The sequence below is a fragment of the Meles meles genome, chromosome 5 (genome assembly GCF_922984935.1).
Source record: "Meles meles chromosome 5, mMelMel3.1 paternal haplotype, whole genome shotgun sequence".
NCBI classification, from domain to species: Eukaryota; Metazoa; Chordata; class Mammalia; order Carnivora; family Mustelidae; genus Meles; species Meles meles.
Window position 1 is genome coordinate 74,978,626 of NC_060070.1, and position 119,794 is coordinate 75,098,419.

General features: G+C 38.5%; 2 protein-coding genes across 5 annotated transcripts; both read left to right on the forward strand.

Annotated features, from left to right (window-relative positions):
- The first annotated feature begins 15,148 nt into the window (after positions 1-15,148).
- On the forward strand, positions 15,149-59,438 carry SOGA3 (SOGA family member 3). 4 transcript variants are annotated; one of them, XM_046005646.1, is made up of 7 exons: positions 15,151-15,915; positions 17,911-19,019; positions 19,480-19,704; positions 21,479-21,637; positions 50,716-50,787; positions 56,696-57,871; positions 59,277-59,438. In XM_046005646.1, the coding sequence occupies exons 2-7, from the start codon at positions 17,928-17,930 to the stop codon at positions 59,385-59,387; spliced, it is 2,835 nt and encodes a 944-aa protein (XP_045861602.1). In that variant the 5' UTR covers positions 15,151-15,915; positions 17,911-17,927; the 3' UTR covers positions 59,388-59,438. The 4 variants fall into 4 exon arrangements, with proteins under 4 accessions (XP_045861601.1, XP_045861602.1, XP_045861603.1 ...); XM_046005647.1 differs by having other exon boundaries at positions 56,696-57,862; XM_046005645.1 differs by lacking the exon at positions 59,277-59,438 and having other exon boundaries at positions 15,149-15,915; positions 56,699-58,161.
- A 17,161-nt stretch (positions 59,439-76,599) lies between these two features.
- KIAA0408 (KIAA0408 ortholog) lies at positions 76,600-88,028 on the forward strand. The gene is made up of 5 exons (XM_046005648.1): positions 76,600-76,747; positions 80,786-81,145; positions 81,235-81,314; positions 83,120-84,449; positions 86,731-88,028. Exons 1-5 carry the CDS (start codon positions 76,613-76,615, stop codon positions 86,902-86,904), a joined length of 2,079 nt encoding a protein of 692 aa, XP_045861604.1. The 5' UTR covers positions 76,600-76,612; the 3' UTR covers positions 86,905-88,028.
- The last annotated feature ends 31,766 nt before the right edge of the window (positions 88,029-119,794 follow it).

The window sequence follows — 119,794 nt, forward strand, 5'->3', positions numbered from 1 at the left end:
TTGAAAAAGAAAGTAAGATACAAAACATTACAAATATTTTAAATATTTGGAATATTCATTGCATGATGTACTCAGCAGTTGACGAGTAAGGTAAATCCTTACTTACAAGAAAAGACATTTAATTCCTATTGTTAAACTAAAATAAAGAATTTTGCAGGACCATACATACAGTATGATGTATGTAATCTTCTTTTAAAATATTTTATTTATTTATCTGAGGATTGTATGAGCACAAGCAGGAGGGGAGGAACAGAGGGGAGAGGGAGAAGCAGGCTTCCCTCCTGTGGGGCTCCAACCTAGGACCCTGAGATCATGACCTGAAGGCATGAGCTGATGGCAGACACTTAACTGACTGAGCCACACAGGCGCCCCATCACACTTTATTTTTTAATCTATATATTCATAATAAATATTCATGAGAAAGGCCAGTAAGTATACATTCTGTAAATGTCAACAATGATCATCTTTATTTGGAAAATGGCACAAAGGAGAGCAGTGAAGGCAGACCTTCACTTTTTAGTCTATATATTTCTATATTTTTTATTCAAGTATAATTAACATATAGTGTTGTGTTAGTTTCAGGTGTACAACATAGTGATTCAGCAATGTTTCTCAGTGCTCATCACAATAAGTGTATTCTTAATTCCCTTCACCTTTTCACCCATCTGCCCATTCAACTCCCCTCTGGCAACCACCAATTTGTTCTCTATAGTTAAGATTCTGGGGTTTTTTGTTTGTTTTTTTCTCTAGCTCTCTCTCTCTTTTTTTGTTTTGTTCTTAAATTCCACATATGAGTGAAGTCATCTGGTATTTGTCTTTCTCTTACTGATTTATTTTGCTTAGCATTAGATTCTCTAGGACAGATCCATGTTGTTGCAAATGGCAAGATTTGATTCCTTTTCATGGCTGAGTAGCATTGTGTGTGTGTGTGTGTGTGTGTGTGTACATACATATATATACCACATCTTCTTTACCCATTCTTCTATGGATGGACACTTGGGTTGCTTCCATAACTTGGCTATTATAATATAGTTCTATAATTTTAAGCTATTCTATTTAATATACTTAGCACTACTTATGTAAGTAGAATAAATAATCCATAGTAGACTTTCCTATTCTACAAAGCTCTTTCTCTGCCAACTATATAATATTTTTGCTGCCCCACAGAAAGCCCAGTATCACTGATTTCTGTTTCTCCACTTAAGATTTTCTGCCACCCCAGAAACAACAATCTTTTCCCCAGGCACAATGCAGAACAACTCTGTCTCATTTTGTACGTTAAATCCAGTGAATAGAAATATGAACAAAGTTGTCGTCTAATCTGTTTTTAAAAAGCATATCGTTGAGGTGTCTCATAAGTACTCTGAAAGTATTTTGGTACCATTAAATTCATGGCAGGTTTGTAATAGACTAATCCATCTACCCTCTTCAGAACCCTCAAATCACTTTCTTTCCCTTTGGACATTGCACTACAAGGATGTGACGCTTTAAACCAGGACAGCTATCCTGCTATCCCAAGAGGTAAAGCTAAGGGAATGTTATCCCTTAGGAATTGAATCAAACCTTAACGTTGTTGAGCAATGAAATTGGCCATTCCTGGGAATGTCTGCCTCTGAAAATCTGCAGGTGAAATATCCTAACTGGTGTGTCTACATAGGTGTGTGGTATTCCCAGTGATCAAATTCCTGAGCTTTATATTTTAAAGTTCAAATGTTTCAAGTTGGTTTTTTGCTATCGTTGTTCTATTCCTGTCCTATCTGGGTTAGAGAGTGCAAGAGAGCTGGATGTGAGTACTAAGTGGTCTCACCTGCTTTGCATGGTCTCAGGCCCCTCATTCTGAATGTATCCTCTCAGGACCCCTGTGATGAGCAGCATGTTTTACCCACTCCCCAGGCTCATGCTTCTCAGGAATTCAACTTGTAGTGGCTTTATCAATGCCAGGTCTCCCAATCTAAATTGATACTTCAAATCTAACCCTAGCATTCAGTTCTGTTCTCTGAGAGCACCCAATTTTGTCTCTTCTCTTCACTGCTCTCTGCAGTAGAATCTTCACAACTGATGGGAATTCTTGGAGTCCTTTGAATCTTTCATGAAATCTGAGCTTCCACACTGAGGATTTAGTTCCAATTGATTCCATCACCTTCTCCAAGTGAGTCAGCTTTTCTGAAGCCTATTGCATGGAGTTGTGGTATCTTGTCTTGTGTAGATGGTAGTCTTTCCTCCGACCTGCTGATTTCTGGTCAGAATTCAACAAAGTATCTGAGCATCTTAGAAACTTCCCATACTCCCAACCTCCATTTAAGAGTTGTCAAGTACTTGATTCAAAGACAGAGTCAATGTTTGCCTTAACACTGAAGCAAACATCTCTTGTTTTGGCATCTCAGCATTAGTCACAGAGCTTTTGGTACCAGGCCTTAACTTTCCTTGCAAGGCCATTAATCCTCCATCCTGCCCACATAGACTAGAGAGATTGACCCTACCACCTAAGATTGAGCAGTTGACACATGGCCCGGAACTGGCAGGGATAATTGCACATCTCTATGAACACTAGAGGGATGAACTCAAGACCCATTGTGGAAAAATGGGAGTGATACTCATAATTTCACTGGAAGAACTAGAAAACAAATGTCGGGTGGTTGCTAAGCCTGGAGGTGATGGTAGTCCCCTATAAATGGAGATCTTTCCTAAAGTTGAAACTAACAGAGAGGGAAGCAGGGATGGAGGAAGAAAAATACAAATAGGAGATATGCTTCAAACAGTAGAATTTAGATATATCAACTGTTATTGAAACTTATTATAAACTACTTTTTTTCTCACATTCAGGTAACCACTATTCTGAATTTTGTTCTTACTCCCTTGCTTTGCATTCCGGTTTCATTTCTATACATGCATCCCTAAATGATAAATTGTTTAGTTTCACATGTTCTAAACTTACATGTGTAAAATTTGGGGGGCATGTATTTTGTAATTTGCTTCTTTTGTTTATCTTCATATTTTTGAGAATCATTGATGTTGTTTGTAAGTATAGTTCATGAATTTTTACTGCTCTACAGTAACCCACTGAATAAATATATCAACACTTAAGTTGTATAATTTCTAGGTTGTTGAGATTACAAATATCTCTATGAACACATATCCTATTAAACATGCAAGAAATCCTATTATTATGACTGGAGGTACCAGATTATTGAAACTGCATTGTTTCAACATTTCTGCATAAGATTACACTCTTTCTCAAAGGGATTGTACCAATTTATTATTATTTTTTTTTTTTAAGAGAGAGAGAAGAGGAAGGGGCAGAAGGAGACAGAGAATTTTAAGCAGACTCCTTACCTAGTGTAAGCCCAATGTGGGGCTCCATCCCATGAGTGAGATCAGGACCTGAGCTAGTTTCAAGGGTCAGAGGCTTAACTGACTGAGCCACCCAGGCGCCCTGCCTTGTGACAGCACGAGTTTATAATCCTACCAGCCATACATAAAACTTCCTGTTGCTTCACCTACATTTGAATAGTTTCATCAGAATTTTTTCTCAAGATTTTAGTTTTTATTTGAGAAGGGAAGGGGCAGAGGGAGAGAGAATCTCAAGCAGACTCCACGCTGAGCATGGAGCTCAATGTGGAGCTTCACTCATAACACTGACCTCATGACCTGAGCTGAAACCAAGAGTTGGGTGCTTAACCAACTTACCCAGACACCCCAAGGCTTCTTAATATTAAAAAAAAATGGTGGTCACCACTGCTATTCAACATAGTACTAGAAGTCCTAACATCAGCAATCAGACAACAAAAACAAAATAAAGGCATCCAAATCTGCAACGAAGTCAAACTATAGCTCTTTGCAGAAGATATACTTTATGTGGAAAACCCAAAAGACTCCACTCCAAATCTGATAGAACTTGTACAGGAATACAGTAAAGTGTCAGGATATAAAATCAATGCACAGAAATCAGTTGCATTTCTATACACCAACAACAAGACAGAAGAAAGAGAAATTAAGGAGTCAATCCCATTTACAACTGCACCCAAAACCATAAGATACCTAGGAATAAACCTAACCAAAGGGGCAAAGAATCTGTACTCAGAAAACTATAAAGTACTCATGAAAGAAATTGAAGAAGACACAAAGAAATGGAAAAATGTTCCATGCTCATGGATTGGAAGAACAAATATTGTGAAAATGTCTATGCTATCTAAAGCAATCTACACATTTAATGCAATCCCTATCAAAATATCTTCCATTTTTTTCAAAGAAATAAAACAAATAATCCTAAAATTTATATGGAACTAGAAAAGACCTCAAATAGCCAGAGGAATGATGAAAAACAAAGCCGAAGTTGGTGGCATCACAATTCCAGACTTCAAGCTCTATTACAAAGCTGTCATCATCAAGACAGTATGGTACCAGCACAAAAACAGATACATAGATCAGTGGAACAGAATAGAGATCCCAGAAATAGACCCTCAACTCTATATTCAACTAATCTTCAACAAAGCAGGAAAGAATGTCCAATGGCAAAAAGACAGTCTCTTCAACAAATGGTGTTGGGAAAATTGGATGGCCACATGCAGAAAAATGAAACTGGACCATTTCCTTATACCACACATGAAAATAGACTCAAAATGGATGAAAGACCTCAATGTGAGAAAGGAATCCATCAAAATCCTTGAGGAGAACACAGGCAGCAACCTCTTTGACCTCAGCTGCAGCAACTTCTTCCTAGGAACATTGCCAAAGGTCAGGGAAGCAAGGGCAAAAATGAACTATTGGGACTTCATCAAGATCAAATGCCTTTGCATATCAAAGGAAACAGTCAACAAAAGACAACTGACAGAATGGGAGAAGATATCTGCAAATGACATATCAGATAAAGGGCTAGTATCCAAAATCTATAAAAACTTGTCAAACTCAACACCCAAAGAACCAATAATCCAATCAAGAAATGGGCAGAGGACATGAACAGACATTTCTGCAAAGAAGACATCCAGATGGCCAAGAGACACATGAAAAAGTGCTCCACATCACTCGACATCAGGGAATTACAAATCAGAACCACAATGAGATATCATCTCACACCAGTCAGAATGGCTAAAATTAATGTCAGGAAATGACAGATCCTGGCTAGGATGCAGAGAAAGGGGAACCCTCCTACACTGTTGGTGGGAATGCAAGCTGGTGCAGCCACTCTGGAAAACAGCATGGAGGTTCTTCAAAAAGTTGAAAATAGAGCTAACCTATGACCTGGCAATTACACTACTGGGTATTTACCCTAAAGATACAAATGTAGTGATCCAAAGGGGCATGTGCACCCAAATGTTTATAGGAGCAATGTCCACAATAGCCAAACTATGGAAAGAACCTAGGTATCCATTAACAGATGAATGGATAAAGAAGATGTGGTATATATACACAATGGAATACCATGCAGCCATCAAAAGAAATGAAATCTTGCCATTTGTGACAATGTGGACGGAACTAGAGGGTATTAGGCTGAGCGAAATAAGTCAATCAGAGAAAGACAATTATCATATGACCTCCCGGATATGAGGAAGCTGAGAGGCAACATGGGAGGTTTGGGGGATAGGAAAGGAAAAAATGAAACAAGATGGGATCAGGAGGGAGACAAACCATAAGAGACTCTTAAGCTCACAAAACAAACTGAGGGTTGGAGGGGCGGGGAGGGTGGTTGTTAGGGTCATGGGGAAGGTATGTGCTATGGTGAGTGCTATGAAGTGTAAACCTGGCAAATTCACAGATCTGTGCCCCTGGGACTAATAATACAGTATATGTTAATAAAAAATTAAAAATTTGAAAAAAAAAAGAAAAAATGGTGGGTATGATATGGTAGACCAAGTACATTTATTTATATTTCCTTTTTTATTAATAAGGTTGAGTGTATTTTCTATGTTTATGGGTGCTTCACATTGGTCTTCTATAATTGCTTTTTTGTTTCTTTTGACCATTTTTTTCCTATTAAGCTATCAATCTTTTTCTTATTGATTTGGAGGAACACCTTAAGATATTCTGGATGCTAATCTTTTGTTGTCATATATTTGAAACTCTCACGACTTACCTTTTAACTTTTTTCACATTATCGTTTGATGAACAGAAATTCTTATGTTTAATAAAGTCTAATGTACTAATCTTTCTATTTGTGTTATGCACTTTTGAATCTTATTTTTTTTATCCTTCTTTATCCCAGACTGAAAAAATAGTCTCCTAAACTTTCTTTTTACAGTGTAAGATTTTGCCTTTCATATTTAAGTCATAAATTCATTGCCAGGTGGTCTCTCTTTATGAGCCAATACTGTGATCCAATTTATTTTGTTTCCATAGACTTTGTCATTTGTCTTACTATCATTTATTGAATAATCCTTCATCTTTCTGCTGACTTTGCTACCTCTGTTACTTACCAACTCTTTCTCTATCCCTGAGCCAATAATATACTAAGTATTAAGGTTTAAATATCAATATTTCATAGGGAATACTCATTGTATCATGGTTATTCCTAACCCTGACACTTCACATATAAGAATCAAGTTGCTAATTTTCAAAAAATAAATTTTGGGATTTTGATTGGCAATCTCTGAACTATAATAAACTATTAATTCTCTATTAATCCATTATAAAAAATGTTTAGGATACTGAATCCTCCTATAAACATTTATTAATGTCAACCTATTAGCTGACTTAGGACTTATTTAATTTCTCTGAATAAGGGTTTATCATTTTCTTCAAAAAGGTATTCCACATTTCTTATTTGATTTATTAATACACATAATCTATTTTGTAGTTATAATAATACATATACCTTTAAATAATGTTTTCTGTTTGTTATTGGTATAATGACATGGATTATAAATTGATTCTTTTATCACACAACAATCCTTCTTAACTCTAGTATCAATAATTTATCTGCATTCTTTAAGACAGTTTCAGGGTCAATAATAATATCAAAATCATGTCATCTACCATGATTATTATTTTTACTCCTATTGCAATTCCTTTTTTAAGATTTTTTATTTATTTGAGAGAGAGAGAGAATACAGAGGGAGAGTGACAGGGAGAAACTGACCCCTACCCCTGCCCCCAAACATAGAGCCCAATGTGGGCCTCAATCCCAGGATCCTGGGGTTATAACCTGACCTGAAGGCAGATGCTTAACTAACTGAGCCACCCAGGCCCCTGTAATCCTTTTTTTTTTTTTAAGATTTATTGATTTATTTTAGAGAGAGAGAATGTGAGCAGTGAGGGGGGAGAGGGGAAGAGAGAGGATCTCAAGCAGACCTCAGCTGAGTGTGAAGCCAGACATGGGGCTTGGTCTCATCCCCCTGAGATGATGACCTGAGCCAAAATCAGGAGGCAGACACTCAACTGACTGAGCCACTCATGCACCACTCCATTACAATTCTTAAACTAAATTTTTATTTTACTGTTACTGTAGAATCTCTATTAGAATATTGAGTACAAGTAGTAGTCTTTCATGTCTTTGTTCTAATTTCTCAAATGAAGTGTTTTTAATACATCATCAAATATGCTGTTTGCTATGGATAATTTTTGTGGATATACTATATTGAAATGAGAATGTTTTCCTTTATTCTTAATTTAATAATATCCCATTATTACTATTTCTATTCAATATTGTACCAGAAGTCCTAGGCAGTATTATAAGATGAGAAAAATTAATTTAAGGCAAAAGAATTGGAAGGAAAAAAGTTAACATTACTGTTTTTACATAACAATTTTATCTACTTACAAAATGATTCTATAAAAAAATTATATACAAGTCCATTGCCATTCTATACATTAACAACACGCAATTAAAACTTGTGCTTATCAATGGAACTAGAGAGTATTATGCTAAGTTGAGATAATTCAATCAGAGAAAGACAAATACCATGTGATTTCACTCATATGTGGAACTTAAGAAACAAAACAAATGAGCGAAGGTTAAAAAAAAGAGGAAGAGAGATAGCCAAAGCAATAAAGAGACCCTTAGCTATAGAGAATAAACTGATGATTACCAGACTGGAAGAGGGTGGAGGGGCGGGTTACATACGTGATGGGGATTAAGGAGAACTTGTGATGAGCACCTGCGTATGTATGGATGTGTTGAATCACCATATTGTACACATGAAACTAACACTACAATGCATGTTAACTAACTGGAATTTTAACAAAAACGTTTTTAAAATGTGCTTAAAAAGAAGACACTTTTAACAACAACATAAAAATATCAAGTACTTGGAATGAATCTAACAAAGGATGTGAAAGTTCTTTGGGAAAACAAAAAAAAAATTATTCAGGTTCAGAAAGACCATCTAATCGAATAAAAAGATATGCCATGTTAATACAGAGGTAAAATTCACGTCATAAAAATGATAAGCCCTTCAAATTGATTAACATGCAATCCAACGAAATGCCCATAGAGAAAATTCATTACCAGTATTGAAAGAAATATCTCAAAATGTATGCTTTTTCTGAAAATAGAAATTTTAAGATCTCTGTCATACATGAAAAATATGAGTTTGTGAGAAACATTGTAATTTAAAGTCTTTGAGTTACTGATCACATTGTTTTTTGTGAACAATATCTTTATTTTAATTAAGGCATAGCTGACATATAACCTTAGATTCATTTCCTGTGAACAACATATTGATTCAGCAATTACGTGCATGACAGAATGCTCACCATGATAAGTGTAGTTACCATCTGTTACCATACCAAACTATTACAAGATCATTGACTATATTCCCAATGCTGTACTTTTCACTCCTGTGACTTTTTATTTTACAACTAGAAGTGTATATACCTCTTAATCTCCTTCACCTATTTTGCCTATTCTGTCACCTCCTCCCCTCTGGCAAACACCGGTTCCTTCTCTATATTTATGACTCAATTTGTTTTGTTTGTTTGTTTTGTTTTTTAGATTCCATATACAAGTGAAATTATATGGTATGCAACTTTCTCTGCCTTACTTCACTCTGTGCTGAATATCTTATATTTGACTCCTTCAAATTTGTTCTCCAACCAAGAAGTTGGATTGAGTGGATCTCGTCAAATACCTCCTAAGGCCTTTGGATTTAATTGGAAAGGCCTAAGGAGAACCCCAGCAGGAGACCAGAGACAGGCAGGACAGTGAAGTCATCTTGAGCTGATTTTGTCAGCCAATAGAAGAGTGCTGTTCTCAAGTAGCCTGCTCTACACAAATTTATTTTCCTGGGTCCAATGACCACTCTGTCTTTTCATCTTTTTAATACTGTCTCTGTTTTTGTTGTTGTTGTTTTTACAAAGTGTGCTGATAATCTCCTGTCTGGTATTTAACCCCAAGTTATTGAAGTATCCATTGTGGTTTTTCCTATATCCAATCTACACCTCATAAATTGTAAATAAGCCTTCTTCAAATTATCTTAAATTGAGTACGTCTGAGTGAACATTTACATACAATAAATATCACTGAGTGAAAAATAAATCAAGTCAAAGTAACCTAGGATCATCAGATAAGGAGTACCCTGGGGGCACCTAGGGGGCTAGTCGGTTGAGCATGCACCTCTTAGCTTCCATTCAGGTCATGATCTGAAGGTCGAGGATGGAGCCCCATATCCGGCTCTGGGCTCAGTGCAGAGTCTGCTCATATTCTTTCTCTCTGCCCCTTGCTGCTTTCTCTCTAATGAGTAAATAAAATCTTAAAAAAAAAAAAAAGAGGGGCCCTTGTGTGGCTCAGTGGGTTAAGCCTCTGCCTTCGGCTCAGGTCATGATCTCAGGGTCCTGGGATCGAGTTCTGCATTGGGCTCTCTGCTTGGCAGGGAGCCTGCTTCCTCCTCTCTCTGCCTGCCTCTCTGCCTACTTGTGATCTTGCTCTGTCAAATAAATAAATAAAATCTTTAAAAAAAAAAAAAAAGGAGCACCTTGATCTTTACATACTGTATTTTAGTATCCAAAATTTTAGTGACTAGACATGGAACAAAAACCTCACTGAAATTTAAGAATATCAATAAAACAGGATACTAGAATATAAAGTATAGGTAGTATTTTACTTATTTTTCTGTAACTGGATCAACTAAATATTAAATACTACTTTTGCAGCTTATTTAACAAATATTCAGGCATATAATAATATAAAAAATGAACAGATCCATTTACCATTAGTAGAATCTTTGCTTGATTACGTTCCTTTTTAAAAAATTTTTTTATTAACATATAATGTATTATTTGCCCCAGGGGTACAGGTCTGTGAATCGTCAGGTTTACACACTTCACAGCACTCACCATAGCACATACCCTCCCCAATGTCCATAACCCAGACACCCTCTCCTTAGCCCCCTACCCCCAGCAACCCTCAGTTTGTTTGTGACAAGCTTATGGCTTGTCTCCCTCCTGATCATGTTCTATGCAGAGAAGGACCCTTATATAATTTTTTAAGACAGCATGGGGGAAGGTAGGAGTTAGAACTTAAAAACTTGTGCTAAAATTTCCTAGTGAAGTACCTGGTAACTTGGGATGCCATTCTTATTGGTCTGACATAATGAGAATTAGCCTACTATACTTATATTAGGTCAGTTATTTTTTGATGAAGGAGGATTTAGAGGTGAGATAAAGGGTTATTAAAACACTGCTATAAAAATCAACAATTTTTACATTAGAGGAAATTTAATAGTAATCTTAAATATATATAGCATTTATATAATAACTATAGACTTGTTAAAAATTTCCACTAACATTAAGATTGAAATGGGACTAAGTTGAAATCAAATATCTGACAAAATTTTGCTTATGGTGAGTGACTAGACATTGGCTTGAATTACCAAGGGTAATTATTCATGAGCATTTATTTATAGAAGTAGTTCAAGAGAATTTTGACTATGCAATACCTAACTGCAAATGTACACAACAGCAAATGCATGAGTAACTAAAGCCTTCATAGTACACTAGTAATTTCTGCCAATCATAAAGCAGCCAAATCCAACATATGAATTAACAACTAGTTTTTGGTCACAGTGTTAAGTTACAACATACACACATTTACTTTGAGAAATTGTAGCATAAAAATTAGGCAAAAGACAATATATAAAAAAAAAAAAAAAGACAATATATAATATTGTTTGGGTAGTCTGCATAGACATAAAAAGATGAGTAATGATATTTACAACCCAAGGAGTCTATGATTCATAAATCATTATCTAAAATGTAATCCAGAGAACAAATGCGGCTTGTGACTGCATCCATATGTCAGTAAAGGTCAAGACAATGGCACATCTCCAAACTAACTCACTCTCTAAAAACAGGGGATGGATCTGAGAGTATCAGGTTTTCTCTGTCACTTGAAGTCTACCAGTATAATTCCAGCCCCTATGCTTACTAACTACCTGCTAGAGATAATGGAGATACAGAAATGTTATTTGAAAATATCTATCATATTTACAATTAATTTTTAATTTGAAGTAGCACATTAGCTTGGGATAGACAATTATAAAATAATTCAAGACTAACCAAGTATTTCTAACAGTGTGGCATTATTTATTAGTTCTTTGGAAGTGATTCTATAGAAATTTGTTCTAGAGAATTTGGTATAAACTAATATAATGATATTCCTAAAATATGAAAAAATGACAGCAAGAATTAACATTTACTGGTACCTTACAGTGCCAGGCACATAGTAATTATCACTTAAAATTTGTTATGATTAGCACATGTCCCATGCACTGTGATAAGAACTACCTTCACCATTTTATAATAATCATCATCACAAGTTAGGTATATAAACTCAACAATATATGTTAAATATATAGATAAATGAATGAATGACTGAGTGGAAAAATACAGAGGCTCAGAAAGTTTAAATAACCTGCCTAAGTTCACATGACAGAAGAGTTTGAGACTTAAGGTGAGCCTTAAGGGTAGCTTTTTTGTTTTTTATTTATTTGTTTGAGAGAGATGGGAGGGGCATGAGCAGGGAGGGGAGAGAGAAGAAGAGGGGGGAATAAGAGGGAGAGGGAGTAGGGAAGAAGGATAAGCAGACTCCCCACTAAACAAGGAGACTGTTCTTGGTCTCTATCCCAGGACCCTGGGATCATGACCTGAGCTGAAGGCAGACTGTCAAGTAACTGAACCACCCAGGTGCCCCATTAAGGCTAGCTTTTGAATAGGAGAGGAAGACAGACATGCTAAGTACGGAAAACAGCAAGAAAAATAATACACAAACAGAATGAGCCCTAGATGCTTACGGGGTAAAGAGACAATAAGTACAAGTAGGAAGGGAGTACGTGTGGTGAAGCCTTAGAAAGCACATTTTGATATAGGATGGGGACAGTGCAATTCTTTGAAGTCTAGAAGAAATGTTTGAACATGATCCAGTGATTGTAAGCAGAGTGACATGAGGAAATTTTTTGCCTGAAAGAAGTATAAACTGAAAGCATTAGGCAGTATGGGTGTGGCGGAAAGAATGTATTTAATATAGGAGGAATTCACAATGGTCTGGATTTTGGTATTGATTACACAGAAAATAAAAAAGACAAGTCTAAAAAATATTTTGAAAGAAAAAAATGGATATAGAAGGAAAGAGATAAAGCAATAAAGAAACCAATGTTTAGTGAGAAGATGTATCAAATGATGATTTCATTTAAAAATCGATATAGAATATAGTTTTTCATCACGAAAAGGAAAAGAAAATAAACCTCGATACCAGTTGGACAAGAGAGAACATTTTCATATGGAGTTTGAGTTAATAGTGATGCTTCCAAATGTAGACAGTCTGTTCATATGTCAGAAGATCAGCCTAGGTAGGATACAGGTACAAAATCAGCCTTGATTTTTTTTTTTTTAAGTCCTGGTATGAAAAAGAGGTATGTGGGAAGAATATAAAAAGCAGACTGGATATAAGAAAGGACCCAAATTCAAGTTCTGATTGTGAAATTTAACTTAAATAAGTCACTTACCACCTCAAACTGAGTTACTCCATGTTTTAAGTGGGGAAAATAGTATCTACTTCACAGTATTTTAAGCATACAAAGTGAAGGGGTCTTGCAAACTGTAAAGCTATAAAAAGATACCTTTATACAGTTAAAGTCATGAGAACCAAAGGGTAGATATTTTAAGCTATGTATTTAAGGACTTTGGAATTGAGACTTCAGTCTTCTTCCCTTGATTGAAGATGCACACCATACTATGCTACAGAACAAGTAATTCATTATTACAGAATTAAAAGGCCACTTGGTCTGTCCGCTTCTGAAACACAGCAAAAATAATACTGACAAATTCTGACAAAATCTTTGAATAATCATCTTTGGGGTTTGTCTTATTGAGTAAATATAATCTTAATTAGCAAATAAAAGAACAATTTTTGAGTTCAAAAGTTCTCATGGCATATTTACATGAGTAGAGAAGCATCTTAATATTGCTTATTCTTATTCTTTATTAGTCTTCAAACTTGACATTGCATAATACTAAATTATTAAGTGACACATTTAAGCACAGTGACTACTTGACTGAAGCATGCATGATAAAAAATTCTTGGGTTTTTTTTTTTACGATTTTTATTTATTTGACAGACAGAGATCACAAGTAGGCAGAGAGGCAGGCAGAGAGAGAGAGGAAGGGAAGTAGGCTCCCTGCTGAGCAGAGAGCCCGATGCAGGGCTCGATCCCAGGACCCTGGGATCATGACCTGAGCTGAAGGCAGAGGCTTTAACCTACTGAGCCACCCAGGCGGATCATGACCTGAGCTGAAGGCAGAGGCTTTAACCTACTGAGCCACCCAGGCGCCCCAAATTCTTGGGTTTTTATAAGACTTTTAAAGTTACTAATTACACTGAAATAAATAATACTGCCTTAGGAAAAAAAAACCTGAAATATAGATGACTGAACAGAGTACAAGCTCTTAGAGAAGCAGGACGAGGTACATTTTGTGTTCATAGACTATGTTTATAATATCATTATTTTATTTGTAAGGATTAATCTGAAAAAAATTTTTTATCCAATTTATCCACTTTGATTAATGAGACCTATGGATCTTGGTATTTCTTAAGGAAACTACAACTCAAGTTTGAGTACATAATGACAAGTTGTCTAATATAAATTCCAAATAAGTTGTGATTATATTTTACTTTGCTTCCCCCCCTTATTTTTGCAGCTTTGTTGAAGTCTGAGCTATTCATTATAGATGTCACAGATACCACATTTCCACTTTTTAAAAATAGGAAAAGGATTATGTGGAAATTATCCGATTCCCTTCAATATGCCTGAACCTCCCAGACAGGAAGTATTTGCATACTTAGCACCTTGGACAGTGTCGGGCATAAAATAGGCATTTATCTATTCTAGACCAAATGAATACATGAGTGTTTTGTCCTATAGATTGCTGGAGCTACTAATCACCAGGACTTAAATAGCTTTTTATTTTGCTGTAATTATGTTGCTTGTATGCAAACTACTCTTAAATTGTTATTTCATTTTTAATGCAAGATGTTACACTCAGAAAATAAAATCTCTTACACTAAAATTCATGTTAGCATAAAAAATAATATATTGACCTCCTTTGTACCTACAAAACCACGTATTAATGAACAAAGTAGAACAAAATTAGAACAAAAAATGTCTTTTCTAAAGCAGTGTTTACTTTTATTCTCATCTTCAAGTTCACCAAGGAATTCTTTGAGGTGCAAGGGAGACCTCCATACCAACCCACAAATAATTTTCCAGTCGGATTTTAAAAATATTATTGTGGAACAGTATGAATTAGTATACATTGTAAAGACATATATTCTGAATTCCTTCCTTTCCTCCCTGAATTTCCTTTAATCTCCTATTTTATAAATACACTCGATGATTTCTGTTCACCATATGCACTGCTATAAAGATTATGGATTCTAGCAATTGCTTCTTGTAAGCACAGTAGAAACGAGAATTTAATAAAGGAGAGAAGAATGTAAACCAAGGGCAACCCCGCTGTAAACGATCTCTGTAAATCGATATTTATTAGGTTTGCACTAAATTGGTGGTGGCATCTCAAGAGCCCTTTGTCTGTGGGACGGTGGGTCTGGCAACCATTATCTACTCGGGGACGCAACGTCTGTGACTCCGCCCGGGCTGGGGGCGGGGAGGGCGCACCGCGTGGAAGGCTGTACGAGAATTAAAGTGAGCGAACAAAGAGAACTCCCAGCAGCCGCCTGCCAGCTCCTCGCAGCTGCATCAGGAGACGTCAGTCACGCCCGGGAAGGCTGTTCGAATACGCCTCCCAGAGAAAAGGGCTCAAGTGAACAACTGATGGAGATTGATCCGCCCAGGACAAAGCTTTGCAGAAAACCAGCGCATCCGATTTCGAGCGGTTTGAGGATCCTCTGCCAAGTGCAGGATATGGGAGCGAAGCACGCACTTGGAGCGCGGCTACGGATCTTCCATCTCGGGTGTGGCTCCGGCCTTTTTGTCTTCTAGCCATCTCCCCTGTCACCCCCTCCCTCCCCCGACTCCGGCCCGTCCCCGCCTTCTTCTCTTCCCTCAGGAAAGTAGCCTCTCTTTGGTTACTTCTACCCTATCCTCCCTTGCAGTCCCGCCCTCTCTCCTGCCCAGTCCGGTGAGGTCAGCTCATGAATATCAGTGCACTTCCTGAGGAGCGTCTGGCACCGCTTGGTACCTCGCGTGTTCGCCGGCTTGGAGCCGCAGCTCAGCCGAGTCGCGGACCACGGGAAGTAACCGGCTCTGAGGCCGCAGAGCCTGCATGTTAACGCCATTGTCTGGAGAAATCGAGTGGGTGTGGAACTGGGGCGAGAGGGCCCAAAGTCGTGCTCAGCCAAAAAGTCACATATAATACTACGAAGTTAAACTTTCCTTGTCCTTAAAAGACATAAAAATAAACCCTGAGGTCGCCGGAGGATCAGAAGGAAAACGCTGTTGATGCAACTTGAAACATCGCGTCTGCAGAGAAGTGAGCAGTTCTTCTGGATTTCTAAAGGGATGGGGATGAGAGATGGGGTGGGTCAGTGGGCAGATAAAATTTGAGATTAAAATTGTTGGTTTGTGCCCATCCGGGGTCGCTTGGTTGGCGATTTCCACAGGGGAAGCCTTGAAGAGGCACAGCATCTTATCACTTTGTGAGAATCACGTGACAGCATGGTACCTTTGATTGTGTGAGCCGAGTTCCTGAGCTTTCTCCTGGGTTAGAGCTGTCTGGGAGCCGAATTTAAACGTTGTCAGGGGACTCTCAGCTCCTAAGTGATTATGCCTAATTCAAAAACAAAGATAAGGTTACATTGGCAATATAGCTTGGTTAAGTGGTCCACATTAGTATGAACCATGCCGTTGAACTAGGCCAGACATTCTAGGAGGATATGGCTCTGAAGAACGTGTAGAAAATGAGTTGGTGGATAACTTTTTTCCCCTTAGTGATTTCTTTGTTTGCCATTATTTTTTTAAACAGTTGGGGGAGATCCCAAAAGAGAAAGTCAGGGGCAGAAGGAAACTTCCAGTAATATTTCTTCATAAAATGAGGAATTGCTGCATGTTCACCAAGTTATGATACTTAAAATGGGCAATAACAGGAATAATGCTAGTAAAATAACTGGCAAGCATCTCTTCTCCTAATAGGAGGATTTTTTTTTTTTTTAAGCAGAACTTTCTGCCTAGTCATACCCCTTTCGGTGCTTTAGAGAGAGATGGTAGATCTAAGGGAAAAGCACCACACTGACAGCCAACCAGGTAGCTGGATCACTAGGCAGAAGAACCCAGGAGGCAATGGCTTGCTATTTTCCGGATTTTAAAAGTTAGTGACAGATTTATCTTGGAAAAAATACACAATAGAAGTTTATCTTGCCACCATGAGTGAGGATACACACAGGTTTCTTGGCTGGAGGGTCATTCTGTCTCAGAATTTGGCTCCATAGAAGGAATCCGGCACTTTAAAAGTACAACTTTACCTATGATATAAACTTTACCTGTGATATATACCATGTAATAAGATGTTTAAGAATGAAAATATCTTCTATGTGGCAATTACACTTAAAACTAAAATGACTCACAAGAACTATAAAATTCTGATAAATGTAGAAGTCATCACATGTAACTTAAGACATTGTGCGGGGCTGGCAATAAACTTTTCCAAAAGTATTTTAAAAATTGTTTACCAAAGCTTAAAGAAGAATACTTTTAGGGTTACTAATAACTAAACCATCTAGATGATCCTGAATGCCATTACTTTCTTAAAATGAAGTTGATTTAAAAATCACTCATTACTTTTGTCTTAGTTCTAGCCTAAAAGAAAATGGGTAAATTTCTCTAACCAAAAACAACAATAAGAATCAGAGTTGTCTGCGAAATATATCCACAGCAAATTTCCTGTAGGAACCTACAGGAACCTACTTTCATTGAGAATAGTAATTAAATAAAATGTTCTCTACTAAACTAGGTTTTAAAATGTGGATTCAATAAGGAGGAAAACCAAAGTTGAAAAAGCAGGGTATTCAACTCTAGCATGTGGACTTCTTTTCTTTCTGAAGCTTCTCCCTGACTTTATCCCCTCATCTTTTTTTTTTTTTAAATCCTCCCTTCCCATCAATTCCTTTCTGACCCATATCTCACCATTGCCAGAACCTGCTACCTGAGAATTTTAGGTTCAGCTTGCTTTCAGATCATCATCATTTTACTGAGATGGAGTGAGTTGGAGATGGTGACTCCCTCAACAAAATGAAAATAGACTCTTCTGCATCCTCTTCCTAAATTCAAGGCTTCTGTTAAGTGCTTTACAAATTTTATGATTTTCTAGGGCTTCTCTTTTACGGGGAAATCACCCTTTGCTCCTTAACAATGCAGACGTGTTGTGTGCTTCCCTTCTTTTGTTTCTATCTCAGATTAGAAAGGAAGGTTGGCGGATTTGAGAAGGGAAAAGAATGATCTGGTGATGAACCATTCTAATCTCATCTGGTAGATTCTTTCTAGACCGCTATGAGTCAGCCACCGATGGGGGGCGCTGCCCCCGCCACAGCCACAGCTTCTTCAGCCACCTCTGCCACTGAGGCTCGACTGCACCCAGAGGGCAGCAGCAGAAAACAGCAGCGTGCTCAATCACCTGCCAGACTAAGGGACAATTCGGTCCGACAGACAACCGCGACCACCCGGTCCCCCGTGGGGGCCGGCACTAAACTCAATTCTGTTCGACAGCAGCAGCTGCAGCAGCAGCAGGGCAACAAGACCGGGAGCCGCTCAGTGCCTCCGACCAGCGCCCGAGGAGGCGGAGGCGGGGCGGAGAAGGCTGCGCCCCTGGCGCCCAAAGGGGCCGCGCCGGGAGCTGTCCATCTCGCGGCTGGTGCTGAAGCGGCCCCTGCGGCGACCCTGGCCCCCGTGGGCGGCAGGAGGCCTGGCCCGTCGGAGGAGCCATCCCGGGAGCTAGAGCCAGTGTCCGCCAAACTCGGGGAACCCCCTCCGCTCGGGGAAGGAGGAGGAGGGGGTGGGGAAGGAGGAGGAGCCGGCGGCGGCTCCGGGGAAAGGGAGGGGGGCGCTCCGCAGCCGCTGCCGCCGCCCAGGGGCTGGCGAGGGAAAGGCGTACGCGCTCAGCAGAGGGGCAGCAGCGGCGGGGAGGGGGCCACCCCTTCACCATCCTCCTCTGCGGGCAAAACCCCAGGCCCCGGCAGCAGAAACTCCGGAAGCGGTGTTGTGGGGAGCGGGAGCGGTGGCGGAGGGAGCTACTGGAAGGAAGGATGTCTGCAGTCTGAGCTCATCCAGTTCCACCTCAAGAAAGAGCGGGCGGCAGCAGCGGCAGCCGCGGCTCAGATGCACACTAAGAACGGCGGCAGCAGCAGCCGCAGCTCCCCGGTCGCTGGCACCCCTGCCATCTGCGAGCCTCTTGCAATCCCTTCGGTCTCCCCAATGGCGGCAGCAGCGGAGGGCCCCCAGCAGAGCGCCGAGGGCAGCGCGAGTGGAGGGGGCATGCAGGCGGCGGCGCCTCCTTCGTCGCAGCCGCACCCGCAGCAGCTCCAGGAGCAGGAAGAAATGCAGGAGGAGATGGAGAAACTGCGAGAGGAAAACGAGACTCTCAAGGTGAGAAGGGTGGGGGGCAACCCCGTGGGGGAGGGGAGGTGTGGGTCTAGGAGGATTAGGGCGTGTCCCGCGAGGGTGAGAGTCTGTTAACCTGTGAGGGAGCCTTAAAAAGGAAAGGGAAGAGGAAACAAGAGGAGGGGGCTCCTAGGCCTTTTCGAGATTTAAAACGGCCTAGGATTAGTAGCCTCAGGTTTTAATTTAAATCCAAATTTGGGCCTTCGTTCTCTAATTATCATGGTTTGTCCCACTTTTTCATGCAGAGAGGAAGAGTAGGAGAGTGCGAGAAGGCCCAAAGAAGGCCCGTTTTTCTAGTTTCTTCTTCATTCAGCTCTGTCACTCCTGTCTCTTGGAGACGGGGCAATAAAACTGAAAATTTGGAGTTGGCATGGGGTACGTGCGGTGCATGTCCGGGTGGCAGGGGGCGAGATTAATTTTGACCCACGGCCTGTCACCGCCTCAGAACGAGATTGATGAACTGAGGACCGAGATGGACGAGATGAGGGACACTTTCTTCGAGGAGGATGCCTGTCAACTGCAGGAAATGCGCCACGAGTTGGAGAGAGCCAACAAAAACTGCCGGATCCTGCAGTACCGCCTCCGCAAAGCCGAGCGCAAAAGGCTCCGCTACGCACAGACTGGGGAAATCGATGGGGAGCTGTTGCGCAGCCTGGAGCAGGATCTCAAGGTCTGCAGCACCCGGGCTTGGGTTGGAGGGGGCGGGGGCACGGGGCAGGGGCGGCAGGTGGGACCTCTTTGCGAGGAAAGGCCTTTACTGGTCATTAGCAAAGATACAGAGTTTCGCAGCGCTAACCACGAAATACCAGGCTTCCGGCAGGAGAAAGGAAAGAACAGACCAGTGGGTCTGAAGGGTCTAGTGTGCGTGGAAGGCCTTGAGGAAAGCGAGGTCTGTGGGCTTTCATGGGAGTAACGGTGACTCCTCCAGAGATGGTGGGAGGAGGGCGCCTCCCCCAGCAGAAACGCGGGCGTGGCAAAGCGCAGACTGTGGCGTTGGTAGATCTGGCCTCCAGAGGCTGTCTTCCGAGCGGAGGCCAGGTGAAATCAGGCAGTCCAGACCAGCGCGATGAAGACTCCTGAAGGGAGAGGAATTGAAGACCAGAACAGGAACAGCGTTGGAAAGATATTAGAGTTAGGGTTTCTCGCTGCAAGTCCCCCTAACCTCCTTCTTCCAGGACTCCTTCCTTTCTGTACTTTGCTAACTCCCTGAAAGAAAATCTGCCCAAATTGCCGCCCCTTGTGGAGAAGTAAAGAGCGAGTGCAGTAAATGAAGAACCTCATTCTTAATGTGAAGCTGTTCCTTTAAAATTTCCCCCAGTGTGGAAATTTTAACCTTGAAATACGTTTTTTAAGTAGGTGTGGCCTGTTCAGTTCAGTTTGACTGTAGGCAGATTCACTGGCAATGCAAACCAATGTTATCTTCATAACCTTGGACAACCAAACATAATTTTAATTATTTTAACTTCCTCAAGATATGAAAATCAAGTGTCATTATCCTATATTTGTTTTAGAGAAAGCTGTGAGAAAACACTTAATGGAAGTCATTGAATTATTTTTTTTTTCTTTTCCTAACATTTGTTGAGTGCTTACTATGCACCAGGCACTGTAGCAAGCATTCTTATATGTAACAGTGAGTTATCTCTCTAAATGTTAGCAGAAGACAAAAAAAGGAGGGAGGGGACCTATGAGGTTGGAATTATTACTAACATCATCTTGTATGGAAGCTGAACCTTTTCAAAGCTAAAGTGCCCAGCCCCCAGCCCTGGGAATTGGCTAATAGGTGGCCAGGCTCTCTCCCCACCCAGTAGAAAACCACAGTCTATGTCTTGAGCCACTATATCATACCATGTCAAAGCAAAGGCAAAAATGTACACTGTAGTTAAAACAAAACAAAACTTAATCTCAAGGACTGATATATTTCCTAGGATTTCATATTTCATAGGATCAGAATTCAATCCTCCCACTTCACCTGTGAAAAGTTTGTTTTCTAGTCTTGAAAATGAGTAATAACAGAAATATATAATGTTGTAGAATCAGAGGAGGTACGTGACATTTCTTTACACATGATGAATCACAATTGAACATCTATTACGTGGTATAGTGTAGAGGTTTAGAGAACAGAGTGGAGAACCAGACTACCTGACCACTTGTTAGCTGTGTGACCTTGAGCATATTACTTCACATCTCTGAGACTCCATTTCCTCATTTGTAAAGTAGGAATAGTAATAGTCCCTATATCATGGGATTGTTGTGATGATTAAGTAATTTATATACGTGAATGACTTATATATAAAGCATACTGGTGTATGGCAGAAACAATTTACATATCAACTCTTAGTAGTTTTATTTATTTATGCCTCTTAGTAGTTTTAATGTGAATGTAACTTTAGCTCACTATTTTATTGTCTTTAATTATATATTATTGTTAAAACATTTTAACTTAGGTTGCAAAGGATGTATCTGTCAGACTTCACCACGAATTGGAAAATGTGGAAGAAAAGCGAACAACAACAGAAGATGAAAATGAAAAACTGAGGCAACAGCTTATAGAAGTTGAGATCGCAAAGCAAGCTTTACAGAATGAACTGGAAAAAATGAAGGAGGTTAGTATTTGATTATCTCATGTTCTGCTACATATACATTTAGTTCTTTTTTTTTCTTTTTTTTTAAATATTTTTTATTTATTTGACAGAGAGAAATCACAACTAGGCAGAGAGGCAGGCAGAGAGAGAGGAGGAAGCAGGCTCCCTGCAGAGCAGAGAGCCTGATGCGGGGCTCGATCCCAGGACTCTGGGATCATGACCTGAGCCGAAGGCAGAGGCTTTAACCCACTGAGCCACCCAGGCGCCCCTACATTTAGTTCTTTAGAAAAGAATCCCCAGGACAAATATGACTGTTAAAATACTTCCATCTTTTAATGATTATAGATCAGTTTGTTGTTCTCACCCAATATACTAACAGATGCATGACTTCGTATTAAATTAATAAGTAGCAAAGAAAAACTGACCTCAGCCCTACCTCTAACTTGATATATATGAGCTCTGACCGAGGTTCCATTCTGTCTTCTAAGTTCATGTTAAAGAGCGGCATCTGGGTGGCGCAGTTGGTTGAGCTCCTGACTCTTGGTTTAGGCTCTGGTCATGATCTTCGTGTTGTGGGATTGAGCCCTGTATGAGGCTCTGCACTCAGCCTGGACTCTGCCTGGGTTTCTCCCTCCCCCTCTCTCCCTACCCCCTCCAAATAAATAAATAAGTCTTTTTAAAAAATAAATAAATAAATTTATGCTAAAGAAATTACACAACTATACCCAACACAAAGGATGTCCAAGATTACGAAGGACTAAGCCTGTGTTGAGAAGAAGAATTAGTCCTGTGATTACTACTGAGTTCATAGAACTGCAGACTTTTAGGATGAAAATGCTATAAAAATCATTTAATTGAATCAAATTGAATCATTGCTTGAATCCTCCTTATGACAAAACCCCCAAATGATCAGATGCTTAGAACATTACCAGTGATTGATCTTTAAGTTCATTTGCATTAGCCAATTCTGTCACAGCCTAGCTCTGTTTAAAGGTTTTCTTTGTTTTGAGTTGAAATCTGTTTCATTGTAATTGAAATTGACCAATTCATCTTAGTTCTTACCCTTTAGGGTAGAAGGAAGAGTCAAGAGTCCTCTTCCACATCAGGTATTTGAAGTTTCTATTTCCCCTAAATTTTCTCAAAGAAAAAAAATTAATATCAAAGAAAATAACTGGAGGAGAAAAGAAACAGGAAAGATTTATCTAGAAGTAATTAGCTTTGTTATGGAGAGAGTGGTTGGGTTATGAACATCGGGAAGGTATGTGCTATGGTGAGTGCTGTAAACCTAATGATTCACAGACCTGTGTCCCTGGGGCAAGTAATACACTATATGTTAATAAAAATAAAGAAAGAAAGAAGTAATTAGCTTTGTGATAAGTAGCAATTGAATTAAAATAATCATCTTTGAAAACTGCCTGAGAATATATGTGCAACTTATGAAAATTATTATTGAGAATAGCAAATGCACAAATGGTCCTCTGGACATTGTCCTCTGCTTAAATATGCAGAATTTAAATGAAAATCCTAACCTTTCCATGGACTAACTGAATTATTGCAACTTGCATTGCTTTGCTTATCTCAAAATGGTATAAAAATATATTTACCATGTAACAGTGAAAAAAATATCAAGTCTGGTTAGGAATATGTGTCAGGAATTTGAATGTAATAGTTTCAGTGGGGTAAACTATTTTGTGATCTAAGTTTCTATTTATTATTATATTATCCTGATTTTAAACATTTTTTAACATGACAAATTAGGGCAAAACCATTTTCATGATATGTAATTCCTGGCTAATACCTAAGGACAGCTGTGCGCTACAGGAGGAAAACATGGAAACTGGGAGCCATGTGACCATCTTTACCATGTAACTAACTGTGTGACTTAAAAAGCTTCAAATGTGCCTCAGTTTATTCAGTTGTAAAATGTTGTTTTAATGATTCTCAGCATCTCCTGCAGCTATCATGACTTTTATCATGAAGTCCAGGACATTATCTTTAAAGAGTAGCATAGATTTTTTTTTTCCTAAAGTTAAGCGATTAACTATGAAATTATGTGAAGTATGTGCTTCTTAAACAATAATGTACAGTTGAAATTAAAAAATGAAAAAAATTAATTTCCAGGAAAAACAATGAAATAGGCAGCTTTATTAGTTTGCCAGGGCAGCTGTATCGAAGTACTGCCAGCTGGGTAGTGTAAGTAATAGACATTTATTTTCTCACAGTTCTGGAAGCTGGGAGTCCAAAGTCAAGGTGTAGTCAGGATTTACTCTCTAGGAGGGCAGGATCTGTTCCAGGCCTCTCTCCTTGGCTTGTGGACCGTTGTTTTCATGTTTACACCGCATTCTCCCTATAAATGCCTCTGTCCAAATTTCCCCTTTTATAGACATCAGTTGTTGTAGATTAGGACCTACCTAAATGTAGGTTGTACATTGTAGATTGACTGCCTCTGTAAAGACCCTATCTCCAAAAAAGGTCACATTCTGTAGTACTCTGGGTTATGACTTCAGCATGTGAATTGAGAGGATCCAGTTCATTCTATAACCATAGCAATTAAACACCTTCTTATAGGCAAGTAAAGAGAAAGTTCATTTTCAGTTACATTAGGCTCCATTCCATGTTCATACCTCACTTGCCTTCTCCCATATTCCTTGCTTATACAATTAAGAACATTAAAGTCAAAACAAACTTCATTTGATGACCAGGAATGAAAGAGAAATACTTTGTGATTTGGTATCATGTGAATGTTTTTTAAGTAAATATCTGAAAGTTGGATTTAAGAATGGCATAAGAGCTTCCTGCTTTCATTCTGTGTCCAGAAAAGGGAAAAATGCCTGTAGACTGTCCATTAGCCAGATAGATGGGACCTCTGCCATTGTAAAATAAAAGCCAGAATAGTCCGGCTACCAGGAAGAAGGGCTAGAACCTGAGAATGCCCTCAGGAGAATCACTGTAGAGATGTGTTTTGTTGATTCTGTTACCTAAACTCTTCCCTATAACTCTTTCTTCCTTCAGGGCTCTGACTCTGATTTGGAAAAACATTCTTGTAGCATCAAATAATGTGGGTATATGTTCATGCCAAAAAGGAAATTCACATTCTCCTTGGAGTTCTAAAAGCCAAACTCCAGTCCCTGATTAGAGACTACAACAACAATAACAGCAAGTAGAGGGAATTTAGGAGCATGTATTCAGGATATTAGCTTTTAAAGTTACCTTTGATTAAAAAGATGGGCTCTACAATAGCATTCCCATTTTGAGAAGGTGGGTGGCAGTGGAGAAAGGAAATAGAAATAGAGAGGAAGAACAAGAGAGTAGAAGATAAAGATCTGGGGGGTTCTAAATGCAATAAAGGAAAAATGAAAAATATTCTCACAGGAAAGTTCTGAAATCACTCATTTGAGGTTAACCTTCATAGTGCTCAGAGAAGTGTCAGGAATAGAAAAGGTAGTGTAAAAATATATTTGGAAATCAGAAATGTTTCATTAAAATGAGATTCTTGTAATAACCTTGTTATCTTCCAAGAAGATCAGTATTAAAACTGAGTTGCAACGTAAGTGTCTCACTGTGTGGGGTCGGAGCTGTGACACAGTCGTGTGACTGTGACAGTTTCAGATAATCATCTGTTTCCTTGGTTGTAAAATGAAAACCTATTCAAGTCCTTGGTGAGTGCTAATCACACAACTGTCATCCTTTGTGACATTCTAATCAGTGGAGAAAACAGAACGAGGCCAAACTTTCCATTATGAAGAAAAGACACTAGTTACGGAGGAAAATTGTAAAATGTTAAGTAGAATATACTAGAGAGAAGCAATGCTCTAACTCCCAGTTTTTAGTTTCTTATATGGAGTCATATAGATGTTGAACTGCACAACTGGGACCAGTAGGCCATCTGCTGGAGTTTGGAAACCATTTACTAAGAGTTTAATTGGCTTCAAGGGTGTTGACCAATTGCTCTCAAGGCTAGTGGCTACACAAGGTCCTATGCACCTGCTCACATCCATCTGCTTATCTTCTTCCTCTGAGAGTACAGAGTCGGCACTGGGGTAAAAAGAGTTGAGCAGAGGCAGGATAGAGGTAATTAGACAAGTCTACTGCAACTCATTGCTTGTATGGAAACTGTTGGTGTTCTGCCAGCTGCAAACAAGAGGGACCTCTTAGGATGCAGCCTTAGAATCTTAATGGTATTCTCATCCGATTACAAAACATTGGTTGTTACTACTGCAAGAAAGCAGTAGAAAAATGCCTTTACTTTTATGTAACCCAGGGAAAATGATGGTCTTTCAGCATCACAAGCAATCAGAGACAGGTTTTTACAAAAGTTATTTCATGGAAGCTACAACTCATGGTTTGAATGCCAAGACAGGTTAATAGCATAAAGTGAAGATATGGAGGAGGCTCTGTGAGTGCTGAGTGTCTGCTACAGCTAACTGAAGGTCACTGCCTTCATGAAGTCCTTCTTCTGTAGGAAGAAACTTTACTTTGAGAGTTCTGAAACCCTTGTGCTCTTCAGAAGGGAGGGGTCTTCTCATGTCGCCTTTAAGATCTGACACTTGGAGAAGCATTGATAACAGACATTTGAGGAAAGAAATGGACCTTTGAGGTTGGAAGGAAAGAAAGAATAATGATGATGATGATGATAATGAAGATGATAAATGATTATTTGATCCTTTTTATTTCAGAATCTATCTTCTTTGTGTTGTTTCATCCCTTAACCTCATGCAAGACTCTTAAAATAATTTTCTTAACTTTTCCTGGCCTTTGCCCTAGAGGGCCCTTAATTTGCCTACTGCAATAGCACTATCTATCTTGGGACTTTTGTTTTCTGTGCACTTGGTTAATATATCCTATCTATTACAGTGAACTCTCATTCTAGAACACAAAAATAATTAGTACCATAAATTTCAACAGTAGTGTCTTTTTTTTAAGTATATAAAGAATATATCTGTTTACTCAGACTCTCTTTACAGACAGATCGCTAATAAATAAATTCTTGTCCTGCATGTTTAGTATTGCCGATTTATTTTTTGATTTAATATAAGTAAGTGTAACTTTAATTGGTTTTGATATAGGGTATGTTAATCCAAGTTACAAAGTACAAAAATGAAATGATGAGTGATAAATCAGTAAAGAAGCAGTCCAAGAGATGGTTTTAAGGGGGAATTTCTTTGGCATTCAAATATTTTCCTCCTGGTTCTGGTAGTTGTAATTTGAAAAATAGAAGAGCAGATATTGATATTTTTAAATGAAATTTCCATAAATATTTTTAAATGCATCAATTAAACACTATTACTTTAGTCACATCTTCTCAGAAGCAGTGGTTTGTTGAATAACTTAGGCAGGAATAATATGGACTAAATTAGAAACAAAAAACAACGTGCCTGGTAAACGAAGAAACCTTGTTTTCCAGGTTGCTATATATTGTGTATGTGTTTTCAAAGATGTGTTTATTTGGAAATTGTAAACTCCATTGGATTTTTTTTTTTTCATGAAATTACATATGCAGTTGTATGCACTCTGAAGCTATTCCCTAGACTCAGTCCTATATTAGTGGGTCTTTTCTTTTATCCAGATGCCAAGCCCCCAGCAAAAGCAAATCCCTGTTGGTGAGACAATCCCTGTTGGTGGAGCATTTTGTGAAACATATTGAACTTCTATTGTAAACCTCAAGTGTCTGTTTATTTAAATGAAAAGCACAAGGGTTTCAACGCTTTTGAAAGTAAGCATTCTTTGTACAGCCAGTTTGTGTCTTGGCTGGGATTTTGAACTTTATGTTCTTAAAGCAATAAGGCACTGTATAAATATGAATTTTACCCAATTAAGCATCTCCTTTTGATTATATATTCATTCCTATTTCAAATATCTATTAATTACGATGTTTGCAATGGCATGGCTTCATAGATCCTGTTCAGTAAATGTATGTTGAGGGGCGCCTAGGTGGCTCAATTGGTTGAGCATCCGGCTCTTGATCTCTGTTCAGGTCTTGATCTCAGGATCCTGAGTTCAAGCCCTTACTTAAAAAAAAAAAAAATGTATGTTGAAAGGTTTGTTGCATTTGATGGTGAACCATATCGATGGCAGCTAAGTCTCCAACCATGTACTCTACCAGTTTAACGAGGTCCTGGGGCTCTAGGCTGAACTTTGAGTGATCTGTGTATGAGAAGTGAGCAGTTTATATATGTTTAAATATCTCCATGGAAGTTCTTTACCGACACAGGTATTAGAGTTGTTTACTTCTCCAGCTTCTTTCTCTAACCTACCTTAAAAAGGAATTTGAAACAGTTCTCAATAAATCATAACCCTTGAACTAAGTTTAAAATTTTGGTCAAGTAAGAATTCTGGGAAGAGGAAAGAAAACTTAATCCAAGGGATGTGTGTGAAACAGCTCTGAGTTCAGTAGCAATCGAGGCAGGGAGAGAAAAATTCAGAGAAGTTGCTTTCTAACTGTGGCTGGATATGGAGGCAATGTCAAGCTTTATAGGAGGCCTTTGGAGAAACCATGAAGAAAACTAATCCTAGTACAGGAAAATGTTCACAATTATAAACAGACAACCGGTGGGTGGCTGAGCCTTCATAACCACTGTCAGTTCTCATCTATCCTGTCTATAAATTAAGAATTACCCTTTTGCAGAAAAGAACATCTAGACATTTTGTCATTAGCTGTGAATTTGAGTGTGGTTAATTAGAAAGTTCACATGTCATGGCATCTAGAAACTGACTTTGAGCAAATAACTTGAAATGTAGCATCTTTATTCATAAATGTAGAAGTTAAACTAAATACTCTCAGTTTCCATAAAAATGTCATTTTCTACTTTGTTATTCATCTCTATTCTCCCTGAAAGTTTTATTTATAGTCAAGCATGCCAGTTTGTTTCACTACTATTATTTTTATTATTGTAATTATTTTTTCCCTTAATCAATCAACAGATATTTATTGAATACTATTTTTTGCCTACTATAATATGGGCATATAGACACCCCACCCCCAGAGCATACAAAGACAGAGATGTCAGGGTGTTGTGTTAAACTCAGAGTTTGTCCTAAATGAGTGAAGTCATCAGCTAAACATCCAAACATTTTAATTTTACTATTATTGAAATGATATGACTTATGAGATTTTCTGAAGGTTCAAGTCTTTATGTTTCCAAGAATATAATAAAAATCTCTAGGTTTTTGTGTGTATGTGACAGAGAAAAACCTCACGTAGAACTGACCCCCATTAAACAACCTGTCTTTTCCTTAAGGGACTCTGTTGGTCTAACTGTGACCCAGCTAGTCCCTGTGGTGCCTTTAGGTTTTGGGACAATAATTCGTAAAATTATTCTCTCCCACTCCCCTCTACCCTTGACTTCCTGAGAAGGGCCCGCTTTTAGTGGTGCAGAAAATAGCATCTTTCTGCCTCAACATTTTCCTCAGAGCTAAAAACCAAAAAGTTTGATCTGACTTTGATTTAGCAAACATTTTATTGAGTCTATATATATATTTTTATATATAGGATATATAAGAAGATAGCAGTTACTTACTGTAACCATGAGAGTAGTCCCTGACCTCAAGTTAATTACTTTCTGATAGAAAAGACAGCCTTGTGGTGCACCTGGATGGCTCAGTGCGTTAAGCATCTGCCTTCAACTCAGGTCATGATCCCAGGGTCCTGGGATCGAGCCCCGCATCAGACTCTCTGCTCAGTGGGGAGCCTGCTTCCTCCTCTCTCTCTCTCTGCCTGCCTCTCTGCCTACTTGTGATCTCTCTCAAATAAATAAATAAATAAAATCTTAAAAAAAAAAAAAGAAAAAAGAAAAGACAGCCTTGTAGAAGTTGCACTTTGACAATATTTACACATGTGTGTTACTATACTAAATGCTTTGATGTTCATTATCTCAGAATGGAAAATTTACGAGGATGAGGCTGACACCAGCTTTGATCACTGTAGTACCCTTAACATCCAGGTCAGTGCATGGCATTTAATCATTTAGACCATATTCTTCTGTAATATAATAACAACCATTATTCCATACTTAATTTGTATCTATCTTTTCTCCACACTAGACCATAAACTCTCTGGGAGTAAGAACCAAATCGTGTCTTACTCAGCATCATGCCCACAACAATCAGAAATTGTTGACACAAAGGCCACAAAGAATAAATAATTTTGAGTGAGAGATTATGTGGAAAGTAGGAGAGGTATTTCAGGCCCTATTTTGTAGAGAGAACAAGAAATAGGATTCAGAAACAGGACTCTTTCCATGGGGCATAGTACAATACAAACAAGATAGGAGGAAATCTAGGCTCACCTTGCTTCTAGAATTAGAGATCTCTTGAGACTTTGCTATCTCCTAGAAACTTCTAGTCCTCTACCTTGTTTCTTTCAACCCGTTATTCCCCAGAAACAACAAGTCTTTCCTGGAATAAGGTCTCATAGTCTTGGGGTGGGAAATGAGGACAAAAGCTCAAAAACAAGAGGAAAACCCTGACACCCTACACGTCAGTTCCGTGTTTGACTTCTATATCCTTCGGTGAGACAATGCGGAATGCAGGTTTGGAGAACGAGAGAAGACTGCAGACTGCAGATTTTGTCACTCCCAAAGACTATCCAACTATTTGCTTTAAATCTCTGATGTTCGAGAGAGTCAGCTCAGCAGTTAATTTGCCTGGACAGACAAGGGAAATTACCCCAGGGCTGCCGCTGCTCAGTTGCTACAAGGACTGAGTGCTAATTACAAACCAATCTCTGCGCCAGATACTTCATGTATAATGATGTTGTTAATAGTTTCGTTTTAGGGGCACCTGGGTGGCTCAGTCAGTTGAGCATCCAACTCTTGGTTTCAGCTCAGGTCATGATCTCATGGGTCATGGGATCAAGCTCTGCCTCTGGTTCCATGCTCAGTGGAGAGTCCGCTGGAGATTGTCTCCCTCCACCCCTTTCCCCATTCTCTCTCTCACGTAAATAAATCTTTTTAAAAAAAAAATTAAAAAAAAAAAAAAATAAATAAATCTTTTTAAAAAAAAAATCACGTAAAAAAAAATCTTTAAAAAAAATAAATCTTTTTAAAAAAAAAATCTTTTTAAAAAAAATAAATCTTTTAAAAAAAATCTTTTTAAAAAAAAATAATAAATCTTTTAAAAAAAGTAGTTTCATTTTAGAGGTAAACACTCAAGGCTTAGTAAAGTTAATATCACTCGTAAGCTGGCAGGGTCCACACTGGTCTGCCTACCTCTAAGCCCATAGTCTCCAATGGCCAATGCTACCCAGCCACACTGTTGGGATACAGGGTGCCCCTTCCACAAGCACCTCTATCTTCTTCCAGACCCACAAGTGACCTGCCATCTTTTGGGACCTTAATTCTCTTAGAATCTCCTAAGTTTGGCACCTCTAGCACACATTTAGAAAACGCACTAAGAAATATTGAGAGAATACTTCCAAGGTATTTCCAAAGGAAAGTTATGTTTTCTCTCACAGAAGGAAAACCCTTACAGGAAAAAAGAAGAAAAAAAAAAGGCTAGAAAAGAAAGGGGAAGGGAAGGGAGAAGAAAGAAAGAAAGAAAGAGAGGGAGGGAGGGAGGGAAAAGGAAGAAAGAAATTAAAGAAGGAAGGAAAGGAAGAAAGAAACTGGGAACATAGGGCTAAAAACATGTTTTCAAGTCTGTTGATACCATCTCTTCTTTTTACAGATTTTATACCTGTGTTATTTCAGATAAATCACTAATAGATTTAATTGCCTCTTAAAGGAAAATAACTATTTTCCCTCTTCAATCTATTCTCAAGGACAACAGAAGAGAATATATGTGGCATGCCTTATAAACCCTAAGGTGGTGTAGACATCAGATGCTCTTGTCATTATCACATAGTTTTAGATTCGCTGATTAAGACTTAACTCTTAGAAAGAATGTTTGAGTCCATGAGAGTGAAATTTTAGATATAGCCGGGACTCCAACTCTTTTTACACAGGCTTTGAAACACTTCTGCTTTCTCTTTCTCCATGAGTGTCTATGACCCTGAAGTTCTTTATAGGTCCCTTCACTATCAAGCCATTCTAATTTCTTCCACGTGTCCCGTTCCCTCTTCCATGAGGCATGTTCTTAGACCCAACCACTTCACCATCCAGCTCTTCACATCGGCAGAGGTTTGAAGGCACCTGCAGACACTGCAGCTAGACTGTCTGTCCGTGCACTCCCCAACGGGGCTGACCACTGATCTGTCTGGGTAAACGTCTCTCCTACCTCTGCTGCTCTATAAATATTTTTCTCAAAGAGAAATGTCCTAGTAGAGAGAGAAGGGCTATTGTATTCAAGTCCAAGATAGTTTAGATTGTTTTGTGCCTTTTAGTGACTCCAAAGATAAATCTGTGCTCTCTGAATTTAGGAACCATATTTCTATTTAATTCACAGAAAGACTGTTATATATACAAAAACTGTAAATGCTTGGACAAGAGAAGAGGTGTTTAGGAAGATGCAATTGCTATCAGAGGAGCTCAGCTTTAGCTCTTAAATTAGAATTTACTCAATTCCTTTGTTTTCCAATACTTGTGTTACATCTGAGTAAATATAACGAGCAATTTCACTGTATATTAAGAAGTCTTTTCTAAATTGAAAATTCAGTTATATCTTGAAGATTTTAGACTTCATTGCATTTTAATGGAAATACAATCACTTACTTGATGTCTCCATTCTAATTCCATTTTTACATTTCAGGGTCAGTTAAACTGATCTTTATCCAGATGGTAAATGACATTTGAAGATGACATTTAAAGATGTCATTTAGCTTCTCTCCTGACATTTTCCATTTTATACTTGTATATTTCACTTAATGGGGCCATTTATATTCAGTGTGATTCAACTCAGAGGTGCTTAAAATTAAAAATTCAAAGCATTCTATATTCATCTGCTGGCTAGTTCAATTATTTCCATTGTCTAGCCAATTAATCATGGTGGTAAGTGGTTAATAAAATTAACTACATTATTTTTTCTTTCCTTCACAAAATAAGCGTTCTTACCATTATGTTGGCCAGGAACCTTGAATAATAGCAGAAATAATTAGACAGCCCAATTGATTATTGTATTCAAGGGCATAATGAGTGACTTATATGTTGATATGTAATTGTATCTACTGCCTCCTTGCATATGGAAGAAAAGATTTTCATAGAACTTGATCAAATGATAGCCATCTGTCTGTATTTAGGAGGACCTGTTTTATGGAAAGTATTGTTTTTTGAGGATAAAATACAGCTATCAGATTCACTTCTTTTAAAGGTATGGCTACATTTAAAATAGAATAAATATGTTCTGCAATGATTTGGAAGGTAATTACTCTATTTTTAATTCCACTAGTATTGACTTTAAGGGTTTTTTCGGTAATACATTTATGATTATCAATTTTTCTAATCATCAAACTCAAGAATAAAACAAGGAATTAAGAATTCTTTCTTGGATTACTGTTTGGTCTTTGTTAATTTGACATAGGATTATAAACTAAGATTTTTACTATTACTTACTGTTATAGTATATAGTTTCGATTTAAAGAATATCTTTTGCTTCGTATGTAATTCAAACAATATACTTCCAGTTTCAGTACTTAAACTATCAGTGATTTTGAACCACAACTACATTTTTGAAACCTCAGTTTTAAGTAATCTTTAATTTGATTAGATAATGATCTTGACTTTCTTTTTTACAGGAAAAATTTGTAGATGTTGTATTTCTTGACCCTTTGTAATTTTGAAAATAGCATGTGGCTGACTTCACACAGAAATGGCAGAATGGCATTAGCAAGTGAAATTCTTTTCTTTTCACATTATATATTCTGTTCCATTATCTTCTGCCATTTGTTTTTCAGTGGAGAAATATGAGACTGGCCTGATTTTGATTCCTTTGTCGGTCAGATTATATTCTCTCTACATAGTTATGGATATTTTTCTTAACCTTTTATATCGATCATGGTCCTCTGGTAGGAAAGGAAAGTCACCTAGATAGATCATATCATATATTTAAGATTACTTACAGTGGTTGGGCAGGATTCAGAGAACATACTCTTAATTTGGGCTGGTCAGGCATTTGGAGAAGACTAGCAACACTCCCTACCCCTCGATATGAAGACACTGCTGAGGAAATGGTGTTCCTGGGTCTGTGGAGGATGGTCCACCGAGGGGGAACAGTCATCTGGATGTATCTTAGCTACTGCTCAGATACAGTGTTGAAAAAGTGAGGGAGTACTGAGGGTTGCTGGAGGGGAGAGGGGTGGAGGGATGGGGTAACTGGGTGATGGACATTAAGGAGGGCATGTGATATAATGAGAACTGGGTATTGTATAAGACTGGTGAATCACAGACCTGTACCTCTGAAACCAATAATACATTATATGTTAATTTAAAAAAGAAATTAAAAAAATAAAAGAACAGTTAAAAGAAAAGAAAAACAAGAAGTGAGGGAGTGAGGAGAAGTGCCTTAGATCTCCTTCCATTCCTCAGCATTTCTGCCAGTGACTTCAACTGGCCAAACCCAACTAGAAGGCAACTGGCAGGAAAAGTAGCATAGGTAAAAAAGTATGCAGAGGTAAGCCTCCTGAAACACAGAGTAGGACAGAGAAGGGGCAAGAATGAGTCTGCATAACTAAGGAGAATAACCAGTTCAAAGCTATCATCAGGACGTATCTAGGCGGTGGTCTTTGTTTATATGTACAAAAATGTAGATCTGAAAGTGAATACTTATTTATTAATTATCTCAGAGAAGCTTTCTTGAATATGGGCTTGACAACCACACATGCTCTAGCTCTATTTTCTTCACTTCGTACCCTCTACTACTTCTCATCCTTTCACCTTTTTTTTTTTTTTTTTTGGTCCTTTTCACCTGTGTCCTTGGACAAATTCTCAAGTTTGTTCTCAGTATCATTGAGTTAATTTTCTGCTGTGTCAGTCGTGGTCTTTGAAGACTCCAGTGCAAAATTTAATTCTTATATTAAATTCAAGGTTACATGTGCAAATACATACATGAATTCTTTTAAAAAATATTTTCTTTATTTATTTGAGATAGAGCATGGGGGCGGGGTGGTTGTGGAGCAGTGTCAGAGAGAGGGAGAGGGAGAAGCAGGCTTCCCACTGAGCAGGGAGTCAGGGAGCCAGATATGGGACTTGGCCCCAGGATGTTGGGATCATGGCTTAAGACAAAGGCAGATGCTTAACCAACAGAGCTACCCAGGGACTCCCTAATTCTTACACTGAAGTATAGTGTCCTCTGAGTTTTCTTATTCCCAACAGCTTCCTAGTCTTCAGATCTTAATCTCATCTATGAACTTCTATTTTTAGTTCATAGAGGCCATGTTCATTATCTCATTAAGAACACTGTATTTTGGGGCGCCTGGGTGTATTTAAGCTTTTGCCTTCCGCTCAGGTCATGATCCCAGGGTCCTGAGATCAAGTCCTGCATCGAGCCCCACATCAGGCCCCCTGCTCCCTCTCCCACTCCCTCTGCTTGTGTTCCCTCTCTTGCTGTGTCTCTGTCGAATAAATAAGTAAAATCTTAAAAAAAAAAACAAAACATTTTTAAAGCTGCCTTCTGTTTTCCAGAGTAATTTTCAAACATATATTTTTGGTTTTTCCCTTTCTCTTTAGCTGAATACATTTTTTTTAGTTTAACCAATATATTTTATTGTATACAGATTTATTGGGGTATAATTTACATACCATGCATTTGTTTTAAGTATACAGTTTAATGACTTTTAGTAAGTGTACAGAGTTGTGCAACCTTCCCCACAATACAATTTTATAAACTTTATTTATCATGCTCCTTTGCAGTCACCTCCTATTCTCACTCTTAACCCCAGTCAAGCACTAATCTGTTTTCTAAATCTATAACTTCATATTTTCTGACTATGTCATACAATTATAATTGTACAATTTTTGGCCTTTTGCATCTGGCTTCTTTCACTGAGACTAATGTTTTATATCAGTACTTCATTCCTTTTTATTTGCAAATAACATTTGATTATGTGTATATATATGTAAAAATGTATATATATATATACACACACACATATATGTAGCTGTATTTATATATCACATTTTAATTTATCCATTCTTCTGTTGATGGATATTACTTTTTTCCCATTTTTATGAATGATGCCTCTATGAACATTCACATGTTTTTGTGTGGACCTATGTTTTGATTTCTCTTGGGTAGGTATCTAAGAGAAATTTATAGGTATATGATGAATTTATGTTTAACTTTTTTTTTTTTAAAGATTTTATTTATTTATTTGACAGAGAGAGATCACAAGTAGACAGAGAGGCAGGCAGAGAGAGAGAGAGGGAAGCAGGCTCACTGCTGAGCAGAGAGCCCGATGCGGGACTCGATCCCAGGCCCCTGAGATCATGACCTGAGCCGAAGGCAGCAGCTTAACCCACTGAGCCACCCAGGCGCCCCTATGTTTAACTTTTTAAAGAAATTGCCAAAAAAAAAAAAAAAAAAGAAAAGAAAAGAAATTGCCAAATTGTTTTCCAAAGTGGCAGCACCATTTTTTTTAACTGGTAAGGTACCATTTGATTGCCGCCATCATCGTCGTCGTTGTCTTCTTCTTCTTCTTCCTCTTGTTCTTTTCCTCCTCCTTCTCCTCCTCCTCCTCCTCCTCCTCTTCTTCTTCGGTAGGCTCCATCCCCGGTGTGATTCCTAACACTGGGCTTAAAATCACAACCCTGAGATCAAGGACCTGGTCTTAGATCAAGAGTCAGACACTTAACTGACAGAGCGGCCCTGGGAGCCCCTGCTCCATTTTACATTCTACCAGCAAAGGAGGGTTCAATTTATCAACATCCTTGCCAACGCTTATTGCTTATCTTTTTTGGTATAGTTGTCCTATTGAGCATTAAGCAGTATGTCATTGTGGCTTAAATTTGTGTTTCCCTAATAATGTTGAGCATCTTTTCCTGTGCTTTTTTTTCATTCATGTATCTTCTTTTGTGTAATATCTATTCAATTTTGTTTTCACTTAAATTGGATTATTTGTCTACTTATTTCTGGGTTCTAATTTAAACTCTATTTACTCCGGGGGTGCCTGGTGATGCTTAGTCGGTTAAGTGTCCAACTCTTGATCTCAGGGTGGTGAGTTCAAGCCCTACATGGTGCTTAAACTCTTAAAAAAAAAAATCTAAACTATATATATTCTGGATATACTTTTTTATTATTAGATGTATGATTTGTATTGTTTTCTGTGTTGCTTGCCTTTCACTTTCTTTATGATGTCCTCTGTAATACAAAAGTTTTTTTTATTTTGATGAAGTCCAATTTATGAATGTTTTTCTTTTATTACACATGCTTTTGGTGTCACGTCTAAGAAATCTCTGCCTAACCTACAGGAAAATCACTCTACTGTTTTTCTAAGAGTTTTACAAGTTTTAGCGATTACATTCAGGCTTATAATCCATTTTGAGTTAACTTTTGTGTATGTTGTGAGTTAGGCATCTAAATTTATCTTTTTGCATATAGATCTCCAATGGTCCCAGCACCATTTCTTGAAAAGACTATCCTTTCCCCACTGAAATGCCTTTATCCATTGTACTTTTTATTTCTTTTTCTACTTTTTTCTTTAAAAAAAATACCATTGAATGTCAAACTTTCCTTTTAAATTTAGTGTTGTCTCAAGACACACTCACTGTGTAACTAGTTCGTAGTCGCTCTCACTGCTTGCTTTCAGATCCAAAGCTATCTCACAACTTGATACACACAGCTCCAATCCAACGTTTGATGGCCGGTAGACATTTATCTAGTTCTGGCCTATTCGAAAGGAATATGAGAATGTCTACTACTGCAGCACTCAGGCATGCTGACTATGAGGAAAAGTTAAATCTTAGAAAAATATTCTTTTCTTTATCAATAGTGTGTGAAAACCAACAAACCCCAATTTGGGTTTTCCCAAGGCTTTTTTGCCTATGGTTCTACCCATGAAGCCCCGGATTGGAAAAGAACCTATCTCATGATTCATTGCACAATTAATCATCTAGCTCCTTCCCTGCGTGGCTCCTACTTGTATTGGAGAATTGGAGTTCTAATAACCTGAGAGCTGCTGATTGCAAATCAGCCAGGCCCTTTCTCCAGATATATGATAAAACAGTATCTGTGCAATATTTATGCATGTATTAGAGAAAGTAGGGCTGGGATATAGAAGTGTTGGCTGCCCAAGTGGTTTGCTTTTTGATAACTTTATTGAGCCACATTTTGCATGTGATATACTTAACTCTTTCCAGCTATACACTTCAGTGATCTCTGAGTAAATTTTCCATGGCATGCAATTACTATAATAAATTAATTTTAGAACATTTTCATTACCTTATAAGATCCCTCGTGCTTACTTACTGTTAATCCCCATTTCTTCCCTCCTTCTTGCTACTCCAGGCAACCACTAATCTACTTCTTCTACCTATTGATTTGCCTTTTCTGGACATTTCATGCAAGTGGAATCATACAGTATGTGTCTATTACGTCTAGCATCTTTCACCTAACATAGTGGTTTTGAGGCTCATCCATGTCATGTCATATACCAGTAGTTCATGCCTTCTTTTTAAAATCGCTGAATAGTATAGTATTGTATGGATACCATATTTTATTTTCCATATTTACCCATTCACCAGTAGATGCACATTTGGGTTGTTCCCAATTTTGAGCTATTAGGAATAATGCTTCTATTATATTCTTCTATATATATTCTATTATATATCTAATAATGCTTCTAGAATATTCTTGTGTAAATCCTTATGTGAATGTAGGTTTTCATTCCTCTTGGGTATTTACCTAAAAGTGGAATTGCTGAGTCATATGGTAAATTTGTGTTTAACCTTTTAAGAATTAGGGGTGTCTGGTTTTGATTGGTCTGTGTTTCCATTTCTACTGTTTCAGACAGTAAAGGTTATGTATAAGATACATTATGTTTCTTCATTGAATTCCATTGATACTGCTATTAAGGGAAATTTTTCTTGATTCTGGAAAATGCTTGACTGTTAACTTTAGTTTCCAGTGTTACTGCATCTATATTTGTATCTTTGCCTTCAAGCATATTTAAATAGGGAGAAAGTGATAGCTTCATATTTTATTAGCCCCACATTCTTTCTATTTGACTAACAATGTAAATGGCAAATTTTCTTTAAAATATGATACCTTAGGAAATGAACCTGATTCATCTATGATTATTTTCCATAACTTCCTTAATATATGGACTATTTTATTTTTATCCCACTTGTATCTCATGCTCTTATATTCATGCGTGTATTCCCATCAAGTACTTATTTGTTATTTATATAGGCACTACTATATGCATAGCTGTTAAGTTGCTCTCATGTCTAAAAAAGATGCATGTACACATGTGTATGTTCTTTTTTTTTTATTTAAAGATTTTATTTATTTATTTGACAGACAGAGATCACAAGTAGGCAGAGAGGCAGGCAGAGAGAGAGAGAGGAGGAAGCAGGCTCCCTGCAGAGCAGAGAGCCAGATGTGGGGCTCGATGCCAGGACCCTGGGATCATGACCTGAGTCGAAGGCAGATGCTTAATGCACTGAGCCACCCAGGCGCCCCGACTTTCACTATTTTTAAAAACAGAAAAGAGCCAGTTTCTCAGGAATAGTTGATTATTACTGAAATTAACCATGGAAACAGATTTTTTTCCAACCCATTTAAGATTTGCAGAGAAAATAGTCTATAATCATATTTTATTCATGGTTTTTACTGACTTGGTATATGATAGAGACTACAGGATTGTGATTGTCATGGTTTATTCATCAATGTTTTCATAAATTTGTTATAGGAAGTTAACTCAGTCTTCCTTCTTATGTCATTTGTTTTCAAGTAATTTCAATTATGTCTCTAATAAACACCTATTATACACTAAAGAATGTCTAAGCAAAAACAAAACAAAACAAAACAAAAACTGAGCAGAAACCTCCTTAGTAGCAATCAAGAAAGATATAGGCAAAGACAAAACAAAAAATCAAAATGATGTCAACATAAGAGAGTGCTAAAAAACCCACATTAATAAGATGAAATTTAATATGAATAAATGTGATGTCCTATGATGTGATTTTTTAAAATGTACACAAATACATTTTGTGCATATACAGAATATATACATAAATATATTCATAGCTATTTACACAAAAAGAGGCTAAGGGAGTTTAGTTGACCCAAAGCTAGATATGAGATCAAGTCATATAATAAATGCTTATAAAACTGGGGAATGTGGATGTATACATATATCCTGAAGAAGAAGAAATTGCCATATGTGTATATGTATGTATATATATGGGCTGAAGAAGAAAATACTTGACATGTGATTGCTCTCTTCCAATGTTTGGAGGGATTTAATATAGAAAAAAAGATAGACTTTTAAAAAAAATTCTATTTATTTGTTTGACAGAGAGAGAGGGAACATAAGCTGGGGGAGTAGGAGTGGGAAAAGCAGGCTCCCTGCTCAGCGGGGAGCCTGATGTGGGACTAGATCCCAGAATCCTGGGATCATGACCTGAGCTGAAGGCAGAAGCTTAACAACTGAGCCACCCAGGCACCCAGAAGATAAGATAGATTTATTATTTGAATCACTGTAAGTTTTTTTTTTAAGTACTCTCCACGCCCAGTATGGGCCCAACACAGGGCTTGAACTCACTACCCTGAGATCAAGACCCTATCTGAGATCAAGAGTTGGACGCCTAACTGTCTGAGCCACCCAAGTGCCCCACTGTGAGTCATTTTTAACTTTAAGTGGATTTGGAATCAAAATACAGACATTTTATCCATTAGAGCCATGTGTAAAGGGATTGGCTTGCCTGTGTCATGTGGGAACAAGCTTCTGGAAAAGCACCAGCAGAGACTTGGTAGTATACAAAGGATTCCTGTAGGGTGCTGAATGGAAGATTGGTTTTCTTAGCACCTTCCACATACGTGACCTTAGCAGTCCAGGGCAGAGTTTGAACATTTTACTGTCACTAAGGGCCAACCAATTAATAAATGAAGGAACCTCTTTATGTAAGACTGATGGGGCAAACTCAATATTGTATGTCTCAATATTTAGTTCCAACCCAAGGATGGCATGCCATAATCAGGACCTACCAGGTCTTCCCATTTTCCAAGTGAAGCTGGAAATCTTGATTTTTAGAATGTAAATTGTCCCCATTTTAAAAATTGGCAACAATTCCAAAAATGTTAAAGCACAACTATGGGCTATAACTTTTTAACCTAGTCTAGGAATTATTCCAGAAACTAACAACTACTCCTTTTCAGTACATTTCAGAAATGATTGAGTACTCTGACCTTTAAAATTTTATCACAAAATATCTTAAATGTATGTATAATTGTATAAAGAATCATTTTAAAGTACCTAAGTACTCACCCCTCGGCATCCTGGCATGCCAATGGTATTTTAAGCATATTTCTTCCCAGATCCTGAACTTAATACAAAAACTTCTGTATTAATAAGGTAGAAGCTGGTTGAGACACAATATAAAAAAGACTGGACAAATCATCATTTCAGCTTATAAATGCTGGCTGCAGTGTATTTTTTCCTACTTTGGTTCACGGTAGAAAAAGGCCATAAGACACTGCTATCACTGTCCAGCCATAATTTTCTAAGTGCATTTTAGTTGCTAAAAGCAATGGCACTTAGAACTCAGTTCATTAACTAGTGCAAATTAGAAAGGAATAGAAAGCTCTGTATTTGCTCATGACATTCATAGCTTTGTGAGGATATATTTATTGCGGATAAAGGGTCTAAGGCATAAAATAATTTTTTTAAAGATTTTATTTATTTATTTGACAGACAGAGATCTCAAGTAGGCAGAGAGGCAGGCAGAGAGAGAGGACGGAAGCAGGCTCCCCGCTGAGCAGAAAGCTGGATGCTGAGCTAGATCCCAGGACCCTGGGATCATGACCTGAGCCAAAGGCAGAGGCTTCCACTGAGCCACCCAGGTGCACCCATAAAATAATTTTTAACAATTATTTCAAAATTCATTAACCAGGTTTTCAGCCTTAAAGAAGTAAGTCTAACTGAGAGAGCTTCCCGTTGCTTGTGTGAAACTTTCTGAGGCATTTGCATGTTATTTGCATGACACAAATAACAGAGAAGCACTTATTATGTTGTCTTTGCTTTTTTAAAGCAAGATGGTCTTACTTTGGGATCCGTTTATTATCAGTAATTTGGAAAACCCACTAAAAACCTATACACTACTCCAAAAAAGGGTTTCTACAATGACATGAGAATTTCTTGTATTAGAAACTCTCTTGCCAGTAACCTTGAGCCCCTTGAGGGTCCTAGAGTATATGGAGAATACCGAGACTAATTCTCCCTGAAGATCTTGTTTTGAGCATATGGTATGAAGCACACAATAGAAAGCAGGCAGTTATTCGTTCCATGCCCAACTTGGGGCCTGAACTCGACCCTGAGATTAATGGTTGAGTGCTCTCCCAACTAAGCCAGTCAGGTGCTCTTTTTCTGGGTCCTAACTTTTTTTTTTTTAAAGATTTTATTTATTTATTTGACAGATAGAGACCACAAGTAGGCAGAGAGGCAGAGAGAGAGGGGGAAGCAGGCTCCCTGCTGAGCAGATAGCCTGATGCCGGACTTGATCCCATGACCCTGAGACCACGACCTGAGCCGAAGGCAGAGGCTTAACCCACTGAGCCACCCAGGCGCCCCTTTGGGTCCTAACTTTAAAGAGATATTCTTCACAAATAATTTATAAGACCCAACTATTACAACTTCAACTCCAGCTTCCTCACTATGTCACTTCCTCTGGTCCTATAGTATAACAACAACCCATTAATGAAAAGAGCCTCCCTTTTCTTTTTCTCTTTCTTTTTTCTCTCTCTGATATCCCATGGTCTTTAAGATCTCTTAGATTTTCTGGGGTGAAGTTGAATATTTTGCTGTTCAAGTTTTGGCTTACCTGAATTTCACTGTATTAATCATGGAAAGTGAGTTCCAGCATAAAAACACTTATGCGTTATTAGCAAGCTGTTCTCCATTCTGTCCTTTTCTAAAGTTGGATCTTCTTAACTAACAATCAGTAAAAATTTGAAAAATCTAATCCTACATTACAGTTGAGGATTTTCTGGGTACAGCTTCCTTTAAATTCTTTATGTTTCACTTCTGAAACGTAAGTAGAAAGGCTTGTAAAATTAAAGTTATTTTTCTTCCTCTGCCTGGGAAATTCACAGAAACAAAAGGACAATTGAAATTTGATAAAGTAAAGGTAGAACTGACATATAAATAAGAAACCTAGATCTAGGGAAACACTGTAAATGTGTATACATCACTTCTTCTTGAAAAGGAAGAATAAAAGCTAAGTTCAAGTGTGTTAACTTCAAAAATGTGCTGAGCCAGACCCTGTAATAAGCCTGACTGTTAGGATGAACTTTATTAGCTCTTAACTCATATCACACCTTTGGTGCTAACTGAACACCTACTTTTATTAAAAGAAACATCTGCAATCTGGAACTGGAAGGTGAGCCTTTATAATAATTTATTTAAAGCTCAGTTTTATTAAAAATATTTTATGGAATCAAAATATTGACAAAGGCAGGAGAAAAACAGAAAGAAGGAAAATACACTCAACTTTATTTTTTTCTTCTGAGAACCCCCTTCAACTCTTTTTCTTGATCTTTTACATGAGTCTTTTGCTTTTCTGGAATTTTGAATAGGAGATTTTTTTCCCCATAAATATCAACTGGGGCTTTTTCAATTGCAATGATGATAAATATTTGGTAAATGTATCAGCTTTAGCTGTGTAACAAATCATCCCACAATTTAGTGGCTTAAAACAACAATTATCTATTTACTTAATTCTGTGGTCCTCTATATGGATTATTTTTGGTCTTAATTGGGTTCCTGCATTTATTTTTGGTCAGTAACAGCTGACAATCAAGTCTCTGTATTTGGAAGTTTGCTGGCTATTGTCTAGGACAATGGGAGTAACTAGGCCATGTGACTCTTTCTACCTAGCAGGCTATTCTAGACTTGTCATAGGAGGCAGGCTGTGTCCAAGAGAGAGTGAGCACAAGTGTGCCAGATCCTTGTGGGTAGTGTCAGAACTAGCAAGTCACCTCTGCTACCACACTTAACTCCCACATTTTATTGTTGAAAGCAAGTCAAAGGGCCAGCCCTGTTTGAAGAGGCACCGAAATAGACTCTGCCTCTTAATGGGGCATATTGCAAATGGCCTGCCTATTGGGAGGGGGAAAATACAACCAGTTTTTTGAAGAATCTTACTGTGGAAAGCCTTAATCACTAAAAAAAGGTGTGAAGTCTAATGTATAACAGACAGTAGTTGGGGCCAAAAGGTTAGTTGCCTTTATACCCATAATTTCCAGACTATTTTTTTGTAGACCTTTAGCGAGTGAGATGACATGGAAAGCAACTTTGTTCCCATCAGAGTAATCACACTGATGTTTCTCCAAGGCTAGGGAAAGTGAAAGTCACTGACTTGGTGCCTCCGTGACTGAGAGCAGAGAGAGAGCACTTTAGAAAACAAGTTGGAGAAGAGTCCTGGTGACCTGGGCTTGAAGGCAGGAAGAGAAGCCCAGGCTCCAGAGACCTTGATGGCTAGGGACAGAAGAGAAACTGTGGGAGAGGAGCTGATGAGTAGAAGCCACAAAAGCTGACAGCCCATCAGAGTGCTGGTACCAGATATCCTTTCCAAAATGATTTTGAGACCCAGAATCTTAATTTTGACACTGGGGAAAATGGGATTGGTAAAAAATCAAGAAAAGGATTAGAGCACAGTGAAAATATATCATATGTCACACTGTAAACACTTTTCAGCACATTCATTTTTTGCTCTTCAGACCTTTTCTGTAGAAAACAATGAGACATTTTTATTTTTACAAGCTTTAAATGGACTTTTATTTATTTTTTGACCTTCTACCAAGTTCTTGGGTTATAATGCTTCAAAAACCAAATCTATGTAAGAAGTAAGGTCAAAGTGGTCCTTTCTTCATTCAGTTTGATGCTGTCTGTGCAACGACCTTGTACCAGGTGGACTTCTAACAAAGAATACAAAGTTTCTTTGTGGGTAGATCTCATGTTCCAGAATGAGGATTAGACATGAATCAAATACACAAGTCAGAGGCGAAAGGAGCTATGGAGAAAATAAAGCAAGGTTAGAAGATAACCAGTGCATGGGGCAAGAGAGTAGAGGTATTTTATATGGTTATCTGTTATCTTCTATGAAATGGTTGTGAAAGGTCTCTGGTTAGGGACCCTGAAGAATTTTGCAGGGGTGGGTACGGGAGCATAGGAAGGAAGAATGTTGCGGGCAGAGCAAAGGCCCCTATTTGGAGCATGCTTGGCATGTTTGAGGAACCACAAGGATGTCTGTGACACGAGCACAAGGAAAGCGGGGGTGCGTGTGGCGACAGATGAGGCACAGGAGCTTGTTGGAGGTGGGGAGTGGCAGACTAGTCAGGCAGGAGAGCAGTGGTTCTCAGAGTACATTGTGCTCACCCTGCAAATTCTGAAAAAAATGCCTGGGCCTAACCCCAGAATCTGTTTTAATTGGTCTGGGTTGAAGCCTGATCGCAATCTTTAGAAGACATTACCAGGATAAATGCAGTGTGTGATCAAGGTCTCCTAGGCCTTCATAAAGTGTAGCTCTGATTCTGAATGAGACGATCAGCTGCGGGACGATTTTGCACAGAACGGCATGACCTGATTATCCTAGCCTGCCTCCTTCATCCTCATTCCCTTTGGCCCCCCAAGATCATGTCTTTGTATAAAGCTTGGGATCCTGCTTCCCCCTTTTAAGGGAGAGAGTGGAGCATGTGGTCATGAGCAAGCTCTCTGGGTGCTATTGCCGGCCCCTGCTCTGGCACGCTCTCTGGTAGGCGTCAAGGATACAATAGGAGGGAAGGAGGAAGACTTCTAGAGCCTCTCCCATTTCCCTTCAAAATGGGTTGAAGCCTGTCTTAGTCCCTTCGAGCTACTATAAAAAAACACATACTGGGTAGCTTACAAACGACAGAAATTTATTTCTCACAGTTCCTGGAGCCTAGACGTCTGAGATCAGACGTGTGCCCTCGTGGCCAGGTGAGGACCCTCTTCCAGGCTGCAGACTTGTATACTCGCTAGGCAGAAAGGGCTAGGGAGCACTCTAGGTCTCTTTTGGTTAAGGGCACTAATCCCATCCATGAGAGTTCTATGCCTAGAACCTAAGCACCTCCCAAAGGCCCTACCTCCAAATACCATCATCACACGGACCAGGAGGATTTCAACATATGAATACGGAGGGTGGGGTGGGACAGAAACATTCAGACCTCAGCAGAGCCAGAGTTCTTGCCTCTCAGTTTTCCTCCAGTCTTCCACTGGAAATCGCCATGCCTCTTTCCCAACATTGCTGGAAATTTAGAGGATGAGTGTGGGTGTGTATGTCACTGCTGGTGAGCCCTATGTTGAAAACAGAAAAAACATATTGCTTGTGTGTAATGTCTGTAAACTCGGGCCCCAAGCCCAGGCAGCGGTGGTGTAACAGCATAGAGGAGGACATGCTCAGGAATAATCCAGCCCTGTACTTTCCTTCCTTTGGTGTTACACTGTAATGTAATTATTCAGAACAAGAACGCTTAAGCTGGATAAATTACACCCTGATTCTAACCTTATTAGCTGAATGATTTATCCTGTGAGTGCTTCAGATAATTGGTGTCAACCTCCTAAGTCTGTTGTAAGATCAAATGGGTAGTTACATGTTAAAGATTAGAAATGTGCATGACACACAGTGAGTGCTCAGTAAATCCTAGATATTAATACAGCTCTAGGTTCCTTCTTGACTTCATCACTGTACAAATGGGTCTCTTCAATTTTAGCAAAAACGTAGGAGGCTTTTATACATATCATGTCTTTCAGTACCATTTTAGACAGGTTTTTCTCTGTTGTTTAATTGCTGAAAACATAAAGATGCTACATAGTGAGAAGCAGACCAGATTTCAGTTGAGGGGGGAAAAAGGCAGTCTCAAAATATTTTTAGAACATGAACAATCCATTTTCTATCATTGCTGTGCAAGCATGTGTTTTTTCGGAAAAACCTTCTAATTCCCAGCCTTCCTATGGATGAAAAAGATTAGCAGCTTCTTTGGGACTAGTTGAGTCTGGGAAAGAAAAGAATTAAGATGTGGACAAGACAATGCTTCCAACACTCTTATCTAGAGAGCCATCTGAAAAGCCTACTTTGAAAACAAAGATGAAAATGTGAAATTTAGTTCTGGTGTCCCAAACAGCTTCCATGAACTGGTGCCTGAATTCTTCCCTGGATTTCATGCATGCAGGTGGGACAGGATGATGGGGTGGGGAGTTGGTGATAGAAATTTACACTCACAAGAAAGAGACTGGACGTATGGGGCACCTGGGTGGTTCTGTCGTTTAGGTGTCTGCCTTGGCCTCAGGTCATGATCCCGGGATCCCAGGATGGAGCCCCACATTGGGTCCTCCGCTCAGTGGGGAGTCTACTTCTCCCTCTCTCTTTCCTTCTCTCAAATAAATAAAATCTTGAAAAAAAGAGAGAGAGAGAGAGACAGAGAGAAACTGGACTTATATTAGTTCTTCAACTTTCTCTACCCAAATGAGTCCTGTCTTTGTTTTATTGGAGTCAGAAAGTTAATAAAAGCTTATGGGAATATGAAAAGATGATTAAATATTTATTGAACACTTGAATGTGATACTTGAAGGTACTTGAGTTAGAAGCGCCTTACAGGCAGTTTACCTTTCTTCAAGGAGAAATCTTTTTTCAGAGCTTTGGGTTTGACACCTCACTTGAGTGATATTCAAATAAAAGTAAAATAGAAAATGCCTCTTAGGAAAGGATGGCCTGATTTCAGCCTTTCTCCGATATTAATTTAGAGGGCTCATTTTAACATTGCCCACAGGATAAAGTCTAAATTTCTCAGCTCCACAAGCTGACCTCAGTGCTTTAAAAGTGTCTCCTTCTCCCTGAGCTCTGTAGTGTCTCTACCCCCATTACTTCTTGTCTGAAGTCAGTGAGTCTGTAAGGGCACACCTATTTCCCTGAGTCTTTGCTTCTTCTTTTATTTGGTTTTACTTTTGTCGAAATTTTGTACATCCTTCCAAGATCAGCCACCTCCGATGATTTCCTCTCAACTCTCCGGATCTGGAATCGTAGATGCCTCTTTGTCCTCTGAATCTTTTGTTTGTTCTTCACCCACTGCCCTTCATTAATTCTGTCTACAGTTTTCACTAATTATCTACATCCTCTTACCCGCTGCAAACAGTTAGCTCTTTGGTGGGGAGGAGAGTAAGTCACATTTGTATAACCAGATAGTCTAGTATATATGGCAGAACTCAACAAATATTTACAGAATGAATGAAAAATAAAGGCCCACTCAAAAAAGCTCTCAGAATCTTAGAGCCTACTTTCCCTCATTTCCCTTGCATGATGTCCCTTTACCTCGTGGCCATTCGGACTTTTACTTTTGCATCTATGTGTTTCTTCTATGACAATCTGATTATGGATACTTTTTGCTTGCAACAACCTTATTCAGTATCCTTCCAGGTCTGACTCATGCCATCAGCATCATTTGCTCTCCTCAAGTTTTGTTATAGACCTACTGAAATGTGTCCCAGAAACAGTTTTTCTACATAGAATGCTTTGTTTTTCCCTTTCCTCTCTTTCTTCAACTGGCTGACTCTTCATCTACCAGATTCAAGATAAGATGTTACTTCTTTCTGGAAATTTTCCCTAGCTCCCACACCATCTCCAGTCCCAGACTGGTTTAAGCCTTTCTCCTTTATGACCTAGTATATAAAGATAAAAAATACTTGGGTCAAAACCCGATCCTGCTACTTACTGAACTGTAATTTTAGACGAGCCCTTCTCAAACTTTATCATACATCAGAATCACCTGAAGAGCTTGTTAAATCAAAGTGGTGTTTTAAGGGTGCCTGGGTGTGACTCAGATGACTACATGTCTCCCTTTTGGGCTTCCAGCTCAGCAGGGAGTCTGCTTTTCCCTCTCCCTCTGCCTCTCTTCTCTGCTCATGCTCTCTCTCTCTGTCCCTCTCTCTCAAATGAATGAATAAAATACTTTAATAATTAATTAAGATAATATATGTAAAGTGTTAGAGATGAATTAGTGTTCAATCATTGCCAGTTACTATTGTTTTTACATTATCATTGCTTTCATCACACTGTTTTAAATTGCTGACTGAATAGACCCTTTGCCTAGTAAATTAGGAAACTCATAATGAGCAGTGACTGCTAGTTTTATTATTACAGTATCACAGGTGCCATATAAAGTACATTAGTTAGCAGTAAATGAACATATAATAAAATACACTGAAAATAAAAGCATTCAGTAAATATTTAATAAAATGAATTTGGGTGCTTCTTTGTAGACAGCTTCTAAACAGACTGTTCCAGGATTCCCTAGTTCAGCTTGCTATTTTGGGGGGTTTTCTTGGGACTGCTTTTGTTGATTGGTTCCCAAACCACTTTTGGTTATGGCGAAGCAGTCCTCACAGCCTTTGTTTCTAAGATTATACAAGCAACATAGAGAACATCTTTACTTCTGTAAAGAAGTAGAAATAAGCCCACAGGCTATTCATTTGGCTCTAGTCTGAGTCTCATACCGAATGAAAGCAGTTGCAGCAATGTGTTCCCCTGCCTTCTGGACCTGACCATATGCCTGCATTTAACACTGGATATGGGTTAGAAATTAACATGGGGAAAATGCAGCATGGAGTTCTTTGCAGATCCAGGAAGCCTCCTCTGTGGGGAAGACGTTCCTGCTTTTACGAGACCAGTGCTCTAACCCCTGAGCTACGGAGCCGTTCCTGCTTTTACATTCAGTCTATACCCCCATCTTCCTCTTTGACCCCAGAACCTCATATTTTCTGAATATGGTCATCATGAATATGTTTTCGTTAGTTCAGTAAATATTTTTCCCAATAGCTGCCCGTGCCAAGTACTACTCTGATGGTGGTAATACCACAGTAAGACAAAGCACTGCTTCACAGAACCTAAAGCCTGGCATTTCCCAGCTTGTACGATAATTGTTTGCTTCTCTGTCTCCCATGGTATATTGTGAGCTTCCTGATGATGTGTGCACAGTTTAATTGATATTTGGATATTAAGTTCAATATGAGGTATGTGGTAGGTATTTCATACATATGAATTTGTATTCCTACAGAGAGACCCTCTGTATTTTTTTGCTTACAAAGTATTGTTTGTCAGGGCACCTGGGTGGCTCAGTTGGTTAAGCAACCGCCTTCGGCTTAGGTCATAATCCTGGAGTCCTGGGATCAAGTCTCACATCAGGCTCCCTGCTCAGCGGGATGTCTGCTTCTCCCTCTGACTTCTCCCTTCTCATGCTCTCTCTCTTCATTCCCTCTCTCTCAAATAAATAAATAAATAAAATAAAAATAAATCTTTAAAAAAAAAAGTGTTGTTTGTCTGAATTTCAATTAGGGCCAACCAGCACATAACAATCCAGATTTCTAGCTTCTCTAGAAAAAGCCTACATTTCTGTATGACACCAATAAGCTGTAGCTAATTCCCTCTCAGCCCGTTCCTTAGATAGAGCCCGTCCTCTCCAGTTCACTATAACAATTCCCTACTGTATTACATTATATACATGTGTATGGGCATTGTATTTGTCTGCACAGATGTGTGGTGAGGAAAGAGCAAAATTCTTCAAATTCTCCATAAATCCTCTGAAAGTTTGTCTTTACAAGCTTATGAAAACCTGCCTTCAACTGCGAATACCCTATTCCTTTTCATTCTTTGGTGAGAGGAATGCTAACAAGGGTTTGCATTTGTTTGGAATAGGTGGTATATTGGATTATTGGTCTAAATTTTATCCAAGTTGTTTTCTGCAGTTTCACAGTGGGTTTCCTTAAATTATTTAGATGGTTGATGGTTGCCACTTACTCACCTACTGAGAAGTGTATCCCAGTCCTAGGTAAAAATACATGAAATTCTATCTGGTTTGGATTTTTTTTTTCCTTCTGGATGATGATTGAACTAACACAATTTATTTGGTTTGGTTTTGTCATATGACAGTAGATACTTTTGAGACCATAAAACGGAGTTAAAATGATAGTTTACCAAACTAAATATGTTTGTGCTTTGTTTCAGCTATCCTTAAAAAGAAGAGGAAGCAAAGATCTGCCAAAATCTGAAAAAAAGACTCAACAGACTCCCACAGAGGTATGTGGAAATAAAATTTCAACTAGTATATCAAACACTTCTAAATCTATAAGTGGACATAGTAGCCAGATACACTCATGTAAAAAATTTTTTTAAATTATGCATCTCCATTCTGTAGCTGTAGATAGAGTCAGTATAGAGCACTCAGTGTCTTTGCTTATAAAGCTAACATTAACAAACCTATTATTGCTTAAAATGTTATTAGTACCTTATGTGTTGCTGTGTTTGACAACTGTATGCACAGTGCTAATCTTCTTCATTCATACTTAATAAGGTCAAGAGAATGGCTGTTCCTATAGCATGAGGAGTGAGTAGAGAAAGGAACGTTGTAGGAAGGGATGGTGAGGGATGGGAGAGGCTTGTGATGAGGAGGTCCTAGAAGAAGTAATTCTCCATGCCAGTGATTGGGGAAGCAAAAGAAAGGAAATGAATAAAAATAAAACTTAAAGGATGTACTAAGAGATGCCTGGAGGTGCTGATAGATGTAATGGAGGAGATTTTAAAACAGAAGAGGAAATATTTGGGGGCAGAAATGACATCATGGCCCTCCAGAAACACTTGGCTAGTTATTGACTTTTGCATGTGTCAGTTGGAATCTCATACAATAGCATACTTTTTTTTATTCTTACAATGTGTTTTCTCATTAGATAATAATCTTAACTAAAGCGATATTGAAATATCCAAAATTTGGAAAAGCTGGTCTCAATTTTTTTAAAAACACAACTTACCAAATGTTTTTTAAGATTTATTTCTTTATTCATTTTAGAGAGAGAGCATACAAGTGGGGAGAGGGGCAGAGGGAGAGAATCTTAATTAACTAGCCTCCCAGCTGAACACGTTGCTGAGTGCAGGGCTCCATTCCACAACCCAGGAGATCGTGCCCGGAGCTGAAACCCAGAGTCACATGACTCAACCGACTGAGCCACCCAGGCATCTCATAAAACACAACATCTTGAATGTTTATCTCCCCTTTTCCTCTCTCTCTCTCTCTGCTCTGTTCTTGATTAACTTTTTTCCTGGTCCTGGCACAAGGATATCAAGAAGGGTCAGCAGTTCAAAAGTCCCAAAAAGTCTCAGAGGCAGAGCCTTACTCCATTTTGTATCTTTCTCGTTGTTGCGTTACTAAGTTCAAAGATGCTCTGTCACTGTAGCTTTCTCACTCTGCCTTTGCCATGACTGTAGCCACCTTCTATACATATTTTGCTATGGGTCATTCCGCATGTTGCCGTCAATTCTCTTCTCCACCTCATTGACGGAGAAGGGGCTATATTCTCCCTGTTCTAAAATCCTAAGTCAGCTTTAATCAGCAGATTATTTCTTTTAAAACTCACATTTGGCCTATTCTTATACTTCCCATGTTAAAGTTTAGTTATTTCTGCAACAATACTCTCTTATCCAGGAATATCTAAGAGTTTGTTTGTAGCTCTGTGACCCTCCCACTCTATGTGCACGTGGGCACCTTTCTGTAAAAGACATCCACACCTTTCATCGGTTTCCCAGTGGGACCTGGGACCTTACAACAACCAAGAAACATTGCGGTCCACCCGTTTTTATTTCCTGGCCCAGACACCTGGGAAATTTTAAGTGCACTGTTGTGGCCATTAAAGTCCCTGCTAGTGTTTCCAGTTCATTTATTTTCAGAGATTATTACCTGTAGTTTTTCAAAAACCACCCCAGTGGATTGAGCAGGACTGTCTTGGATGGGAGATCTCAATTATAAAGTAGTCCGCAGATGAGTCTATTGCTCAGTCAAGGTCGAGGACCATGGATTGATTCTTAGATTACTGCCAGCCTCCCATTCTACTGTTTACATATTCATCTCCCATACTTGGCCAGGGCAGATTGTCATCATGGGTCATGTTATGCAGCTTTGACTTGTCAGTGTCTAGTGTCTGATACTACAACGTGTTCGGTATGCGCTTTTGAATACTCTTATGTCTCCTTTATCTAGGTTGAGCCAAAAGAAATTGCCAACATGCTGTGATTTTGACCTATGCAAATGGCAATTCCATATGGTTCAACCTACTGTTATTTGTACGGCTTCGTACTTCATTTTTATTTGCTTCACCTTCTTCAATGTATGATTTCCACGTTCCTTCAGCACCACAGTGACTTTATTTACTGAGAAATGGTATCACACACAGTTAAGGGCAGTGATGTGCCAGCTGTATGGCCTTAGATGACTTACTTATTCTTTCTATGCCTTTGTTTCCTCATCTGTGAAAGGGGATCATCATAGAGAGTGGTACGAATTAAATGAGTTTAATCCATATAATTCATTAGGAATGTTATTTAGCATCTAGTAGTGGCTCAGTCAAAGCTGGGGTCGACTCAGCCCACTGGCCCCTCATCGTCTTGATGCTCCCCTTCTTTACATGTCATTCATATCTTTTTAAGAGTGAGTCTTTAACATACACAAAAATAAGAGACCACTTGCTTCACACGTCAAAGCACTGTAATGTTTCTTGCCTAGCATTAACTGTGGACAATAGGACCAAGCAGGTACTGCCCAGACACTGTAAACCAGGCACTTCCCATACCATCTCGGATTTAACGTTTTCGGCATTTATACACAGTATTTCCATGCTCAGTTGTAAATGCAGCTACAATACTTAGGTTACAGGCTGAGCATGCAGGGCGCACTGGCTCACAGGTTCTTAAGTTCTTGGCATTGTAGAAACTATCACACTTTGTATACTGAAAAGATTTTATTTTATTTTTAAGATTTTATTTATTAATTTGACAGAGAGAAACACAGTGAGAGAAGGAACACAAGCAGGAGGGATAGAAGAGGGAGAAGCAAGCTTCCCGCTGATCAGGGAGCCCGACGTGGGGCTCGATCCCAAAACCCTGGTATCATGATCAGGGCTGAAGGCAGATGCATAACGACTGAGCCACCAAGCACCCTGAAAAGATTTCTTTTTAAACAAATACAAAATAATTACTATGTTGCCCATCATTTTTTCCTTCCCTCATAGGGACTTTCTTACATGTAGTATATGTCCAAGTCTTAAAATAAGGTTTATGTTTTCATTCCTTTAAGGCAGGGAAGTTTACATATATGCAAATCAGGTAACCTTCCCTTGCTAAAACATTAAACGTTATGCTTGCTTAAAGTAGCCTAGCGAAGTGTGATTCTGCTCCAGTCTGTGACTTAGACCACATCCAGTGCTATTTTGGTTGGATTCAAACTGCAGTATTTTACTAACACTTTTTTTTTTTTTAACTATTAAATAAAGGCCTAGACTTGCAATCAAGGAGTGCTACCACACTCAACCTAACTTCCCAGTCTCCCCTACTCTTACTTTCTAACAAAGCGTAGCTTATGTAAAAGCATATTGGACTTGCTTATTGCTGGTCACCTTTCCATTCAAGCATTGTTTCTAATCCCTGCATGATATTTGACTCTCTTGCCTGTTCGCCACACCTTTAGCTATGTCTTACGTGTCTCTTTCTTTTCTTCTCTTCGGTTCCTTTCAGAACCGCTGCCATAACTTCCATCATCACCTCTATACATCTCATTCTCATGTTCCTCCCCTTTGCACCTGAACTCTCTGCAGGGCCAGAGGTGTAATCTTTGTAATCTTGGGCCTGAGAGTCCACTTGTCTTTGATAGATGTTTCCGCTAGATATCCCTCCACTGACACACCTCGAAGACTGCATTTTAATACGCTTAGACCCATCTTCTTCACACCTCCTCCTCTTTGTTCATTCTCTTTCCCTGTCATTAGCAGCACCATCCAATAAGATGCCTAAGCTGGAAACATTGGGGTTCTCTTTGAGTCTTCTGCTGATTCCATAGTAAAGATTGTTCTGTGTCCTTGGGTTCATACTCACTGAACTGGTTTGAGGGCCCAACACATAGTCTCTTGTAGACCAGCTTCTCTCTTGCCTTGTGAAATAGAGTTTCATGTCAAATCTTTCTGTGATTTACACTCTCATCCTTCTCTCTCACTGTGCTCCTGGGAATTCTCTCATCTCCTCTCTCTGTGCTTCTGTCCTTTCTTCTAAACCCCTTCTAGAGGAAAGTATACAAACCAACACATCCGATTTCTTTTCTTTTACCCCATTGTCCTCTTTCCTTCTCTTGTGCTGCTTTTCTAGAGGCAACACAAACAGTGGAACGAATAAGAGGTTTTACTGTTTTTTGTGTTTTGTTTTTTAAAAGACTAAGAGTTTTGGAATTGATCTGGTTACAGATGTGTTCTGTCACTTATTAACTTGTGCTCTACCAAGTCAACCAACCTTTCTGAAGCTCATTTGCCTTATCTTATCTATCAGGTAGAACTAGATCACCTTCCTCACAGGGCTAATGTCAGGGCCTAATGATATAAAGAATGCAATGGTCAGGCTCTGTGCACTCATCAGCTCTCGACCTTTCTGTATTAATTCTCATTAGCAGAAAGGAGGACAGGAGACCTGTGCCCTCCTTGTTCTACATCTCGTGCATCTCCAAGGCTCTGGGCCATATTTAATGAGCATCTCTGGCAGAAGCTCATTATTCCCACCTTCACTATCAGTGGTTGCTGCTACTTTACCACAACTCATTTCAACACAGCTGACTCATTGCTGGGCAAGAAAGGCATTTTTATTTCCATTTAAAAAATGAGAAGGGGCACCTGGGTGGCCCAGTCCTTTAAGCATTTGCCTTCAGCTCACGTCATTATCTCAGGGTGCTGGGATCAAGCCTTCATAGGACTCCCTACTCAAGGGAGAGCCTGCCTCTCCCTCTCTCTCTGCCCCTTCCCACCCCCACTCATGCTCGCTCTCTCGCTCTCTCTCTCTGCCTCTCTCAAATAAATAAAATCTTTTATAAAAAAACATATTAAAAAACGAGGAAAACAAAATCCACAGAAGTTACGCCGTTGACCCAAAGTACATACTTAAAAGCAAATGTGGGGAAATTGTCCTCAGGAAATGTGTCCTTAGGCATAATAATGTACTTTGATATTAGTTAGCTCTCGGCAAGTTGATTTCCAATTTTAGTTTGTTTGTACTTTTCAACTTAGTCAGTGATTAGTGTTTGCAGATTGCTCTAAAAAATGTGAGAAGAGCTTCTATAAGGTCTACTCCATCATCCATGTACCGGGCAGAACCAACTTAATTCATTTCAGACTGATGGGGAATATATCTTATTTTTAAAATGATCTGGATGAAACACTTGCCAGTTTCTCCTTGGAGGAGCCATTCCAGTGTTAAATTTTCCTTACTTTAAATAAGGTCTTTAAGTAAGCAATTATGCCTTGAATGAAGATGGAGGAGAGAAGACTTTCTTTGCTCCTTCAGAATGACCATTAGCCTTAGAGTCAGACAGAACTGAATTCAAATGTCACCTTTGTTTTTTGCCACGTATTAGCTCTGCAACCTTGAAGAAGTTATGGAGTATCTTTAAACCAGGCATTTTAGTATCTATTACTAAGTTTACTCTAAACATTAAATTAGGCCAGACGGATAAAGAACTTTACAGAAATTGGCTGAGAGTCAGTGCTCGATACGGGGCAGTGAGTACACAGCATGTGTTCCATCCAGGGAATAGGTTTCACATTTATTATAGTCAGGGGAATTCAAATCATGTAAAAAACAACATGCGAAAGGAACGTTGTTGAAACGACAGCCCCACAGTTGTGCTGTTACAAGGCATGATGATCTCTGAATGGTGATGACCATAGTGTTTCTCTTTTTATATTTCTTTTTCTTTATTGTTTCCAGGATGTGATATTGTCCTCATCTTTTATCCACCAAATAATTTAAATGATTTGTAGAAAACATACAGCATCTACTTATCTGGGTCTCATTAAATCTTAATTACAAGGAAAAAGCAATTAATTTTGCAGGTGTACTTTTTTTTGTCTTTTCGATTTACATAAAAATGACCTCCTCTCCTCTTCCCCTCTTTTTCCCCAATGAGGAGGACAATGAGGATCTGAAATGCCAGCTGCAGTTTGTGAAGGAAGAGGCCGCTCTGATGAGAAAGAAAATGGCCAAGATTGACAAAGAAAAGGACCGATTCGAGCACGAGCTTCAGAAGTACAGATCCTTTTACGGAGATCTGGACAGTCCTTTGCCCAAAGGAGAAGCCGGGGGCCCTCCCAGCACCAGGGAGGCGGAGCTCAAGCTGCGGCTGAGGCTCGTGGAGGAGGAAGCCAACATCCTGGGCAGGAAGATCGTGGAACTGGAGGTGGAGAACAGAGGCCTGAAGGCAGAACTCGACGACCTGAGAGGGGACGACTTCAACGGCTCGGCCAACCCGCTCATGAGGGAGCAGAGCGAATCCCTGTCGGAGCTGCGGCAGCACCTGCAGCTGGTGGAGGACGAGACGGAGCTGCTGCGGCGGAATGTGGCGGACCTGGAGGAGCAGAACAAGCGCATCACGGCGGAGCTCAACAAGTACAAGTACAAGTCGGGCGGCCACGAGAGCGCGCGACACCACGACAGCGCCAAGACCGAGGCCCTACAAGAGGAGCTGAAGGCGGCGCGCCTGCAGATCAACGAGCTCAGCGGCAAGGTCATGCAGCTGCAGTACGAGAACCGCGTGCTTATGTCCAACATGCAGCGCTACGACCTGGCCTCGCACCTGGGCATCCGCGGCAGCCCGCGTGACAGCGACGCCGAGAGCGACGCGGGCAAGAAGGAGAGCGACGACGACTCGCGGCCGCCTCACCGCAAGCGCGAGGGGCCCATCGGCGGTGAGAGCGACTCGGAGGAGGTGCGGAACATCCGCTGCCTGACGCCCACCCGCTCCTTCTACCCGGCGCCGGGGCCCTGGCCCAAGAGCTTCTCCGACCGGCAGCAGATGAAGGACATCCGCTCCGAGGCCGAGCGCCTGGGCAAGACCATCGACCGGCTCATCGCCGACACTAGCACCATCATCACCGAGGCGCGCATCTACGTGGCCAACGGGGACCTGTTCGGACTGATGGATGAGGAGGACGACGGCAGCCGCATCCGCGAGCACGAGCTGCTCTACCGCATCAATGCGCAGATGAAAGCCTTCCGCAAGGAGCTGCAGACCTTCATAGACCGCCTTGAGGTGCCCAAGTCTGCGGACGACCGCGGCGCCGAGGAGCCCATATCCGTGAGTCAGGTACAGTTCTGCCTATTGCGAGCCACGGCGATGGCCAGGCTGGTCCGCGGATTCGTGCTCCCTGGTGGGGCGTCTCCGCGCACCGACCTCCACGCCCCGCTTCAGGGTCCCCGCGCAGAGTCTCACTGGGCTTCGTAGCCCCATAGCACACGTGTTCTCTCACACTGTCCCTCTTCAGGCCTCGGGTTTTCGGAACCCGCTTGGTAACTCCCACCCTCTGTTTTGGTTAAAAAGGAAATTTACACACACCCCCACCATCAGTTTTTGTGTAAAGGTTAAAGGATCTTAAACATAAATTATTATGTGTCGATATGTTCAGTATTACTCTACTGATTCGAATGGATCAGGCTGTAAGAAGATCCCAGATGGGAATCTTTAATTATGTATTTGTAAATTTTGAACCAAGATTGAGATTGAGTTTTAAAATGTGGTTTAATTACTAAGTATCCAGGATTATTGTGTAACTACTGACAAATCTACAAGCCAACAGTGAAGAGAGGATACTGTGTCTAGATCCCTACCAAAAGAAACAGAAGTCACTCCTTTACAAGTGGAAGTAACAGGATCGTTATTTTTAGGGGGGAAAAAAATCACTGCCATCTATCTATCTCAAGACTGGGGAAGGAGTGTTATACTTTAATTTTAATCCAACACTGATTCAGAGAAATAGTAATAACTATTCCCGAACAGGGAAAACCAGCATTTTTCCTTCATCCCAATTTGTAGAGGCACAACTGATGAATTGGACTGAGCTGCTCTAGCCAGGTATGGTGGCCAAAGACCCATGCATTTTGTCAGAATTAACCACATAAGACAGAATTTGTAAAACACAGCAGGCAGCACTACCTCTCTGGCAAGCCTCCTGTCCTGTATCCATTGGAGAACACACGGAAGTACAACAGCGTGCATGGCTTTTAAGACACGCAAGAGATTTAAATTTAAAGATCACTGTATATGCAGAAGCATGATATTAAATTAACTGCCTGTTAGTCACAACTAGAAAAATCGCAACCCTATTGCTTATTTACCTTGCATGTTGCTCTGCTTTGTTATGAAAAAAAAAAAACAAAAAAGTTTTGTGATAAAACTCGTTGAATTTTGAAATATTAAGGCTTATTGTTTCTCTAATGATGTCAAATGGTTGGCTTTCAGTTTCCTTGTAGCAGATTTTTGAACACTTGAAGCATGTGGGTTTTCAATTATACCATCAGGGGAAAAAATAGAAATCAGAGTGAGAGAAAGAACTGTGTGTAATAATAGGTTTCAGATTTTGTAAATGCAGGCTTAAGGGAGGGTTTTTCTTCATCTTAAATTGAATGAATGCTTAGATTAGTTAATATGAATTTAAGTTTTAAAAATTATTATTAATTAACTCTTCTCTTTGTCTCTGCATTTACCTTCCCAGATGTTCCAGCCTATCATTTTACTTATTCTCATTCTTGTATTATTTTCATCACTTTCTTACACAACAATATTTAAACTTGTCTTCCTTTTTACACTGTTTTTTGTACTGTAAATCTTTCATCATTTACCATTCATTGTAGTATTTTCAGTTTATTTATTTTGTTCACCCTTCAAGACAAGAAGTAAAAGAAGTATAATTTCTGTAGTAATCAATGCTATAAAAACACTGAAGACTGCCTATTTCTTTAAAAAGACACATCTTACCACTACCAAATTCAAAAAGAAGCCCAAGCATTAAAATATTTCAGGTAAGGAAGTAATTATGACTTTTTAATATAAATCATTTCGGTTTTTGCTTCTTTTTTTTACATCTTAGTCTGTACTCTTCTTGCTAACTAATTATGACTGTAAAAAAATGACAAAATCTTTCAATTACTTCTCAGTAGTTGACTATTATGGTAATTGAAAAGCTGGACATTCACAAGATGGTCACATCTCAAAATATAGGTAGATGGATTTATAAAGTATCTTTGCTTGGTTCCATTAGACTAACAAGATAGTTTTGATATCAAGTAAATATTAGCAAAAATTATGGTGAATGAATGGAATGTGACCATCATGGAAAGTTAGCAATTTGCTGATGGTATTCTGTTTAGAAAGATGTGTTTGGAAGCATGAGAGTGAATTACACCTTAGTTCATTGAGAAAGTGATTATATCCCTCCTACTGCATTTCACCAGCTCCAAGTGAAACAGCCATTTCTGCATTTACCTATTATACTTGGGCATTTGTTGCTGATCAAATTTGTTGCCTGGAGTTCTGGCCTCTCTAATAGGTTACCACACAGAACTGCTTCCAGAGCAGATGATACAGTAGGGGAAAAATAGTCATTCTCTAGAATTTCATCAAGTCAAAATCCAAGGCCAGTAACATCGTTCCAGTGGGAATTGTTCTCTAGGTATAAACTTGCTTTGGTGAACCCGAGCATCTCCCTTTCTCTTCATCCCTAAAGCGGCCTGGATAGGTTCCATGTACGCAAAATGTCCTGTTCTGTCCATCTTGTTGACAGTGTACCCAGTGGAAAACTGGAATGTACCACTGCCATCAAGATTCAGAAATATCAGCACTCATGGAAGTCAAGCACTCAGAAATGCTTTGCAGCTTGGCTGGTGGATATGAAAATCTGTGGTTAAAGTGAGGTATCTTAAAATAAATAAATAAATAGATAGATAGATAAATAAATAAAGTGAGGTATCTTGCACCTCAGCATCAATAATGATATGTGGAGAATCTTTGTTCTACTATGAAAGTTGGTTCTGGTAACAATCTCTTGAACCCTCATCCCCCAGTTCCTCCATTTCCCTTTGAGCAGTAATTTTTTTAAAAAAAGAAAGAAAAAAAAAAAAACACTTCACAATAGTTGAGAATTCCATTTAAAAAAAACTGCTCTTAGTCTCTGTGTTGTTCTTTACATTTTTCTTTTTGGCTTTTGTTTTGTTTTGGAGGGAAGAGAGACCAAGAGTGAGGAGGAGTAGTTAGCCAACAGTTGGAATCTGTCACTATCTACTTGGCTTTTCATCTTAGAGATTCAAAAGGCTAGATAGAACTTTTTGGCAAAAAGAAATAAAATAATCTAAGTGCCGTATTTAATCAATTATTCCACTGTTTCTTTAAAAAAAAATTATCTCAGGGAAGGAAACTACTTTAAAAATCAAAGTCTGTCTGTTAGATGTTAGAGCCTTGATTAAGCCTCCAGACTGCCATCTCAGGGGGACCATTTTAGTAACAGAACTGAAAGTCAGTGTTTGATGGCTGAAATTTATCTGAAATGTTTATTGCCTTTGAAGCTACATACCCCCACCTAAGCGATGATTCTCAGCTACCCCTGGAACATTTGGTGGTTTATGGAGGTGCTGTAGTTGGTCAGAGTAACTGGGAAGCTCTAATGGCGCTAAGAGGAAAGGAATCAAAATCTCAAATAATTGTCCCACCCAAATGGTTAATATTGTCCCTCTGATGAAGCATGGTATGCAGTGAACATGTTCACTTCAGAAGTATCATGGATAGTCACTACCCTGTGTGACTTTAAGAAACAGGCTTTGGAATTGTAACTTTCTTTATCATGAAAAGAATCAAGAACTCAATATCTAGATCAGTGGTTTTCAGTCCTAACTGCACATCAGAATTCCTAGGATGTTTCTAGAATTGAGCCCCCACCTCACCCACCAACACTGAATTTTTGAATCCAGGCTTTTGTATTTTCTAAAACTCCCTTGAACCATTTCTTTAGATGTTTGAATTGTCTAAAATATGCATACACAGCCTGACCCAAGGCTGCAGCCAACTGTGTGAGGCCAGCGGTATAGAATCCTGAGCCGTCTAGGTTTCAGCAGACCTTAAAGCTTCCACCATTCAGTGGATGTCCACATGCATTTCCATCTTTATTATATGGCCTTTGCCTCTCATGACAAAACAGCTCTAATTCCACAGTGGTGCAGTGTTAGAAAACTCTCTTTCATTAGCACAGGTTCTCGAAACCAACAAAAGCAAAGAAGACAAATGGGAATAGTACAGGACAGAAAGGAGGACCAAGATGAACAGTGGGTGGGTGCAGGGTCATGCGCACACCGGCAAATGTAGGCACATACACAACCTCAGTTAGAGCGTCGAGATGACCACACACACACACACACACACGGACACAGACACGGACAATCCACCAGTTGTGGATTTGTACACAGTTATCTACTCCACAAAGCTTCCCATGTGGTGTGCCACAGATCCTCTGGGAATGAATGTACCAGCTGACTGGTGTCCAAACCAAGATGAGCAGGCATATACAGAGGTATGAGAATGCAACAGAAATGCAGAACATGGATCCCTATGTATTTATTTATTTATTTATTTTTAAAGATTTCCTGTATTTCTTCATGAGAGACAGAGAGAGAAAGGGAGTCAGTGACAGAGGGAGAAGCAGGCTCCCCACTGATTAAGGAGCCCGATGCAGGCCTCGATCCCAGAACTCTGGGATCACAACCTGAGTTGAAGGCAGATGCTGAACCGACTGAGCCACCCAGGTGCCCTGATCCCTTGTGTATTTAACAAACCATGTAAGGAGGTGGCTGTTAGGTGCAGACAAAATGAAATTCGGTTTCTGCTCTCTTAGCACTTTCAATTGGTTCATTGACCTGGACGAACATGTGAACAGCTAACTCTAACAGGTACTCTTAGTGAAGCGTCAAAACAAACAAACAAAAAGGCTCATGGTTGCAATTTATTTTTATTGGACACCTGAGAGCATGTTGGATTTCCCTAAGAAAACAGTAAAATCCCAAGACATTTTTGCATGGAATGAAACAATAAATACATATATGCATGCATGCATACATACCTACATGCCTACATGCATACATGCAGGGGTGCTGCATATATCTCCACAATATCTGGTGGCCTGAATAAGAAAGGAGAGGCTAGCCAAGGGAGGTCTAAGCTGATCCAAACACCCGCCGCATCCTTAGATCTCTTGTTAGGAATTAAAGTCATCCTGGCAACAGCGATATTAATCTCACCTATGAACTTCGAAGGCATTGGTTTTAGAGAAGAATTCAATCCAGGCACTTCATATATGGAACCCCATTAAGAAAATGAGGAGGGGAAACAGGACTGACTTGGTTACTGTTCCCATGTTCTGAGAGAATTGAGGTCACTCTGACAGCTTCTCATAAGTTAACGAGGCAACTTTACAATATAGTTGAGTTCCAGGGAGACGCTTTCCAACTCTCCACTACCCGCTGTATACCCCACTTTCCCGTTTGTGCCCACATATAAGTACACCCCTCTCCCACACTGTAGTGTACAGTGAGACATGCATTCAGCATCAGGGAATTCAGACCTGCTTCTATCTCATGGGACTGCTGGGAGCAAGTACGTAGGAGGTGGTTTTAGCAAACTGCCAGGAAGTGCAAAGCAACCTTATCCCTTGCTGCCTTCTCCCTGGAACTTAAGGCTGTTCTGTGAGTGCCCACAGTATGTGGTATATCATCCCTACATCACCATCTCTTACTCTCCCTATAGATGTTAACCACATCTATAGCCTGTTAATAGAGATGGTACCCGAGACCTCAGAAAGAGCATCCCCTGTACCTTCTTCCCCTTCCCTTTGATCCTGTTACTTGCATTATCTTTGTTGTACAAAGCTAGTTCTAAAAGAGGAAGGCCCAGGTCTCTTTGTTCATCGAGAGAACAAAGTCCCCCAACTACTGAGACAAGGAGTTTTCTCCTATTTGTACCTTTGAAGCTGTGCTATTTAAACATGACACTGACAAGAAATTCAAACAAGCAAACCTTACTGTAGATAATTCCGTTGCATGCACATTCTTGGGCTTAGGAAAGAGTGTCTTTGGTAAATTGGCCTGGACTTGAGAAAAAAAAAATTTAGTTGGCTATTTTTAAGCATAACTGACTCAAACTCATAAAACAAGGGAAAATTCAGTGCTGAGCTTGGAATGTATATTGGCCTGCATTTTGCAACCTTCCTTTCAAGCCCTGTGGCAGAGTTGCGACACGGTTATTTAATCAGCTGCCGGAGAAGTTTGGTATGTCAATTTGGTAGCGAAGACCTAATTCCAAATATTCACGCACTCTTTATAGCTATATTTGGGTAGAACTCCAGCCCACTTTCATCTGGTTGTCACGCTTTGGGTCAGATGCTCTAACTGAAGGTAAGGATTGAAGAGGAAGTGGTAGAGCATATCGGAAAGTGAGAAAAGCTGTCCTTCAATGTTGATTTTCCGTGATCTCTGCTGAGTGTTTGAGCTGAGCTGCTTATGTATCTATGTTAACAAACAAGACCTGGTATGTGATTTTATCAAAGGCTGACAAATAACATCTGTTCCTTTCTGAGGTTGTCCAACATAATGTACCGTGAAAGCCAGCAAGTCAGCTCTTTAAATTCATGTTGAAAGTACCTATCTTAACCTATCTATGCGTTTGAAAATTAAGAGGGTGTGAGAGGCAGAGAGAAGCGCATTGGTTTGCCCAGTGGCCTCAAATGGCTTATAAGGGAAGAGACTTCGAGAGCTTTTTTTTTTTTTCTTTGAAAGATACCTTATAGAGTCTGTTATTTCTTAAAGTCAGAAAATTCTGCTTAGCATCTAGTTTATAATTTCCTTTCTTCATTTCCACGAATATGTGCAGCTTTTTCACAATCCACGTCATTTCCTCTGAATCGTGAATTCCTGGACAGACAAAACAGAGCTTGACTTTTTAAATAGAACAACCTATGTGGCAGCCTAAATCAGTTCTTTAGAACTTCAGAGGGGGAATGTTACTTAACAAGTCAGCAAAATCAGTTTATTCTGGATTTTAGATGACTCTTAGGAATCTGAGCAACTTTACCCGGGGTGGGGGGGCGGGGCAGAGAGCATATCTGCTGAGGCACCAGGGCCACTGCATGGAAGGTCTTAGACTTATTCTAACTGCTTAGGCTCCATATAATCGAAAATATCCACGTGAAGCCCCCAAAGGAGGTAACGGATGGAAAGTTAGGATCCCCTAGCCTTGGATGTTATAAGCTCTTTGTTTGAAGTCCTGCTATTTGTAGAAAGTAGATGGGTTCAAAAAAGCAAGGTAAACTCAGAATAGATGAGAAAGAATGAAGTTGTGGGACTCTTCCTGTGCAAAATATTTCAATGACAACAGCATCAATAAAAGAATATGTTGTCAAGGCTAAGGACAGCCATTGGGGGTACTGTGTTTGCATCTCTTGTGGATTTCCTGAGAGACGTTGGTGTGGACCATGAGTCTGGCTGACTGCAGAGTGCTCTGATCACAATGTTCACAGGGCTGCCTGGAACTGTGGCTTTGGGCCTCGCTGTTTGTACCTTCATCTTTAGAGCCTTTACCATAGTCTTCTCACGTCATGATGACATATTTCTTCTCACTTGGGCACCAACCCACACATTTGGCACCCACCCAGACAATCTCCCATTCTCATCACCCCTCCTTCTCCCCATTTCATGTCCCATGAAACTGATTCTTTTCCCAAGCTCCAATCAAAGCTTACCTATATTTACTTGTTTCCCCCAGCCCTTTCTATGTGCTGGCTCTTCTTTTTTGTGCCAAGGTGAGACCAGCCAGTCCTGGCTGGTAACTGCTTGTTCTGTCAGCGAAATGTTATTAGACAATTACAAACTGGAAATACAATACTACCACCTATTGGTGATAAATCTAACATTTCTGGTAGAAGACAAAGGTGGGCTGGCAACTGGGCAACTCGGCAACTCCCAAGGAAGGCGGGTGGGGAAGGGAAAGGGCGTAGGGACTTCTTGTTCTGTCTTCTGCTAAAGGGCATCTCCGCCCTGCTTCACTGCTGGAACTTCTCCGAGGGAGAAATGACTCAGGATGGCCCTCTTGTGGTGGACCAGCATTCCTGAGGTTCTTTTCTAGAACAATAGGTCCCGTTATTAGTTATTATTTAGATTTTGTTCTCATCATTATCCAAAGCACCCAAGTCAAGAATCTGAAAATAATATAATGAGGTGCTAAAAACCAATTTGAGAACAGTAAGCCAGATCTATCTCTAATTTTAAATAGCCCATAATCCTAAAATGTTTTATTGCTTTATTGTTTTATTTCTTCAGAACATAGACCAATACTTAAACAGAACAGTTAGTTTAAGACTGTTTCTTTTGAATACTTTTGTCATCTGGAAATGCCTGTACATAAGCCCCATGACAGATATGCTTGGCTAAAACCTCTGCTGACATGCCACCAACCCTCAGAATAGAAGAGAGAGCCAGCATCCCATGATTCTAGGGGGAAGACATCCAGAACTGGGGAAAGAGCACATTTGCTGAAACACAACAATCTAAATATGGGACAATCTAATACTTTGTGTGTGACTCTCATAATCTTATAACCCAAAACAGATTCTTATAAGTATCAAGATTATATTGCTTGTGCTAAGACAGAATCCAAACCCTGTCATTCTTGGACTAAAATAACACAGGACCCAATTTGAGAGAACTAGCTATGGAACTTTGTAAAAATTAAGAAATCCTGGCCTCATCACCTGATTCCAAAGTCTGGGGGAATGTTCCAGCTTTCATGATTTTTTTTTTTTTAAATCATTCTCTGGGTACAGCAAGACTGGGAATTAACACTAAATTATGGTCCCCTTAATGGAATGCTGTGGGGACTAGGAGGAGAGTCGCTTCACATTTGTTTATAAGTTTATTTTTGGGTAGTGGACTATTCAGGATGTGGGCAGTCATGCCACAGGTTACATTTCAGGAATCATCAGCATTGACCAAGCTCATTGTGAACAAGGATTTGTCTTATTCTTCTTCTGGGCCTTAGCATCCAACAATTTACCTTGTACAGAGTTGGTGCTCACAAATATTTGTTAAATGGAATATTAATTGGAGTGCCCAAGACCTCTCCCTAAAGAATGAAAGAGAATTTAAGGGTCAAGAGAGTTCTACTAAACAACCAATATCATGTATCATAAAACGTTTTGAATATTGCAAAAGACATTATTCCAGAAGGAAAGATTATTTTAAATGTATGTCCTATAATAGTCTCTAAGTTTTAATATGCATAAGAATGAGTTCAGTTTTTCAAAGTCATCCCCTTTCCAATTGTTTCCATTTCCTTGTCAAGGAAAATAGAAATACGATACCCTTTCAACTGGTAAATATGTTTGAAGAGTAAAAGAAAAGGGACTTTAAAAAGTATGCAAACCAGAAGTCAGAAGCCACCCAGCCTCATAGACAGCCACAGTTGCCATAGCATAAAGAAATTAAATAAATGACTGCTTTGCAAGGCTTCAAGATCATCATTTGATGAAAACTATAAATTAAATGTGTGCTGGCCTGCTAAAGGCAAAGTTGGAACATTTGTTCCCAGATTTTCTTCAACCACCAAATTAAATCCTTTCTCTTTGGATCCTTTGGGTCCTTTGGACCCAAGATGCAGATTATCTCAGGACACAGGCCTCTTTAGGTAGGCAGTCACCAAGATAAATACTCTATTTGACTCCTATGTTATACTCGGAAGCTGGAGTAGCCTCTCCCTCATGTGGACTTAGAAGAAGACGGAATTTAGAAGTTGACAAGGCCAGAAATCAATGTCTCATGCCCCTTCTTCTCATTCCTCTTCCCTTGAACTCCTTGGCATTTTAAACTTCAAGGCACTCCACCAAGAATGAGAAGACCGGGATTCTATTCCCGGCACTGCTAGTAAGTGGCTCTCTGACCTTGACCCGATGACGTACCATCAAGGCCTCCTTCCTCAGCTGTAAAATGAGAGGGTTGGCTAGATGGTTTTGGAGGTCCTTTCTGGCTCTAAAATTCTCTACATCTAGAAGCACCTGCCATGACATTTATGCACTCAGTGTTCTTGTTTCACACTTTCCAAAATGTTTTCATCTGTGGTCTAAGATTATTATGCATATAGACCTCTTTAAATCCTTTTCGGGATTTTCCTTTTTGTTTCTCGACACCTAACTGGTGTTGCATTTACTTGACATGAAATGTTATTTTATTCATGTCCCTACATATTAGTTCTACATTGAGATAGGATTAGTATGGCACCAGATTTGCATGATTCTTCCAAATTCTCTCCAAGAGGCAGAACAATGATTTGGGTCAATTTCATATTTGAAGGCATAAATATATAAATTGGTTTAAAAGCAATCTAGATTGTACCACAAATTGCATTTTTGTCATAAAGTTGTCAGCCATTCTTGACATCAGCTTGAAAATGTCAGGCACTTCAAGATATCCAGATATCCCTGAGGGGCTGAGTATACCAGCCTCGGTCTTTTTATGTACCTAACAGTAAATAATTTTCTTAAAGACTTTTTAAAAATGTTTTTCATGGAAAAATTCAAAAGCACCTGTGCTGAATTTTTAATTGCCTTCCTGTCCTTTCATCATATATATATATATATGTGTGTGTGTGTATGGCATGGAAATTGAAGCTAATACATATAAAAATTATTCAACAAAAAGGGTTGGTAAACACTAGAATAAGTGATAGACATGGGGCAAAATTCTTGTCAAAATTCCTAGTTTGGTTCTGCATAATTTCAGGTGAGTTTCACCATGATGAGAAGCAGATGAAGCACCTATAATAAATAATTACTAGGACTTCCATGAAGAGGGCATTGGAATTGATCCTGCTGAGTGACAGTACAGAGGATAGCCCAACATCATTTCTCCCATAACTTAGCCACATGTTATCTGAAGTTCCAATAGGATTTAAAAACCAGTCGTATTTTATTTACAAAGGACACATGGAAATGAAGTGGTTCAGAGTGGAAGAAAGTGTAGGGGCAGAAATGTTCCCAGATAATTCTGTATAGGTGTTTTGGGGCAATCCTTTTCCCCCACTCCAGGATCTTCCTCCTGTGCTGGTAAGGATAGAGGCAGGAATACGCTATCATTTTTGGGGTGCATGGCACTAAAAGTATCCCCTCACACTCTGACAACAACCTCAGGAAGTAAATATAAGTATCCTTTTACAGAAGAAACACACTCAAAATTTCACACAGATGAGTAGTGGCAGTAGGATGGAAACCAAGATCTGCGTGACAAAATTCCCCAGCCTCCAGTTAGAGAAACAAGTTCCAAACCCTACTCCTCCACATGGGCATCTTTCTATGAACTTTGGGAAATTACTTTATATCTCAGGGTTTTATCAGTAAGACTGGGTGAATAATATCAACATACATTTGCTATGAGCATGAACTAGGATAAAGATACAGTCCAAGTACTTAGTGCAGAGCTTTGCAGAGAGCTGTCTCTCCCGGAGTAATCGTTATTATTGCTATAACCATTATGTTGTTATTGCTTTTGAAATCATGATGGCAGGCTTTCGAAACACAGCATGATTTCTTTCAATTGCACTAAAGTGCTACCATGAGCAGGTTATTATTACTGAACTTTTGAGCTCCCATGAAATACTCATCTGGAACCAGGCCAAAAAAAAAAAAAAAAAAAGTCTTGTGAAAGTGAATGTGTAATGTTTTAATGACCACGCAGGAAATTCTTCAGACTTGAGGGTAAGACCTTAGTATTTAAACCTTTAACAGGCTTATTTGCCGAAATACACACAAAATCGTTTTAGACACTTTCTTGTTACTCATTTAAACCGAACATAAGCAGAGGCATGCGTGTACAAGTTCATGCACAACCTGGAAATGTTGCCGAGAAGGCATCTCTCCCAGTATTTCCAGGATAGATGGATTTGGCCATGGTCTAGGGGGCCCCTCCATATAGTCGGGCTGTGGTACACCTCAGCTGAAAGCAAGCACATGGGTATCTCATGGTGATGGTGGTGGTTTTCTTCCCATGATAAATGTCATTCTTTCCCAGGGTCTCTGACTTCCTCTGGTGGGAAGACATCACTATACAGAGAGCGAGCTGTCATAGAAACGTGAAGCGTATGATGTTGGTCTTTCCTTATGTCCCACTTCCACTTTATTTAAAGTCAGACGTTTGATACGTTTTCTAAATCTCTGCAGACGGCTCCCTGTGTTGTTCTGCCACATCCAGACACCTACTTGTCAAGGCACTGAAGAGTGCTTTCTGACTCTAGCTGAAAAAGGGAAAGAGAGAGGTATGCAAGGAGATAATTCTTGCCTATAAAAACTGAGTTGACTTTTCCAAATGAAATCTAAAATTGGCCATTGTCATTGTGTGATATTAACACCAGCTCTTTTGGCAAGTTTGAAAATACTGGGCTCCATTATAAAAGCTAAAAATGTCCTGGACCTGGAGTTGTTTACCCGGAGTATGAGCTGCTCTAGAGTTACAGAGCTCTGGTTGGAAGACTGGCTTGAAGGCCGCCTCCAAGTAACTGACGTCACAGTCGTCTCAGCTGCTGCTGTGACACCGAGCTGAGCAGCTTTTTGATTTGTGAAAGGGCTGAAGGTTTCTAAGGGACTTGTCAGTACCACTCTGTTGAATGGTTGGACAGATTTTGCACTCCCATTTCTTGCAAAGAAGCAAGATACACCGAGCTGAGACTTTCGTCTTTAAAACAACAACAACAACAAAACCTAGCTATCCTTCCACTGCTAGTTATGGTGGAACATCCATAGGATTTCTCCCCAGAGCAAAAAGGTATGTTTCTTTCTATCAAGTGACTCATTGTAGCAAAATATAGAGGGTCTGCTGCTGATGTGACTTAGAAACTATGGACACTGTTTAAGTGGAGGGTTAGTTCAACATCTGCCTCTTTCAGTGTCTGTGTCTGGGCTTAAAAACAGTGAGCAGGGTGGAGTAGCGGATTTTATTGATTCCCAGGGAAGCAAGGTTCAGCTGCTGTGGGTGGATTTCTCAACTCAGGGCTGACAGCGACATCCACCCTCTGAAACGGTCTTTTTCAAACACTGCTTCTCAGTACTTCGAGCAGCACGTCACCTACTGTGGAATTTCACTAAATGTATTTATGAGAATGCTGTTTTTCATCAGGGTGATGACTGTTTACATTTACAGAGTAAAGTTCACACTCCTGGAGATTGTTGGTATTTGAAAATTACAATGAAAAATGAATGTAGTTCATTCAAGATGATGGTTTGCTCACTCCATGACTAGTGTTTTTGTAATCTGAGTGGAAGTGCGTGCCATTCATAACCCGTGAATCTGCGGTTAGCTGGGAATCTTACCACCACATCTTCTGTTGTTTGAGTTGATGAATTCTGGATACTTACTTACCCATGACAGAAGTTCCTTTCGAAAGTTTTCTAAGTTAAGAAAAGTAAAATCAGCATGTCTCTATCTCGGAAGCTTTCTTTCTTTCTTTTCTTTTTAATCCTGGATGTTTTCTAGCATGAGTGTATAACTGGAGAGAAACAAGGACAGAGAAGATAATCAAATGAGAAGGCAAGAAGGATTTCTTCAGAATTGCATGTAGCATTATTGCTTTGGCCCTTTGAAATGTGAGGAACATGGTGAAATAACAAGAAACAGCAATGAGAAAATACTCCTTTTTGCCCTGCATGAAATCAAATCGTGGTTGTCTTTGAAAGATGCACTCGCATCTTTCAACAGCAGGGGAGGAATAAGGTCTAAATTTGTTGAAATGATTTGAAATGTTGAAGTGATTTGTAACAGCCTGGAGAAAGAGCTGGAGAGTCTTGGAGGCTAATGGTGCCTAATGCCAATGGGTGTGGGCATAGGAATTCCTCATCCCTCAAGGTTAAAGAGAAGCAAAGCATTTCTAGGACCAATGATTTTTCTAGGAATTGTGAGATTGATTGTACCTACTGTGTGTAGCATTCCTACATTCCTTTGTAACCTCCTACAAATGAAAAACCTTTGATTATATGAAAAGTAGCCATGTTTAGAAAAAAGAAATAGGAGAGCAAGAAACAAATACTCAGAACAAAAATCTCAGAAGAGAGAAGTAGCCATAGGGTCAGCACCCGTAACACTGTTTCATTTGTCTGGCTGACGTCCAGTTTCCAATGGGGGGAGAGGGGGGATGGCGGTTAAAATGGTAATGACCAAATGTAGGAAGATTGGAGCACTCCTTAGAAAAAGAAGTGTTACCATGACCAAATTGAGACTGATTTGGGAAATTAATTTTTTGTGAGGTTCCTGAGTTTCTCTTAAATGCTGCTTGCTTATAGGGCAGAAGATAAGCAGAACTATTTCCCACCCATCACCATGCTTGGGCTGCCCACTCGCAACCCAACAATTCTGGCTTCCTGCCTTAACCACAGGGACTCAGAAGTAGGTTACATAGTTTATATAATGCTACCTTAGCCTTGTCGAAGGAAGAACACATGCGTGACTAATGCAGTTCACTCGATCCTTTTATATTTGCTCTAATAAATTTGTATTCCGAATGAAATTCTGTATGAAGTGAACTGATACAGAGTTGGAGACACAGAGAGGGATGCAGATGGCAGAAATCCTTCCTCCTCTCCCACGTAGATGCCAGTATCCATGGGCGAAAAGTGTGACAACTAGGAACAAAGAGAACTTTTGTATTTGCCTCAGTAGAGAGCACTGAAACTGAGTTTTAGAATCTGCTGAACCACTTTACCCCGTAACTTCTCATGATAGGACATTATGTTCCTACAAAGTTGCCCTATTGGATTTTTTTTAATATTTAAGGAGAATTATAATAAAAGTTTTATGTAAGATTTGTCTATTCAAATTTTTATTAACAATAAAAAAAGTTGCCTGAATATTCAACTTGCCATGTATTCTTAAAATATTTGAAAAATACTGATGGCAAAAGACAGTCATTGAAAAGATGACAAATATTGGGGGCGCCTGGGTGGCTCAGTGGTTTAAGCTGCTGCCTTCGGCTCAGGTCATGATCTCAGGGTCCTGGGATCGAGTCCCACATCGGGCTCTCTGCTCAGCAGGGAACCTGCTTCCCTCTCACTCTCTCTGTCTGCCTCTCTGCCTACTTATGATCTCTCTGTCAAATAAATAAATAAAATCTTTAAGAAAAGATGACAAATATAGATTTGTTTCTATTAATTTTCTAATTAAATAAAGGTGAAAATCGTAAGTTTTATTCCAGAGAAAGAAAACATAAAGAAGGAAAAATGAAGGCAAGGAAGGAGGGAGGTAGGGAAGAAAAAAAAAGGGAAGGACAGAAGGAAGAAACCAAGAAACAGGCATTTACTGAGCACCCATTAGGATTCAAAACCATGTGAGGCACTTTTATTAAGCGTTCTCCCTCTTTTGTTCATGTAATCCTCACTACTACTCTATGGACCCCATTGTATTTCTGGAGGAAAAGCAATAAATTCAGTCATATTACGTTTGACATTTATGACATGACATAGATGCTAGGAAGACAACATAAATCCTCCCACAAAATTTGGCACAGATATTGCTCTATAGGAATTTTCTTTCAAAGGCTTGCTTTTGATCCATAACCATTACATTTCCTGGCACTAGATACTGCTCTGGTCATGGAAAGGGGAAGCTCTGTAGATTGGCCCTGATCCAAAGTAAGTGATGAGTTCGGCTGTTTGCAGTTAAGTGCAGGATTCTGTCTGCTTTGGCAACATTACCTGGGTTCATGTATAATGTTGTTACAAAAAGCAAGCCTGAAGTAGTTTTCCTGGATGATCTTCAGGTAGGTTTAAAAAAAAAAAAAAAGAATAGTCTGATACCTTTTAACCTTGGTCTGGAAGTGATTAAGGAAGAAGAGTTAGCAATAGAAAGAAAAATTGGAGGGGCGCCTGGGTGGCTCAGTTGGTTAAGCATCGGTCTTGGGTTCAAGTCATGAGCTCTGGGCCTTAGGTTCTCAGCAGGGAGCCTGCTTCTTCCTCTCCCCCCTGCTCCTGTTCCCTCTCTTTCTCTCTCTCTCATAAATCAATAGAATCATAAAAAAAAAAAAAAAAAAAAAGGATAGTTTAGAAAAGGGAAAGAAAATTGGGGCCATTTCCTATGTAACTATAGGAGAAACTTTGTGAAGATTTCTGAATATTTCCTGTGCTTAACAACTGGACAAAACATGGGCTGTCATAACACCTTCTTTCCAGGTAGCTTGAAATTAATCTGCTCCCTTTCTATAATTTTCTTGGTTACCTTTGCAGCTACCTCTTGAGGTCTTAAACCACTCCACTGTCCCTAAGAAACCGCAGTGTTAAGTACCTATTGTAAGCAACAGAGTTTCAGCTCACAGTCAATTACATATAACTTCAAAGCATTCTGCCAGTCAAAAAAATAGGCACTGTGCATTTCCTGTGAAGAGTTAGTAGATGAAATTAAAAGATTTCTAGGTAATCAAGATTAATGACAGATCTACCAAAACAAAAAGAAAACAAGATTGTGTATATTCTTTACTATCTTCATTTTGTTAGATCTTCATTGACGTATTTATTTTAGGCAACTTGCTTTGGGTACTGTGGCCACTGGTCACTGGCTCACAGGTGTTGAAGGTAGCAAAAGGACAAAAGGGTGGACAGAGGAGATGGAACATGAGACTAGAAAAACAGCATGGCTAAGTGGATAAAATGAGACATGAGAGCATCTCAGATCTGAAATTAGCTTCTTTTCTTGACTGAATTAGTCACAGTATTAAGACTGTCAAAGAAATAGGTAAAAATGACAAAGGCTCTGTAGCAAATTGTTTATGAGAATGACAATGTAGATTGCAATATTTATGGGCTGTTTTTGAAGGTAGAGCCCTATCTAGGGCACTCATTTTTTTTTTAATCCTTATTAGTCTATTATAATTCATTGATAGATTGCAGCTCAAAAAATATGTTTGGAGCAGTTTACCCCTTGGATATGCATGTTCAGAACAGTCTGATAAAAATAAAATTAGTCTTCTATGTTTATCTTACATTTGGGACACGAAATACACGGCCATCTTCTGCCACTACTAAACAGGGCTTGCTGGGTAGTTATGTCGGCTTCATGCCACAGCTCCAATACCCAAACAGCTATTGGGGTCACTGTGCTCGTAATTAGCATTAGCAGCCACCTGGTAAATTACCACATTTCAGTCATGGCCCAGATAACCGAAGAGCTAGACTTCCAATAGCCATCATTATCTTCAATGGTGATTCAGACATTTTAAATACTCTTTTCCACCCACTAAAAAGTATCAGTCTACCTTTTTTTCTTTTCTTTCCTTTTTTTTTTTAAAGTAGACTTTATACCCAATGTGGGGCTTGAACTCACAACACTGAGATTGAGTCAAACACTCCACCAAACAAGCCAGCCAGGTCCCCATATGCCCTTCTTAATAGAAATTATTTTTTGTAGAAGTCAGACCATGATTTTTTAAAGGAAGAACTAGGGAAAATGTGTAGATTTCTCAAACAATGTTGCCTACCATGTGTCATATAATCTTTGAAACAACCCTTTAAGTAGCATCCATTTTAATGTAAATAAATCTCAGAGATTTTAGATGATATATAACAGAATTACTGATCTGGTATTTTAAGTTGCATCTTCAGGGGTGCCTGAGTGGCTCAGTCCGTTGAGTGCCCAGCTTGTGATTTCAGCTCAGGTCAAGATCTCAGGGTCATGAGATGAAGCCCTGTGTTGGGCTCTGTGCTGGGCATGGAGCCTGCTTAGATTCTCTCCCCCTGTCCCCTGCCAACCACACACACACATGCCATCCAAATAAATAAATAAATGTTAATTAAATAAATTGCATCTTCAAGCCTAAATATGCATACTCGAAATGCTAGAAATCTAATTATTTCAGTCACTGCTTAATGTGATCAAGGATATCCTTGCAAACGGAGCAGTGTTTTCTTCAGTGTTCTGTATTCAATAGGCTAAACAGATTGTGGTATATGGTCCATTAGAATAAAATCAGAGCATGTGGTTCCCAGGATGGCTTTGCTGCTTTTACATTTTACTTGATGAGCTAAAATAATGAACATATTTTTATGATTCAGTTTGGTTTTCTGCTGCTATGTTAGTCCCACCCAGATTGACTACCAACTCAGGGGTCTTATCACTACAGTCCTCACGTTTGTCATGGGCTTGCGACTCTGAATATAAATGGAGACTGTGATCCTATACTACTCAGGACTTCAATGCACAGAAACACACAATCCGGTTGCATCAAAACAGAAGGAATTCTGTTGCAGCAGAATCTACCACAGTTGTCTACGGCCATACCACCCTGAACGCGCCCGATCTCGTCTGATCTCGGAAGCTAAGCAGGGTCGGGCCTGGTTAGTACTTGGATGGGAGAATCTACCACAGTTGTATGGATAGGACAGACCACCCAGTGGAATTTTGTACTTCTACTCTAAGATAGTCACACAAAAATTCCATCTTTAGATTAGGTGGTTGGTTAAAGGAATGCTTACATCTTACATATGCATTTAAATATAATTTTGCTGACTTGTTTCAGAAAGGGGGGAAAGCCCATTTGAGAAAGGGGGAAAAACCATTTGGACGATACTTACTTTTTGACTGTGTTAATTCTTTTTTTCTTTGTTTCTTTGTTTCTTTCTTTTTAATTAATTAAGTAGGCTCCAACATGGAGCCCAGTGCAGGACTTGAACTCACAACCTTGAGTCAGTGACTTAATCGACTAAACCACCCAGGTGTCCCAACTGTGTTAGTTCTTCTTAAGCAGATTGTTAATCATCTTCTGTCTTAAGTACGGTTTTCCTATAGTTTGTTTATGTCGATGGCTCTTAACAAAGTGATAACATGTTTCCAAAAAGCAAATGGATTTGGAACTCTTTCTCTTTATGTTTATATTAGGCTTTATTTTAAAGGCAAGTGAGACTGCTTTGAATAAAACAGCTCCAAGTTTCCAAGAAACAGTTGAGAAGGCAGAGACAAGCAGAAATACCCCTTCACTAACACTCACACGGTTGCCATGGACCTGCATAAGCAGTGGGAGAACACAGAGGCTAACTGGCACAAGGAAAAGATGGAATTACTGGACCAGTTTGACAACGAAAGGAAGGAATGGGAGAGTCAATGGAAAATCATGCAGAAGAAGATAGAAGAGGTACAAATTGATTTGTTTTGAATACATTGAAACTGAAAGCTCAGAATGAAAATTCTGTTTGAGATTCTGTTGTACTGGAAACGATTTCTGTTTTCCTTATTCTATCTAAGAGATGCACATTGAGTCTCAATGACATTTACTAGACCAAAAATAGCAGAACCTTATCCAGTGGTATTGAAGGGACTAGGTGGTTTTTTTGTTTGTTTTTTTATAACCCTGCATGGAAATTAAGAACTTAAATGTCATTCTAAAGTGTAGCAATTTATTATTTTCTGACTAAAGTGACTTGGTATCAAAAATGAGTTTTGTTTTTGTTTTTGCATGAATTTTCAAGCACAAGACCCGGGAGGAAAATGTAAGAAAAATGTAATTGGTGGAACATATATTAGCAAATTACAATTGGGCTTTAAAATACAGATCTTTTCTGAAATGATTTATGAATCATGTCTACTAAAGGAAATTGCATATTAGATAATTCAGCATAATCGAAAGGAGTGTCGTATATCAAAATGGTGGTGGACATGATATTTATTCTGGCAGAATGTGCCACATTTATTGGCACATTTGTTAAGAAAAGGGTTATGAAAAACAACATGTCATGACTCTGACACAAATAGTCATTTTATCCCCATTAACCATCCCTCCCTGATGGTTAATTTCTTCCCTGGCCCGGGAATATTTCCTTCAAGTATTTACATTGATGTATTTTTGAGCTGGTTTCAACTGAAAATTATTTCTACTTATCTTGCTTTCTTCTAGTGCTGTCCATGTTGTCATGTGGTTTGTGCACGTTGCCAAAGTGATTCTTTTAACAGACTCCTTGGCCTTTACTCACAGGCTATCAAAGCTGGTGCTTTATGTGTTTATAGTATAAATATTTTTCTTATTAACAGCCGTGTAATTGCTTGTGAATAGAATATAAATCAGCACACTACAAGGAAAGATTAAAAAGAGTGACTATTCAACTCTTCCTGTAACAGAGCTGAGAAGGCAGACATGCAGTGTGTGATTCGATTGAAATGAGAATCCACTGCTCATACCTCTGTGGTTTGGAAAGGATGTTTTGCTTATTCTCTTAATTCCTCTTTATCCAAAGACTAAGGTGGATGAAAACAAGGAGATGTCTAAGTCAAATCAGAATCCAAAACTCCAAACAGAATCCTGAAGTCATGGGTCATTGCTTCCCAAAGGATTGGAAGACTAGATAATTCTAGCATTTAAGCAAAAAAAAAAAAAAAAAAAAAAAAATTAAGGAGTCAAGATTAGTCTAGCCAATTGTTTAAGCAATAGAGCTAAAATAATCTGTCAGCAGGTGAGACATTGTATTGTTGTATTGTCAAATAATTATTCTAACAACTCTGAAGTTCTATCTATGGTAAATATTCGCCTTTTTGATGAGCAGGCATTAAACGTGTTTTAAACATAGGATGATAGTTTGTAGAAATATTGTTCTTTCTGCATCAAGGAGATAGAGGGCTGTAATATTTTTTCTTCATCTTGGATAGTAGCCATGATGCTATTTGTGTCTTGCCTGAAATATACAGCCCCACTACTGGGAGTATGTTTGCATAATGTGATTCCCCAGAATACCCATAGATAATGTTCTTTCATACCTGAATACTAGCATTGTACTCCCTTTATCATACTAATACATATTTCTTTTCCACTACCAGCTTTGTAGCCCATAAGAATGTACCTTTAATACATCCGTCTTACAGGCTACAAACGAGGGTAGAAAAATTTGAGGAAAACAGGAAGAAAGTATCCTCACACGTCACAGAGAAGCCAGAATTTTTTTAAACTAAAATTAAACAATAACATTTGAAAAAAATTATAACATTCTGTGAGCATAATAGACTTTATTTGTTTAACATATACCACTAAGTTGTGCGTATTAAGTCAGACACAAGTTATTAAGCCATATACTAAAGAATTGTGGGTTCCCAGATGTGCACATGTGATTTGGTTCCAAGAGATATCTTCCAGTGGGAGGATCCAGTGTTGAGTGTTAACAGAGATGCTAATGGTTCTTTGCTCAGCCACTATCCACAATCATTGCACTGCTATTGCAAAACCCAGACGTACATGTTAGTGCAAAACCCAGATGTATTTGGAAACCTGGAGTAATCCAGATAGAAACCCTAAATAGAGGTCTTTGTTTCTGGAATTCTTTTCTTTTTTTTTTTTTTTTTAAATCACATTGCAGTCTTTTCTGCTTGTCACCTTTGTTCAAATGATCAGAGAACCATAAACAAGTGCTGAGTATGAAGGAACAGAGATTTTCTTGTACAAAATAATTTGTTTTCTATCAATAACGTATTATTTGCTTATCCGTACCTCACTTAAATCCTAGGAGAATTTAAGATAGTATATAAAATTTTACAAAAGGTAAAGTATTTCAAAACAAAACAGAACAAAAAGATGAGTTGAAGACAGGAGGAATGATCTTATGTGAATTACATGCAGCAAATCTATCTTTGTAGTAACATAAAAATTAGAAGATGCATGTTTCTCAATATTCAGAAGACAAAGGCAAACCTGTTTCCCAGGAATAGTACTTTTGTCCCTGATTTTGAAAATAAGACAATTTTGTTTTTACCCATAGCTCCTTAAAAAGAGGACAATGTCACCATAAGCATCCTTAGATTTAACATAAACTTTTGAGGGTTGCTTTGTATCAGATCTCTCAAGGTCAGCCCAAGTCATAATGCCCACAAGAGCTCAGAACAAGTAATTTTATGAGGATAAAAATGATTGCTCCATGGCTATAATTCGATGATATCCTGAGATCATCCAGTGACAGATGTGTATCTAGGGAAATATATGAACTGTATAGACTTCATCCAGCAACTCAGCATAGTGCTTCTCTCTGAGATGTGAGTCAACATTGAACAGCAATATTGTCCTCCTTAAATAGATATAGGTTGTGGCCATAAAATGTAGTCATTTGCTTAAATAGTTACCTGAAAGACTCCTTTGAAGTTTGCCAAGCTTTCCCACAGCTCAAGCCTAAAGGGGAAGGCCACTTACTTCCTATATTTAGGGGTGAGTTGTGTGAGTGCCTGCAGTTTAAACTAAACTCTCATCAAGAGATCATTTGGGATCCACTTTAACATAGACTAATAAATGATGGAAGCCTTAGAGTTCTCATATCACATAGGACAGGTCACATGTGTTTTAATCAGGATAAGAAATCTTTTTATTTTTTTAAGATTTTATTTATTTATTTAACAGAAAGACACAGCAAGAGAGGGAACACAAGCAGGGGGAGTGGGAGAGGGAGAAGCAGGGTTCCCGCAGAGTAGAGAGCCGGATGCAGGGCTTAATCCTAGGACCCTGGGATCATGACCTGAGTTGAAGGCAGACGCTTAATGACTGAGCCACCCAGGTACCTGAGAAAGCTTTTTGAAAAAAACAAAACAAAACAAAACAAAAAAAAAAACTCTTCTTAAAAAAAAAAAATCTCAGTGGTACCTAGCAATACCTTAGTAACACCAACATATCTTCCAATGGAAACATCCTTCAGCTGCACAATGTCCACTTGGGGAGTGGAATGAACTGGAACACTACATGATATTGTCAACTGTTTAGACACTTCACCGTTGACATGCAAGTAAAATCATGTATTTTTTTTTAGAATCATATATTTTTAAAACATCACTTTAGTATCAGTTAAACCAGATTTTATTTATTTATTTGACAGAGAAAGAGACACAGTGAGAGAGGGAACAGAAGCAGGGTGAGTGGCAGAGAGAGAAGCAGGATTCCTGCCAAGCAGGGAGCCCAAAGTAGGACTCAATCCCAAGATCCTGGGATCAAAGCATGAGCTGAAGGCAGACGCTTAACAACTGAGCCACCCAAGTACCCCTGACTGATCAGATTTTAGAAGCACTACTCAGAGGCATGAGCACTAATACCCCAGGCTAGTTAGTATATCATGATATGGCAAAGAGAGCTCAAAATAGTGTGCTTGGTATCAAAAATATTGACCATGTGAATTAGGAGGAGAAAAAAGCTTTATCTTTGTTTTCTTTGCAGCTTTGCCATGAAGTAAAGCTTCGGAGGAAAATCAACATGAATGAACGTGCTAAGATTATCAGTCATGATCGTGAGAAAGCAATTCGAGATCAAGTGCTGGAATCTCCAAATGACCCCAGTTCAGGGCGATGTGAATTTACAGGGATAAATCACAGGGATGGTCTGGAAAAAGAAAATAAAACAGAGCAGAGCTTACTCTGTGAGGGAAACCAAATGTGTAAGGAACAAAAAGCAACAAAAAAATCACAAGTAGGGTTTATGGATCCTTTGGCCACAGAGAACCAAAAAGATTGTGAGGCCTGCCCTGGTCCGAGGACTTGGAGGGAAGAGAGCAGGAGGTGTTCTGGGGCCCTCAACTTGGTAAGTAAGACTGTGCTTGGCCTAGAACTGTTCCTAAAGAAATATTTACATTTCAAAGCGCTAACGTGCTGTTGCTTGTATGTATAAAGGCTCTTGAAGAACTTGCCAAAGTTAGTGAAGAGTTGTGCAGCTTTCAAGAGGAAATCCGAAAGCGGTCTAACCGCAGAAGGTGGGCTGATACATCTATGATTATTTTCTATGAGAAAATCAAGACAAATATTGTTTTCAGTGAATGAATCCAAACTGCCTCCTCTTTATACTTGGTTCGTGTGAATTAACCATGAGTTATTAAAGGGTTATCATAGGAGATAAAAACTTTAATTGAATATTTCTCTGCTTACTAATTCTTACACCAAATCTTTTCATTGTCTCCATAATTTGACTGTGAGGAATACTGCACTCTTCTGGTGTTTGGTTAAGGGACACTCTCCAGAATAATGTAACAAGTATCTTCTTGTGTAGTTCTTTCTCATTTTGAGTGTTGGCTGGTGGACAAGTACACAGCGGGGCTAATCCAATTAAAAATATCTTAAGATTTAACAATGTGGAGTTTTAATTATATAATGATGTTCTAGTGGAGTATTTAATACTTAAGTAATTTATTTCTCTACATTTACTATGTGTATAATGGAAGCATACATAATTCAGAACAACCTATTGTAAGTATGCATACACACATATACGATGATAGTAAACAGTGCTATTTCAGTTTAGAAGCACCTATATAATTATAAAAGTAAGTTTTCACCAAATTAAAAATTAAGTTGGAATTCTCTACAAGGTAAGTAAAGATAGATTGTTCTAGGATCAACATTTATGTCCTAGTGAAGGAGTGTGTTCCTCTTACAAACAGCAGCAGTGTTTCTCTTGGCTCTTAGGAATACCCTTAGTTCTCTTTAGCTCTTAGGAAGCTCAGAAAGAATTTTTGTATTGACTTACAATAGTTTTTTTTATTCAACCATATTTTATACATAATTTTGCCCTCTACCTGGCCATTTTGCTTTTGCCTACCATTCTCCATTACTGAGTATTTATCTATACTTTACTGTATTCTATCTTGTAATATTTTACAAGCTGAAGAGATATAAATATGATTTATATTTATCAGTATGATCAATTTAACTTGTGAATTTATCTTGTTGCTTTATTTAGGTTTTTTGTTTTGATTGAACTTAGAAAAGACTCACTTGCCAATTTTCTTTTACAAATCACAACTGGTATAAAGTTCTCCTTGTTACTCCATGCACTTCAGAAGGAAAGTTCAAGTATTGTATTTGAATTAGTATGTAATTCTAATTCATTATATTTACATTACAATTTAGCCTAATATTTCTTTCCTCCTTCCCACTCTGCTTTATGATCCAGCTATACCAAAGGACTCTCTTGCCCTTGAAGAGCCTCCTATTTTTATTGTAGCTCACTTTGCCTATATGCCCTTTTATTCACGCCCCAAATTCTTACTTTTGTTTCAAGCCCAAATGACACCTTCCACTTGGTATTACTCATGTTTCACTGAGCTTGTATTCAGATTTCTGTCACACTGCTTAGTTTAGAATGTCATTTCAAATCCAAGAGAAGGAAGTTGAACTCTCATGACATAATGACGAGGCATTCAGTCAGCAGAGCAGAGATGAGAAAATGGTAGAAGGGAACCTGTAAAAATGGGAAGACCAGTGGCAGATACCCCAAAGACTCCACAGTCTAGTCTGAGTGTAAGAGACAGTTTGCGAATATAATGGAAAGATAGTTTGGGTCAGAGCAGGTAGACCATGAATGCAACGCTGGGAGGTGGGCTTTATCCTTCAGGAAAAAGGACTTGGAGGTTTTGACTAGAGAATTTATATGAAAATGCTGTTTGAGGAATTTGGGAGTCCTTTTCTTATTGCAGAAATTCATTGCTTAAGCCATGGTTTCTTTTGAGAACTCATCCTAAATAAAATTATCACTAATATATCATGTTTTATAATTGTTTAGGATGAAGTCAGATTCGTTTCTTCAGGAAATGCCAAATGTAATTAATATGCCTCACAGAGACCACATGGTCAATGATGGCCAGGGCATTCTTCCCCTCAATTTAGAAAAAGAAAAGCAGAAAAATAGGAAGAACCTAAGTACCAATGTGCTCCAAAGCAATTCTCTGAAGACATGTGAACTTGATACAATTGATCTGCAAAGAAATGAAATTCCACCACTTCCTCCTCCAAGAAGCACATCTCGAAATTTTCCCAGCTCCTATTCCGAAAAAACTCATGAAAGTTTGAAGGAAAATTTAGATCACTGCAGCCAGGTGGCCCAAGAGGGTCAAGATGAAAGGAACTGCAGTCCTGATTTCCTTTTGAGGCACAATGAGATGCCTATCCTGTGTCTAAATGAAGGCAAGACTTTGAAAGATGGTACCGTGTCTCCTTCTTTGGCCCCCAAAGCCAAAATAGGTAACAAGCCTTCATGTAATGAAAATGTTGGACTTAGCATGTGGTCGTATGACCCTGGGATCAGTGCAAAAAATAGTCCGTCTCCATTGTGGTTTCAGAAAACCTGCTTGACTCCCAATAAGCCAAAGTGTGAAAAGATGATTCCAGATCACCCTACTAAAGCTCATCCTAATCTTCATATAAGCAGTGACTATAGCTCCTCAGTGATAGAGAGCAGTGGCCCACTTAAAAGTGTCAGTTTTGACTTTAAGAGGACAACTAGAAATGAAAAACTAGCAGCAAAGACTGATGAATTTAACAGAATCGTATTTAGAACAGACAGAAATTGTCGGGCAATACAGCAAAATCAAAACTACTCAGAATCATCTGAAGATCTTAAGCCCTGTGATACCGTAATTACTCATACAGGTAACATCTCAGAAAATGACAATGTGTCTGATATTCTGAAAACCAGTGTCCACGTGCCTGTGCCCAGAGAAAATGTGCGTGACAGTCCCACCACAATATCCACAACAGGCCTTGTTAAACAAATGCAGGAACACATGAGCACCAGCGGTTACCGCAATATGCTCCAAGAGCATGACTGGAGACCCAGTAATTTGTCTGGTCGGCCAAGATCAGCTGATCCTAGGTCAAATTATGGTGTTGTGGAAAAGCTGCTGAAAACCTATGAGACATCCACAGGATCTGCAGTGCAAAATTCTAAATGCTTCCAGGATAACTGGACCAGATGTAATGCTGACGTTAGCAGTGGGCCCATGTTAAATCAGCATGTAGAAATACTTCAGTTAGAACAAGAGCTTCAGCAAAAGCCAACTGTGTGTGGAGCACAGCAAGTGAAGCAAGGAGTAGATTGGAGAAAGATAACAGAGGTGAGAAAGCAATTAACGTGTGTTGGGAGGACTGTGTCTATCTGCAGCAGTGACTCAGAGTTCAGTCAGTGACCCATTTTTACAACTAGAATGTAGGCACATGGTTTGGCATCTTCTTAATTTCTTGATCCTTTATTTGTGAATAAGTGTAAACTTTAGGACTGTTAACACGAACCTCTTAAAATACGGTTTTTAAGACTGGGAATAGTACCTTACAACTTCTTTAAAATTTTGAAATGGGACAACATAAATAAAATAAGTAGAACCAAGAACCTCAAGAAGATTCAATGTTTGTTGTTTCTTTCTTAAAAATAAAACATTCCAAATGTGCATTTATTGGTTTATAGAATTTTATTCTTTCAGTGTTTATATTTTTAAAAGAATATTGGAAATATTTTAAAAATAATTTCTTGCACTTTTCAGTTGTTGGCTATGATTGGTTCAGTCATTCCCAACATTTGATTCATGTTTTTTCTCATGGGATTAGTCACATGGATGTGGCTGTGGGTCTAACACATTGTAAAATAATGCTTTACAAAGTTCTCTTTTTTTGTGTGGAACAGAAAGGCAGTACATGGAAATAAAATATTATAGCTTAAAATTTTTTAAGGTCATTCTTATTGGTGTAAATTCCTAACATGAAAATTGTCCCCTCCCAAAAAAGTACTTAAGTAAACTGTTATTCTTTTTTTGTTCCAGTCTGTTTGCAAAAGGATATAGTTTTCCTTAGCTATAGGAGGAAAATATAGTTGAAGAGATTGGTATTTACAGCAAAGAGCTATCCAACAATCTCTCTTTATGCATAATTTACAAAAAGTTACATGGTGACAGGTTGTTATAATTAGCTAATATTTCAAAAAATCATACTTTTGCAAAATGCAGTGTGTATGCAATATAGTTTTAAGCTATGCAGGTTGCCTTCTTCTAGTGTAAAAATATTATTTTTATGTGGCTTTCAACTTCATAAAAATACCAGTTTTTATCCATTTTACCAGAAACCTTGCCTATTTGTACAAGCTACAAGTAATTACCCTGGTTTTGTATTTCTCCATTTTTTAGTTGAGTCCATCAATACCTGGGAGGCCTGTAAGCTTCAGATGGCAAATGGAAACACTATAAGATACCAGCTAAATACTCATCAGCTACATTTTTGTACTGGTTGCAGGTTTGGGAGGGGTCCTCTACCATAGATTCTTAAGTGCAGTTTTTCATCCCCTCCCCCACCTGTGGGAGCAAATCTAAAAAAAATAAATAAATAAGATTCCAAAGACATAAAAAGAAATTTCAGGTTATTGTCATAGAAATAGAGGCCATCCTCACTACCCATCTCAGATGAAAGAGCACAGGCTTTGTTGGGAAAGTCAATAATAATACTCGTATAAAATGTGTCGTGGATTATGGACATTGGGGAGGGTATGTGCTATGGTGAGTGCTGTGAAGTGTGTAAACCTGGCGATACACAGACCTGTACCCCTGGGGATAAAAATACATTATATGTTTATAAAAAAATAAGAAATAAATTTAAAAAAATGTGTCGTGGAAACGGTTTTTTTTTTTTTTAATTACAAGGGTCTGAGAATGTTTTTCTACCATTAAAATAGAAAGAAAAGAAAGAAGAAATGAAAGAAAAGGAAGGGACAAGAAGGAAAAGGTTTTAAGTCATCCAATAATGCCCAATATAGATAAGAATTCTGTATTAGCATGAAGTTATATTTTGAAATATTTTAGTGACAATTTTGAAACTTTTGAGAAGTAGTATTAGTGATTCTTGATGGGGAAAAAAAGCATCAGATAAATCGTTCGGTGATCTGTGTGCCTTTTGCTTATGATCTCTGAAAGTGCCAATAACTTGACATAAATGAGCACGGTTTCTCTTATAAAATACTATCTTTTTGTTTTTTAATAACACTAAACCATCCTAATATCCCACTAATAAACATGTATAGTTTCATCTTCAAAGTTATCTAACAAATTTTTGAATCCTGAACTCATAATTAGTTGTAAAAAGAGATCAATTGTATTAAAATGTGGCAGTGTAAAAAGATCTACGAGATTATCAAATACCATATTCCTCATTAAAAGTGAGATGCTTTTGATTCAAGACCATAAATACTAGACAATCACCTTCTTTAGATATCCATGCTGTTACTTGCTTCTAAATAGATTAGTCCATCACCCCTAAAGTTGGGATCCATAATATATATTAAGCAATTAATATATTAATCTATTATCAATTGTTGGTGCTTGTATAGTGAGATGGTTGTCTTCCTTTGTCTCTTAGGAATCCATGGCAATGAGATCTTCGCATGGAAAAGGATTTTCCCGACCGGCTAGACCAGCAAATCGCCGTCTCCCTTCCAGATGGGCCTCGAGATCTCCATCAGCGCCCCCTGCCGTGCGGAGAACTGCTCCCAACTATACCATTTCTTTGAGATCCGCAGCATCAATGGTCTGAATCTCTGGCCTAGATTGCTGGATGACAAAAGTCCTAATTGCCAAACAGAGCATTCCGAGTGTTTACAGCCAATCCTGTTTCTTCTCTGTCTTTCAAGATCACTGGGACAAACGATTTCAATCTTAACTTCCCATCAGTCTTCAGTGTTTTTAATCTATGGAATAATTATCTTCCTGTATTTTGATTTCTTAGATCAGAATTTTTTAATACCATCCTCATTAATTTGCCAATAGGATTTTATGTTGAAACAATGTACTATATTGTATATTCTAACTTTCTTGCAAGTGGCAGAAAGCAAGGTTATGTGCATGGCCATGTGTTTGTAGATGCATGTGTTGCAATGAGAAGTATCCTAGTATGTATTTAGATAAGAAAAACATATGTGCTAGTGTTGACTTTGAAATTATAACCTGTATACCTATGTATCTTTCTGTTTATTTAAAATTTTTGAAAATATATGGTACTATTTATATTTTGTATACCTTTTAATAGGTATCCACTTAAGGCATTTGAGGTAAATATATTAACTGACCACTTTCTTGGCCCCAACTACATTGAAAAATAAGAATTATACACATTAATAACATTTGGTAGATTTCTAAATACAGCTCATAAATAATTTCTTAACTGACCTAAGGATGGACTAATACCATTGATTTCCTTGTTTACTCTCTTAAATAAATAAAATTGTCACAGGTTTAATAGTTCAGGCTTCTAAAGCAAACATAAAATGTTCACAAAATCTTTTGTATATCATTCGGTAGTCTATTATGGCTTTAACTGAGTACTTGATCCCCAGAGCCATATTATGAGACAGACTTAGAAACAACAGGACTTAAAAATGATCTTATTTTGTCAACTTCAGTAACAAATAATCCTTAAATAGGATATGAAAAGAAATTCAGATATGTTGAATTCTAATTTTTTGTTAAATTGTATAGCTTTTAGTTAAGCTCCTTTATTTGAAGGCATATTTAGAGGTAAGTCATTTCCTTTTTCTTTTTTTAACTTTTCCCCAAAATTAGTAGACAAAAACTAATTTGCTTTTTTAATTAACAAGAAAATATTAAGAATGGTATTTGATTAAGAGCTGAATTATATTTTTTGCAGTTTCTACATACAAAGAAAAAAAAAAGCCTTAAACTAAACCTTGGCATCCATGAGTAGCATAAGAACAGAAATGTGTATTTTGGCCACAATTTGCATCCAGTGAACACATAAGATCTATATTGAGAACTGAAGGAAGTATGAATGTCGAAGTGTTTGGATTTTTATATGGAAGATCTTAGAAGCAACTTTGCTCTCCATTGTCTCTCTATAAAACCAACTTTGGTATTAGGTATGAATTCTATTTAAGCTTTTCTTTATTACCAGAAAGGTTGAGAAAGTCTAGTGACATAAGTATTCAAAGACCTTCTTCTTATGATATATTTTAACAATTAAGAGAAATTCATTGCATTATACATCTTGATCTGAGGTAAAGTAAATAATTTCTAAATCCCAGTAAATAATTTCTAAATGCCTTAAAAGGCTCAAGACTGTTTGTTGTGTGATGATAGATAGATTCATGTTTTCTAATAAGGAGAGTTTATAGGAGTTGAGATGAATAAAACGTCTAGAGTATGAAGTTGGAGCAGATGATAACTAAGGGCTAGAGATCCACTCTTTTCTGGAATAGTTTGAGGAGAATAGGTATAAACTCTTCTTTAACTGTTTGGTAGAATTTGCCCGTGAAGCCATTTGGTCCTGGACTTCTGTTTATTGGGAGTTTTCTGGTCACTGATTTAATTTCTTTGCTGGTAATTGGTCTGTTCAAATTTTCTAGTTCTTCCTCTTTCAATTTTGGTAGCTTATATGTTTCTAGGAATTTACCCCTTTCTTCTAGGTTGTCCAGTTTGTTGGCATATAGTTTTTCATAATATTCTCTTAAAATTGTTTCTATTTCTGTGGGGTTTAGATCCATGCTTTTAATTCTTGTTTCTTTCAAGAATATATCCTTTTCCATAGGAAAACTATCAGAGAAAAGTAACCTAGACACCAAGTGATGTCACTTCTATCATATGCTTTTCATCTAAAAGGGTGGGAAGGAAAGGGAAGTGGGGGTGTACAATGATGGACCCATTAGGAAGGTGCTGCTGTGTTACATTGAAGAGACTGCCCAAGAATTGGGCAACATACCTGCTTCCCTCCATCACTGTATCCCAGGTAGTCTGATGTGGATCTATGGTTCCTACCTGTAACTACAAGTCAAAATATTGAGGATCTCTTTTCAAAAATTAGATTCCTGACCTCATCCCATAATTGCTAAAGCAGAATTTCCAGGGGTACAGAGGGGGATCTGGGGTCTTTAATAAAACAATAACAACAACAACAACAACAAAAAGAAAGCAAAACATTTGATGATTAAATAGATTTGGAAGCAGTGACTTTGATGGATGCCCAAACAGATGAGCACCATTAGGTAGTCATGTTACTTCCCTGGGACTTGATTTTATTACCTGTAAAATAAAAGGGTTATATTATCAGGCATACAATTTTAAGTCACCTTTTCTATTACTATTTGAATGAAACATGAGACACATTTTAACATCTTCTTATGTTGACTAAAATCTCATAGAATATTAGAGTTGGAAAAAAAAAAACTTAGTATCTAGTCCAATTCCTTGATTGTTAAGATGAAGACACTAAAACAAAGATTATTGAAATATTCTGTTTTCTCTTTTAAAATATTTTATAATTTTTTATGGAAAAACCTATCAGGTAAATGGAAATTATCCTTCAAAAATATTTTTTTATGTATTGTGATTTTTAACTGGTAGTTTTTCTACTTTGGATGGGCATTTTCTTCCCAAAAACTTACCCTTCATTATGCTGGATTGAAGACATTTGTAAACATTTCAGAAATATTTGATTAGAAACACTTGTATTAATAGAAGCTTTGCTGAGCAGACTTTCTGGGGGGAAACCTCTTATGTTATTTCAAGTGAGGAATCTGATCTCAGAAAGGAATAAGAACAAGGCAGAAAAAGTGCTTGAGTTTTTGTGCATGTGTGTGTGCGTGCATGTGTGCTTGTGTGTGTGTGCGCACACAACCCTTGCACGAGTTCTCTATGTTGCCTTATCACCAAAGCCAAATATAAAGATGTAAGCTATGTTTGCATAATTCACTTATCGAAAATTAACCTTAACTTTCATTTGCTTTTACATAGACAATGAAGATGATTAGCTATATCATGCATGATTTACCTCTACAGAGAGAAGGTAACGAGACTCCATGTGCTCTTGAGAAAATATGTGGACCTACGAAAGAGAATATGCTTCCCTGCAGAGATTTGTAAAATTATTTTTAGGCACATTTGCTGACAAATAGCTACTTGATATTAGAATCTCCTCCAGTGATTGGAAGTTACTGAATTAAATAGGTGTGGAGACACATGCTGTGGCATGTCTGTACATTGAGAATATTTTGATTTTCCTCCTTTCCTATAGCAGTCTCCAGGAAAGCTAAAAGTTTTATGAAGACTAAAATCAAATATGTCCACAGTTCAGCCTAGCGTCTCCTAAAATATCCTAATAAAATCTAAAAGCCTGCATGAATTCCTGCACTTTAGCTTCTCGTACCCTGATAACCACTCTGCCCATTTAAACCGTTTATTGAATCTGATTAATTTTTGTTTGAAAAAAAAGGTTACACCTCTGAAATTTGCCTTTACATGTGAAGTTAGTTTAATTATTTTAGGTAGACTCAGATTTCTATTATAGTGGGGTTTTTTTGCTTCAAATTCTGCATGTTTCTTCTTAAGTAGCAAGTATCTTTATTAGAATATAAAACTATGACTTATTGTTTGATAGAGCCCAGAATATGCTCTCTCAAAAAATGGGCTTCATAAGGTAAAAAATTAAAATAAAACAAACAAAAAACAAAGTTGGAGGAGGCAGCTTTCAGGCAAGTGTCTAGTCAACATTTTTTACTGTAGGAATTTTTCTTATCATAGAAAATAATTTTCGTTCCAGTGGGAAAAAGTCAAAAAATCTGATACATATTGCAATGATCTTTTGAGTCCAACATGTATGATTGGCAAATTCTGGAAAAGAAGTTCTGCTTATATGATGCTATGATGAAGTCTAGAAATAGAGTCTAGAATAGCAAGGATCATAAAAGTCATGCAAAACAATCCTGAAACTCAGAGGTCTGTATGATGGCCAAGGTTATAAGGATGGTCACCACAGTAGGCTCCAACACCAGTGTCTTGCCTCCCTGTATGCCTTCGTGCATCTATGCGTCTATGGTTTGCAAAGCACACTTATATACCTTGACTTGTTGACTTCTTCCAACAAACTTCAAGGCAGCCTTTGTGATTTCTAATTACAGATGGAAAAATTAAATAACCAAGATAATAAATATTTCTCAAGATAATACTGAGAAATAAATAGGTGGTTCTACGGACTCCTCATTCCGCCTCTTTTCCAAAAAAAAGAGGAAGAGGAGGCAAAGAGTGAAGTTCTTTTTCACTTACATTTTATGCATGGCAAGTTGTTTATTTTTATTTCATTGAGGGTTTCTCTTAATTTTGTCTTTCAGTCTTCTTAACCAAAGTTCTTCATTTTTATATGGTTTCAAAAGATTATTAAAGTCATGAAGGAGCCTCACTTTATCAAAATATGTTTCTTTCTTTTGGTGCCTATGCTCTGAAATTGTGTAAATTTTGTATGTGGGCCAAAATCTTGAAGGTAAACTGATAAGTAGCCAAAGCAATCCTCATCTGTAGTACCAAGTGATTCCTGATCTCCTCACCCTTCAAAAGAATCACAGAAAATTTTCATACTATATGGCTTAAATGTACTCCAGAATAAATGAGAACATTTCCCTTAGAGCTTGTAGTTATTTCCAATTTATAATCTTACTCCAAAATAAATTGTATCTGCCAATTTCCTTTTGAGGCTTTATTCTCCAATTAAATTATGTACTTATGTAATTTTATAAAAATCATTAAACAAATTCAATGTAGCTGTTTGGGATCTGCAGAGTTTTCTTTCTATATAATGTCATTCAGCCTCAAAATAATGCTAAATTGTCTAACCTCAATTATATATTTTAAACTTTGTGCAAAATTTTGTGTTTAACCCAGTTAAAAGATTCTCTAAATTAATTATCTCTGGAGTGAAATAGTTAATGCACAATGAATGCCAGAGAACCATTTACGTTATTTTTTAAAAGAAGTTACATGTTGGAGTAAAAGGGAGCAATAGTTGCTATATGCTAAAATTCAGGAATAAATTATTGGGAATAAAGTTTCTTCCTGGGAGATCCCAGGCAAGGAGAGAGGAGCTAAGACTAAGCATGTCACCTTGTTAAAAAAGAAGCGAATGGGGGCATAGCCCAGGGAGCCAAAGCTAGATGAATTCATGACTTAGTTCAGCAAAAGCAACCACTAGGTTTTCCCAGGAAAATTGAGGGCTTGGGGAAAACCTAACGTCAAAGACTCCAGGGTGAATCATGCTGAGGATTCAGGTAAGGGGTCATCTTCAAGGAGAGTCTTCATAAGACAGCTAAGACCCTGAAACTGAGGCCAGGGCCAGGGTAGGAATGAAATGATAAGGGAAGGAAATTGTCAAAAGCAAGATACTAGATCAAGAAGCCTGGTCCTGGGGACCAGCGTGTAAGGAGGTTAAGAGATGCAGCTCAAGGTGGGCTGGGACATTTCCACTGGGACTAGGAACAGAGGGAGAGGTCTTCAGCCACACACCAAATCTTCACTGAAGCTGGGAGCTGAGAAAACTTGGACAGCAAGTGAAGGAGGCACCAATTGCTAGTAGGCAGCTAACAGTGTAACTACCACAAAGCTGAAATACTGGAGAGCCAGTACCACTTGGGCTCTCATCTAGACTATTTTGAGGACCTAGAATTGACAGGTGGCCATCAGAAGACCTTGCTGTGAGGAATTCAAAAAGACAGGTAAAGAAGATGACATGTGGACAGATATCCTTTGCTCTCCCCCTTTGTTTTATGTTTTCTTGGGACTGTATCAGCAGATCTAAAATCCTTATCCAGAGAGCTCATAAAATAAGCCACCCACACCTTCATATAATAGACCATGAGAGCAAAATGAGGTATCCCAGAAATGGAAAGTGATGTTCTTCTCCAATAGTAATATAAAACAGGCACATAATCAAAGAGTAAGCCCATTTTTAGAACTTAGAAAATCACAGAAAATTGTCTGCATGACGTGGGTGAGCATAGGGAATCTCCAAGTTGCGTCTGAGAATAGAATTTTGTCTCAAAGGAATGCAGTGTGTTTATAACTAAAGGCAAAACGTAATCAGCTGCTCTGAGCTCTGTCTGAATGGAAAGGAGATGAGCTGCATGGAGCCCAAGAAAAGGTAGCCTGAGAGCAGAATATTTGTATTGTTTCACTGCCATCCAATGGAAGAGGCCAAGCTCTGAAAAGATGAAGTTCCTGGCCATGGCCTATCTAGTCTATCCTAGGAGGCATGATTCCCCCAGATTGATCTGTACCACACAGAGAGCCTTCAGATTCCCCCAAATCCAGCAGCTCACTCTTCCCTTGCACTCAAGCAGCCTTCTGAATCTCAAATTAACTATCTAGGTATTTACAGAAGTAAAAGAGCATCTAGACCAGTGTCCTTTTGACATGTGTCAGAAAATTCTCTAATAGCAGAGAAAAGAAATAGGTATCCCCAGGTCTGGGATGGTATCTACAATTCTTGAATTTTGGAGGGTTGTAACATGAACATTTTTCAGCTCTTAAACAAGGGTATTTTCTGCTTTATTCACTGATTGTGCCAAGCACTTAGAAAGATGTCAGCAAATAGTAGGCTCAATAAACATTTGTTGAATAAATTAAGGCAAATCTTAAATGCTTTAATTGTTTGCTATCAGGAAAAACAAAAGGTTTTCCTTTCCGCTTCCCAACTAAATCACAGCTGGTAATGTACTTATTTTCTAGAATTGAGGCAATCTGATTTTACATGTAAAGTAATTTCTCTTCTTGTCATAGTGTCATCACATTTTGAGACCATGACTCCATTTAAAAACGTGCATACAAATCAAAATAGTTTTTCTCATTGTTGGGCAAACCTTATGAGCATAATAAGGTAAGAGATGTTTGCTGGTGAAAAGTTTAAGTATCGTTTAGCTGAAAAATCAAGTGACTCGTCATAAAAAATATTGTGAGAATGTCTCTTTTTTTTTTATTGTCTTAAGGGAAAAATAGTTGAAGAGCCTGTTCTTTCTTTCTTTCTTTTTTTTTTTTTTTTTGGAAAAGGCGGATTGCCACATACAGCCTCTCATTTGAATGAGTGTGGACTCTTGGAAGCTTGCCTACACTGCCTTCTCCTGCAAGTGGACCTGGAGAGCTTGTCGGGGGGTTCAGAGTGCAGCTACTCCTGTACCCTTAACTGAAGACAAGTCCACCGAGCACGCAGCTTCAGGAAGGACCCACAGGGAGAAGTGAGGGAGGAAGGGGACACCGGTGAGCCAGCTGGATCAACAGAATCAATCCTGGTGATCAATGCGATGACGGATATCACAGCCAGATTGCCCTCACATCCTGAAGGGCTTTTTCGAAGGAAAAAAAAATTACATTGTATGGGCTAAATTTTATCACACGTAATTGAATTAAGTTTGCAAAATTTCATTGTCAATAAAGTCAACTCATGACAACTCTCACACTTTAATTCTGCTATGTCCTGTCACACCCAGTGAAAGCTTTCACAATTTCACTTCTGCAAATAATTCACCCTTCAAGTGTTTTTGCCGAATAAGCCAATGTGGGGAATTACTGTTTGTCATTAGGCAAAACCACAATTCATTGTGTTTTGGCCATTGTTATAATGTTTTTAACTTTCCATTAAAAAAGAGAAATTAAATTAAAAATTTTAATTTTCCATTAAATTGAAAATTTGATGAGCATTTTTCTCTGTCTAAATCAGCACATAGCTATGTCAAATAGCAAGTTTTCAACTCATTTCCCATTTCTTTACAAATTTATCTAAAATGATAAGCTTCTAAATAATTATTTCTGCAAATTTACAACAAAAGCTCCCATTTTTTTTTTTTTTTTGCCAGTCCATTAATATGCAAGGAAAATCAAGAGGCAAACTCCTTGAGAGAGATATTATTGACGGGCTGCTACAGGGCTGTTGATTCATGCAAAACACAAAAGGGTGACTTTTCCCACCGATGTCAGCGTCATAGATTTTTCCTTGTGTGTCTCCATCAATATCTGTCTTTCCACTCATTAAAAGGAATTCTCCAGGCACCTGGGTGGTTCAGTCGGTTAGGTGACCCTCTCTTGATTTTGGCTCAGATCATGATCTCAGTGGTCTTGAGATGGAGCCCTCTCACCCTACCCCATCTCACCATGGGTCTCTGCACTCAGTTCCTCTCTCTCTCCCTCTGTCTCTTCAGGGTGTGCATGCATGAGCATGTGCTCTCTTTCTCTCTCTCTCAAATAAATAAATAAAATCTTTTTTAAAAATTAAAAAAGAGTACTTCTCATATTTTTAAAAATTATTTTTACTGGGTATTTTAGTATAAAGCATTCTTTTAAAATTAGTGGGGAGGGGGCGCCTGGGTGGCTCAGTGGGTTAAAGCCTCTGCCTTCAGCTCAGGTCATGATCCCAGGGTCCTGGGATCGAGCCCCACATCGGGCTCCCTGCTCTGCAGGGAGCCTGCTTCCTCCTGCCTTTCTGCCTGCCTCTTTGCTTGCCTCTCTGCCTAGTTGTTATTTCTCTGTCAAATAAATAAAATATTTAAAATTAGTGGGGAAAAGTCAATAACTGATCAAATTGCACACACATACACATAATAGTGTCTATGCTTTCCAATTTAAGAAAAAGAGCAAGGTTAGCATTCAACTAGTACATTCTCTCTCAACTAGTACATTCAACTAGTACATTCTAAGATATTCTTTTGAAGTGTTAGAACTATTGAGTGCCGCTCAGTATGGGTAACTTCTTCATCTCTTTTTAAGCTCCCAAAAGATTTGACCATAACCCTAGCATGGAGTTTTCCATGGTGTGTGTTTGTTTGTTTGTTTGTTTGTTTTTCTTTAAATTGACCATCAAGTAATTTTGTCTTTTTAATTGTGCTTTTCATACCAGCCGATATTTTTTCCTTTGTTGGAAATTTTCTGGTTATTTGAATCATTCATTTTTTTTTTTTTAAAGGATTTTATTTATTTATTTGACAGAGAGAGATCACAAGTAGGCAGAGAGGCAGGCAGAGAGAGAGAGAGGAGGAAGCAGGCTCCCCACTGAGCAGAGAGCCGGATGCGGGGCTCGATTCCAGGACCCTGAGATCATGACCTGAGCCAAAGGCAGAGGCCTAAACCAGTGAGCCACCCAGGCGCCCCGAAATGTGGCTTTTTTAACGGCTGCTTTTTTTTTCTTACTTTGCATAATGTTTTCAAAGTTCATTCACATTGCAACATGTATCAGTACTTCTTTTTATTGCTAAATAATACTTCATTGTATGTGTATACTTTTTTCCCACTTATTAGTTGTTATACTTTTGGGTTGCTTCTAGTTGGGGGTTATTATTAATAACTCTACTAAGAACATTCAGATACAAGATTTCATGAAAATATGTGCTTCATTTCTCTTGAATAGATACCTAGAAGTGGAATTTTCTGGATCCTATGGTAAGTCGATGTTTAACATTTTGAGGAGCTGCCAAATATTTTTCCAAATTGGCTTCACCATTTTACCATCCCACCAGCAATATACAAGGACTAAAATTTCTTCACATGCTTGGCAACACTAGGTATTGTCAGGCTTTTTAAATTTAGCAATGCTTTTGAATTCACATCCCTGGATGTGAAGTGACATCTCATTAAGGTTTTGACTTGCATGTCCCTAATGACTAATGAAATTGAGCATCTTTTCATGTACTTATTGGCTATTTGTATGTATCCATTAGGAACTGTCTAAATCTCTCCCAATTTTTAGTTATGCTATCATTTATTGTTGACTTGTAAGAATTCTTTACATATTCTGGATACAATTTCCTCACCAAATATATGATTTACAAATATTTTCTCTTATTCTGGGTGTTCTCTTTGTATTTTTTTAATGGTGTCCTTTGAGGCACAAAAGTTCTTCATTTTGATGACATCCATTGAGATTTTTTTCTTTGGACACTAATGGCTGGTGTCATATCTAAAAAAATTGCCTAATAATGCAAGGTCATAAAGACTTACTTCTGTATTTCCTTAAAAGCATGTTGTTGGTTTAGCTCTTACATTTAAGTTTATTATTCATTTTTAATTTTTGTACCTGGTGTGAGGTAGGGTCTATGTCTATAAATAGACATTGTTATACTTCTTTTTTAATCCAGATGTCTTTTATTTCCTTTCCTTCACTAACTGACTTGGATATCATCCAGTACAATGGTGAAAAGGAGTGGCAAGAGTGGACAATGGATGCTTTGAAAAGCAAGGAAGGTTTTATTTTCTTTATTTTTTTTTTCTTTTCAACATAACAGAATTCATTGTTTATGCACCACACCCAGTGCTTCATGCAATAGGTGCGCTCCATAATACCCACCACCTGGCTCCCCCAATCTCCCACCCCCTCCCTTCAAAACCCTCAGATTATTTTTCAGAGTCCATAAGAAAGTTTTAAGCTGATCTCCATGGGAGACTGATGAAGTTCCTAGTTGTAATAAGACTATACGGATACGTATTTTTCAGGCTTAAAACTCTACAACTTGCAGCTCAGAAAAAAAATGGAACAGTGTCCAAGCCAAAAGATTTTGGAACACAGAGGAACTTATAGCTTAGAGTAGGGTAAACCAACAAAGTAATTTTAAACTACTAATAAAAAGATTTAAAAAGTTATCATTTGGGGATGGGGTGCCTGGGTGGCACAGTGGGTTAAAGCCTCTGCCTTCGGCTCAGGTCATGATCTCAGGGTCCTGGGATCGAGCCCTGCATCAGGCTCTCCGCTAGGCGGGGAGTTTGCTTCCTCCTCTCTCTCTGCCTGCCTCTCTCTCTGCCTGCCTCTCTGCCTGCTTATGATCTCTCTCTCTCTCTCTGTCAAATAAATAAATAAAATCTTTTTTAAAAAAAAGTTATCATTTGGGGAAATAAAAGCAAATTATAAAGTAAAATATTTTCCACCACAAGCATAATAAAGCTCATTATATAAGATTTGGCATTGTTGAAGAAATATAATTAAAACTCAATGTTTCCCCAGCCCAAAACAACAATGGAGAATGAAAGCACTTTTATTACGGAATAAGCCTTGAACCAGAATGTAAGGCACGTCACAGATAATCTGCTAAGAGATTGCAGACACAGAAAGGAATCTCAGCCCCCTTATATAGGTAAGCTTATTCAACCCATTATATAGATGTTTTCAAGATGACAGTAACTAGTCCTTACCAAGAGGACTGGACAGCACCATTAGTCACACATAGTTAGCCCTAAATTCACCTGGTAATTGAAATGGCCATCTGTGCTAGCTAACTGAACTTATCACAGAAAAATCAAACTTATATTTTTATAAGAAGGTAGTCTTCCAGCTTGGAACAAGGTGCCCACTCCAGTTAGGTTCCTGCCCTCCCACTTATCTTCTTTGATGTTTATATTTTTTGGGGGGGTGGGAAGGGAGATGTGGTTTAAACAACAAACATTTATGTCTCACAGTTCCAGAGTAGAGAATGAAAAGTCCAAGATAAAGGAATCTGGCAGATTGTGCGTCTGGTGAGAACCCACTTCCTGGTCCATAGACAGGTATGTTCATCCTCACTGTGTCCTCACACAATGGAAAAGTTTGATGTTTGCATTTGCATTTCAAAGAGATGGTTCTCAGATCCTTGAGAGAGACTTCCTGACAAAAGTCTTATCTAGCCTTCAGAAGGAATTATATCTATTTCCAAGAGAAGAGAAAGTATTTGCAATGACAAGAGTTCTAAAGTAAATGCTTTCAGAAAAAGGAAGGGAGAGAAATCTCTTCCCTTAATTTCAACAGGAATAATTAAGCCTCTGATTTTTAAATTGTTTTTGTCCTTATATAATACATGGAAAATAAAAGAGTTAACTTGATACGGTCTATACCTAGATATAACCTCATTAGCATTTTGGTGTATTTTCCTATAATATTTTATATAAATGACATAATATGTCACTTTGTTTTTTAAAGCTTTAATCATACGATATAAACATAATTTTATCTTTTTTCTCTTAACATTATTGCATGTTATTATAAATATCACACTTAATAGTATTTTAATAGTTGCATTATAGTTATTTTATGTTAGGTAATATCTTGGTGAATAAAGCTTTTGTTCTTTCATATTTCCTTTTGAAATATTAACAGGAATAAAATTTCTAAGTAAGTAAGAATGAATATTTTAAAAGTTATGATGTTGCTGAATTGCTAAAAGTTATTTTTCTAAATAGCACAATAAGTTTTACCCAATAGTTCTACCTTCCCCTTGTTCTTCAAGCAATTGTAGGGTTCTATGATTTTTTTTGTGTGTGTGACTTTAAAATTCCTTCTTCTTGTCCTGATTAAATACTCTAAAACATTCAAAATCATTGGGAGTCACAGGAAAGAATATCTCTGCTATTTTTGCCCCCCTCCTTTTAGGGAAAGCCCAACCCTTTTTCTCCCCTTGGAAGTACAGTGAGACACAAAAATAAATTCAACCCAGTAGCAGTTATCAAAGATAAGAGAAGAGGAGAGAATACTTGGTGAATTCAAGGTTGTCTTCAACGTTAAAGCCTTAACAAACACCTGTGATAATGTTATATAAACAGATTATTCAAATTTGTATTAATAACCAAATGGTGGCCTTTTAAGTAATGTATTTGGCTGTGTAATGTTTTTTTCTTGCTCTGCTCCAAATTGTCACATTTGCCCTAGAGACCCATGAAACTACACCCTGGCTACTTCATTTGCCTGCATCTCTGAAGCAGCCACAGATATCCTGTCATCATTGGATGAAAAAAAAAAAAAAGTCCCTAAAACAAAGCATCTTTTCTTTTTGTTCTACCCCACCTCAAGCTTTTCCACCTTTTATTAGCTGTTTGAAAGCTCTAATTAAAGCCACCATGTTTTGATACACAGCCCGTCCCCAAGAGCCTGACTTACAAGTCATTCTACAGACTCAAGGCAGCATCTTAGCTTTGAAAGTTAATTTATGTGAATTAAAACAGGGAATACAGGTGGCATTTCACCAAATCCAACATTGGTTTTCTAGTAGAGACAAAAAGGAGGGGTACATAATTTTTTTTAATATATACAATACAACTCTTCTTTGTCACAGTGATTGTTTCAAATTATCCCAAACACACTATAGTTAACAACAACAAAAATGAATTAAGCACTATATAATAAATAAGATATCAAATGTGAGATAGTATGGAAACATTTCATCACTGTATCAAATCCAGGCAATCAATTGACAAATATTTTTGTTCATATAGAATAAAAGGATACCTGACCAGGCATATTAAGAAGACAAAGTATAAAAACTATACAGCAATCTAAAGGATTTAGGATGGAAACAATGAAATAAGATATTTACACATAAAATGATAACTAAAAACAATACATGATACTGAGCAGGAATTATGATATCCCTAATATTTCCATAACTTTTTAGCGTTTACAAAGCTTAAACTTCACAATGACTCTGTGAATATGGTGTTATTACCATTCAAGAGATAAAAGAAATAGGGATTTAGGGAGACATGCTCATGCCCGTTATTTCACTTGTTATAAAAGATAATGTCTAACATCAAATTCATGACTCTGAGTATTCCAGGCAATTAAATGTCTACAAGATCAAATCTGGAGCATGGCCTAGCCAGGAGAACATCCATGATAGACGTTGGATTTGAATGGACCAAAGCACATAAGTCATGTTAAGGGCAAAGCAAGTTTGTTGCAAAGGTCTGGCAATAGGAATTCTAGAGGCCTCCACTGAAGCTTGGTGAACAGTGAATAAACGAGTTTGCCTGGAGGGGAGGCTTCAGGTGAGGCTGGACTGGTAAGGCTAAAGTGTTAATACTTCATTAGGTATATTAATGGGTAACTAATGAAAATGAAAATTTTAGAACAAGGGAGTCACTTTATATCTCTCTCAAGAAAATGACAATAGCCTTCAACAAGTTACATAAGTCTAAAGTTCTACCAAATGAAAATTATTAGTTAAATTAATTACCAATAAAAAATGATTAGTTAATTCATCTGTAATTATCTCTAGGAACTCAGGACTGCCACAATATGACAGAATCAATTTTCAGACCACTAATCTTGGCAAAAACTCTACAGATAACACTGGGCTGTCAAAATCCTTTAATGGATGCTTCCATTCTGTTTGATAGTAACTAAAGGATATTCATTTATGTCAACTGTTTCTTTGTTACAATGTCCAGAAATTCTAAGAATCATTTTTTTTAATAAAAAACTGAGGTCATATCATCTCTAATAAGCAGCCTTTGTTTCAAGGACTTTGAACATTTTCTGAGGCGCAGTGTTATTTCTCAAAAGCCTTGAGATTCCCTAGAAACTAAGAGGCATGCAGAGAGGAAGTGAATGGCTTAACAGTGACACTGGTTTGGAGTCTATGGAGTGAAGTTTTAAGACCTAAGAATAGATTGAGATCTAGGGTTTGGGAACGTTGTTTCTTTGTCTTTTGCTTCCAGATCAGAGCTGATCAGTGATCTTCCATTTCTCCAGTGGAACTCTGCCCTTCTTACAAAGTATCCTTATTGGCGAAGCAGAGACAGAATCTATGGGTTTGAAGGATTCACTAAAATTGCTCTTATGAATACTATACCAATTAATTTTGTAACAACATATGGAAGCAAGACATACCAGGATGAATAAAATAGTGAACATTCTAAAGATGCTCTCAATACTTAAATAATTGAACAGAAACACTGAAACAATATAATAGAAATTATCCTTTCATTTATTCCTTTTCTTCCATTCTCTGATTTCACATATCATGATATTTTAAGGACATACACGATTTGTTTGTGATACAGATCTTAAAAACCTTGGTATAACTGATATGCATGGGTTATTATTACAATTTCTATGGCATTATTTGCCTCTCATAATTAAATTGTCATTACCATACCAAGTCAACCTATATTTATTGAAATTCTGTGCACACCACCATTTTAAACATCATAGAAACCTGGTCCTTCATCCCTAAGTATTAAAACTTGGTTATAAAGAAAAACATATGTGATTTGAAACATTTCCAAAGTTAGCAGTCCGTGAGCATAAAACAATATTGTAATAGCACTAATTAAATACATACATATAAAATAGAATCAGAGAAAAATAACAAACAAGACAGATTGGAGAATAATATTTCTGACCACAGATCGTACCCACATCCCACTCAGCAGACGGAGATTTTTTCTAAGTTTCAGGTTTAACAAGCCCATTCTATGACCTAGAAGAAATACGTCGTTTTGTTCAGTCAGACTAAAACCCTGCTGACATTGTCAGTCCTGGTGGTGGTGCTGGGGCGGGGAGAGGATGAAGCCTCTATCACCCTAAACTCAGATATTCAGCAGGAAGAAGAAATTTATCTAGGTTTATAGAAATTCATCAGAAGATTAATAGTTTCTTTAACGAACTAAAAGATCCAAAGAAATTCCATGCTCAGTCACCATAAAATAAAAGACCTCAGTTTTTCATTCAACAAATATCTGTTGAGGACATGTATGTGTCAGGCACTGTTATAGGTGTTATAGCAAAACTGATCAAATTTCTTCCCTTGGTGCTAACAGTGAAGTGGCTGAAGAGAGACAAGAAACAAAATTGTAAATAAAAGACATAGGATGCTAGGTGGTGATAAGTAGTATGTTGAAAAATGAAACAGAAAGAGGAAGGAATGTGAAAGAAAGGGGACTTTATTTAAATAGAATGACTCGGGAGTCCCCATTGGGAAGAGGATATTCAAATGAAGATCATAAGGAGGTGAGGAGTTGAACTTGTAGGCATCTGGAGGAAGAGTTGTCTAGGCAGAAAGAATAGCAAGTACAAATGTCCTGAGACAGCAGTGTGTTTAGTATGTTGGAGGCACACCAGAAAGGCCAGGGTAGCTGGAGAAGAATGAGGAAGAGAGAGAGAGAGTAAGAGAAAAGATAGACTAAGAGGGTAATGGGGAACCAGACTGTGTAAAGCCCTCCAAAATGTTTTAAAGAATTGTGCTTTCATTCCAAGTAGAACAGAAAGCTATTACAGGGTTTTAAACAAAAGAATAATAGGATCTTACACATGTTTCAAAGGGAGTGCTCTGACTGCTGTGTTGAAAACTAAAAGTCTAAACATATAATTCTCCCTTGCATTGGAAATAAGGAGTCCATGAAAGTAGTACATATGAATTGAAAAAGAAAATGTCTTGTCCTTTGTACAAAGATGAGGCTGATTCATACTCATTTAGGTATGTGGTTAAAAAATGGTGGTGAAATTAGAACAGATCCATCCATCCTCTCTAACTTGGGCACCTTCATGAACGGTTGTACCCACTGAGGAGCCAGCTGGTCAGGATTATGTGCTTCCCTCCCACACTAGAGATGAAAGGAAGATGTGGGCCTCAGGAACTTGTTACTGGCAGAAGCAAGTTGCACAACTTTTGTCTCCTCCCACTCCTACTGAGGCGAAACTCAGCTTGCTCTCAACAGCAAATACACAGTATTTTATTAATAAAAAAAAAAAAGTAAGACTTCTTTACTTCAATTACTTTCTTTAAAAAATAGAGCACATATTCAGCAACTCTAGGTCTCGGGGTCATGAATTCAAGCCCAACATAGAGCTTAGTTGGGCATAGAGCTTACTTTAAAAAATCTGTAGCACCCATTCATCAGAGTAAAACTAAATCCCAAACTTGACATCCAAAGCTTCACTACACAGTGCTCTTCTTTCCCATATTTTCTATTTTTCCTGAACATGGACAGTGAGCTTTAGCCAAACTGGGCAACGGTTGTCTGTTTCTTTGCTTATGCTGTTGGCTCTGCCTAAAATGCTTCCAGAATTCCCCCTTCTTCTGGTTCCCAAAAGATCCAAAATGAAGCAACAAGATGAAGCGGAAAGATCAAGAACTTAAATGAGAAGCCCTGGGTGAGTCATTGCTAAACTTTGGTGATGCCACTCAAACTTTCTCAACCTGTTTCATTACCTGCTATTACCTACTAACAGAGTATTTTATATTCCAAGTAGACAATGTATGTGAAAATCCTTACAGATTGCAAAACACCACAATCTTACTTGTCAATAAATACTTGTTCCACTGAAAGGGAAAGGTCAGAGAGAATGGAGGAAACATGGGAAGGGATTTAGGAATAAGAAGCACAGTGGTAACTGCTAGCACAGAGGGAGTCTATGACTGCTGAAACATTCTCCTTGTGTTCACTGTACCTGGTCATACGGTGGAGAGAAAGTAATCAATCCTACCCCTAATATTTATGGGGCTTGGGCCAAGAGCACAAATGGAGACCCATATTCCACATGTCAGATACCTTCATTACAATAGAATTGCAAAATATACGCATAACTACATTTTTTTTCCTAAGAAAGAGAGACAGAGCATAAGTGTGTGTACACACTTAGTCTCAGAGCCCCAAGATCATGACCTGAGCCAAAATCAAGAGTCAGATGCTTAACCAACTGAGCCCCCCAGCTGCCCCTCTAACTATGGTTTTGCAAACAACGGGAACCATGAAAAATACTGAAGTTGGCAGAATTCAATTACTGTTACACGTGTCTAGTGTTCTGCTTATAGACTGGTGTTGTGATGAGTGTTAAAATACAAACACCAATTACTCTGAAAAACAACCTGAGGGTTCTGAAGGGGCGGGGGTGGGAGGTTGGGGAACCAGGTGGAGAGTAATAGGGAGGGCACATATTGCATGGAGCACTGGGTGTGGTGCAAAAACAATGAGTACTGTTACGCTGAAAATAAATAAATAAATTTTAAAAATACAAACACCAATTAATAAATGATCGTCAGTTCCATTACTCTTACTTTTCTTGCCTTCATTTTGACAAAACCACTAAGGGTGTACACAGAAAATATAAAGATTTGTTACCAAAAATTGATTGACCTTCTGGCCTGACATGAATTGAAGATTTGTTACCAAAATTGAAGATTTGTTACCAAATTGAAGATTTGTTACCAAAAAAAGAATGTAAAATATCCCATTAATAATTTTGGCATTAATTACTTATTGATATGGTAACATATTAGATTAAATAAAACATTAATGAAATTTTAAAAATATATATAGCTCGCATTTACTTTCACATATTTTGCATAAAACTAGGTACTAAGCAGTCTAAAGCTAATATGAGATAACACCCCTTTTCATCTTATTTCTGAGACAGGAAGATGATAGAACCTTCTATCATTGCTCCTTCAGTCTTTTTCTTTTTTTTTTTTTTTTTTAAAGATTTTATTTATTTATTTGACAGATAGAGATCACAAGTAGGGAGAGAGGCAGGCAGAGAGAGAGAGAGAGAGAGAGATCATGACCTGAGCTGAAGGCAGCAGCTTAAACCACTGAGCCACCCAGGCGCCCCCTTCAGTCTTTTTCTTGAACAGACATAAGAAAGTGTCAGAAGCAAGTGCTGGAGGTCAAGAATCTGGCTGAGATGTGGGAGGCGTAAATTAGCCAAAGTCCACCTTTTTCTGGCTGTGCCCTCATTTTTCCCTTTCAGGTTTACCATGAGCCTGATCCTTAGACTGTGTAAATGGGAGGTGGGAGGACTCTGAACCAGCATTGGCTCTGTGGGCAGCAGGAGTCCGTAGCACCTGAACATGGCATGATCTCAGAGCCCCCAGAAAACTATACCCAGAAGGACCTCCCTCCTCACAGAACCTTGAAATACTGGGAAAAAAATTGTTTTCTAAAGTCACAGGAGGGAAGGAACAAGATCCAAGCCACCTCCCATAAAACTGTATTTCAGGTTTTATATGAGTTAGTGAACACCTTCTGAAATCAAGGACTTCAGAGTTCCTAGAAATAACCCATAAATTGAAATGTAATTGTAAGTGACTTATTGCCTGTCAGGTAGGTTCTCTCTATCTGTAAGCATAGCACTGATATGAGTTATAATCTTGCTAATTCAAGTAAAGATAGCAGATTTTTTTTCTTTTTTTAATTTTAATTTTTAATTAAATTTTAAATTTTAATTTAATTTTTCTCTTTTTAATCTGGATTATTTAGATAAGTAACTTAGGGATTTAGAACATTCGGGACATGTAGGCATAGAATAGAGCCTGAAGTTTGATCACAGAGGCAGGTAAAGTTAATTTCCTTCCCGCCAAAAATGGAGAGTTTCTTTTCTTTTTTTTTTAAATTTTTTGGAAATGGAGAATTTTAGGGAGACATGCTTAAGGTATCTGTGTGGAGTCTGCTTTTTTCATGGAACAGACTAGGAAGGAGGGAGAAAAAATGTCAATGTTCGCTTCTCCATGCGGCCTTAGAGCAGAGCAAGATGAGCGTTGAGTGGGCAGAAGGTAAAATCATAACAAGAGCAAAGAAAGCAATGTCTTCCTCAATGTCTTCCCTTCCAACCCATGAACACATATACATACCACCTTGTGGGAGAGGGTCCTTCCTGAGAGTCTAAATGCCAGGATAGTATCCAAGACACAATTTTATTTTCATCTAAAGGGATACAGGTGGGAGGACCTCCCATTGTCCTTAACACCGTGGTAATGAGGTACTTAAAGAAAAGCTCATGGTGAGTGCACAGAGGTGACCCGGGATGTTGAAAGCAGAGTTATGAGATTCAAGACCCAGGAGTAACAGGCAGGGATTTGTAAAAGGCCAAGTCAAGCCAGAAGGTCAAGCAGTAGCCTAAGATGTGTCAGACAGAGAAAGAGAAAGCCTGTTGGCATTGAGTGGCTGACCAAGTGTATAAGGGAATGTTGTTTGCGCAAGTAGGAGACAAAGGACTAATACAATTTGTCTTTTAATGGATGGGATACAGAACTCCTCTTCCTGAGCTGTTAAATTTAATATGCAGCTCTAGGCAGGTAGAGAGAAAACTGAGAGGAAAAAGATCAACAGAAAGGACTTAAGAACCTTGTCCAAATTTGAGTTAAATGTAACAAAAATGGGGTGCCTGGGTGGCTCAGTCAGTTAGGTGATTGCCTTCGGCTAGGGTCATGATCCTGGGATGGAGGCCTGCATCGGGGTCCTTGCTCAGTGGGGAGCCTGCTTCTCCATCTCCCTCTGCCTGCTGTTCTGCCTACTTGTGCTCTCTCTCTCTGTCAAATAAATAAATAAATAGACAAACATACAAGCAAATAAATAAATAAATAAATATCTTTTCTAAAAAATGTAACAAAAACATCAACAAATGCTCATAGGCCTTTTTCTCACTAGATAACAATGAAAAACTAAAATGGCAAACTTTCTGATTTTTTTGACTCATCTTTTTTACCCTATAATGTAAAAATAATTTTTCTAATTGAACATTTCTAAAAGAGGTGATATTTGCATGATCATTTAGTATCTTCGAATATGAGGAATATTTTGCTTTTAAATTCTGGTCTAACAGAGTAATTTTGTTTTGTTGTTGTTTTTTGTTTTTTTTTTAGATTTATTTATTTATTTATTTATTTGACAGACAGAGATCACAAGTAGGCAGAGAGGCAGGCAGAGAGAGAGAGGAGGAAGCAGGCTCCCCGCCAAGCAGACAGCCCGATGCGGGGCTCAATCCCAAGACCCTGGGATCATGACCTGAGCCAAAGAAAGAGGTTTTAACCCACTGAGCCACCCAGGTGCCCCTAACAGAGTAATTTGGAAAGCTGCTAAAAGCATTTACAGGATCGCGTTTGGGCAAAAGACATTTGATAATTATTGAAGTGGCCATAAGAGAGGTATGCAATTGAGAATATACGCCACTTGGCACATCATGAATAAAAAAGATTAGAGTTCAGAGCCACTTGCCAATCATTTCCAGTACTTTGAACCTCTAACTTGAAGTTTCCACACTCCTGATACATAATTTTTATCACTGTAAAAGATTAATCGATTAATTAAATAATTTATTAATTTTAAAAAGAGAAATTGTGCAAGTTGGGGGGGGTGCTGGGAGGGGCAGATGGAGAAGGAGAGGGAGAATCTCAAGCCAACTCCACACCTGGCATACCCAGCCCAGAGCACACCTCGGAGCTCAATCTCCCAACACTGAGATCATGACCTGAGCCAAAACCAGGAGTCAGATGCTTAACCCACTGAGCCACCCAGATGCCCCAAAAAGATTATTTTAAATCAAGATTGGCCTTATTTGCATTTTTTAAATACAGATTTCAGATTTTTTTTTTGTTGCCAAAACCAACTAGAACACTAGCATTTTAATTCATAAAAATGCAGACCTAATTCCAGGAATACATTTACTGTAGTCTAATGTCTTCTTTCTTTTTATCTAAATCATACTCAGTTGAAGGCATAGTTACCATTACTTCCTCCATGATGCCTTCCTTGAACATTTTAGGGCTCAGTGACCTACATCTTCTTGAATTCTTAGAACCACTGCAATGGTATAATCTCCTCCCAGAATGTTAGCTCTAGGAGGATGGGGATTCCTGTCTGCCTTGTCCACTGACATATCTAATCCCATAAAAAAGAGCTTGGTCATGGTTGATGCTCAGTAGATATTTGTTGAATGAAAGAATGTACTGCCTTCAGTGAGATTTTGCGATTCAGGGCTTGCAATATCCCTTTTTGAAATGAATTATATTAATTTATTATTAAGCATAAAGTGGCTGAAAAAAAACTAAAATTCTAGCGAACTTAAATAAGTATGTTTATTTCCTTAAGACATAAATGTTATCTTCATAAATGTTCTACTTTACATATAATTTTTATATATTTACATAGAATGGAGAAACTTATACATATATGTTAGATATATGTGTATATTTAAAGCAAAACATTTTTGAAGATACAAATTCACAAATTTGAAGGAAATGCTGAAAAAATCAGGTTCCAAGAAATACAGGAAATAGGCTATTTCTGGGGGTGTCATTGGCAGAAACCCTCAGAAGGTCTTTTTAAGGCTTTCTGTGCTTGTGTGATTTCCCTTGAGATTTAGATTTTAAGAGATGATAATTGGTACAGTTTGAAAAACATGTATAGCTTACCCCTCGACCCCTTTGAATTTCAGATGAGGAAGGGACAATTTCCAAAAGGAAGAGCAAGTTACCATTAACAGACACTAGAGGGACACCTGGGTGGCTCAGTTGGTTAAGCATCTGCTTTCAGCTCAGGTCATGATCCCAGGCTTGAGCCCCACATCAGGCTCTCTACTCAGCGGGAAGGCTACCTCTCCCTCTCCTTCTGCTACTCCCCCTCCTTATGTTTGCTCTCTCCCTCCCTGTCTCTCTCTCTCTCTCTCCGTCAAATAAATAAAATCTTTTTAAAAAAGACAAGTATTTATAACTAACAGTTTATTTATAATTTTATATTATTCATATTAAAATGTAGATGAATGTGATGGATTCTAAAAATGGCCACAAATTTTTTCTCTCCATAAATCCATGTTATTGCAATTTGACTTTACAGATCCTCCCATCAAAGGGTATAATCTACTTTTCACCTTTGATTTGGGCCATTAGTAAAGGAGACATGAGCAGCAGAAGTTTGATAAGCACCTGTATATTGTAGCTTGCCCAGGTGAACAAGCACATATAGCTAGTCAGGTCAAAGATGACAGATCACATAGATAAGAGACAAGCCAAGCCATGAAGCAAAATCCAATGGAAAGAGTCAGTCAGTAAATTTACATTTTTAAGCTTAAGGGGAAAAATGAACAAAAAGAATTAGAGGAAATCCAAACTTAACCATGTGTGTTGTTTCTCTTCCTTGTTTGATTCCCCACCTCTTTTTTAGAGAGAGAGAAAGCATGATGGAGGTGGGGGGGGGGCGCGGCAGAGGCAGAGGGAGAGAGAATCTTTTATTTTTTTTAGTTGTTTTTTTTTAATTTATTTATTCATTTGACAGACAGATGACAAGTAGGCAGAGCAGGCAGGGGGTGGGGGGAAGCAGACTCCCCACTGAGCAGAGAGCCCAACTCGGGGGCCAATCCCAGGACCCTGAGATCATGACCTGAGCCGAAGGCAGAGACTTTAATGCACTGAGCCACCCAGGCACCTTAATCTTAAGAGAGAGAGAATCTTAAGCAGATTTGGAGTCTGAGGCGGGGGCTCAATTTCACAACCATGAGATCATGACCTGAGCCTAAATCAAGTGTCAGATGCTTAACTGACTAAGCCACCCAGGTGCCCCATGTTTGACTCTTCTAAGTGATTTTCAAGTCAACATGGTACATATTAGTAAGCAAATTCTAAATTAACCTATTAATCTCCTTTTGTTATTTATTCTCTTAGTAAAAGTCATAATATCTTAGATTTCAGGTAATCCAATTCTTCTGTTTTCAGAGTAACTTATATCTGTTTGGTTGTAGGTTATGTTGTTGGTTGGTGCGTTTGGTTTATTTTAATTTACAGAATAAATATATTGCATTGTAGTAAGAAGACGAAGCATAGGTTATGCTTCAAAATATTCAAAGCTCTTTTATTATTTTATCTTAGTTAAACCTCAAAATAATCCTATGAAGTGGTTATTATCCACCCCCACTTAATACTCCAGAAGGGTAAAATTTGTGAATTTAAATGTCTTAAATTAACAATTTTCGGAGTGGTCAAAACTCAGAGCCCCAGTTGTCTCCCAATCCTGTGTTCTCTGCCTAGAAGCATGCTGGGACATGCTCTATTATCACAAAACATGTTCCCACATGTTGGGATAATCTGGAAGGTAATCCTGAAAACCACTGTATATACCATCAGTCAGATCGCACTCAATTTATAACTCAATTAGTGAAGTAGAAGCCCTGGGTTTTCTAGACTATCCCCAGAGATGCTGATGACATCAAAAGATTGAAAAGGGCGTTGAAGGGTATCCAATATTTATCATATCACATCAGAACTACCACATCATATTTGTTTCTCTAGAAATACTGGTTAAAATACTACAAAGGAGGGGCATCTGGGTGGCTCAGTGGGTTAAAGTCTCTGCCTTTGGCTCAGGTCATGATCCCAGAGTCCTGGGATTGAGCCCCGTGTTGGGCTCTCTGCTCAGCGGGGAGCCTGCTTCCCCCTCTCTCTCTGCCTGCCTCTCTGCCTACTTGTGATCTCTGTCTGTAAAATAAATAAATAAAATCTTTAAAAAAAATACTACAAAGGAAATAGATAATTCTTGGCTTTTGCTTTCTCTGAAACAGGTCCAGAAAGACAAAAATTCTTCTAGAATGAAAAATAGCACTCACGGGAAAATCCAACATTCATTTCAAAATTGCTCCTTTGTTCATCATAGGATTTTATTCAGATGTACATCCTACGCTAAATAATTTACACTAAAGTACTACAATATGACCTCGATAACCTTCAAATGCACTAAGGAAAGAAAACTGGTCACACTGCAATTTCATTTCATTGTGTCATAGCTTGTCTCAGAATCTGAGTCAATTAATCCATTCCTCCCATCCAAGTACTAACCAGGCCCAACCCTGCTTAGCTTCCAAGATCAGATGAGATCAGGCACGTTCAGGGTGGTATGGCCGTAGACCATTAATCCATTCCTAAACTTACTGCATCTTAGTGTTCTAATGTAACTTAACAAGATATTCTTTTTTTTTTTTTAATATAGCCAGAAATTTTTTCTCTTTTTTTTAAATTAACATATAATGTATTATTTGTTTTAGGGATACAGGTCTGTGATTCAACAGTCTTACACAATTCACAGTGCTCACCATAGCATATACCCTCCCCAATGCCCATCACTCAGCCACCCCATCCCCCACACACCCCTCCATTCCAGCAACCCTCCATTTGTTTCCTGAGATTAAGAGTCTCTTATGGTTTGTCTCCCTCTCTGGTTTCACCTTATTTCATTTTTACCTCCCTTCCCCTATGATTCTCCATCTTGTTTCTCAAATTCCTCGTATCAGTGGGATCATATGATGATTTTCTGTCCTGATTGACTTATTTCGCTTAGTATAATACCTTCTAGTTCCATCCACTTTACTGCAAATGGCAAGATTTTGAGGTTTTTTTTTTTTTTAAAGATTTTATTTTATTTATTTGACAGAGAGAGAGATCACAAGTAAGCAGAGAGGCAGGCAGAGAGAGAGAGGAGGAAGCAGGCTCCCCGCGGAGCAGAGAGCCCGATGCGGGGCTCGATCCCAGGACCCTGAGATCATGACCCGAGCCGAAGGCAGCGGCTTAATCCACTGAGCCACCCAGGCGCCCCAGATTTTGAGGTTTTTGATGGCTGCATAGTATTCCATTGTATATACATACCACATCTTCTTTATCCAATCATCTGTTGATGGATATCTATGCTCTTTCCATAGTTTGGCTATCGTGGACATTGCTGCTATAAACATTGGGGTGCACGTAACCCTTCAGATCACTATATTTGTATCTTTAGTGTAAATACCCAGTAATACAATTGCTGGGTCGTAGAATAGTTCTATTTTCAACTTTTTGAGGAACCTCCATTCTGTTTTCTAGAGTGGCCGCACCAGCTTGCATTCCCACCAACAGTGTAGGAGGGTTCCCCTTTCTCTGCATCCTCACCAGCATCTGTCAGTTTCCTGACTTGTTAATTTTTTTTTAAAGATTTATTTATTTGACAGGTAGAGATTACAAGTAGGCAGAGAGGCAGGCAGAGAGAGAGGAGGAAGCAGGCTCCCCGCTAAGCAGAGAGCCCGATGCGGGGCTCGATCCCAGGACCCTGGGATCATGACCTGAGCTGAAGGCAGAGGCTTTAACCCGCTGAGCCACCCAGGCGCCCCCTGACTTGTTAATTTTAGCCATTCTGACTGGCATGAGGTGGTATCTCATTGTGGTTTTGATTTGTATTTCCCTGACGCCGAGTGATGTGGAGCACTTTTCCATGTGTCTGTTGGCCATTTGGTTGTCTTCTTTGCAGAAATGTCTGTTTATTTCTTCTGCTCATTTCTTGATTAGATTATTTGTTCTTTAGGTGTTGAGTTTGCTAAGCTCTTTATGGATTTTGGATACTAGTCCTTTATCTGATATGTCATTTGTGAATATCTTCTCCCATTCTGTCAGTTGTCTTTTGGTTTTGTTGATTGTTTCCTTTGCTGTGCAGAATCTTTTGATCCTGATGAAGTCCCAATAGTTCATTTTTGCTCTTGATTCCCTTGCCTTTGGAGATGTTTTTAGGAAGAAATTGCTGTGGCTGAGGTCAAAGAGGTTGCTGTCTGTTCTCCTCAAGGATTTTTTTTTTAATTTTTTTTATTTGTTTATTTTCAGCATAACAGTATTCATTGTTTTTGCACCACACCCAGTGCTCCATGCAGTACGTGCCCTCCCTATTATCCACCACCTGGTTCCTCAACCTCCCACCCCCACGCCCCTTCAAAACCCTCTGGTTGTTTTTCAGAGTCCATAATCTCTCATGGTTCATCTCCCCTTCCACTTTCCCTCAACTCCCTTCTCCTCTCCATCTCCCCATGTCCTCCATGTTATTTGTTATGCTCCACAAATAAGTGAGACCATATGATTCTTGGCTCTCTCTGCTTGACTTATTTCACTCAGCATAATCTCTTCCAGTCCCGTCCATGTTGCTACAAAAGTTGGGTATTCATCCTTTCTGATGGAGGCATAATACTCCATTGTGTATATGTACCACATCTTCCTTATCCATTCATCCATTGAAGGGCATCTTGGTTCTTTCCACAGTTTGGCGACCATGGCCATTGCTGCAATAAACATTGGGGTACAGATGGCTCTTCTTTTCACTACGTCTGTATCTTTGGGGTAAATACCCAGCAGTGTAATTGCAGGGTCATAGGGAAGCTCTATTCTTAATTTCTTGAGGAATCTCCACACTGTTCTCCAAAGTGGCTGCACTAACTTACATTCCCACTGACAGTGTAAGAGGGCCCATTTCTCCACATCCTCTCCAACACACGTTGTTTCCTGTCTTGCTAATTTTTGCAGTTCTAACTGGTGAAAGGTGATATCTCAATGCGGTTTTAATTTGAATCTCCCTGATGGCTAGTGATGATGAGCATTTTTTCATGTATCTGATAGCCATTTGTATGTCTTCATTGGAGAAGTGTCTGTTCATATCTTCTGCCCATTTTTTGATATGATTATCTGTTTTGTGTGTGTTGAGTTTGCTCCTCAAGGATTTTGATCGATTCCTGTCTCACATTGAGGTCTTTCATCCATTTTGAGTCGGGTTTTGTGTGTGGTGCAAGGAAATGGCCCAGTTTCATTCTGCTGCATGTGAATGTCCAATTTTCCCAACACTATTTGTTGAAGAGACTGTCTTTTTGCCATTGGACATTCTTTCCTGCTTTGTTGAAGATTAGTTGACCATTTCTGGGCTCTCTATTCTGTTCCATTGATCTAAGTGTCTGTTTTTGTGCCCATACCATACTGTCTTGATGATTACAGCTTTGTAATAGAGCTTAAAGTCTGGAATTGAGAAGCTACCAACTTTGGTCTTCTTTTTCAACATTCCTCTGGCTATTTGGTGTCTTTTCTGGTTCCATACAAATTTTAGGATTATTTCTTCCATTTTTTTGAAAAAAAGTTGATGGTATTTTGATAGGGATTGCATTAAATATATAGATTGCTTTAGGGCATAGACATTTTCACAATATTTGTTCTTCCAATCCATGACCACAGAATGTTTCTCCATTTCTTTGTGTCTTCCTCAATTTCTTTCATGAGTATTCTATAGTTTTCTGAGTACAAATTTTTTGCCTCTTTAGTTAGATTTATTCCTAGGTATCTTATGGTTTTGGGTGCAATTGTAAATGGGATCAACTCCTTAATTTCTCTTTTTTCTGTCTTGTTGTTGGTGTGTAGAAAAGCAACTGATTTCTGTGCATTGATTTTATATCCTGACACTTTACTGAATTCCTGTATGAGTTCTAGCAGTTTTGGAGTGGCATTTTTGGGGTTTTCCACATAAGGTATCATGTCATCTGCAAAGAGTGAGAGTTTGACTTCTTTGTCAATACAAATGCCTTTTATTTCTTTTTGTTGTCTGATTGCTGAGGCTAGGATTTCTAGTACTATGTTGAATAACAGTGGTGCTGATGGACATCCCTACCATACCAAGGAGAATGATATTCCCTTGAATATCTCCAATGAAAATATCCATTGAGAATGATATTCGCTGTGGGTTTTTCATAGATGGCTTTTATAATATTGGGGTATGTACTCTCTATCCCTACACTGTGAAGTTTCGATCAAGAAAGGATGCTGAACATTGTCAAATGCTTTTTCAGCATCTATCAAGAGTATCATATGGCTCTTGTTCTTTCATTAATGTATAAACAAGATATTCTTGATCAAGGAATATATAGTATTTCATTTTGAGAAACAAAAAGTCATTATTGAATCATATGATAAAAAGGTCATATTAAGAAAGTAACATGTCGGGGCGCCTAGGTGGCTCAGTGGGTTAAAGCCTCTGCCTTGGGGCACCTGGGTGGCTCAGCGGGTTAAAGCCTCTGCATTCGGCTCAGGTCATGATCCCAGGGTCCTGGGATCAAGCCCCGCATCGGGCTCTCTGCTTGGCTGGGAGCCTGCTTCCTCCTCTCTCTCTCTCTGCCTGCCTCTTTGCCTACTTGTAATCTCTATCTGTCAAAAAATAAATCTTAAAAAAAAAAAAAAAAAAAAAAGCCTCTGCCTTCGGCTCCAGTCATGATCCCAGGGTTCTGGGATCGAACCCCACATCGGGCTCTCTGCTCAGCAGGGAGCCTGCTTCCTCTTCTCTCTCTCTCTCTGCCTGCCTTTCTGCCTACTTGTGATCTCTCTCTGTCAAATAAATAAAATCTTAAAAAAAAAAAAGAAAATAACATGTCACTTCAGATTGCTTAAAAATATGTGATGAAAGCAAATCTGTACTGTCGACAGGTTGCAGCAGAGTGCCAAGAGCTATAGACAGAAGTGATCGGTGTCCTGAGTTATAGTAGACACTGATTGGACAAGTACAGATTTTATAGTAATTCACGTCATTTCAGCAATACTTAATTGTGTAATTAGCACCTCTGTCCTTATGAACATGCCCTACAGGCCAAGGGAAATATTCTCACCTGGCATTGTATTCTCTGATTTACAAGTTCTATTACAAATTTCTTAGTGTTGATTTTTTTTTTTAAAGATTTCATTTATTTGAGAGAGAGAGAGAGCAAGCACAAGTTGGGGGGGGGGGGGGCTAGTGGCAAGGGGGAGGGGGAGAAGCAGGATTCCTGCTCAGCAGAGAGCCTGATGTGGGGCTCGATCCCAGGACCCTAAGATCATGACCTGAGCCAAAGGCAGACGCTCAACTGACTGAGCCACCCAGGCACCCTATTGTGTTTATTTATTTTTTTTAATCCACGGAAGTGTTATTAGATTTTTTTAAATGAGCTGCACATTTGTTAAAAAGAGAATATTTTAATATTTTTCTCATTAGAACAGCAAGCAATAACAGGGAATATATCCAGAATGCCAGAATAAGTCTTTGGGTTTATAGTAAATGTTAAAACACAAACTCTTTTAAATGGCTCCATAAAACTAATAAAAGGAGATGACTGATTCCAGGGTTGGGGCAAGGAATGTATAAGGTGTGCTTGGAAGCCATTGTTGTGCCAGAAATTAAACTTCTGCTTTGGAAGTCTGAGATGTTTTAATTATCTAAGTAAATAAGGATAATAATATCAAATAAAATAGGAATCGATGGTCTGGATGGAGATAGAGGAGATTAAAGGACTCTTCCTTAGAGTCAGACAAGAACTAGGAACCTTGTAAAGGATACTGGAGTTGTAAAATCATCATTTTGCCTCTATTGTAGTATACACTGGTTTGAGCAAAAATAATCAATGGATAGATATGAAGGCAGGGGTAGGGTATGATTTGATAAAGATCATCAGTGTTTGCATGGTTTCACAGTGTCTCTCCACATATTGTTTATTAGTTTCAAGGGGAAATTAGTAACTGCATAGTGGAGAAACCAGACAAACCACTGACCAGCAGTCAAAAAACATCAGCAAGGAGTAGTAGATGGGCATTGTGTGCCTCCAGATACAACACCCTGAAAGAGTCATATCACTTCTGTAGCATTCTGGACAGGAGGGATTACCTAAATTTAACTATGAGGAAATACAGATAATTAAAAATTCAGGAATTTTCTGTGAAATATCTTTCCTATATTCTTCAAAATATCAATGTCATTAGCTGGAGAACTCTTCCCGAGAGAAGACAACTTCCTGAAATGTGTGATCCTAGACTAGTCTTTTACCAAAGGAAAAAAAAAGATACTCTGAACTTTATGAGAAAATTGTCAAAATTGTAATACAGATTGTGGATTTGATAAAACTATTGTACCAAAGCTAAATTTACTGAATTTGTTAACTATATTGTGTTAACATACATTATTTAAATTTCTGTTATAACTTCTGTATGAATTTGAAAAGACTTTATTTCATTTTATTATTTTTTAAAGATCCACCCATTTATTTTAGAGAGAGAGAGAGTGTGTGGGGCAAAAGGAGAAGGCGAAAGAGAGAAGCAGACTCTCTGCTGAGTGTGCAGCCTGATGTAGGGCTCAATCCCACCACCTGAGATCACAACCCAGGCTAGAATCAAGAGTCAGATGTACAAATGACTGAATCATCCAGGCACCCCAAATTTGAAAATATTTTAAGATAAAAAGTTAAAAAACAAAAGAACATTAAGAAATATATTATCTTATTCTATTCAATAATTCACAACACATTTTTATAGTTATGTAGATAATCTATAGATACATTCATAGAAGAATAGACATTGAACCAAATTAGCAGAAGACCAAACCACTTACTTTCAGAGAAGACAAATAAGAGGAAGAGGAAGAGGAAGAGGAAGGAGAAGGAGGAGAAGGAGAAAGAGAAGAAGAAGGAGAAGGTCAAATCACTTACTGATGTAAATCAGTTACCTTTTAAAAAATACATTGAGTGTATTTCTGCCATCATGATTTAATTTGTGATATGTATTTTCCTACTTTCTTCAGGTCTTATACATCTGCTTCCATTCTAATTTCAATTATTTTAAAAACCAACATTGTAAGTTATGTGTGTCACTGTTTCAATTAATTAAAAAATGGACAATACTAGAAAGGTAGGCCACACTTCTAACTAAAACTCTAGTGTTAATAAATTAAGTGCAGGGGCACTTGGGTGGCTCTGTTGGTTAAGCGACTGCCTTTGGCTTCAGGTCATGATTATGAAGTCCAGGGATCGAATCCCTCATCGGGCTCCCTGCTTGGCAGGGAGTCTGCTTCTCCCGCTGACCTCTCCCCTCTCATGCTCTCTCTCAAATAAATAAATAAAATATTTATAAATAAATAAATATTTATTTATAGAAAGGTGGTCCAGTTTTTCTGGATTATTATCAATAACAGGAAATAAAGTCTTTTCTTTTTAAGTTAGTATTTGCCCCTATATTTATGTATTCCTCTTTATCTCCTGATTACTGAGAACAAAACAAGACCATCTATATTGGTGAAGACCAGTTTTTTAAAACTACTGAATAGGCAGAATAATCATTGTTTTACAAATGACTTGGCTTTACACATTCTCAAGTGTCTCAAATTGAAATGTGTGCCATATTTTGGACTTGGCAAAGATGTTCTACTATATGCGCTATCTATTCTGTTTCCTAAGCTAGAAACCTTGGTGCTTCTTTTTTCCAGCATCCATCCAGTCACACAACTTCTGGTAATATCACATCACATTTACCCTTTATTCTGCCCACATGAAACTGCTCACCAATTCCCAAACATCACAGGTTCCTCGTATGACTTTGCTTTTGTAAATGCTATTACTTTCAAGGATCTTCCTTCTTTCCCTCTGACCAATGACAACTTCTCTCCTCTTTCAAGTTCTGTCTCAGATGTTCCCATGAATAGTAGGTAACATCCTATTCTATGCTCCCACAGCAATTCTGTCATTGTTGTGGTATTCTGGTTTCATAATTTATCTTTTTATGCCTCTTATGCCTGTGAAATCCTTCAGAACAGGAAACATAACATAACTTAAACATCTTTATATCTCATCCAGAATGTGGAATGTGCACCATATAAGGCACATATTTAATAAATGTGGGATGAATGAATGTAAGAAGACACACAAACAAACAAATGAATGACTGAATAACAGTAGAATGAAATTTAAAAGCTAACCACTATGGGGGAGTGGGTAGGAGGTAAGAATTTGAGGAAATAAGAGCTAGGAATCTTTGCCCATTTCAAATTTACAGAATATCTCTGTGTGTGTGTGTGTGTGTGTGTGTGTGTGTGTTTCTTGGTTTTGAATCGAAGTTCCCTGGGGTCTAGAAGAAGAGTTCTTAGATCAGACTTGGGAGTGCAGGAAGAAGGCCTGAGAGTCTTGGTTTACCAAGCGAAGCCAGCAGCCAGGTCCTGGCAGGAAAGGCCTTCCTCACAAAGATGCCACACCTCTTGCTCAGCAACTCACTGTAAGCTGCTTTTTGACCAATGACAATTCTTCGTTTTCATACATTTTTATAGTGCGGAAAACCTGTCTCTGTCTTTCATCAGTCCTTGCCTACCACTCAGAGCCATATACCAAAGAATTTCATGGCCTTATTCTGTATAAAATCTTACTTACCTTATTTCATGGGAGAACCTTGTATCTCCACCAACACCTAGTCGGCTCTCTTTTTCCTCCTATCTAAAATAGGGAGAGGAACACCAATGATCCAGAAGTTTCTTTCTAGCTCTAAAACTCTGTGATTCTAATATTAATAATGGTCATATCAGGTTATGCTGATAACACATGTTAGCTGGTGAGT

Bases quoted from the DNA above. Each gene is read 5' to 3' on its own strand.
- SOGA3 (XM_046005644.1), top strand. From the start codon at position 17,928: ATGAGTCAGCCACCGATGGGGGGCGCTGCCCCCGCCACAGCCACAGCT. The intron at 19,020-19,479 runs GTGAGAAGGGTG...TCACCGCCTCAG, and splicing joins AGGAAAACGAGACTCTCAAG to AACGAGATTGATGAACTGAG. The intron at 21,638-50,715 runs GTTAGTATTTGA...GCTTTGTTTCAG, and splicing joins AACTGGAAAAAATGAAGGAG to CTATCCTTAAAAAGAAGAGG.
- KIAA0408 (XM_046005648.1), top strand. From the start codon at position 76,613: ATGGACCTGCATAAGCAGTGGGAGAACACAGAGGCTAACTGGCACAAG. The intron at 81,146-81,234 runs GTAAGTAAGACT...GTATGTATAAAG, and splicing joins GTTCTGGGGCCCTCAACTTG to GCTCTTGAAGAACTTGCCAA. The intron at 81,315-83,119 runs GTGGGCTGATAC...ATAATTGTTTAG, and splicing joins AAGCGGTCTAACCGCAGAAG to GATGAAGTCAGATTCGTTTC.